The sequence below is a fragment of the Ziziphus jujuba genome, chromosome 5 (assembly GCF_031755915.1).
Source record: "Ziziphus jujuba cultivar Dongzao chromosome 5, ASM3175591v1".
Lineage (NCBI taxonomy): Eukaryota > Viridiplantae > Streptophyta > Magnoliopsida > Rosales > Rhamnaceae > Ziziphus > Ziziphus jujuba.
Genome location: NC_083383.1, coordinates 30,415,864 through 30,532,281, shown reverse-complemented (window position 1 = coordinate 30,532,281; position 116,418 = coordinate 30,415,864). Strand labels below are relative to the sequence as shown.

Here is a 116,418-nt window from a genome sequence, read left to right as displayed (position 1 = left end):
GCATCGCAAAATGGAACCTCTAAATGTAGATGTTTGGAAGATGAGAATGCAGTTGCTTCTCAAAGAACATGATTTTTTTTTCATTCTTGAGAAAAAAAGGAAAAGCCTGTAGATCTGGCGCTAATGGCTTCTTCAATCAAGTTGATGTTGTTGTAGCCAAACAACAAAAGAAAGCATATGAACAGCATCCATAGTTGTAGAAAGTAAAAAAAAAAAAGTTCTTCGAAGCTGTGCTAATCTTGAGTCTGCATGAGAAATCTGGGAGACTCCACAGAGAATGTATGAGTCAATGACAATGGTAAACATGAAGTTTCTTCGGCAACAGTTTTTTCCAAGCAAGATGCAAGAGGGGACGAGCGTGTCTCAGCACTTAGACAAGATGGAGAAGATTTTCTCCAAATTTGTAGCAGTGAGAGTAAAAATAACGGATCGTGATCAGTGACTGAAAAGTCTGCTGAAGTCGTTTGAGTCTTTGATAACCCGTGAAACTCCTCCTTTAACTATGGTTGATCTGACCATTTTCTTTAGGCGGAAGCTGAAAAGAGATTTGAACAGTAGTCTTAAAAAAAAGACTAATGCTACGCAAAATAATATGTTTCAAAAGAAGAAAAAGCACAAAGTGAGTGCAGAAGGACCTGCATAGAGTGTTGGTCCTGCAAGAAGAAAGGTCACTTGAGTTTGAGTGCCCATAAAAGAAGGGCAAAGGGAAAAAGCCATGATGATCAGGAAAAGGTAGTGTTGGTCATTACTATGGCCCTGTTTGCCAACATTTCAGATAGTTGGTGGATCGGGTCCTTGCATCATATTTTCTTCCGAAAGGAAGAATTTGAAGGTGTAGATATGATTAAAGAACTAGGTTCTTCATATATATGGGCAATGGCACTTCGACTGTAATCAGAGGCCGAGGGAATGTTTAATTGCTGTTCGAAAACGGAAAGTCAGAAGAGGTATCAAATGTTGATTTTCTCTTTGTACCTGAAAAGAACCTACTCTCAATGAGAAGAGCCTTTACTTGATATTATATTAGTAAAGTGCTAGTGCGCTACTTCTAGTAGCTTGCTTCAAAGCTTTACTAATAGGGCTTTTTTTTTATAGATTAAGAGGTGAGTAAGGGGCTGCTTCTTAGCGCTCCAGGAAATGAGATTTCGACCAAGAACAAAAGCTCGAGGTAGAGCGTCAGTCTTCAGGGTAGCCTGCCTTTTTTTTAATAGGAGTAGGGGCAAATAGCTTGGCACCTGGAGATATAGGCATAGTGCAGGGCAGGATGGACGAGATAAGAATTCAAAAGTATACTTTGTTTGGGTTAGGTGAAATCTAGAGGTGGAGCAAGATACCTCCATGTCGAGAAAGTAATGCAGCGGATGAAAGAGACAAATTGGTTGCTAAGCTCCTTGATGAAATCAAATAAAAGAGAAGAATCATTCCCGTGAGAATGTTGTCGTCAACGTATAAAAGAAAGATGAGGCAACGACCATGACATTGACGAACAAACATGGAAGAATCCGTACGGCTACAGTGGAACCCTTTATCAAAAATGAAGCAGTGAGAAACGAGCTAAATTTCTGAAAGAGGGCCCCTTTCTTAGCTCTTGGTGCCTGCTTTAGCTTGTCAGAGGCCTAACGTAAATCGCTTTCTTGAGCTTGCATACCAAGTTAGGATTCCTAAGAGAAGAGAAGCCTGGAGTTAGAGGAGGCTGAATAGAAACTTATTCTTGCAAATCCCCCCTTCCCTTATGTTGTTGAAAGGCATTCTTCGCGTCAAGTTTAAATAAGGGCTACCTTTTTTTTTATAGCAGCCAAGGCAAGAATGCCATGAATGGTGGTCATTTTAGCAAACTGGGGCAAATGTTTCTCCTATCTTTCTTTAAAGGGGCTGGACCCAATATTCTTGAAGGATCCTTTAGCTACTAATCTAGCTTTGTATCTCTCTACCGAGCCATCTGCTTCATGCTTGATCTTGTAAATCCATTTGCAGCTAATGGCTTGTTTCCCTGCAGGCAATGCAATGAGCAACAGTCTTTTTCTTTTTTTCCTGGGCATTGATTTCTTCCTGCATAGCATCTCTCTAGCAATAATGATTGAAGGCTTCACCAAATGATTCAGGTACATGAGAAGATTGAACTGACATGAGGTAAGCTCAATGTTTTGGGGAAAATGATTCATAAGATAAGACAAAAATCCTTCAACAGGATAAGAAACTTGAGAGGATCGACGAACCTGAGAGAGGGATCCAAAATCTGAGGAAGCGACTGGAAGGGAAGCAATTGGGCTAGACTACTGATCTTCTAGAGTAGTTTTAGCCTGGGAAACATAATGTAATCGCCACCGAGAATAAATATGCTGTGCTGGGTGACTGGAATCTTCTGAGGTCACCTGAACAGGCTGACAATCGGCAGAAGATGCTGGCCTGAAGAGTGGGGCTGATCCATAACATCAACTGCAGAAGAATGACGTTCGAGTTGATGAACAAGAGTAGGCCGCAATACATCTCCATCACCATTCTGGCCCAGGGCTGATTAATTAGGTTAAGGAAAATATGAGGCGACCTCATTAAAGAGAACATTCAAGGATACATCGAGTCTCTTCTCTTGGATTTCACGTCATAGCATCTATACCCGGACAAAGCATATCCAAGAAAGACACAAATGGTTGCCTTGGGGACAATTTCTCTCTTAATTGTGCAAGAATATGAACAAAACATGTGGATCCAAACACTCGCAAATGCCTATACAGGATGGTGCTGCCCCAGTAAGAAGTTCATGAGGTGCCGCTATAGCTTATTCCCTCTCTCTTCCCCCCCAAAAAAAAGGAGAGAGATGTCCCGTCCCTTCTTTATGCACATCCATATACATAGCCAGACACAAAGGTGTACAATCTGGTCAAAATTTGTGGTTCTTTAAGTTCATTCAGTGTAGGTTCTCTTACTTGCTCTAGTGGCTGGCAAACGCCAACCGAGAGGGGAGAGGCTCAAGAATCGACTGGTTCTGAGCGGGCTCGTGGAGCTGTTGCTTGGATTATCATAGAATAAGAGTAGCCATCTTAGGAAATGACTTAACTTAAAAGACAGATGCCGCCGCAGCGACGGAGTAACTTGTCTTATCTTGCGGTGCACTCACTCCCGTTATGAGAATGAAATGATGCCGCACCTCAACTCGAGACCAAGACTCCTTACAACTCACACCAATAGCGGTCAGAGATTGATTGAAAGGGCAGCCCAGCCAGCCCGGCCCTTTAGTGATTGTGATCAAGAGCACACACTGGACCTGATCCACTAATCATTATCTCATCTGGCGTGAAGCAAAAAGAGGGTCCCCCACTTCCTTCCTAGAACCTGCCACCCGTCCCCCCTTGATGCCTACCTACTCGTGCTCGTAGCTCAATCGGAGGTTAAGAATGTGGTCCGGCGGAAAAACAGAAGTCGTCTGTATCAAGCGATACGTGAATTGCTCAGTAGTGCTTCGCCACTACCATAGCTAGCGGAAATAGCTTAATGGTAGAGCATAGCCTTGCCAAGGCTGAGGTTGAGGGTTCAAGTCCCTCCTTTCGCTCCTGGCTTCATCGTTTAGCGATAACGAGTGGAGTGCATAAGCCCTTTTAGAGATAGGGGAGGATCGAAGGTTTGTCCATTGGGATTGGGCATGGACGAGCCTCGACTGGGCCAGCATTGATGAAAAAATGAACTTCTCCCATTACATCATTAACCGGTGTAGGATTAAAGATCAAGTCCAGGATTCGAGCCAAATCGACCTTCCCTCTCATCCTAGGGTGAGGCAAGGAATTCAATCAAATGTTCGTTGTTCAATATCTTGGCAGCTCAAGGAGTTGGACTAACAGCTCCTCTGACCCGGAGTGGATTCTAGGGGAAGAGCAGGGCCTCACTTTGTAGTAGGAAGGTGTTCGTTGCTGGGACGAGTTCAAACTGGACTAAAGGGAGGATGAAGAATTCAATACTCTGATCTTACTGGGATTCATCACTGGCTAGGGCTTTCGAATCAAAGCATGGGCATCTGCAGCTAAGAGGGAGCAGTAGATCATCGATTGAAGAGCCAGGTCAGTAAACTTCTATTGATTATTGATTCAACTAGAGAGAGGGACTCCTAGCAACAAACTTGTATGAAGGGGCCCCATAGAGGCACAGGAGATGCAGGAGTCGCTAGCCGGATCGACCAATAAATGATAGGCCAGAGGGATGGGCTCATTCGACGAATTAGTGATCCCTGGCCTTACCTAACAAAGAGATGTCCCTGAAATAGGGGATTGGCTGATTGGAAAGCTCGAGCAAGAGAATCCATTTCTTTTCTTGTATTTATTATTATTCTGATTGATCTGTAGTTCAAGGGCACTCTTCCTAATCTGAGTTTGAGATGGAATAAGACCCAGACGTAGAGTCCCGTCGGCCGGGAAGGGGTTTTGTCTATTGATTTTTGACTCCCTTCTGGCCTTACCTTTAAATAAGGGGTTCTTCTCTTTCCCCACGAGGGAAAGCCCTTTCCAGATGGAGTAGTGCATCTCTGTATTGAAAGCCCACCCTACAGATAAAAGTTCCTATCTCTACTACCTATCCAACCTCGAAGACTCTTATTCGTGGTGGAGTGCTTTGAGTAGGATCCGATCCCATCCCAGCATTCAAACTCCTTCCTGCCCCAGCTCACCTGCCTCTGAAGCTGGAATGCCTTTACAAAGGAGGCTACCTCTACCCGAGGAATCGAAAAGTTTGAAGTGGGATGTGATTGGTGATGGATGGTGGTTATGAAATAAGTTCTGCATCAGATGATGAGCCCATGCAAAAACTTTCTCTTTTATTGGCGCCCGGCCATTAGATTGAGTCAAAAGCCTACGAACGCATAAAGGTTCCGATTCGAGCGAGAGCCCGACGAGAACATCTTGATCGAAAGATCCACTATTCTGAATAATGATAAAGACTTTTCCAAATTTAATCAAATTGATCGAGAATCTCATCATCTGTTAGGTGGGCCAACCGACCGAGTTAGTTGGGCTAGGCGTCTATGTCACAGAACCTTTCTTCTAGCCAAGAATCCCATTATTGATCGAATCGAATCGGGGCATTCATTGGCAAATGAGAAATCTACCATTTTAACACTCAGAAAAAAGAAACCTAGAAAAGAGGAAGAGTCACTAAGACAAGAGCGAGGTAAGCAAGAAAGAAGGAGAGGCTAGAAAAGGCGAGGCAAGAGGCTCTCCATCTCTAGTAAGATTGTGTCCAGGATCTGGTAATCTAAGCCTTGCTTCTTCTAGTCGGCTCGTATTAGCCTGTGCTTTATTACAGGTAGTCATTCCCTCCGTTCCTTTAGTCTTTTCAACAGTACTTGAATCTTAAGTCGCGGTCATGTCTCGCCCCCCCCCCCCCCCAGTATAGTGATCGGTTCCATGTTTTTCTCGAATTTCATCAGTTCCAGGCTCAAGTGCCTGCTCATCCATCTTCATTCTAAAGGCGAACATTTCCATTGAGTGACTGTAACTGCTATGGTTTACAGTCAATAGTTCTTAACCTCTTAAAGCTTTATAAAGCTTTAAGAGAGAATAAGGAGTAAGGGGGGCCTTCGCTTCATTATAAATTTGACCCGGACCTTCTTTCTTCTCCTGCAGAGCCCTGAGAAAGTAACCGACAGCAGGTTAGTACAGTTCTCCTGCTGCTGATTTGGCCCTGCACTGATTCAGAAGCGTCTTCTTTAGTTTAGGATTAGAAATAATAATCAAATCAAAAGAAGTGGTTGGGCGTGAACAAGAAACGGTCGTCGTCCGGCTGTCGGTAGCTCTACTAAGCGAAGAACCGCTCGCTGCCTTTTCTTCGGGAATAACATGTGCAGTAGCCTAGGAGAAGAGAAACAAGCTACCTTCGCCTACCTCCCACCTATATATATAGGCAGCAATGGTAAGAGTTAGTAAGCATGGAAACTGTATCGCCGGCCGGGGCCTGTGCTTCGTGTTCTATCTAGGTTCTGTTCTTAGGTACGCCCCACCTCACATAGAAGAAGGGGAACCCCTTCAATAGAAGAACCCATGTGGATGGGAGGGGATTGAATCATTCATTCATCCAATACGTCTTCTTCCGTGTGATCCATTTCATGTCAACTCTAATTAGTTATCAAAAGGCCCACTTTACAAAGGGAATGTCGTTTCCCAGGAATTGCAAGGTTCCCGGTAACCGGCCGCATTTGCCCGGTAACCTTCGTCACCATCGGTTCCCACAACCAAGCCTTTGTTTTATTTTGTCTTTCTTTCTGAAGGGCTTGTGGTTCATTACACCAAAGGCTTTCAGTGAACTATTGAAGCTATTGAGAGAGTACCAAATGCTGACGGTGACGAAGGTTACCGACTTTCGGTGGATGCAGAGCCAAGGAGTTCAGTCGAACAGCGTAATGAGTCTAAGGTTACAGAAGCGTTCGCCAACTTGGATAGGTATAGCATGCAAACAAATAGAGCAGAAAGCTTACCGTTTGTTTCTATTAGAGTCGCGAGCTTGTTGTAGTCAGTCCTAAAGGGAGAACCTTGCTGCTTACTTGCTATATCCCTGCATTCTTGCACGGCTCGGCTCGTTCTTTGAGCCCTACTTCTCCCTTCCCCCTCTTCCAGTTCTACCATCCAAGACAAGGCTGTATGGAGTATAGCCAAGTGCTAAGGCATCGGTTTTTGGTACTGGCATGCAAAGGTTCGAATCCTTTTACTCCAGATTATGAACACCCGATCAGATTTGTCAAGAACGAGCTGACAACTACAGGGGAAGCGGCTGACTGAAGTCCCTGAGCCCAGCTTGTAGCAAGCCAAAAAAAAGTGTGACCTTAACTGACTTTGCTAAGAGAAGAGATAGAAGGGAAAGACAGACGGAAGAAAGCACCCATTTCCTTTTCTTTTCACACTAACTGCCCTTTTCTTGCTGCTACAATTGCTTTAGCGCGAGCAGCAAGGAGAACAGGTGGATGCGCATCTTGGCCTCTTTTACATCTAACTAGAAATTTCATAAGATGATGAGAAAGTTTTTTTTTTTCTAGGGTAGATGAAAGGAATGCTGAAAGGCTATCCAAGTTCACAGGCATAGTTGTGTGTACTTAATTTCATTTATATTAAGTGAGTGTTCCACCTTTGTTGATGGAATGGGTGTTGTTGTTGTTGTCAAGTTCTTTTGCGCAGCTCTTAGGAAACCATCCCGTTGCGGTGGATCTTCCCTGCCACGATTCCCTCCTTTGTTGGCTACTATTACGGTGGAAGGAACCTAAGTTGCTTCCTTTGAAGCAGATCGAATCCTCGGTAGGCTCCCGCTAGACCTGATTGGGGTGCTTCGGATCGGGAGTAATCGCTAATGATAGGGCAAAAATCAATCGAAGGGAAGGACAAAAGAAAGAGTGATGCCTACATTAAATCAATTTATTCGTCATGGTAGAGAAGAAAAACGGTGCACGGAAACCTTTCATTTGAAAATCTTTCTTAGAATTCTCATTCTAGTCACTATGGTTTTCTTTTTTTATCTTCTTTGTCGCCAATTGAAATGTCTTACCTACTTTTATTTAGTTGTAGGGCAGGTGGTAGGCGCTATGGCAACAAGAGCGGTTTCTTCTTTTTTTACTGCGATCCCGGGGGTCTAATTGGCGGTGAGATTTCTCCTTCCAGTGCTCATCAATACCGGGGGCATAGGGAATATGATGATGCCCCCCGGGGAGGGTACTTCGGGCACAAAACCTCCTCTTCCGGACCCTTCCGGCTTGGAAGGCTCGACCTCGTGGATGGGGAAAACCTCCTTCGAGGAGCAGGTTCTTTTGGGACCATTCCCCGAACCGAAAATGGAAGCCATGTAGGCGAATCCAGCGACACCGTTTCATCGAAATGTGAGCCTGGAAATGTCGCTCCGAAATAGGATTTCCCTCCTCGAAGAGGAGCATACTCTCTTTTTATTGGATAGGTAGTGGGGGGAATATTGGGCTAACATTAAAACGAGCCTACACAAAGCTCCCTTTCAGAGTGAATATAACCGAATCCTTGATTTCGAGAGTCATGATCTCCAGATCCGGGAGAAGAAACACTCCATTTTCGCGCTTTATCAGCACATGCGAATGGAGCACCCTGACTTGGTCGAAAGGGCTGCCTACAATTATAAAGAAGCCTTAATGGATTTCTTTGAGGAAAAGCGGAACGAGTTGGACACCCATCTAGTAGAGTGGAGCTCAGTGGAAAGGGACAGGAGAGAAATCCAATTTTTGAATGAGGTGGAGAACGATCTGAGATCAAGGGGGCCCCACTCCATATATATGAATAGAATTCTTGGAATAGAATGGGGTCACTCTCTTTGAAATCGTTCGTTCATCTTTGATGAAGAAGAGGCTAATCTTGTCTTCTTACAGGACTTATTGCAACAAATTTTAGAGAGAGATAATCTTATGTATTATGAGTTTCCTGGGTAAAAGAGAAGGCGAAGCTATTCCCCAAAAATGCTCGTTCCTTTGTCATTGGGGCTTACAATTCACCTTGTGACTCGGTCATGCATTCTTCGGACGGCGATCAATCTATCACAAGCCGCTCTATCATTGTTTGATTTCTGGTTGTCTGATCACAGTCGAAATTATGTATCTACTTATAGTTTTTTTGCCCCTTCTCGGTAGTTCCGTAGCAGGTTTTTTTGGACGTTTTCTAGGATCAGAAGGAACCGCTATAATGACCACTACATGCATTTCATTCTCTTCGATCTTATCTCTGATTGCTTTTTATGAAGTCGCACCGGGAGCTAGTGCTTGCTATCTAAGAATTGCTCCATGGATTTCATCAAAAATGTTTGATGCTTATTGGGGTTTCTTTGGCGATCGTGAAGTCACCAAATGAATTGCCAAGTAGATAGATCAGATCCGAACGCGGCTGTTGCTCCGCGGCGATATGGACTCGACCCGCTCCTACCCACCCTGGGGCACTATAGCATGTCGGGAATAAGGGCGGACATACTGGACGTAACCACTCCCTTGGTTGGGGGCTATGCCACCCTGCCTTTCAATCAATACACAGTTGAGTAAGCCGATCACGAACGCTAGGGGTGTGGGAGCGATCCTGGTCAGGGAAGGCTAAGACGGTGCCTCGCATATGGGTGGCAAGAGGGTGCTTATGCCCCGACGGTAGGGCCTTATGGTGAAAGGCCCAGCCCAATAGGGACAGCACACCCCCCCACTGCAAGTGCATCTCTGTATCAACTGAATCACTCTAAGAGTCTAGTCGATGGAACCAGTGAACCACACGAGCTGGTTAGATGTGTGGGGCAGAGGGCTCATAGTACCCCCTTTTCTTGATCCAACCTTTTCTTCGCTTCGGTAGTGAATCACCTACTAAAAAAAGAGGCAGGCCTGCACGCCCTATTTGAGACTACTAAGGCAGGCGGTGGACTCTTTCATTAAGGGAAGGGAAGAAGGGGCCTAAGCACGACAGATGCCGTACACTTGAGTGGCAAATGAAAGCGAGATCGTACATATTTTTCCAGGCCTGTTCGAACATACGGTTCCCGCGGAAGATCAAGTTGGTGAGCCGTGTGATGGGAAACGTTCTCGCACGGTTCGGAGAGCACTAAATTAGAATGAGAGGTTCACCACTACATCATTGCATGCAAGCGGAGCTCGCTCGATTCGCAAATTGGTCCGACTCGTAATTCACTTCTGACCCCAGGTTCGATAGCCCGACCGTAGTGATGTTAATTGTGGTTACATCCATAAGTAGCTTGGTCCAACTTTATTCCATTTCATATATGTCCGAGGATCTGCATAGATCTCGATTTATGTGTTATTTATCCATTTTTACATTTTTTATGCCAAAGTTGGTGACTGGAGATAACTCTCTTCAATTATTCCTGGGATAGGAGGGAGTAGGTCTTGCTTCATATTTGTTAATTCAGTTCTGGTTTACACGACTCCAAGCAGATAAAGTAGCTACAAAAGCTATGCCTATCAATCGAGTAGGTGATTTTGGATTAGCTCCTGGGATTTCGGGCCGTTTTACTCTCTTTCAAACAATAGACTTTTCCACCATTTTTTCTCTTGCTAGTGCCCCCAGAAATTCTTGGATTTCTTGCATATGAGATTTAATGCCATTACTCTTATTTGTGTTTTACTTTTTATTGGTGCTGTTAGAAAATCTGCACATATAGGATCGCATATTTGGTCACCTGATGCTATGGAGGGTTCCACTTTAGTATCCGCTTCTATTCATGCAGCTACTAGGTAACAGCTAGCGTTTTCATGATAGCAAAGTGCTCCCCTTTATTTGAATACCCACCTACGGCTTTGATTGTTATTACTTCTGCAAGAGCTACGACATCATTTCTTGCGACAACCACTGGACTATTACAAAACGATATAAAGAGGGTCATAGCTTATTCAACTTGCAGTCAATTAGGCTATATGATCTTTGCTTGTGGCATCTCTAACTATTCGGTTAGCGTCTTTCACTTAATGAATCACGCATTTTTCAAAGCATTACTATTCCTGAGTGCAGGTTCAGTGATTCATGCCATGTCGGATGAGCAAGATATGCGGAAGATGGGGGGCTTGCCTCCTCGTTCCCTTTTACCTATGCCATGATGCTCATGGGCAGCTTATCTCTAATTGGATTTCCTTTTCTAACTGGATTTTATTCCAAATATGTGATCTTAGAGCTCGCTTACACTAAGTATACCATCAGTGGGAACTTTTCTTTCTGGTTGGGAAATGTCTCTGTCCTTTTCACTTCTTATTACTCTTTTCGGTCACTTTTTCTAACATTTCTAGTACCAACTAATTCATTCAGGCGAGACATCTTACGATGTCATGATGCACCCATCCCTATGGCCATTCCTTCAATACTTCTGGCTCTCGGGAGTCTCTTTGTAGAATACTTGGCCAAAGTGTGACCCGTTAGCCCATAAGTAAGTATTGTGACGAAGCGGCTGTTGCTCACCCAACACGATCGTACGAGGTCACAATTGACCCAACACGATCATCCGGGGTGAACAAGAATTGGGGATCAGATGCGGCCGAAATTCCCACCAATGGCTGAGATGTTCAGTCGACTCCCTCCCCCTTTGTGGGGGTCCGGACCCCTACGAGTGAGCAGAAAATGGAGAAGGAAAGAGGCTCTGGCGAACCATCATAATTAGTGAACAAGTGTAAGCTTTGCTGCCCGACAATATGGAGTACTGACCACACCGATGGACAGGCCCTGAAGCGAAGGACGGGAACGAGCGGAATCAATGTGTTCAAATTTCTGGCCTTGCACCGACCATCTAATGGACCATGGACTAACTGGCCACTGCATGAAAGGACGATGTCCAGGGGACCGCCACCCCCCGCCCCCTCCCCCCCACCACAAGGTACATCTCGCGCCTATGGGCCGCTATAACTATCCAAGAAGACACTCGAAACTAGAAGGATAAACAAACCCACTCGGTGGACTACTGAGCTACAAGTCCCACGACAGAGGTGCGGGATTCTCCAAAAAGCCAAGGTCACGGGTGGCCAAGAGGGCCCACTTGGAGACTTTGGATCTCAGCAGGAAATGTGAAGGTTGCTTAAAGCCGGCTGGCTGATAGGCGAAAGAGAATCAACTAGTTTAGTTCTTATCTGAGTAGGCTTATAATAGGGAATACTCTAACCCTGGGAACCAGGGCCTGGCCATCCTTCGTTTGCGGTCAACGTTTCGACAAAGTTTGTCCATCGACAGCTAAATGTTTCGATCTGGTTCGATTCATGGTCGCATCTGCAAACGTTTTCCCGTGGGCCGACAACCCCCCCCCCCCCCCCCTAGAGTCCAAGCATTGATCTATATCACTTCAAAAGAGACTATATAAAAGTACTTACCTTTTCCCTGGTGAGTCGAAGTGGGGTTCCATCCTCCCTTGCCTTGCGACCTAGGTTTTCAGCTTTTTAATCCTGCTCGAGCTACTCGGCTGACTCTGGTTCTTTCGAAGAAGACCTTGATTTGAAAAGAGAAATCAACACCCATTGAATGATCAAACAATGGATTTTTCTTCGAATACTCAAGGGGATTTAGAGGGCCAGCAAGGTGAGGGGAAAGAGTGATCGCAAATCTCACGAATCAATTCAAGGGTAAACGTATGCGGTGGCTCCTAAACGAACTTCTCTCCTACATTTGATCGCAACCAGGTATGTCTGGTCATTTTATTTATAGTAAGGGGAAGAGGGGTACCATTTCTTTTCTTTGTCCCGCTATACAGGGCTTGATGTACAGTTTCCTCTTTTTTTGGCATTTATGTTGATTTGTGTATTGTCACTTTCTGGTGCCGTGACTTCTGTAAGCCCTCCTTCTGGTGAAGCGGCTAAAGCGTGAGTCTCTACTACTCCAAAAACTAAGGATTCAGAAAGGTAGACAGGAAATGGGGTCTCACAGGGTCCTCTAGTTCCGGCCCAACTTCCTACTTAGTTCCTACGGACGTTGGAAGGGTTGATGATCTTTTTTCCTTTCCTTGTGGACATGACTACTATTTAGCTGTGCTTGACAAGTCCTCGCATGAATCTTCTTCACACTGATTTCAATCCAGTTTGTCGACTCTATTGGCATGATATCAATACCTTCTACTGATCATGGAAGCTAGTGTGGCCAATGCATCAGCAAACTAATTCTTCGTCCTCGACAGATAGTTTAAGGTAATCCGTCTGGACGGAATGAGCTTCTTCTAATCTTTGGTTTTCCAATCACCAGTTGTCTGAAAGATGATAAGTGACGAATCTCCATATACATCAATCTCCTTGATTCCCAAGTCGAGGGCACTTCAAAGAAGCGACTGTGATACACGCAGAATATTCTGTGATATTGTTTGTGCAAAAGAACCTCAACTTGACTTTAGAGAGCCTTTTGGCGAGTATAACTAATCAATCTGTATTCCAATGACTTAAAAGGACCAAAAGGTCATTGAAACAGGCCATAGGTCCATGATTTGATTTTGATGTATAAACCTACTTTGATACCGTTATGTTCTTGTCTAGTGTCTTTTTTTTTTTTTTTTTGGGAGAAACAATGTTTTTCCTTATGTGAAGATTTTGGAAGCACGTGACAATATTGAAAAAAAGAAAAAGAAAGATTAATCATAAAGCTTAAACACGCCATGTTAAACATCAATAGTCATATTTAATTTCTTTTGAATATTCCGATAATTATCTTTTCAAAAATTAAGAAATTTACAAACCAAATAATAATTTAAATAATTATTATTATAAAATTAATTTTAGAATTTTAAAACAAAAAATAATTGAATGAAATATTTTAATAAAAATTACCATACAAATTAGTGATTATTGTTAGTCTGTGTAGAAAAACTAAAACTTTCAGTAAATTTTTTTTCTTCTTCTTTTATAGATACAAAATTTATTATTATCCATGGAAAACATAAGTTTGAATTTTCTCACCTAATTTACCTAGAAATAGATATTTTAATCAGAAAGATTTCAATGTTATTTAATAACTCTCTAATTTTAACCATAAAGTTATGCCTTAGAAATTATAATTGCATGATTATAAAACTACTGAACCATTCAAAAGCCAAATTAATATGCATTTCTTAAAGTAACCAAAGTAAAGAACTTGATTGTTCAAAAAGAAAAGTTTGTGCATTAACCAACACCTCAAACCTCGAAGGGCTCGTTTGGCACACCGTATTAGGTTGTATAAAAGCTTTATATTCTATTTGCTAATCCCAATCATATGTTCTCAATCATATATTCTCGTACAATACGATATTGTATATCAAACGAGCCATGGATCTCACATATTAAGGGAAATATTTAATTTGTGTTTCATTATTTCTGTACCTACTATTTATTATTATTTTTTTTTGGGGGGGGGGGGGGAAGAAACCTACTAAAGTTGAAAACCTATTATTTAATATAAAAAAAAAAAAAAAAAAAGTCCATCATGAGAAGACCGAGAAACTGCTCCACGATACCAGCAATAACCATCTTTCGCCCTTTCTGCATAACACTAGTTTTCTTTTATTATTAATGTTATTTATTTTTCCTGAATCACCATCTCAGTCTCCTCGAAAAGAAAGTCAAAACATTTTGTGTACCAAGCTGTGGTTATGCAATTCAAGATTTGAAGGCTGAGAAATGAGAAATTGTTTTTTTTTTTTTCAATTTTAAGCACACTGGAACTCATCTGTATCTATAGCAATGACATTAACACCTAACATCAAGAAGCATTTACAACAAGATCATGAACATATAAAAACATATGGTCATCAATCAGAGATCACTTTTAACTCAAATATGCAATCCAGGCTTCTATATACAACTTGAATACACAAGTTCTCTACCAGATCATCAATCTTTAAACTGGTCAATCTATGAGTCATTTAGGATGATTACAAAGCTACTGTTTAGAAATTGTAAGAAAATATCCACAAGACTAGACTATTTGTTGACAGTTCTGCTTTGTCATTCATGATGCTGAGTTCTGCCTGCAGGAATAGTTAGGCAAATTCAATGATTAGAGGCTCCGCAAGTAGAAGTTATGAATATAAAAAACAAAACAGTTATGAAAAGATGTGAAAGCTTTATTTTATGATTCTGAAATATAAAGGTAATTTTCTTTTCTTCAATTTGATACGTCATAAGTTTCTTTTCTCCAATTTGATACGTACTTATGATAATAATCTTCGAATAAAAGACACTTCTGAAGCCTTCTCAATGCTGTATCCATCTCTTCTCTCATATCCTTTACTTTTTGTTCCGCTTCTGATAACAATTTATTCAAATTTTTAAAACCATCCACGGTAGTACATCGTTTAACCAAATTTGCAAGCCGATCTTTCTTCTTATTCAAATATTCCTCAAGTATGATTAGCTCCTCTAAGGCAAGGTATATATCATCCAATTCAGCCATCCTATTTGCTTGGTCATGGAGCTTCACAACGTAGAGGGCAAAAGAAACAGAGAAGCCATAAGCAAATGAAAAAGGAATTACAATAGAAATTTAAAAAACAAAAAAAAAGAAAAAGAAAAAGAAACCATGAAATTTTCTCTTTTGTACATGAATATATTGAAGACAAAAATAAAATAAAAACCAAAGGAGAAAACATACACCACTCTGAGAAAAAAAAAATGTTAACTTTAACAAAATTTATGTAATCAATTATTTGACAACAGAAAATGAAAGAATCAAACCTTATCATCTCTCAGTGCATCTGAATCCACAACCGGAGGGGGATCTGAGATGACAAGAGAAAGATCCTACAAAAAGATAAAACCAAAATTTAAAAATAAAATAAAAATAAAAAAATTTATTTATAACATTGAAATATAAGTTACCACAATATAAAAAGGTGGAATGATACCTGCAGCATTGCTCTAAGGAGATTGATATCTAAACGAGTAGTTGATGTCTCCTTCAAAACTGTCAAAACCTCAACTCATAAGATAAATGAACAAAAAACGACATACAATTTGTAAGATTCATTTTGCACAAAAGTAGCAATTAATAGTTCATAATGACATTCAAAAACATGCGTGATGTCAAGGTCTATTTGTGTTTAGTTAATAAATTAAGACATAGGCTTGACAATAAAGTTTTGATCTCAAGAACCCAGAATCTGGTGAGGTAGTTCATAGAATCAATTGATTAAAAATTTTAACTCTTTCATCAAATTAAAGCAGATCAATGTTCTATCTTTAATTATCTTTAACTCTTAATGCTTGTTTTGTACCCATTTAGGACTTCACAAAGCATATTTTACCATTAGTCTGTTGACTTCCTTTCTTAAGCTTAGCTATGAATATGATACAGGTTATCACTTTCTAGATAAATCTACTAAAGGAATCCGTTACATTTTGCAAAATGATTATATTGGTGTAGTCGACTCTTGTCAGATTGCTAAATAGTTTTTTTTTTTTTTTTTTTTTTTTTTGGGGGGGTATCAGCCCCTTCCTTTGATCATTAAAAAAGGTAAAATTTAAGGCATGGAAAACAAAATTCATTTATCCAAACAATATAAGCTTACCTGAAGCTGGAGATGTAAAAACACCCTCTAGCCTGGCATAAAAGTACCTAGCCAGGCTGAAAGGGATTCTGAATAGTGTGCATAGAAATTCAAAAAGCATTCCTGTATGGTAAAAGAAAAAAGTATGATAAATAAAAAAAAGTACATGAATATTTGGAGAAATATACCGAGCAATTGTGGCAGACTCCGTGTACCATTTGTCATTTCCTATTTACACATCAAAATGAATATTAGATAAATGAACAAAATCAAACCCGCTACACCAAACTGATAAGTGGCACTTAAATAAATAAAGCTAAAGGGCAAACGCCTTTACACATTATTAGACCGATCATTTGCTGACATTATTCAGATCAGGTAGTTTGAAAATCATAAACTGCAATGCAGAACTTCCACTTTCAATACAAGAAAAAAACTATCCAGTAAGATACAATCTTACCCAGATTTTAAGAACTTGCCTATGTTCAATAAACAATGCCAACTCTTCATCAGCGAAAGAGCAGTGATAACCTAAAAGTCAACTGGGCATGGTCCTAGGAATGAAAACATACTAACCAAATAAATAAAATGACTACCAGTCCAGTCCATTCCACATAACATCAAATAACCCTAATATAACCCAGCAACTAGGCAAGAAGGTTAGCATTGCAGTTCACGAAAGCTAAATTTGCTACCTTTTCCCTACAATAAACAAATGAGGAAAACCCTTAGGCTTTACAGATAATTCTGTTGTTTGCATTTGCTTATTCATAAACAACAACGAAAGCCATTAAAAAAAAAAAAAAAAAGCGTTGCTTCACTAATACTCTTGTTTTATTTTATATCACTTCAAGAAAGAAGACTAGAAATATTTTATATCACTTTAAGAAGACAGACTAGAACTATCTCAAAAACTTGAAAACAACCATCTGAAGAAAACCTGCTGCTTTTGTGAAAATCTGTCTTCTTTGTAGATAATAAGCATTCAAAAAAAAAAAAAAATGACTCAAAACAAGCAGGAATTTTGATTCAGATAGCATCCATGATGAAACAACTGTATACCTTATCCTCGTTCGTGTCATCTCCAACACCTTTGTCTCCTCCAGGCTCATCATCATCCCTGGGTATAGAATATGATGAACAAAATAATGTTAACATGTTAATAAAAGCAAAGGAAAAAGTAAAGCACATTTTAGGCATCGCTAAGTTATGGATTGTAAGAATGCACTTACTTATCAACATCTTCAAGCTCGGGCATCTCATCTTCTTTCTCTTCAAATTTATCATCACCAAAATTCACTCTGGGTATTGAAATATGGGGAGAAAAATAAGGTTAACATGTTAACAAATGCGAAGGAAACGTCAAAGCACATTTTAGGCATCACTAAGTTATGGATTATACGGATGTACTTACTTAACAACTTCATAAGATTCTTTCCGTTCAGGTTTATCAGCACTATCAGCCTTATCATTGACCAAATTCTTCTCAGCCAAATTGACGTCAATAGTCACCCTGGATATGAAAATAGGATGAACAAAATAAGATTAAGATGTTCTTAAAAGCAAAGGAAAAGGAAAAGGAAAAGCAGTATTTTAGGCATCACTAAATTATGGATTGTAAAAATGTACTTACTGAGCCATTTCATCAAGCTGGCAAACCTCAATTTTTTTCCCACTAGGCTTATCAACACCATTAGGCTCATCATCACCCAAATTCTTCTCAGCCAAGTTGACATTAGTAGTCACCCTAGATATGGAAATATGATGAACAAAATAAGGTTAGCATGTTCTTAAAAGCAAAGGAAAAGCAAAGCACAGTTTAGGCATTACTAAGTTATGGATTGTTAATGCACTTACTGAGCAACTTTTGAGGTCTTCCTAGGCTTCCGACGGCCACAACTGTGTCCAACTCCACGTCCTCCTCGCTGACCAGTTTCCTTCTTTGCCTCCCTGACTGCTCAAAAACACACAAATTAACAAGAAGAATATATCAAGAGCAGAAAAAATGCATTGGTTTGGAAAATAGGATTTCCCAGGTATACAAATGAATCATTACAGGAGTGGGTGTAAAGTAGTCATAGAAAATGCAAAAGTCAAAATTGAGTTATTGCATATGTTATGGGGTAAAGTTATATGGGAAAAATATGGGTAGTTATCCAACAGTAAAGAATAAAATCAATAATTAATAAAGCATCAAATAAATAAAAGGGAGCAAAACTCAAGCTTCAACACAGTCATAGACCAGCAACAAAGAAGACTGCCCACAAGGGCCACAACCAACACAACCATCACCACAGCCATAAAAGTTACCTAAGTAGAAGCTTCGACAACAGCCAACATAATAAAGATAGAAACCAAAATTATTTGACACATGCATGATGAACGCAAAACAAGCACGAATGTCGAATAGTATAAAGGAAGGACGAAAAGGGGGTGGATCCAATTTTGAGCATCAATGCTTCTGTTGGAAAAAGATGAAAAGCATCAATAGAGATCAACACAACTTCCGCTTCTTGAGGAGACATGTGATGTATTATTAAAGTTGTCCAATTTCTCCTAGCTTATGATTCCACCATGGACCCGAGAAGCTCCAAAAACATATGTGGAAGACTCTCTTGAAGTCCCGTATGAGAGGAAGAAGAATCTCGGAGCAGATTCTTCGAGAATACTCTCTGCTACACCTCAAGGGCTGGGAAGTTCAAAACCGTTAAAGGTATTCTAGTTCCCCTTTTCTTAAAGGCAGAAATGCCTGTTTATATAATTATGAAAAGAAGTCGGTATGTTTCAACTACAATTCATGCTGATATTTTTTTAAAAAGACACAAAACTTATCTAATATATCGTCAGAACTATGAAAGGTTGGTGTCTATCTACTTTGTTTCAATCAGCATCTACTGGAGTCTGTTGCTGGCGCAATATGCTGACATCTTTTACAAACTGAAGCCGGTGCATTATGTGTTATTAAAAGTTATGCTTTGAAGGATAAATTATAGAAATCTTTGATAGATTCAACTCCACACAAGTTTAGTTCAAATTAGCATGCACATGTGTTCTGAATTTGAAAAAACAAGAAGTTGTTACTGCACCATTTGGTTGTTAGCTGGGAAGCACTTACAGAAAATTATGATCTAATAGATTCTAGCAAAATTGCAACTAAAGAGAATTCTCAGAAGATATTCAATAAAATATCTGGAGTCATATATATTCCAATGACAACATTAACAACAGCAATCTGCTAATCTAGAAAATACCAACACACAAGAAAGTGTATTTGTTGTAGTGGGATGTAATTAGACATTAAAGTTGAACACCATTCTCATTTACTCATAATCGCATGAGCTTGCCATGAGCCACATCTCGCCTCCAGTTATTATGATGGGCCCACTCCACCTTTTTGGATATCCTCACCAAAAACACAGGTATGACAGACTGATACAAGCCTGCTATAGAGGAAAAGCGGTTGAAAAGTTATCCAAGGCATTTGCTAGCCAAACAAGACTTCCACCTACCTCACGTATTGGAATACAAGGGCCTACACTTATGATCTTCCACAACACAGGAAGCTGTGTCAGTAGGTATCGCATGGTGAAGTAGGCTCGAGAAAGACAACTGGTCTAGGATTATATTATTGTTGCAGCCATATACATGTGTTAGGCCAGTTATCAGAAGGTATAAATTCTCCAGCAATCACACTTTATTCTTAACATCACGAATTTAATTCCAGAAGGAAGTTAGAGAACCATCTAGTTCCAATTTTTCACGCAAGTGGGGGTTAAACACCCTACATGGAATGGTGTAATTCATCAGAAATACTTATCACGATGGTGAAAGCCAATTCATATTTCATAATACATGTGGCATCCACATTGCATTCAGAAGAAATACCAATATAATGAGCTGATTGGAAAATGCACGATATTGCATATATATCTTATATTCAGTTTCCATAGGGTCATGCAGTAGCTGCTAGAAGAGAGAACATTTTGTATCCCCTAAAAAGCATATTTAGAGCTATATTCAGTATAATGTGAACTCTTATCTAAATGCTCATATGGAGCTAAGTTATAAATGAACTCATATCTCAATGCTAAAATAGAGCAAAGTTATAAATGAACTGTCATCTTAATGCTCAAACAGAGCCAGGTTCTAAATGAACCCACATCTCAATGCTCAAACAGAGCCAGGTTCTAAATGAACTCTTATCTCAATGCTCAACTAGAGCTAGGTTCTAAATGAACCCACATCTCAATGCTCAAAGAGCAAAGTTCCACATGAATCCATATCTAAATGCTTGCATAGAGCCTAGTTCTAAAGAACCTGAATATAACATCCATGATAACCAAGTCATAATTTAACAGCAAAACCTAGAGTCAATGGTTCTAACAACTGAACCAAAAACACAGTTCTAACAGTTGAGCATGCTAATCTTATCCTCGTCTTACTAGATCGACTAAAGATCAAACCCAAAGAAGCTTCGCCATGCCTTAAAGTGATGAGCATAAATCTAGATGCTTTATTGAAAAAGCTCAAAACTATGCACATCAGTACTACTAGAACATTCAGAGGCTAAAATCATGTTAGGACCATCAATTATTCCATCCTGCTTAGACAGCTATCAATATGAGCATTTATATATGTCCATAGAGATGCTTATATTAATTCTCTAGCAGTGGCTACTCTCACTTAAGCTGTTGTGGAAGTGCAATCAACTAAAGTGTCGCTACTGAAATAATCGTGAGTTAATTTCTCAAAACACAAAGTGAAATGTATGGATGGTGCACCAATAGTTTTGAGCTTAATTTGAAATGCACCAGTGAAAAAGAAAAAAAAAAAAAAAGAAAAGAAAAAAGGCTAGAAGTCACAAGTTGTTAGTCATGACAGTGTGCACCATCACCGTAGTATGATTGGTGTAATCCTCTTGAATGATTTAAGCGAAGCTTATGATCCTGGGATAGTATATACTTTGGGAACTGGGATGGAATTCCCTACCTTGAAATTTGTAAAAATTCATAGACAAAGCTACCAAGCAGGGGTCAAAGCATGTTAGCATGATGGGATAGATGGGATACATCAATTAAGCAAGGTTCAAAGGTTAAGTTGTAACAACATCTGCAAACCAGGCAACTTGTAAATAGCCACCTATTGGTTTGTTGAGCAGGTATTTCTCTCTATGCTCGACACAAATTATAGAACTGTGTAGCAATCTAATAAATGACAACGCATTAACTTAATAATTGTTCTGTGTTACAACACATTAAAAATAACCGAAGGGAAAACAAACATTTCATTTTCATCCGTTTTATATAAAAGAATAGAATTTAAAACACAACGCATAAAAATTAAAACTCAAATCTAAAAAGCACAATAGAGAACCATGCAGGGATGGTACAAAACAATAACATATTACAACTTCCAAAAAAAGAAGAAACAAGAAAGAGACAAAACCATTTTCTAAGAAAAAAACATTGCCAGAGAGAAATACAACAACCAGCCAGATCAAAAATAAAAAACAAAACTCACCATCACGTGCCTGAGAAGGAGTCTGAACCGCCCGAACCTTCGCGGTTGCTGCCACCGCCAGCTGCCTGGGGTCCTCATCATCACCCTCCAACAAATGAAATAGGTTGGTGGTGGTTGCCATCATGAACCGTCTACTTTTTAAATTATTTAAAAAGAGTAATAAAACAAATAAGGAATTTCGTCACACCGTCTATCTAAAAAGAATAATTAAACAGATAAGGAGTTTCGTTACATCCATCAAAATGTGCCGCAAACATGTAACATAACTATTTGTATAAATAAATAAAACTCAATAAATAAAAATTAAGACCTACGGTTCAATAAATAAAATAAAAATTAAAGCTCCAGAAGAAAAATATGCTTTTTTGAAGTAAAAGAATATTTCATTTATATTCTGAAATTTGGGATAAATGCAAACATTATAGATGTGGATATGAGATATTTATTAACTAAACTAACCTTATTTTGATTGAATATTTCAAAGTTTATACATATATATATATATATATATATAATTAATTTTTATTTAAACTATGTGATACTTTTTCTTTCTTTTTATTAAAAAAACTTTATGATAGTTTTAATTACACAAGTGTTTTCAATGAAGTTGTATATAACTATATGATAGTTTCAATTACATAAGTATTTTTAAATGAGTTATATATTTGATAAAGGTATTTAGTTGATTATATATTTGTAAAGTTGTAATACAGTTGAATATATTTGACAAATTATAATACATTTTAATATATTTAGTAAGATATATTTGATAGATTATCAATTAGTTAAACCACATAAGATTTTCTTTTCAAATTGAAAATTATCACTTAGTTTAAAATTAAAATATAGATTAACAAAATTTTTGAAATATTCAAATTAATTATTACAAAAAATAAAAATAATTTTGAAAATAATTTGACTTAAAGTAAACGTATAATGGTAATTTAAATTCCGTCAAAGTTGTGGATAATATTATAAAGAACCTCAGAAATGTTTTAGTACTTACCATAAAGAGAAGAAAAATGAAATATTACATTAAAACAAATAATTAATTGCGATGCTCTTAATCTCTTACAGTGTGTATATATATATATATATATGTATATACACTTTCAAAATTTCTAAAAATGCTCATATTCCCTAGGCATGAACCTTTTTAAAAAAAACGGTATTTTAAGGTCTTAGGTTCAGATAGCTTGCACTAAAATGTAGAAAGAAAGCTCATCCTTTTATATCTCTTAATCAGTTCATAAAAATTACTCACCCTAATTGCATGTATCCAGTACTCTACTCATATAAAGTGCAGAAAAAAATTGGTGTAGATTAAAAAGGAACTCCCAAAATCAGAAAGTCATAGATACCTGAAATTGCTTTAATCTCCAGGTGACAAATTGATGTACCTGAAGACAACAAATCAAAATTAATCTGATGCACGTTACAAGTTGAGTCAAAATGAGGAACTATAGTAAACAACAATAACAGCACGGCAAAGCACATATAACCATAACCACTGCATTCTAGCCATTATCTGTGATGCATAATAGGTGTATGCTTCCAGTTACAAAGTGTTGGAGAAAAGCATCATAGTCTCCATCTCCATACTGTCTATTTCCAGTCTACAGCGCCTCCACTTTCTCTCTTCTTCTTCTCTCTCTCTCTCTCTCTCTCTCTCTGATCTGCAAAAGCATGGAAAAATTTTAACACTCTTTGCAAAAACAAATTCTACTGATCTATTTAAACAAAAATAATTTGTTTATTTGGTTGGTAGGGTTTGGTGGGTTCTGTCTGAGATATAATTAATGTTGGAGACAGGATAGAGAGCATCGATTTGATTCAAAGAACAGCGTGGAAAAACGGAAGCGAGTTAGCAGAGCAGGGAAGAGAAAAAAGCTCGGGGAAGGAGGTGACTGACAAACTAGAAAGAAGGATGATGGTTGTTATACTTTGAAGGGAATCGGTCCCCCTTTTTTAAGGTTTGCTGATGTGGACGGTACACTTGTTACAAAATCGTAGACAGAAGTGCCACAAAGTTTTTTTTTACCACGATCGGCAACATTTCCACGAAATCTTTAAAGCTTGTCTTTTTTTGTTTTTTTAATGTTGGGTTAATTTCATTTATCTTCCTAGGTTTAATTTAATTATAATTTAACTTGATTTATATAGTTTTAAAAATATCATTTATTTTTTGGATTTCAAACAGTTTTCATTTTTTTTTTCTGTTATTTCATTTATATTTTTTAAAATAATTTTATTTACATTTTCTATTAAAATGTCAGTTGTAATTTTTAAAACCTAAAAAACTAAGTTAAAACTAATATAAACTTTAGGGTTTTTGATAGAATATTTCTTTTAAGATATGCTTGTATCTTTTTCATTCTAAAACATAAATAGACATGATAATGTATCGTATTAAAATGTATTTATATTATATATTATTGTATTCATATAAAATTTATAAAATCTAAATACGATCCGATAAACTTTAGTATAAAAATATATAAATTAAAATTATTTATTAAATTATTATGTAATCATCATTCAATCCATTATCCCATTAATAATCTATACAATTTTCAAACTTGACTTTGATTTTAAATAATAAAATATATATATATTGTCTAACTTTTATTTCTCTATTTTTGAATGGTTTATTTTTTGGTCAAATGGATAAAAAAAAATTTCAAAAATGGAAAAATTAAACCATTTGGGTCTTCTTCTTTTTTTTCTTTCTTTCTTTTGGTCTATAAAATGGAAAAATAACAAATGCATTTTTTTCAATTTTTTTAAATCATTTTTTTCTGAAAAATCAATTATGACATCATCATAAATTAACTCTATTAGAAATTGGATCAATTTGGATCAATTTTAAAACTTTAAAGCTGAAATTGTTTAAATTGAAATTTTAGGGTTCAAATCGTGTATGCCTTAAAATTTAGAATACTAAAGTGGAATTTTTCCTTAAAATATATATAATTTTTCATCAATAATTAAGTAAAGAGCACAGATCAAGTATATGTGGCATTACTTAGTGCAGAAACCTTTAATTTGCAATTATAAGAGGTCATATTTTGGAGTACATATATATATGTATATATATATATTGTCAATATTTTTAGATGACTGTTTCTTTACTTTATGTGAGTAGTACTAGATATATGCAATTAGCGTGAGTGATTCTGATGAAGAATTGATTAAGAGGCTAATTAAAAGGATGAGCTTTCTTTCTACGTTTTAGTGCAAGTGTACTTGAACCTAAAACCTTTATACAATTTTTTCAAAATCTCATGCTTTTGGAATATGAGTATTTTTTTAACCTACAGCAAATTAAAAAATTAAAGATCAATATTGGTACTTTTAAAAATAAAGAGTTTAAATTGTAAAACGATAAAAATCGAAGTATAAAAATGCAATTAACCCAAAAGATTAACTTTAGGATTATCCCCATTTATCATACTGGAAAAAAAGGGGGGTAATTGTCTTATTGACATATAAAGACTTCCGATATATTACCCAAAAAAAATATATAGACTTTTGAAACCTCATTTTGACAATAACCCGATTTTCAAAATTGATAAAATCACAAGGTCATTTTGTCAAAGAAAAATAGAAGAGAAAGATAAGAAGAAAAAGGGTCTTTTTTTTTTTTTTTTTTAATTGACATCTATTTTGAAACCTAATTTTTATATCGGCTTCTCTGCACTTTAATTGGGAATCTTGATCTGTAGTCCAAAGTTCATCTCTCATCTAACCCCATATGGGCCATTATCTCAAAGAGAAGTTGGCCTTTAGTTGGGCTTGGAAATAGACCAAGAATATCAAGAATCCATGGGGCCTCAGGGAATTTGTTGGCTGTTTTATTTTATTTTATTTCTCTCTCTTTTTTTTTTTTTTTTTCCTCTATTCTTTTTGGTTTTTTCATGAGGAACCAAAAAAAAAAAAAAAAAAAGGAGGAAATAGCAATGTTCATTTTTAACTTGAAAAGCTCACAATCCCACAAAAAAAAAAAAAAAAAAAAAACTCTTTTCTTCGTCGGTCTTCTCTGCGGTCCAATCTCCCAAATATTTAACAAAAATGGAGGTGACAACAAATATGATAGTGGAGTTTCAATTTCAACGACAACAATATAATGAGCGCTTGGACAACCCGGAGCCGGATTTTAAGGGCTATTCCCCTTATGTCGATGATATAAAAGTTATGTGCGAAAAGTTGACAAGGCTGAAAAGGGACATGCATATTTTTGATGTGGAACCTGCTAAGGAAGTGATGGACATAAGGGGCCTGTTTGTTTCACCGGATTGGACAGGATTGTGTCTCAATCCGGTGTTTGAAAGGAACAAACGAAGAAGCGGATAAGTTAACCGCTACAGTAAAATAATCCCCCGAGAGGAGGATTAAGCTGACCCGTCCTTCCCCCTGGGTCAAATTTCTGTCCGAAGCTGATCGAAGGCGTTGCTGGTGTCTCTCGAGTGCCTCTGCCCAGATCAAGCGTGCCTCTGCCCAGATCAAGCTCTGAATATGTAAGTTTGCCTTCTTCTTTCTCTTCTCATTGTTTGTCTGCTTCTTCTTCTTCATGTTTCAGTTTATTTTTTTTTTTTTATTAGATCTGCCCATATTTCTCTTTTTTGATCTGCCAGAAAAGACTTTTTCTTTTTCTTCTTCTCTGTTCTCGTTCTTCTTCTTCTTCATCTACATTGTTCTTCTTCTTCTTGGTTATTCATACTTCCATACACATTCGGGCCATATTTTTCTTCGTTTGTCTTGTTCTTCGATCTGGCAATTTGTTTTTTTTTGCAATTTTATTTTCGATCTGGTGTACAAATGTGGAGGAAAAAATGTCTTCTTCTTCGTTCTTCTCTTCGATCTGGCATTGTTTTTTTTTTTTTTTTTTTGCCATTTTTTTTCTTCTTCTTCTTCAACCTGAGAGTACAAATGTGTAGAAAAAAATTCTTATGCTTCTTCTTCTTCTTCTTCGTTCTCTGATTCTGGGTGCTCCATCTTTCAATCTTCTTCGTTCTCTGATTGTGGGTGTACAAATGTTTTTTTTTTTTTTCTTAACCATTAAATGCTTTCAAAATAGTCATTTATCATTCATGTATGCTTGTCTAAACAAAAAAGAGAAACAGAACCAAAAACATAAATTACCATGTGAAGCAAGTTGTTCTCTGACCTCAACCGCCCAGCCTACCGAAAGAAAATTCAATAATTAGAATTTCATGTTTCATTAGAGAACAAATATAACCAGCACACAAAACCATTCAGAGACATCGCATAATTTTACAAGAAAATGATACTAAAATACTTAAAATACAAAATTATGTAATCTCAGGGCAGAGTGCAAACATGAATAAAATACTCTAAATTCTAGAAAATTGATTGTTCTTGGAATCAAAATCAAACAAAGCACTTAATAATTGGTGGTTGAAACTAATTAAAAAATGCCTCCTTGTTCCTTTGTAAGGCTGCAGCAACTTGAATACATTTAAAAGACAATTGATCTTTCGTATCAGATGCTTCTTAAACATTTTAAAAAGAATTAATCCCTTTGCAATGTTTATCTAGAGACTATTGGCAAATGAAGAATACAAACTAATAAACATGCCATAAAATTGCGCAATGCAATTCTAGACTGAAGAAGGTTCTGGAGTGATGGACAACAAAGCATGATTACAAAAGATAATGTTGAGGGAAAACCTTTTAAAGAAAGTGGAAAACTGAGATAAAGAACAAAACAGATAGACAAATAAACATGTTCCATCTTTGACATACCACTTCATTTGTCTCGTTTTCCTCTCCTTTCAAAACAGGATTCTGCAGAAAACTGTTGATAATCTTTTCTGTACGACTACCAAAAGGTGAGTCAGCTGAAGTGTTTTTTGACATAAAATTTTCATGGACTGAACCTGTAGTGTTATTTCCATGTCCAAGCATGCCCTGTGATGTGTCGTCTGTTTGTTTTGTTGCCAACTGCATGATACTTCCCATTGGGTTTTGGGTTGAGGAAGCATTTATTATATTCATACCACCTTGCAAAGAACTTGAAATGGCACCTTGGTCGATGGGTAAATTGGGTTTTCTTTTTTGTTTTTCCTTTATTTATTTTTTTTTCTCCTTTCCCTTTTTGGGTCAAACAAACTATGCCATCATCATTTCCTCTCCAGCTAATTTTATCCATCGTCAATTACAAAATATTTTGCTAGCTTTCCTTCAATAAAAACAACAAATTGGCTTTTATGGTTCAAAGAGGGTGAGTTAGAAAGTATTATTCCTTCCCTCGATAAAAAAGCAAGTTACTTTATGGAGAACAATAATGGCTTATGTAAACTTTAAAAAAGTATATATAAAATATTATTCAATTATAAATATTTCTTTAAATTTTCCACATTCTTTTTGTCCCAAACCACTGTACATATGCCAAAACTCCTATCAACGATTATAGAATATTACTAATTATCTAAATATAATATTTAAAATATTAGTTATAAATTTTAAATCATTATTCGATGGCCCAGTTATTTGTTTCTAGTAATTTTATAGTGTTTGTTACATCTTTTGTATGAAGACTGAATTATATTAAATATAACATATGAGAATTTTATTATTTGTTATTAAATTCATATTTTTTATGGTATTTTTGGAATCATGGAATTTTTACATAAATAGCAATGGAAGCTGGAGGTAGCGATAACGATAATAGGGGTGGTGACTCTAGGCGTACATGGACTCAACGAGAGGAAGAAACTTTACTGATTATCTTAGATGAAGCTGTAGCTAGTGGGCAACGTTGTGATACAGGGTCATTTAAGCCTGGCACACTTACTATGATTGAGAGGCGACTATCTGAGCTGTGTCCTAATTCGAGACTGCGAGCCAATCCACATATTGAGTCGAAGATGAGAAAGTGGAAGAAGCAATATGGTATAATATATGACATGCTGAACAAAAGTGGATTTGGATGGAATGATTCTCTTAAATGTGTGGAGGTTGATAGTGAAGAAGTTTGGCAAGCATATGTGCAGGTTTTGAATATTATTTGAAAATATATGTTAATTTCAATTTTAGTTTGTTATCTAGCATTTATTTTTTCTTAGCTAAACGTTGGCTTTTTGTATTTTAGAGTGCCCCAAGTGCAAAAGGTTGGAGAGGAAAATCTTTTCCTATTTATGAGAAGCTTGCTAATATTTTTGGGAAGGATCGAGCAACCGGACGTGGAGCACAAACTCCAATTGATATGATAAATGAAATAAATCTGGACACTGCAAATGAACCAATTGATAATGTCGATTCTCCAATGTCTGTGAATCGAGGAGGTAGTGAACCATCTACACAAGTCCAAGCAAGAGGTAAACGAAAATCTAGATCGAAGGACGATGACATTGTAGCCGGGTTAGGCAATGCAGCAGAGAAATTATTTGATAAATTGGCTGCAAAGTTGGAAAAATCCGAGGCTTATTATCCACAATATTTAGCTATGGAGCTTGACAGGTTAGGATTTGAGGCCAGTGATAACCTCAGAATCTCTAAGGCAATGAGATCGGATCCATCGAATATAGAGGTTTTTAAGGTTATTAAAACGGATGCGAGGAAGATTGCATTTGCTCGTGACTTTTTGGATAACTAATTTAGTTAAGTAGTGGACTACATATTTTCTGTTTATGTATGGGAGGATGATAATTATGAACAATTAGGTTTGAAACTTATGAACTTGTTGTATGGTGGTGGATGTTTGTTTCTAAATTTGCATGTAAGGATAATTTTATGATTATGTGTTATGTTTTAGAATATTCATATGCGCGTGATTGAGTTGATTTATTGATTTTTTAATTGTATTACTATATTATATTATAATGTATTCTTATATGCAGGAATATTAAATGGCAAAGCGAAGAGTTTATGTTGTGTTTAAAGGTAGAGAACCAGGGATATATAATTCTTGGCCTGAATGTCATCAACAAGTGCAAGGATTTAGAGATAATTTATATCAAGCATATAATACAACCCAAGAAGCTGAAATTGCATATGTTGAGTATGTAGAACAACGGATGCGGAATCGTAATGACGCAAATCTAATACGAAATACCACCACACATACACATGCTCAAATGAACAATGAATGGCGTAATGGTTTTATAGTAGGTTTTTTATTTGGATTGTTAGCAACAAGTGTATTTACTTATTTGTTTTATAAGTAAATTATCCTTGTAAAATCCAATATATTTATATTTATGTAGTACTTGTTATTTGAATTGCTACATGTGAAATCTATATACATATACGTATAACTTGGATATGGATATTCTTATATTATCAACAAGTTCTTAATTACATATACTGTTAATTATTTCTTTATTTGTGAATAATTGTTATTTATGATTTACCATACTAAAATTTTATTTTTATTGGTTTTGGAAACAATATATTTATGTAATTTATGGGTTGAAAAAATATTCAATTGTCTTATGCATACCATTAAAATATATTCATTTTTAATTAATTGTTATTTATGGCATACTATGTTTTAAGTTAATTTTAAGCTATTTCTAAAGTTATATATTAATATTATTCGTGGGTGTATACAACAAATTTTGTATATTTTGCATGTATGTATAAATATATAAATATATAAATGTACAACTTTAATTAGATGTAATAATTTTTTTTTCATATAAATTTAACTTTTTATATTTTTATTTTTTTAAATTAAAAATATAATTACAAAATAGTCCTATCCAGTCTGATTCAGCACCAAACATGGTACAATTAGTCCATCATTTAGTCCGGAACTATACCAAACATAGTACTGCACTAATTATCCTGTCCAATCCTATCCGATTCTGTCCGATCCTGTCCGATCCGGACCTATCCGGCGTACCAAACGCCCCCAAGAAGGTAAATCCAACATACATTACTCTCATTTATTATGCCGGTTCATCATTTCATACATTAATACTTATATAATGTAATCATACAATATATTTTTCATACATTAATAATTCTTATTTTTCATTCTTGATTTCCACTTTACTTATTAGTTTTTAAGTCCTTTTGGACAATTCAATCGTCAACTCTCACATTCTTATTTTAAGATTTGGTGTTGAAATCTAATTCTTCAATTTATTATAATAAAAAAAACTATAAATTTCTAAAACAGATCCCAATATTAATTGACATATAATTCAGGAATTACATCATTTGAACACATATATAACTAAAATATTTTTTGGTGAAATATATGACTAAAATATTATATATTAGAGAAAATTATTGACTAAAATATTATATATTAGAGAAAATTATATTTTAATCATAATATAACCTTAAAAAAAAGACCAAAAAAAAAACATCATCTACCAAAAAGAAAAAAGAAAACTCGAAATGTCACTCCCAACTGTCTGTCTAAATAAGAGATTTAACAATATGGAATCTTGTCAATAAGATGATATGCTCGACAATTCGACCAAATCGATCACTGCTTGATAAACCATTTCTTTGGATCTTTATGTGTGGGTTTATATATATATATATATATATATATACATACATACATATTAGCTAGCATCTCTTATTATATCCTAAGAGTTAATTCATATTAACATATATATATATATATATATATACATATATTAGCTAGCATCTCTTATTATATCCTAAGAGTTAATTCATATTAACATATATATATATATATATACATATACATATTTATATATCTATATATATATATAGATATATTAATTCAATATGTCCGAAACTAGCAACAGAATCAAAGTCATTCTTTTCTGAAATCAGTATAACTGGGAACAAAATGGTAAATTCTATAATACCTCAAGCCTAGAGACTTTGAAATCTTAATATAAAAACAGGGTAAATATAGATTGCCTAAATCAAAGGACTAGAAATGTAAATATTTATAAAATATTTATTTGGTCATATTAATGTTAATATAAACAAAAAATAAATTAAAAAAAGAGAACATAAACAACAATATTCACGTTTCTACGTTAATATTGAAGCAGCAGCTAAGTGAGATACAAGATTTGGCTGCTAATATTCCTAATTATTAAGCATTTGCATGTATATAGATATATATATATATATATATATAACCAAGAAAGTGAGAACCTAACACTATATAATATTCCAAATTAAAGAAAAAAAAAAGACAAAAATTAAATAAAAATGGGGAATACTTTGGGATTGATCAAGAGGAGATTCCCACACCAAGAAAATCTATGAAGGGAACTTGTTTATTTTGATCAATATTGGATTCTTGATCTTCTTTCTCTTGCAATAATGACTTTGTTAACTCTCTCTTGCTCCTTCCATGGTGTTCATAGTGATGATGATGATGATGATGACGATCATGATTAAGATTAAAACACTCAAAAGGACTACTAGGAACAACCCTCTTGTAGCTTTGAAGCCCAAACGAACCGTACCACAAAGAACTACTGCTAGTACTAGTGGGATTAATTTTGTAAAGCAAATGTTGGTCTGAATTTATAATACCTTTGGAGATTTCTGATGAGATGTAATAATTAGCTGAAGTAGTAGTAGTAGTAGTACTAGACTTAAAACAATCCCTTCCTTCTCTTCTCATTGATAAACTTGAAGCACTTGACAGCCTGTTTGATGATGCTCCCAATGAGAAAAAGTTCCAAGAAGGAGAAGAACTCGGGCTTGAATTATTATTATTATCCATGGATGCTAATTTCCTATCTTTATTGGGGTTGTGATTAATCTGAAATAACTTAGCATTCTCAACCAACCCGTTTCCTAACTTAAATTCTCCTTGTGCTGCTGCTTTTCTTGTAAGAAAATTGATGCTGGATGGTTCGGAATTGTTGTTGCAAAGATCCTGGTAGCTTCTTTTGTTCCCACATAGCTTGGATTGCTCTCTTTGCTTCCTTGCCATTATAACATGCCAGTGATTCTTCACGGCATTATCGGTTCGACCGGGAAATAGTCTTGCTATTAGTGCCCATTTGTTTCCGTGAATGCGGTGAGCAGCGAGAAGTCTTTCTTCTTCTTCTTCCGTAAATGGCCTTCGGTTGATTCTTGGGTCAAGTTGATTAAACCACCTCAATCTGCAACTCTTCCCTATTACCCAAAAAAGGAAACAAAAAAAGTGCATATATTATTACTCATTGATTTTATTAAAATATCCATATGTATATATATATATATATAATTTTTTACCTGGCACAGACAATCTTTCTCTGAAAAGAAACACATGGATTATATGTAATTAAGGATTAGTTGGACAACATATATAAGTTGCGCGACGCCGCCTAATAGAAAATTACTGTATCTATATAGAGAGAGAGAGCAAGAATATTTATACCATTTTGCTGGGAAAAAGATAAAATCTGGATCATCCAAAAATTTTTATGTTCAGATTAATTAAGATGTTGATAGGATGCAGCTGATTATCCTTTGTCGAAAAAGAATATTCATCATGCAGTTGAAATCTTTAGATCCACAAAGATCCAAGTTTCCCATACAATAAAAAGAGGGAGAAAGCATGCAACTATACATACATACATATATATATAATTATAATATCATCATCATCATACCTGATCTTCCTTGGAGCTTCTCTGCAATTGAATTCCAATTCTGTGCACCATATTGTTCGACAAGTTGCCGGAGCTTTTCGTCTTCCGCGGGCCTCCAGTGTCCTCTTGGACAAGTTTTTGAATCATCAGAGCAACCAGGACCAGAATCCTCCATGGAAAAAGCCAAAAAGAGAGAAAGAGAGAGATTTTCGTGGAGGCCGCCGCCACGGCGGCTAGCTGTAGCCGAAGTGGGATATATAAAAGAGGAAGCTATTGAACGTGGAATTAGAGTAGATAGAGAGAGAGGAGTGGAGAAGAAGATTATATAAGAGAAAGCCAAGAAAATGAATAAGAAAACATGTGTGTGTTTGTGTATGATGTGAGGAGAGGGGTTGGTTTAGGCCTGTGGATGGGCAGTCACTTTTGTTGGTTTTACACGACAAACATTTTCTAGCCCCTTAATTTGTATGATATCAAACCTCAATAGCCAAATAACTCTTTTTTCTTGTTATCTCATTGGCCATTCAATTTCAATTTCTATCTTTTCTCTTATATATTCTCAAAACTGTTCTCTTTTCTCTCTATCCCTTTCTTTTTCTTAAGCTAGCCATGGTACAGGGTTAAATCAAACTTAGCAATAGGGGGGAAGCTAAATTAAATAGCTTATGTTTTTTTATGTTTTTTATTTTTTTATTTTTTTTATTTTTTTTGGAAGTGACATTTCTCCAAGTGACGCATCAAATGCCTCTTCTGATTATTTTTCTTTTTATTATAGAAAGTTTATTTGCTATTTTCATATAGCTTTGTCTTCATGCCCACCAGTGATTATTACTTAAATCCTCCATTAGCATAATAGGACAAAAAGAATCGTGTTGGTAAATTTAGAAATTATTTATATAACTATATATACATAAGGGTCTATGTCAATTGATTGAAATTAACATAATTTGCTGGAAAAATTTGTTCTTTCACTTTATTCAGTTTATTTTGAGCTTACCATGCTTCTCACTGGAACCAGATTCTATGAAAAATGGAGCAGGTGAACCTGTATTAATTAATGTGAAGAAAGTTGGTAATTTAAACTATCATGCATGCGCAAAGTACTTAATATATATATAGTAGTTCTGTAGTGCGGATCATCCCAAAGTTGATACTTTTTGAAAATTTTTGAAAAAAAACATCAGTTTTATTGTGTACATTGTGTACACATACACAGCAAAGCCAACGCTTTTTTTTAAAAAACATCGATTTTGATATGGTCCGTATGCGGTCCGTCCGCACCGTAAAATTTTCCTATATATATATATATATAATATGCATGCATTTATATGTATTGGGCTATAGGAAACATATATACATATATATAGGAGTATATATAAGATTAGAATAGGTAAGACTAATTTGTTAATTCAAACCATCCATATGTGTCAAAAGCATAATTTTTGTTAGTGATTTAGGCCCTAAATGTTCATTTTAAGATATATGTATTGCTAAAGCATGCAAAAACAAGCATGTGCGGATTAAATTTTTATATCAAGTTTAACAATAATATATATGGATAGAAAATGTATTTCAAAAAACTATCTTTCAAATGATAATAGACAATATAGATATTACGGTGAGACAAATTGTATGGATGACATATTAATTTATAATTTAAAGTTGAAAACTTAATTAGAAATATAACAACCTTTAACGTTTATTTCATCACAAACAATTTCTAAAAAATCAAATATATTATATATCACATTTTTTAACCGTAACTATATCCGTGCTCAATCGAGAAAATTATAAATAAGATTGGGAATGTCATGTGTCTTTGTAGGCATAACATGTTTTAATAATTAGGTGGCAATTGCTCATTAGAGTCCTTTGTGATTGTCACTAGAAAACTTGTAAGAAACTTGAGGAAAATGACAAAGTTTTCCCTCTCGGATTGCATATATATGGAAAGTAAATAAAAGCAACTAATTAACAAATAATTAAATTACACAGATGAAAATATAACATATATATATATATATGCAGTTTTGTAATTGACAATGACATAATTAACTAATGCCAACAAATTAATTAATATTATTGGTGGAATATTTGTGAATAATAGAGTCGGCATGAAAAAGAAGTAATGTCAAGTTCATAATGTGTTAATCTTAAATGCCGTGCAAGAACAGCATCAAGAAAAGTATGGGTAAACCGTCTGCCTTTTTCCATACTTCCATGCAGATGGCAAGTCAAATAGAATCATTGAAAACATTTTTGATATAGTTATTTGTTTCTTCAATTTTCAATTTTATATTATATTATAATTAAAATATTAAAAATATTTACATATATATAGAAGAATAAGGTTTCTTAAACGGTTAAAACTTGATACCTCACGAAATCAAACTCTTCTCGAAATCCCATCACTAAAGAAAAAGCTTATCTATTAACATCTACCTTAACCAATCAAACCAGTTTCCAATTCTCCTTTGTCCTAGTGGGTATCAAATCAGTATATATTTTTAATCGGTGAATGTGCCAATCCAATACCGCACTCTTGATGACCATTATATATTTCAAAAGCTATAATTAACATAAAGCACATCTAATAAATAGAATCTCATATATCTTAAATAATGCAAACAATCATTCAACACAAATACAAATTTAAATATATTAAATTTTTTTATTATAAGATTCCGTGTTAAATTATTGTTTATTCTAAAAATTATAGCTAATGAAAAGGAATAAAAAAATATATATCAAACTTATTTTCCAAAACACTTTATATAAATTTATAAATTAACAAATCTTATTTATGTACATTAATTGTGAACTCAGGTATAATATTGTAATCTTTTGACAGATTCACAAGTTAAAATTAACAAAACGTTTCTTGTTTTCTAGGAAGCTGCCCGAGGAATAAGAGATTTAAGAATGTATTTATAAATATGAGAAGTTAAAGTTAATAAAGAAGTGGTTATGTATGATGAGCTCGACAAGGTTGAAAAGATCATCAATCGCATCAGAGTTGGAGAATGCTATTTTTGAGACCTCTCTCTTTAATAAATTTATATTTTACCAAACATATATAATATTATATATGTTATTCTCGCTGTGACTTCTGGTCTATGCTAGCTATATCAAGAATAGTGCTAATTAAGGGGAGAAAAAACAGAACTTATATATTTAAATATATATATATATATATATATAGTGCATTCTGTTAATTGGAATCATTCCCCGTTTGCAATTAAAATTTAGCAAAAATTTTATTTTATCCCCCGAAAAGATTGCCATATGATTTCTTATGGTAGATATAGTACTTATAAAGTTGGACTTGGAAAACAACCAAAAAGCTAGCTATTATTTCCAAGATATAGTACTTATAAATATATGCATATATATTTTAAACAAAAATCTGGTATAATAATTTAGCATCTTTTAAGAACTATTAATGAAATAATTGTTTTGCTTTCTATTGTTTAGGGAATTGTAAACGGCAAGGAAGATTAACAATAATACATAGGACTTATATCATCAATTTAGGATTCAAAAAACTTCCTTTTCTTATAATGCATAAAAGACACAAATGAATTAAAATTAGCGCTCAAAGTAATTGCTTTTGGTTTATGCAAACTTAGGACAGTCATCAAAATGATTGAGAATATATATTAATGGAGATGTCGAAAATTAGCTAGCTAGCTACCCAAGTCATCAAACTAATTAATCAGCTTAATTCAAAACTAAGATAAAATGTCTAATTTAATTGATGTAAGGAGGACAACTTTTGACGTGAACTAATAACGACAGAGAGGGGCCAGAGTTGAGGTGATTCCTATAATTTGATCAGACCGACAAAAATAAAAGTATGGCCCCTTTTTTTTTTTGGATGGTTGAACATTATAAACTAAGGTACCTCCCTTAAAAAGGAAGGCAATCATGTTATTAGGACTTATTCTAAAGGCCAATTCGAGTCAAAAAGTGCCCAATTGAGAATAGTAACTAAATATATTAGATATATGTATGACCATATATATATATATATATATATATTATGGATATTTCAGATCATTAATTTCATGAATCATGATTTATTAGGTACCACTTCACTCCAAATCACTAGCTTTAGATGCTCTTCCCAACAGTTTCGGTTTCTGGAACAAGATCGAGCAACATAAATTTATGTCCTCGTGAGTTTGCATTAGAAGAATTAATAATTAATTCATAGTAATAATTGAAGCTTGTTACTTGAACTTTTCTGTCTCTCATCGATCTTCTTAGTTAATTACCTCATTTCTTTATATCACTTGTATAGATTACTGCAAGAAACTTTAAATCATTCTAAAATGTCTATACAGGGAGCCAGTATTCATTACCGATCAATGATAGCCATAATCTTAACAGATTAATATCATGGAATTCCCAAAAAGAATAAAATATATATATATATATATATATATCATCCTAATCACCTCAAAAAATTCTAATTTTATAAAATGAAGATACAATGCAAAATAATCCAGGTAAAATGTACATTTACACTTTATCCTAACTGATTTGTATTATATCTCATGTATCCTGATGTGATAATAATAATTATATATATATATATATAAACACATAAATTATGAATCAAAAGCAAGAAATTTTCTTAAAATTGAATTAATTAATTATACTAATTAAGTTAATTAGTGCTGGTGATTTGGTATTATGCTGGTTATTTATTTTTTACATCTAATTGTATAATTTGTTTACATGAAATTAATGTAAGTTAGTATTACTTAGAATTTACTATATATTTCTACAAATTTAAAGGAGAACAAAATGAAAAAATAAAAGCACTAAATTGAAAATTGTTTGAAGTAAATTTTCAATTTGGTATTTATATTTCTTTTTCACATCAAATTTTTGCTAACAAATATTTAAAATAAACAAATTGTAGAAATCTAAGGATAAAATATCAAAAACCAACGCAATTGACAACAACAGTATATTTAAAGGCAAATTTCAAGAAAAACGAACTATTTTGCAGCTATCCTAGGTAGGTAGGTAGAGAGTACTGGTGGTGAAAAAAAAAATATGAAATGAAATAATGAAAGAAGATGGAAAGTTTAAAATGTGGAGTGATGATTGAATAGATATTCAAAATGAAATAATTAAATGTAGTATAAATATTACTATTAATGTGCAAAAAGAAGGTATTTATGAATTATTGAAGCAGCCCAAGTGGAAAGTTGGCATAACTGTTAAGGGAAAAGTCATCATTTTCTGCTTTGAAATGTATGCACCAACTTTCAATATGTCTCCAAGAGGAGGCCGAGAATGACCGTTAAGGATTAAGAAATCTCGATTTCTCTTTTTTATTCTCTCTCTCTTTTTTTTTTTTTTTTTTTTTTTGGGTGAATATTCTCTCTCTCTCTCTCTATTTGTGTGTATGCAAGAAGCATATACGCTAAAAAGAAATGCATTTTCAGTTACTTTCACGGACAGATTACTTCCATTCCATTAAATTAAATGTCTTTGTATGAAAACCATAATGTACCTTTTCTCTCACCTTCCCAAGAAACTTATGTAAGCAACCCTAAAAATCTAATATTCTTCTTCCCAACCATACCCAGGTTGGAACATCATCAAACATCTCTCTCTCTCTCTCTCTCTCTCTCTCTCTCGAAGATATTATTCAACAACAACTTTGACTACTCTCATCCAAAAACTCTTCCTGCATAGAATATTGCACGCCCACATCACACAATGCCTTGTTCTTTTCTTTTCTTTTCTTTTTTTCTTTTTTTTTTTTTTTCCTTTTCCCAAAACTTACCGTTTACGTTGTTCTCAATAAATGCATTTTGTTACATTACAGTTGATAAAGTTCTGGCTTCATTAAATTATTTACACAACATTCATATATACGTTTTCAATTTTCAAATATACGAACACTTGAATAAAGATGAAATATTCAACCATATTTGGTTGAGATAATAATGGAGTTTATTAAATAAAAATTACGTGATTTGATTGTGTTAACCCTTGTTATAAAAATCGTCATGAAATCTTCAATATAACAAATTTTTCAACAACCCCAGTCCATGTATACAAAAGAAAAGTTTTGAAGTATATAAATCATTATTGATTCTTTTTGGTAAATATTAAATAATTAATTTTATTATTGATTCAATTCTTGTAAGTTTGAGTTTTTAAAGAAAAATAATATTTTATCATGGAGAGAAACTTATGTATAACCGTTACATATTATAAATTTTTCTCTTTAACATAAGCAACATATAGATCATGCATTGCATTGAAATCTTACTTTGGTAATTTCTGGAGCGAAGAGTGTCCACATGATAAATATATGTATGAATATTTGTATGTATGTATATATATATATATATATATGCATGTATAATGCTTGGACTTGGTAAACGTTTTCTTCATTTCGTTTTCTAGCTATGTCCATTTTTGTATATCTCTGTAAATTAATTAGTTTTTAATAATATAACATTTTTAGTTACTTCGTCCCGCAGGGTTTATATATAAATAAACATTAATTTTCATTCTCAACAAAGACACGGGACTCCACCACTTTATATAAATATATATATACATGTATGGGTTTATAATTTGGTCAAAGAAACAAATCAATGTTGTTAATTTCATTAATTGGCAAGCCTACTTGTTTGTTTGCTATTTGCACGAAGATACAAGTAAGTAATCGATTGGTCATTCAAAACTTAAAAAATATTTAAAACGTTAAAATTCTTAGGCAGCAAATTTTAAAACGCTATAGATTAATGTTAGAATACTGTGACGTGTTATCAAACATGTATAATGGTTGAAGTGAAGTAACCCAAAAGGATTTGTTCGTTGGACTTTTCTTATATAATTTTCCTTGTTTCATGCTTCACCACAATAACTAACGCCATTTAAACCCAACTTTAATATTTATGTTTTTATTATATCCAGACAAGTACAGTTAGTTGGCTTTTCAATCTGTAATTAAGTCTCATTTCAGCAAAAATTCTCATCTCTTTCTTTAAGAAATTATTGATGCTTTTGACAATGACACTTTAGCTACTTTCATTAGCTCTTATTTGGTTTATCTCATCATTTTTAGACTTTATTACTTATTATTAAATCAGTCTAATTCTTTATTATTAAATTTGTCTAATCCTGCCTTTTTAATCATACTTAGTCACACAATTAGAACAACTATAATCACTAGCCATATTAATTTGTCAAACACGCACACATGTACACCTATAGATAAATTAGTGTAAGAAATATATGTCAGCATCAAACGGCTCCTCCACATGCTATAAAACCCCTGCCAAATTAAACCAGATCCCCCTGGTAATTAATTTTTTTTTTTTTTATGATTTCATATAAATATGCTAAATCCCCAAAAAAAAAAAAAAAAAAAGAAAGGAGAGAGTTAATTACCATGATGTTCAATATAACGTCAAATGGACGTTAACAATCTAAATCAAATAAGATAAACGATAAATGTTCATTATTATTAATCGTTTTGCATGCTAATTGCCATGTTTAAATTAAACCAGGTTGGAGTTTTATACACTTTTAACCTTTAAGACATGAATGTTGGAATATTTGATATTACAATTTAATTTTGATACCGTGACATCCTACCCACTCCTCATTTAGGCCAATCTAGAGCAGCATGGGAAATTAAGTTTCATTTCTAATTTTTTCTCTTCATGTCTGGTAGAGGAAACAATTGCTTTTACCCTTTTGATTAAAAAAAATTAAAAAAAAAAGTCCGATTTAATTAGTCAATGTTAGCTAGTTCTACGGAAATTTTGATCTGCTAGTAAATTACATTTATTTATACAAAAATAAATAAATAAATAAATTAAGCTATATATGCTAATTTATTTTTTATCCCAAAAAAAAAAAGAAAAAAAGAAAAGCCAATGCTATCATGATTATTATTAAATATAATCAAACAACTTATTAATTTATTATCACCTATGGTCGTATCATTGTGTGCAAGACAAGTTGCTAGACGCGCACTAATCTGTGGATTTTTTATCTCCTTGATTTTCTAGTTTATGGACTGTCACAGTTCGTTCCAGTATTCAATTTTTTTTTTTAAATTCATTATTTATTATTATTTAAGAAGGAGACAGATATTCTTTTGAAGTTTTGCTTTTTCTTCATAATTCATAGATTTGGATTTTTATTTATTTGTTTATAAAATCATATATTTAGAATTGGAAGTTGTATATTCATTTAAATCATTTCCCAATTTATTTATGGGCCAGGGTCTACAAGTTTCCTCGTCCAGTTTAAATTCAACATTTAACAATTGAGCCCAAATTCTTTAGTTCTGTACTCTATTGGGCCCATTTAATATATTTTGCTCCGTGGTGCCATTTTTTTGTGCCATACAGAATATATGTACCAACTTTCAGGGAGATAAACAGCGGGGAAGAGAGTCAGATTGCAATTTTTGTCTAGTAATAAATTTTTCTTATTAATTTAATTTCTTCTTCTTTTCATAGGATATTAATTAGTCCTTTAATTAGAGTGTTTTTATAAGCTAATTTATTCATGTTGAAAGAGAAAATTAGGAACAGTTAACAGGATAAACCATGCATGAAAACTATTTGGATTATTAAACAATTCAAGTGGTAAGAGACTAGCACCGTACCACCATAAAGATTATATTTATTGGTCTTATAAATATCATGACGACGGAGACAATGAGAACAAGGAAGACACATCACAAACCCATTTCACGCTAAAACCAAGTAAACAAACACTTTTCAAGTTCGGTGACAGGTCGGAACCCTTTCACTTGGGTCCCATATGACACATATACACACCAGAAAGTAAAAAGCAGAGGAAAAAAGAATCTTATTGCATAGCAATAAAAGATCATTGATTTGGAGGTGTTGTCTATTATTGTTGTTACCATGTATGATGTAAATTATTCTACGATTATTGATGTTTTTTTATTTATTTATTATTGATGTTTATTACTACGATTATTATCATTATTAGAAAAAAAAAAATACTTACTTTCTTTTGCTGGATAATTAGGAAGAATAAAAAAGATTGTATGATGTGTTATATATTCTTCAGAATTTGTACGATGATTTGAGATGAGAATCAAACGAGTAATACTAGTTATATCCGAAACAACTGTATCTGCTTCCTTGTTCAGCTGTTATCAGTAATAATTAATTATTTCTCTTATTATTTATTTAATTTTTTGGCTAAATTTGTATACAATACATATTAGGCCTGGTAATGTATATCTTATTTGTGCCGTGTTATATCGTATTGTGTTAATTAAGTTAATCCAAACATGATCCGTTAAGTTTTTGTGTAAAAATAAATAAATTCGAATACATTCAATAAATTATCGTATAATTCACCGTTCAACTCATTAATTATTAACAATAAATATAAATTTAAATATTTAAATTTCATTTAGTTTTAAAATAATAAAATAATATTGTTTTAAAAAATTACAAAAATTTTTGTTTGTTTTTAAATTTTTTAAAAATTAACTAAAAAAATAAATTAATACATATTTAATAATAAATTAAATAATTTTAATATTATAAAAATTTATATAATTATTAAAATATTTTTTTAATAGATTTATTATTTTTTATTTGTTAAAATTTATTAATTTATTAAATTTTATTATATGTGATTGATACTGAACGATAATATTAACTAAATTATGGGATAAATTTGTGCCATGTTATCATAGAAGATTTTACCTAACCTAACACATATTGCAAATAAGATAGACCAAGTCAAAGTACATGTCAAATCCAAGGGAAGGTCATGGATCGGATCTCTTTGTTATCAAAAAACTGAGGCGACCACAGAAATATAAATAAATAAAATAAAATAATTATGGTAATTTTATTAGTCAATAAGGCCTTCCTTTTGCCTAACCAAACAAGAAAAAGATAAAAGAGGAAATGGACAGTTGGATGGTAAGTATTGTTTTGGTCATTATAATAAGAAAAATGGCAAATTAATACACGATTAATCCTCTTATAATTATTTGCTAAACATCGTGCCTGTCTCCCTACTCTGCATCCCAGTTCCACTTTTAATTATTATTCAACAAGCTTCCAATTCTTGGGCTATAATTAGTGCCCTAGTCAAAATTTACACTTCCTAAACTTTCTTGATTGTCGGGAAAACATTTTATATGATATAATTATTATTATTTTATATATATATATATATACACGTATATACTTTTCTCCTTTGTAAAAGAGGGTTTCTCTTCCATCTCTCCTCAACAAATTTTTTTCGAATTGTTTACATTATCTTGTGAAGGTAGAATTTGACATATTCAAACTCAATATCATGACAATTTTACCTGGTATATTATAATTTCTTGAATAAATGGACCCAAAATATCATGCCCTTGGAGTTATATTGTGTTGTTAAAGAATATTTTGGCATTCCTCAAATATGTATATATATACACATACATATATATATATATATATATATGTATGTATATGTGTGTGTGTAAGTGTGTAAAGGTATATGGTTTGCATGATTTCTGTGTCTGTATATTTTTGATGCAGTAAGAAATTTATAAAGAATAATTGTGAAAGACAATCATCCATAACTATGAAAACACAAAAATATGCAAATCTAATCCTAACAGTTTTCTATGTAATTCCCTTATAATAACATTTATATATATATATATATATATTGACACAAATTTTTTATAAATTTATAAAATCAATGACAAATTCTTCCTCAACTAATATTACCAATTTTCTTTAACTTTTAATTTTAAACGAGGACATGATATATGAGGAGTCAGGCATGTATATTTTTTCAAATTTCTTTTAAATAGCCTCTTTCTCATTCTCTTTACGTGTTGGACACTTTAATCTTCTAATTTCATGTACATATGTTTTATAATATAATTGAATAAAATTAAGGTGGGCGTCAATCCAATTCTCGGTTGATGTTTTATATTTTTTTTTATACCAATCAAATAGGAAAAATCAACCAATCATTATGGATTTGGTTTGGTTTGATTTGGTCAGTTTTTAAATGATAATATTTTATTATTATTTTTAATTTTTTTAATTTTATAATAATTTAAATTTAATATTATTAATATATTAAATTAAATCATAAAGATATAAAAAATATATTAAATATATAATTTATTATAATAAAAATATTAAAAAATTATATACAATATATACATATATATATATATATATAATTGGTTCGATTTGGTTTAGTTTTTTATTAAAATTGCTCAAACAAAATCAAATGGGCTATGAGTCAAAAATTGAATTGAACCCAACCTCTTTAGTTAGGCTAATTCAGTCGATTCGGATCAGTTTATATTCATTCCTACAAAAAGTAAAAGGCATAAATTAACAAAAAGTTCTAGCTATTAATTAGTGGGATATGAGAGATTTCCAATCTCAATATTACCCTTTTTTTAGGCTTTATTACTAAAATTATTATCTTTATTAACAAATATTAGATTGTCCACTGAAAGTCATGAGGTCAATTTCTTACATAGTAGTTATTTGATATTATGTTATAGTTTATTAATACATTATATCAAAAAAATTTAAAAAAATAAACTAAAATTGATAAGCAACCCAAAATTCAGTAATCCTGCAGCAAGAAGTTAGAAATAAAATTCATCAAATCTTTTGTTTTTTTCTTTTTTGGGATTACATGTTATTCTAATATAGAAAAAGAGGGATGTATAACTCAAAACTTACAACCACTTCGAGTGTAGGTGTGAAGCTGCAATTTGGTGACTTAATTAAAACATGAATGAGAAGTTTAGCCTTTTCTGCACCAAGTAGCTTCAAAATTTTATTATTCTTGGTGAAATAGTAGCTTCAAATGTTCCTGTATCCTACTAGTCAGGGATACAATAGATGGTAAAGAGATTGGGTTCAACTAAAAAAACAAAACCAATGAGAAAATGGAAAAAAAATAATTCAAAATTCTGGCAAAAAACAAATTGTTTTCGAAGTATGAGAGAATAAAGTTGGGAAAAAGCCCTGTGGGTGGGATTCTTTGTTAGAGTACAGTAGAGCTGAAAATTGTCCTTTAAATTTGGTAGAATTCACAAACTGACAAAGAAGTTGATGATCAGCATCGATTTCATTCTTCCAATAATAATATTATTCAACACTTCCTTAGTGCCAACATACCCAACTCTTCCAACTTTTTTTCTCTCCTCGAATCAACGAATTTGTACTTTCCATATGTAGATTTATCAGGCTGCAGTGTAACTGGGTTTGGATAAAGAATAGAGGAAAAAATGATGAACTGGACTGAATTTAACATTGTAATATTATAAGTTTGTGAAAACTAGTGGTTTTGATAGTATTATATTAATAATCTTTTAATCCTAAAATAGTTTTCAAACTCTGTAATAATTATCCAGTAGTTCCAGACCCATCATTAAGATACATGTATACGATTCGTTTTCCATTAGATCAGATAACTTCAATATAGAATTTAATGATATCTTTTTCTGATCTAGTCAGCCAAAGTCTCATTCTTTAATTTTGAAATTAATTTGGCATATACATACAAGACGTACAAACGCGTTTATATGTTGTTGCTTTTTTCTTTTTCTTGACAATAATAATACTTCCACGTTGTATTATGTGTATTGAATGATTTTTATTCTATCTTATTTTATTTTTTTAAGATAAATATGTGTATTGGATGATGAATCTAGTAGGATATCCAAATTCTTTATCATTTTTTTATTTTTATTGTTGAACTTTGTTTTACTTGAAAATTTCGATTTTTTGTAAAGGGTACTATTACTTTCAGACCCTTATATAATAATGGAATTACTATACTTCTTTTATATATATGTATTTTTTTTTATATATATATAAAGTTTCGACACGCCATTATTTAAGGAAAAAAAAAATGATTCACTCAAAAGAACAGAAAATGATTGGTGAAAATTGTAATAGTTTATTCTGAAATTCAAAATACCAATCAATATATTGTCGACCACTTACAAAAATAATAGGCAGGGAGTCTGAGAGTGGAAATTTTTCTTTTTTTGTTTTTAATTTTTGGTAAAATTATAAAATCCCGTTTTGGAAATATCAAAATTGATTAAAAAATTAATTTTTAAAATTTAGTTTTTTGAAAATTAATTTTTTTCTTAGTCTGTTTAATGAATAATAAAAAAATTGCAATCTATAAATAATTAAATTTAACATTGTATAATAAATTAAGAACAAATATATATTTTAAAAAAAATTTAAAACTGTTTTATCTAGAATTTTTAAAGTAATACCTATATAAATAGAAACAATTTTTCTATATATTTTTTTATATTGAATCTAATTCCCTGAATACATACTTTTTCACATTATAATAAACATCTAAACAAAATAAAATTATCAGTTTTTAAAAAAAAAAAAAATTTCACTAGCTTTACTTTTATTCAAACATACTGTAGTGAAAATTTTTTTGCTCCCATATATTTTACCTAAGATAATGATAAGGATTTATGTGTCATTTCGCTCACACAGATGCTTCAATTTTTTTTTTTTTTTTTCCTTGTATGGGACCCCTTCACACGCTTTTGAACATTAGAAGATTAGAAAGTAGAGAAGTATGATATAGGGAAGGTTGTCTTTAAAATATGGTTTGGTTTTAGGTTAAGAAAAAGAAAAAAGAAAAAAAAAAAAAAAAAACTTTGACTTTGTCTAGAGAAAATGTCCATGATTCTGCTATGCATTCATTCTTCGTTTTCAATGATGTTTGATTCAACGTCACTTTGCACCATTCAACTTTTTCCACCACTTTTCTCTTTTTCAACTCTTTACCGTACAAATTGCTCTCTCTGTTTTTCACCTTTGTCTGCAAATAGTTCCTTTTTTTTTTTTTTTCCCTATATTCATCAGCAATTTTTTTTAAAAATGGTACTTTTTCCCTTTTTCTTTTTTTTTTTTTTTTTTGGTGAATGTACTTTTTATCCCCATTTCTCATACATAAACTTGGGAAACACGGACCCAAAAAAAAAAAAAAAAAAAAAAAAAGACCACTGAATTTTGTAACGAGATGTGGGACCTACATGATATCATATAGTGATCCGTTATTATTATTAATTTTTTTAATAAATTGAGCATGAGAGATTTCCTTGATCTTGAATCCAAATACGTTGTTCTCACCAGTGATCCATTAGTTTACGAAACCACCTATCTCCTTGAAATTTAATCATTTCAGCTTATCAATGATTCTAATATTACTTATAAAGATTTACTAACCTATTAGATAGCTTTTAAAAGTGAAAATTATAACATCTTCAACGAAAATGAAAACTAAAAAAAATAAATGTACTATATAATTTTTTAAAAATTTATTTTTCAATAATAATGTTTAAAATAAATATTAAGCAATATGAATGTTTATTTTTAAATATTAAAACTTTTTGAAAAGGTAAATTCTTTTTGAAAAAATAAACTTTTTTAGAAAAGTAGTTAAGAAAATATTTAATTAATTACTGATCATAACTAATTTTTGTGCAAATATTATTGAAAACAATTTTAGATTTGAGAGTCCATTACTCCATTCTAATATTTTATACTGTTTAGATTTAAATAATATTTATTTTTTATATCATATAAAAAATAATTCACATTCACTGGTGCAAATACTCTCCAAGTTAACTTTTGCGGTCCTAAAATTACATTTACGGGGTGTTCAAAAAATATTAAAATTAAGAAAAAAATTAATTTTTAAGATTTAGTTTTTAAAAATTTAGTTTTTTGGAAATTATTTTTTTTCTTAATCTGTTTGGTAAGTAATGGAAAAGATGGGATTGATAAATAATTAAATTTAATATTGTATAATAAATTAAAAATAAATATATATTTTTTAAAAAAATTAAAACTATTTTTTTTGGAATTTTCAAAATAACACCTATATAGATAAGAACAATTTTTCCATATATTTTTTTATATCGGTGAAAATCATCTAATTTTCTGGATCTACAATTTTCTACTTCATTAGTAAATATCCAAATAAAAAAAAAATTATCACTTTTTAAAAATATTAAATTTCCAATAATTATATTTTTATCCAAATATATCTGGACCTGTACAAATTTAGTATCCACATCCCACATTACACATATAACTAATCGTATGTCTTGATTGGTCTGCAAATTGAACGGTCATGATTTTGCAGCACATTTCATATAATGAGCGTGACAAATGTAATTTGTCAACATCTTGAGTCAGACAAGTTGGTATAAACATGCAGACAAAGAAGAGAAGATAGAGAAATGGTGAAAGTTAAATTCCAGTGAAGGAAAAGAATTGTGATTTTACTGAGAAGTTTCTCTCAGGGGAAATCTTTGGGTGAGTTTCTAAATGCTTTTCTTTTTACTTTCCTTAGATTCCAGAAGAGTGGAATTTTCTCATATCCAATCAATGGTTGCTTTCATAACAAAAATATGAAGTCTTTGGAATGTTAATCTGTTCAAATTTTTGAAAAGTGGGTAGCTTAAATCCTTCCAACCAGAATAAGATTTCTTCTCTATTATTTAATTGTTCCTTTATCTGGGTATGTTTTTTTGTATTTTATTATATTTATTTGTTTATGGATTTTTTTTTCTTTTTTTTCCCCTTTCAAGTTTGTTCTTAGTTGTTTTTTTAACTTGTTTTCTTTTGGTCTTTGATGTGGGGCTTTGTTGCTTTTCAACGCACCTAACATCACAATCTAAAAAGAAATTTCTTTAATGCCAAGATAAGAAACAAGGAGGTGTTTCTGGCTTTTTGGATTATATTAAACCCTGTTATTCCAAGGTCAAATTCTTAGCTTTTCCTCTTCCTTTAAAGAGAACTCTTAGGTTGATCTCCTTTGGGATTTCCACTGATTTGCAGAATATGTCTGCCGATATGATTTCTGCTGCTGCTTCTTCTTAATGTTTCCTCTTGTTACAGAACCATATTAGGTTTCTTTTTCTTTTTCTCTCTCCCAACTGTTTTCTGTTTTCTGTTTTCTATTTTCTGTTTTTACTTGTTTGCATATTGATTTATTCACATATTATATGGATCTTATCAAACATAAAATTTATTTGCCAAAATCTGAGGCAATCTGATGTTTCTTCTTCCTGCTTTAACTTTTTTTTTTTTTTTTTTTCCTTTTCATATTTATTTCTTCCTTTTTAGGGGACTGGTTATGTTTTTCTGCATAGAAAAGCCTGCTTTGTTGAAATATCTGACTTTTACTATTCTAAATTTCATTTTGTCAAATTTCCAGGACTTGAAGCCTGGGGTTTTAGTTCCTTGCCAGAGAAGTGAATTTTGTGCAGATTTTTGTCCACTTGTTTTGTTTATTCATAATTTATGCTTGTTATAAGTGAATGAAATTTTTATTTGGCTGTCTTCTATTTGGTTGCTATGGTAAATCATTGAGCTTTCTTGTTGACACATGATCGAAAACAATGAAATCTTCTATTGTTGGTAATTTATATATCTTTTTTCCTGAAAAATTAAATTTAAGTTACATCTTTGTTGCATAATCTGATTTTTTATCCCAGCTACATGATGTTCAAGGTGAAAATTCTCATTCCATCTTACTGATGCTTACTTCTCTGCAATTTTCTTCATTCTTGTTGGTATAGACCTCACGATACAAAAGATCTAATGGTTCCCCAGCCTTCGGATCACATATCCTGATATGGGGATGACTCTTTTAAGACTACATTTAAAGAAAATGGAGAATTACATGTTATCCATCTCAATTTTATCCTAAAAGGCTTAATCTGGTGTCAGTGTATGGGGACTTTGAGGTCCTAATTTACTCGTGTTGACTTCTGAGTGATGGTGTTTTGTACAAATGCACAATGAAATACTATCCGATTTCATAGATGATGAACACCGCACTTAGTGAGAAACATCCTGATTTTATATTGCGATAGAAACTGTCAATAATGAATTCTGGATGTGTAGTTCCCTGTTCGAGAGATTCGTTGTTCTTGAAATATCTTCTTGACAATGAATTGTCTCTGTATGTCTATTTTTCTGTCTGTCTTTCTCTCGTACGGACATAAACACATACCATTCTCATGCATGCTGAATTGTTTCCATCTGTTATCTCTTCTCTGCTTCTATACATGCAGCCTAAAAATCAATATGATTTTAACTATATACTCAAAGATGGTTTTAACTACTATTTTCTCAACTGAAAAAAGCTTCATACAGTTTCTTTTCTAGTTTCTAAGTTTAACAGAAATTGATATAAAGTTCCCTTCTGACACATGTGGTGGTTTGTGATACAGAACTCAAAGTGTTTCGTTGAACTCATTGACCTTAGAAACTGACAAAGTTAAAGGTGAAACCATGTCTTTAGTTAGGCCAGCAGAGTTATCCGCTACTGCATACAGAAACCCCAAGCTCTACTCATTGAAGGGAAGTAATGATGGCTCTGGCTTGTCAACCCAAATTTTTGGTTCTGACAAGCGCAAGACCATGTACGTTACTGATTCTTACTGCACCGAGAGTTACGAGAAGTACTTCGTTGATTCTCCTTCGGATGAAGTACTGCAGCCATCTTGTTCTAGTATCTCTGGAATTTCTTCTAATAATCCTGAAGGTCCCTCTTGTTACGAGCTCCGAACTGGATCAGTTTCCCCCTTGACCCCTCAAAATCCTTATAGTGCTTCTATTGTGTCCATGAGGCATCGTGATGCTTATAAATCAAACTTTGAATCTGATCACTTGGAGAGTCAAAGCCCAAATCTAGGGGAGTTTGATGAAAACAAAATGAGATTGAAGCTTCAAGAATTGGAGAGAGCCCTGCTTGATGACAATGATGATGAAGATGAAGAGGATATGTTTGGCAGTGGCCAAAGCATGGAAGTGGATGGTGATTGGGTTGACCCTGTCCAGAATGAAATGCTACATGATTCACCCAAGGAGTCTTCATCCTCGGATTCTAATATCAGCAGCATCAGCAGCAGCAAAGAAATGTCACAAGTTTCTCCCCGGACTCCGAGACGTTTGCTTTTGGATTGTGCTGGTGCAATTTCAGAGGGTAACATTGAGGAAGCATTAATGATGATAAATGAGCTTCGACAGCTTGTCTCAATCCAAGGAGATCCACCTCAGAGGATTGCAGCTTACATGGTAGAAGGCCTTGCAGCACGGATGGCTGCTTCGGGCAAGTTTCTCTATAAAGCCTTAAAATGCAAAGAGCCCCCGTCCACTGATCGCCTTGCAGCTATGCAGATCCTATTCGAGGTTTGCCCTTGTTTTAAATTTGGATTTATGACTGCAAATGGTGCCATTATAGAAGCTTTCAAAGATGAAAAAAGAGTACATATAATAGATTTCGACATAAACCAAGGGAGTCAGTACATAACGCTATTACAAACACTTGCCAATGAGCCTGGTAAGCCATCTCGTTTGAGGTTGACAGGGGTAGATGACCCTGAGTCAGTTCAGCGTTCCGTTGGAGGCCTTAAAATGATTGGACAAAGGCTTGAGAAACTGGCAGAAGTACTTGAGGTGCCATTTGAGTTCGAGGCAGTGCCCTCAAGGACTTCACTTGTCACTCCTTCAATGCTGAACTTAAAGCCAGGGGAAGCACTTATTGTGAACTTTGCTTTTCAGCTCCATCACATGCCCGACGAAAGTGTTTCAACAGTAAACCAGAGAGACCAGCTCCTTCGAATGGTTAAGAGCTTGAACCCGAAACTTGTAACAATTGTAGAACAAGATGTGAACACCAACACTGCCCCATTTTTCCCGAGATTTGTTGAGGCCTACAATTACTACTCTGCAGTGTTTGATTCACTAGATGCAACTCTCCCTAGGGAGAGTCAGGATAGGATGAATGTCGAAAGGCAGTGCCTCGCAAGGGACATAGTTAACATTGTTGCTTGTGAAGGTGAAGAAAGGATAGAAAGGTACGAGGTCGCTGGTAAATGGAGGGCAAGAATGGCAATGGCCGGTTTTACTTCATGTCCAATGAGCACGAACGTGATCGATTTGATTCGGAAACAGATCAGGCAATATTGTGACAGATACAAGGTCAAGCAAGAAGTTGGTGCACTTCATTTTGGATGGGAGGACAAGACTTTGATTGTTGCTTCAGCATGGAGGTGATAGGATATCATTTTGGCTTCCATCAGTTGCTACGCTTTACTAAATTTTGTATCTATCTTTTTTGGTGTGGGATTATTATTATGTATGCTGATAATGCTATATCCGAACAAAAAACCATAAGGACTTTCGTAGGGAACTGCTAATCGCCTAACAGTGATAGAAGATCTAGTTCTATGCTTGTTCTAGAATAGCTTTGTTATAATCTTTTCCATCTTATAATGTTATATATATATATATATATATATATTTGAATTAAACGACGTATAGATATGGTTCGACTTCTCTCTATTTCATGTCAAAAATGTATTTAAAATCAAATATTTAAACCACAATTGGTAACCATTTTATTGCCCTTCTGGGAGGGCATTTTCATGGTGAATCCAGTTTGTTCATTCATATAAACAAATTTGAAAACGTCCTTCACAACTGGGAATAGGCCAAGCGTCATACCGACCAGCCAAGAAATTTTCTCATTTTTAACTTATTAAGGTTTCTAGGCAAATACAGTATAAAATCAGAATTATCCGTCCATGTTATATAAACCCATAGTCCGAAAATTTTCATAAACCTAGCACAGCATACAACTTTAATCATCAAATTTAGTTGCAACTTCTTCCAAGGTCACCAGAAAAGGAGTATAGACGTATAATGCGAAGTTCATGTATGAATCTTTCTTTTCTACACTAATTTTCATGGCACTGCTAGTACATGAATTTTTCCCATTTCAGTAATTAAGGGCTTCATATCAAAATTTGAAGTTTACGCATGCACACTGACCAGGAAATCCAAATCTTGATTAACATCATGCATATGTTCTCTTCTACAAGCAAGTAATTTAATGTGGAAACTGGAACAAGCAAAGCTTCTTCTTCAAACACCGTAGCTTTGAAGTGAATATCATTAAATTGATGGGGAAAAGGCAAAGAAGAGAGGAGAAAATCATATTTAAACGTACAAACATTTCAAACCTTAAACTAAACATTTTGAAACATGATCGGTGCTAATTTTAGACGATCAAAATTAAATTTATAACAGATTTATTTGCATTGTCCTCAATGCTTTACACCGAGAAAACACAAGGCTACCTCAGCTTGGGCCTGGAGCTCTTCCAGGACCTTTACAATGTTGTCACGGCACATTGAGGTTGCGCTATGATCAGTGAGCATTTTCCTTAATCTTCATCCATGCATGAGAAAGGTTAACAAATATCAGAAACGTATGAAAACCAAAAACAAATTGCAACAACAAACAAGAAGATTTCTATTCACAAATTGCATGTAATGGAAAACAATGCTGTCTCTTGGGTCATGCAAGAAACAAGAAGCCAATTCTGAACCTTTCTTTTCTCTCTCTTTTTTTTTTTTTTTCCCCCTTTTTTTGGGGAAATATTGATGACATGTGATACCAATATTTAAAACCCCACTTTGCCTGCTACATCTCATTTATACAATATCTCTCGAATTGGAGGTGCAATACTAACCGATGTAGTTAGAAAAAAATTCCTCCTAGAAAAAATTGAAGAAATGGAAGCAATTTTCCTTTTCATCTTAACATACAGAGACACCCATTCTCATGCTCAGAGATCTCACATCTTGAAATAATGAACAATATGGAATCTACCCACTTAGAAACGTTCCAAGAAGATGAAATGTGGCCTTGACTAATAATCTGATCTTCAGAACCGTTTAGTTTTTACTGATTGGCATTTTTATTATGATTTGAAACATAAAGTTATGAACATTACAAAGTATAGATGGATAGCTTAAAACTCAGAAAATGTAGTAAATACCGACCTGTAGACAACTGAAGTGTTTCCATGACCTGTGCAGATTATAAGCATGGTATTAGTGGGTAATGCAGAGTACAGACTACGGATTCTAGCATCCATGCGTTTAAGAATTTCCTTTACTTCAGATGATGCATTGAATTCGATGCCCTTCTTATTGCCAGACTTATTATGACATGTAAGCAAGGATATCATCTCTGCAAGTTTCCCATTAAATTTCTCTGCATCCTGCACTTCTTTCTTGAAATAGGAATTCAATTCTGAGAATTGAGTCCAAACGAAATGCACCTTTTCGTTCTTCACCTAACATAAAAAATAGTTGCCAACAAGGTAAGGATATAGCCAAATATCCAGGACAAGGAAAGGATTTACATACAGCAAATTAAGGATTTTACCTCTTTTCTGGCTTTAGAAAGAGCTTCATCATCAGAAGCCACAGGAAATACATGGGATGACTCAGAGGCATATCTCTTCACTATGGAAACATCATCAATGATAGAAGAGGTTTTCCCACTCTCGCTCAAAACCGTAAGAAGCTTTTTCCGAACCAATGATGGCGGTGAACCAAAATCAGGTCCTAATCCACATCAAAGGGCAGAGGCATACATTAGAAATGCTAGTGAAACCAGAGAGTAGGTAAGTTGAGATATATAATTATATATTTATGTACAACTACAAGATACACGGAAGTTCCCAACATCATCAAATGGTTAAATAGAATCTTGATGGAGTAGAGCCCATTAGAATAATCATATCATTTACCATGATTAATCTTTAAAAGTGCCAATTCCATTGCAGCTCTGGCATCTTCAATGCTGTCATGACCATTCTCTGACTGCTGTATCTCCTTAGAAAGAAATTTCTTGGCCAGAATTCGTAGAGCAGTTTTATGTGATCCACCACGAGGGTGCTTGTAAAGTACAGCAGTGTCAATCACCAAATTGTGGGAGATCTTTAATGCTAACAAATCATTCTCCACTGAATGCCCAACCAGGATAGTCTCTTTATAAACTAACTTTATAAAATCTCCCTGAGCATGGGAAGCAACTGTAAATAAATCAGAAGCAATCTCAAGATAAATTAATAAGTTAAGTGACAGTTCACAACACCATGACAGAATTAAGCAAGCATAAAAATAATGGGTTCAACCATAAAAGATCCAGAAGCAACGAACCTGAATATCTTTAAGACTTGTAGTCACCCCATTTAACATCTCACTTGTGATTCCACTAAACCTGCATAAAAGAATTATATGAGTAACAGACACAAAGGGAAGAAACAGATATACCAGCATTAACAAAGACACCTGACATGGATGGAGAAAGATAAGGAGGGGATTTTAAGCAATCCACAGTAATAAAAATTTTCATCAATCCATACTTAATTGCAATGAAAAACAATAAACTAAACATATAATTCTATAGAATTATTTTAAAACTCATCAAAAAACTCAAACAGAAGTATCGGCATATAATGGTAGAGCAAAAGATGAAATAACAATATACCTGGTGTTATAATCAGTAATACTGTTTGATGGTTTAACTAACTTATCTAGCACAACCTGAGAGAAGCCCAAAGAAAGGCCAGTTAAACATTTATGCAAAATCTTCATAAGGGACCAACTGCAGTTTACTAATGACAACTCTATAAAGTTCAACACCACAACAATAATGCAGAAAATACTAACAAAACATGCATTTTCAGGAAATGGGTTCTGATAATAAATAAGAACGAAAATGTTTGTATTAATCGAAATGTTGATGTTCTGACTTTTAAAAAATGTCAATATTGAGGAAAAAGTCAGAAAATTACAATAACCTTTCATGTACCAGGTATTGTCCATTATTCAACATTTTCAAGATCAAATATTTAGAGAAAAAAACTATCTTGTTCTGGTTGTATAATATCTTCTCACAAAAATTGTTATGGAAGTTGATTCCACGTCTTTTGGAAGACTGAAAAACCTATTTAGTAGGGGATAAAAAATGTACAGATCAGTTGGCAAAAGTGAAATTACAAAATGGATAGCAAAGACCAGTTGGATATAACAAGGGTACGTTAAGTGAAACTAAAATTGCACATCCATGTATAGTATAATTTCAACAAATATATTATCAGACTCTCTTAATGCAACTCTTTTAATAAGAAATCAAAATTGAAACAAAAAAATAAGTGTAAAACCGCAAAAGCACATAAAAATCAAATTTCAAAAAAGTGAAGAATCAAATAAAATTAATCAGGAATACCTGTCCTTGGACATCGACCAGTGTAATTCTTGTGAGCTCAAAACCCTCATTTGTTATGCACTACAAAACCATGAACATAAATCAAGAAGACATCAAGTACTGCCCAAAAAAAATTCAGCACCCCAATAAGGCTATAAAGGAAAGAGAAAATAAAAACTGAAACAAAACAAGGCACTGATCTCTAATTTTTCCATTTGGAACCAAAACTATAAATTAATACTTCGAAAGACCAAACACCTTGCAAGAAAATAACAATGCCAATATGGTCTTGCTTCCTGCCAATAGATTGTTACATGCTCTAATGAAAATTTAATTATAATTCAAAACAAAACAATCAAAAGGACCCAAGGCACTCTAGGCTTCTAAAGTTCAAATTTTCCATACTATTTCAGTTAGCAAATAACTTTTGGAGCAGAATATGAAAGGATTATTAAATACATATATATTTTTTTAGGACTGTTTATTTCATAAAATCTACCAAATACCCAAACTGCAACCTTAAGTAAAGAATTTTGATATTTGAATATTTCAAATATTATTTCTCCCTCTGGTTTTTTTCTTTCGTTTTCTCACTCATCCCTCTGTTCACTTCCTAGTCTAAAAAATCTCTTTTCCGGATGGGTTCTACATTAACTTCGAAGGAATAGAATAAAACTTATTTTTTATTATCACCTCTAACAGTGTTTAAGGACTTACCATCTCACAATCAAGTGCCAACATTTCATAGGGAGATGATCCTGAAGGAGCAGGAAGAGTAGATACAAAACCTGTATTCAAGATATTGAGAGCTTGATATCTAGATAAAAATTGAAGGACAAAGATATATATCACATTGAAGAACAATAAATCATACTGGGTCTATATTACCTGGCTGATTTAGACAATATCCATTGTCTTCCAGTTCTTTCTCTGTTAGAGTGTAATATGTAATGGGGAAAGGTAGATCTTTCATAGATAATTTATTTGTCCCAAAACCACATTTTTCTGCATAACACAGATGCTATTACATTAAATATAACTTATGCACTTTCTTTGTAAAAGCGCAATATGTAAGAGGGAAAGGTAGATATTTCATAGATGATTTGTCTGTCCCACAACCACATTTTTTTGCATAACACAGATGCTATTGCATTAGAATAACTTATTCACATGCCACCCTTGCGAGAGACTAGAAGAATAAGAAGCTACATGCATACTACATACATATATATATATATATATACATGTGAAAAAAATAAAAATAAAAATAAAATGTTTAAGTTACCACTTACTCGAAAACTAAAGCTGTTAGGAAGCATGTATATACGTACAAGAACTTAAGATGAAAGCATATGTTATATAGACTTTCTTTTGGCAAACCTAAACTCCAGTTTGAGTTCCTCTCTGTACAATTACTTTTTTTCTTTTTCTAAATTTTGTATTACCTCTCAATAAAAAAAATAATAATAATAATTTTAGGTATAGAGCTTCATGGTGATAGTGGCATGTTATTCTACTAACAAAAGTAAGTTTCCTCTAGTAAAATATTATTTAAGTCCATGCTCTATCTGATTTCATCGTGTAAATTAAAAACAAAAGGACAAAGGATACAATTAGTCGACCGAATGAAAATACTTCGAAAAGTATTAGTTACCTTGTTTGGTTGTTAGGTTACAATTCCTTGAAACAGAATTACTTTGTTCCCTCTTTCTTTTTAGCTTGCATGTTAGGAGTGCATCAACTGTTTGCATGCCATCTGATACACAACTAACACAGAGAAAGCAAAAATAATAACAACCACAAAGTTAAGAAAACAGAAGTTCACAACAATACTTAAAAATAGCAAATGCAAACCACATTGTTACCAACCTAAGAGCCAAAACTGCCCGTGGATTCCCACAGAACTCTCTGAGACTCGGAATTAGTTTAGACTGTGATAAGTACAAAGCAGCATCCAGGCCAGGCAAATAAAGCATTACCACTTTTGGAATAAGCGGCTTGTTCTGATATTAATTTAAACAGCTACATAAGTAACTTTAGGAATTTTACCTAAATATTGAAAGAAAGAAGATAGGAACAACAAAAAAAAAAAAGAAATGTACCTTGATAAAAACCCATGACGGCATGAACCCTTCAGCAAGCACCCATGATGCTAAACCTTGTACATCCTGTAACACAACACAAGCTCCCATCAATACATTTCTATTATTAGCAAATAAACAGAAATAAAGAAATAACTAGGCGGCAACAATATACCTACTTGCAAATTTAGAGTAGAGCCAGACTCTGGTGTTTTTAAAACAATATCTGCTTTACCCTGCAAAGAAAAACCATTTATTCACACTGCAACAACAACTTTAATTTAATTTACATCATAAAAAAATAAAAAATAAATAAAAAAACCGACATAGCACATAAATCATAGGACATAGCATACATTTCTTCCAAGGCATATGAATATGAAAAAAATTTCAATTCTAGCATTTAATATCATAGATTACCGGAAGATTAATCCAATATTTCAAAATGATTTTCATTACCAGAAGGGTTGGTAACTCCGTCACGTCAAATGCTACATATATCACCCCTAAAATGCCAAGAATCAATTTTTTACAGCTATAATAATGGCTTTCCTATAATGGGCTTAAACTTTTACCTCGAGAAAAATATCAAATCCCTAACCAAAAATAAATCAAGGACTACAAAAAAAGTAGTGAAAGCAAAGTTTTTTTTGCATAAGAGAACAATATATCTAATATAAATATGCACCATCTCAAAACCCCTTTACTCTAAGTAATATATGTACGTATTTAAATGTATAGAAAAGAAAGAAATTGAAAATTTTAATCTTTTGAAGTTGGAAAGAAAAGCAAATTTGAGGAAAAGAAAGAAAGATTATTTGTTATACCTGAGGTCCATAAATATCAAAGAAACTGGAGCTTCTTTTAACAGTGGAAGCAGAGCTGGCTGTGGGGCCGTCGGAGATATCTTCGTCGAAAGCCGAAGCTTTGCGTTTGCGTTTCGGAGAGGGCATTCTCTCTCTCTCTCTGCCTCCGTCTCTGCCGAGAAATTGAAGCACAGCTTATAAAAGCTTGAGACGAAACAAGAAAACTGAATGTAGAAAAACAAAAACACAAAAGCAAAAAAAAAGCACTTTTTCTGTTTTACAAAAAACGGAAACAGTGTTTAGCTTAGTACGAACCCTTAAAATTAACAGTGGGCCCTTGGGCCGTTGTAGAGTTTTATTCTGTTTTCTCTACATGGCCCGTTTGCCCAAATACTTGGCCCATCACACATAAAAGCATTTGGAAATATTACAGTAATAATAATATCCTTCTGTTTTTCTGGTAAGTAAGTAATAATGATATCCTTCAGTCTTTAACAGTTTTGTGAAAATATTTTTTGAAAATTACAAATATCATTTCTCACATTTGTATTTTGATTTGAAATGTTTTCAAAACTTTTATTTATAATTTTTCTTAATTATCACAAAATAAATTAGTTTGCTATTCCATTTTTTAGGGCTACATTTATATATATATATATATATAGTCTTTCTACGATGTAGATAGTATATATAGTCTTTCTACAATGCAGATGGTTTATATGCGGATGCATTCAAAATCGATGTTTTTTTGGATGAAAACACAGTAAAACAAAATATCGATTTTACTGTGATTTCACCCAAAAAGTATTAATTTTAAATGCAGTCCGTACTTAGATAATCCATCCTATAAAATTTTCCTTTATATATATATATATATATATATACATAACATTGTCATTAACTTGTCCAAAAAAAAAAAAAGATAGTTAATCAATGAAAATTTTTAAAAATATATATATATATATATATACACGAAAAGAGGTGGCAAAAGGCAATGTAATAAAAAATATATATATATATATATATATATATATTAAAAAATATTATAATGGAGCGCAGTTTATTTGGTAGACACGGCATCCGAGCCGAACTAAAAAAGGTTAGGACCCGGTTCATACAAAAAGAACCGGTTTCGTTTTTACCTCTAGCATGTTCTTCGCCTCTCCGACCTTTCTTCTTTGCAATTCTCGCTGAAATAAATTCCAACTCGCTGTTTCCGATCTTCATTTTCGACCAACTATTCTCTGTTATTACCTCTTTCGTCATCTGGGTTTCAGGTAACTCTCTGCGCAATTGGGTTCTCTTGGGTTTTTTGGGGGTTTATGATGCTGGGATTTTCTTCGTAACGTTTAATGATTAAGCTTTAGTCGGGTAATTTTGCTGATTAGTTCTGTATTTCTTAATAATTATTGCAGTTATATTCCTAATTTTCTTGTTTGTACGCTCTATAAATGTGAAATTTACCATCTATTTGTCATACTCAGCTTTTTTGTAACTTCAAAAAGCCGTGCTTTATGTTAAAAAGGTTTTTGATTTTTTTTTTTTTTTTTTTTGGTTACTATATAGAGAGGCTTGGACATGTCTCGGACGCTGGTTCAGCCAATAGGGCAGAAGAGGTTGACTAATGTGGCCGTGGTACGTCTCAAAAAGCATGGCAATCGCTTTGAGATTGCTTGCTACAAGAACAAGGTCCTCTCATGGCGCTCTGGCGTGTAAGATCTCCAAACCTTAAACTCCCAGACCTCAATTTGCAATTTGTTGATTTGGGTACTTAAGCAATTTTTTTTTTTAATACAAATTTAATGAATGGAATTTTGGTAACAGAGAGAAAGATATAGACGAAGTGCTTCAGTCCCATACAGTTTATTCAAATGTTTCGAAAGGAGTTCTTGCAAAGTCCAAAGATTTGATTGATGCATTTGGGACTGATGATCAGACCAAAATATGTTTGGAGGTCAGTCCAATCTACTGACTGTGTGTTTAGTTTTTGGAATTATGTAATGGGTCGTTTTCTAAACTCGGTTGCCCCATTCAGATTTTGGAGAAAGGAGAGCTTCAAATTGCTGGGAAGGAGAGGGAATCTCAGTTATCCAGTCAGTTCAGGGACATCGCTACCATTGTTATGCAAAAAACCTATAATCCTGAAACTCAACGCCCTTACACTATTAGCATGATTGAGCGTCTTATGCGTGAAATCCATTTTGCTGTTGAACCAAATAGAAGCTCCAAGAAGCAGGTGATTCTCTGTTTTAGTACTTATTATTAACCAACATTTAAGATAAATTTTCTTTTTTAAATAAATGTATCATTTGTTTCTAATTTGAGATTATAGTCTGCAGAGATATTTGGTTGGTCATACTCCATTAAACACTTCTAGCGTATCTTATATTTTTGGCTAATGGTATAATCTTGTTCAGGCGCTAGAAGTTGTTCATGAGCTTCAGAAGCACTTTCCTATAAAAAGATCTCCAATGAGGTTGCGACTCACTGTTCCCAAAGAGGAACTTTCATCTCTCAAGGAAAAGCTGAATTCCTGGAACGCTAACATTGTTTCAGAAGATCAATCTGGCAGTCAGCCATTTGTTGTAAGTCTAAGTTCTATCTCATTATGTACCAAAGTTTTCGTACACATGGCTTAATGTGCCTTTAGATTTTATTAGCTTTCTTCATTCACAAATTAGCATTTTTCTTCTTCATTTTCCAAGGTGGGCTTTGGTTATTTTGCATTCAAGTTACCTACATATGCAATAAATATACAGAAAGTGGTTCAAGGACAACAAATTTATCATAACGTATGCATAACCTGCTAGGAGATTGAACTTGTGCTTTTAATAAATCGGGGCCAAACTTAAAGGGATGGCTGATGTTTCTTTTGCTAATTGGTCTCTTTTAATACCCATGAATTAGACTAGAAAGATTGTAAAGATAAACTCCTTAAACAAGTAAAAAGCTATGGTAGAGAATGAATGATTGTTATAGTTCAATAATGTCCCCTTGTGTATTAGCCACTGACTAATGCATTTGTTTTTCATTTCCCATTATTTTGCATACTGTAATATAATTATAGTTTTTCTTCAAACTTGGTTAGTTTTCCTGTTGAGTCATGCACATGATTGCGAATACATTCCCTCCTCAGGATTAATGACACTGTCTTATTTCTGGTGTTCAATCGTTATTTGATTTTTGTGCAGATTTGTGAACTGGACCCTGGTTTCTATCGCAATTGTGAGGCCTTGATGAGTAATCTGCAAGGAAGATTTGAAGTTCTTGCACTTTCTGTTCATGCAGAGGGAGATGCCCAGGTTGATCGATATGATGATCATGAGGATGAACCTCCACCCCTACCCAAGGAAACTACTGATACTGTGGCAAAACTGAGTGAGAAAATGCAACAACAGTCCATTTCTACCACAAGTGCAAACTCAGCAGGGGATGGAAAGCAAAGCAAATGCAGTACCTGTAACGCATTCATTGGCGACTCCAAGCAGTTCAGGGATCATTTCAAGAGTGAATGGCACAAGCATAATTTACGGCGCAAGACTAGACAACTCCCTCCACTTACAGAAGAGGAGTGCATGGCGGACATGGAACTAGGTGATTCGAAGGCAGATCTAAAGGAATATTCATTCTAAACTAAGGTTATCTAATTTGGGGGTTGATGGTTTAGTCACTTTCTGCGTACTTAAATATATTAGGCATTTCGGCCGGGAATCAATTTTTGTGTAAAGTACTTCAAGCAGAATCATCTTTAAGATTGAAGATCGTTGATTATAGTTTTGTTCAAATGCTAAAGAAGGCTAAAGAAGGATGTCCTTTACTCATTTATAGCATGTTTAATATGTATTTTGCTTCTATATAGTAGGATTTGGAACGCGCTAAAATATATGTTACTGAAGAAACTAAGCTTTTGTTTTTATGCAAATCTGCTCATTGATATTTCGGCTAGACTTTTATCTTAACATTAGTGCTCTAATAAGGTGTGGATGGTTGTTGTTGATTGATAAGGAAACATCGAAACTGAAGCAATAATCTGAAATTTGCAAGTTTCTTTGGTTTGATGCTGAAATTGTAAGATGATATATCATCATTCTCTTGGAGAACTGAAAATATTTCTTTGCCTTTGGTAGGTCTAAAGCTGTTGCTATAAAGCTACCACGACTACATAATATTCCTTTCAATTTTAATTTTCATTTTCCTACCAAAAAAACAATAAAATAAATAAATAACAGAGGATGAATGAGAAATTCTACAAGTACTAACTGGTATATATGGGATTTGCAAGAATTTGGTCAATACAATTTGCTTTACTACCAAAAAAACATTCAGAGAAGGGTAATGAGAATGAAAACTAAAAGTGCGGCAATGAAGGAGTATTTGAGAGCAGCAACAAGAATGGCGAAGGAGATGACAAAGAGTTGCCACAACACCTGAACACTTGCCCAGGTCAACAAGCCAGTCAATCCAACGGCCACGATGTTATCAGGATCTGGGTCCAGCAACAGATCACCCCACCTGATACCACTGAATATGGACCGTCTATCCTTCCCCAATTCTTCATCATCATCATCATCACCATCACCACCGTTGGACCCATTTCCTTTGACTTCACCAGTTTCTTCCTTGTTTTCCTTCTCCTTCGAATCTTCGCTCAACCCATTATTGCTTTCTGCAAATACCACGAACCGTGTGGGTTTTCTTGGGATTTGGATTTGGGTTTTGAGGATTGAAGAAGGTAAAGTGAGATGGTTGCTCTGTGAAGGAATATAGGCAAGTCTTGAACTTGAAGATATTGGGAGGTGGATTACTGGGCGTAAGGGACCAGTGAGGCCAAACATGCTTTCTTTCTCATTGGAATTTTCTCGGAAAATGGAGATGGAAAAGGGTGTACAGGGGCTAAGTTTTACATTTATTTTAGTGTTGGAATTTTATTTTAATTGTGTTTCATTTGGTCGGGTTTTCTTTTCGGTTCGGACACAGTATATCAAAGATTAAAAAAATATATATATACACATTTATAGTACATTTTAATTTTTTTTTTCCTACTACATTTGTTTTTTTTTTTTTATTTGTTACATAAAAAAACAAGAATATTTTTTAAAACAAAAAACTTTAAAAAGCATGGCTGATATGAATTTTATTGGTCTCAAGTTTTTTTTTTTAATTATATTCTTTCTATATGCTCTTTTAAAAATACAAAATAAAATAATAAGTGAATTTTAGCTTTCCAGGAAAAAAAAAAATCACCTCAATTAATATATAAATTCACTATTCCTATGATCAATTTATAAATTTAATCATCTAAATAAATTTGTAGTAGAATAGCAATATTGTTTTGATAAGTTTAATAATAGCATATTTTCGATGAGACTTATGAAGTGACCAACAATAAGCATGTTTTATTTAAAAAAAAAAAAAAAAAGAACAAAATAAAAAAACAATAAGCATGTTTTAAATAAAATTAAATTGCATTAACTAGTACTAATGGAAGGGTACAAATTTCAATGGATGAATCTGATAATAAATTGAATACCAATGTTATATTATATCTTAAAAAACAAACGGCTACTTTTATTTGTAACGTAAGAGGATCATCCACTTCTCATTTACGGTTTCAAAATTTCAAATTTTGCTAAAAAAAAAAAAAAAAAAAAAAAAAAAAAAAAACTTCAAAAAGCCCACTTCATCCCATTTCTCTGTCAGTTTTGTTGTTTCTTGATTTTCCTGTTTCTCTCTGTTTTTTATCTTGTTCTGTGTCTAATATTTCTGGTTTTCACATTCTCTGGGCTGTTGAGAAACCATGAAGTCCAGGTCCAAGTGTGGATAAAAGAGTTTGGCAAAGAGAGCTTAGCATGAAAAAGAAAGCCAGTGAGCTCTCCACCCTGTTCAATGTCCAGGTTTGCATGGTTTTTTCTGGGGTTGATGATGATGGAGATTTTGAAGTGTGGCCAGTGCGAAAAAACAAAGCCAAAGATATTCTCATGACCCACATAGAAGCCTCAAAAATTAAGGAAAATGTTGAAGAAGAAAATGAAGCATTCATAGAGATTGATTCCGAGCAGATCAAAAATCAAAAATCAATAATAAAGTGGGATGATGAGGAATTGAACAAGTTGTCCAAGGATTCTTTGCTGGCTTTATCAACATACTTGGATGCCAAGATTCAAGCTTTGGATGAGAAAATTGAGTTTATGAAACAACAAAAAGCTATTCAGGTTCATAAACAACACTTTTGTTTTCTTTTTGCATGGTGTATCCATCATCATCTATGTCGTGCATATTCTAATGACTCAAAAACTAGTTGGATTTTCTTAACTTTGTTGGACTTTGATATTGAGTTTTTCGTGGAAAATTTCAGGGAAATTCTACCTCAACAAAATGAATGGAAAAGCAGCACAAGAAAATGGGTGCTTGAAGACTGCCACAAACAGAGATAACATAAGAGAAATTAAGAAGCATATATAGGATTTTGAAGAAACTTGGATAAACTTTGGAGAAATTGCATGGGATGCTAATAATAGTGGTGCATATTTTCTTTGTGTGTTGCTCTTTTTCATGATCTTCTAGAGAAGTGCATTTTTTTTTCTTTTTTCTTTTTTCTTTTTTCTTTTTTTTTTTTTTTTTTTTGGTACACCAACTGTATATTCTGGACCAATTTGTGTAAGAAAGCTAAAATCCATATCTAGTTTGACATTTATACTCATAGTAGTGCAAATCTTTCTGATATGCTCTGCAAAACCAATTCTCACAAACTATTATAATATTGCTTCAGAGCTCCACTTGTTTTAGGAAGTACTTTTCAATCATCGAAACTTTCATTACCTAATCAAAGATGAGTTCCAGAACCAATTGATAAAAATCCCCATCATCTTTTATTTAGAAAGGATACAAAATATATAAGATTCAGGATTTTCACAACACTGAGCTAAAGTTAACTAGGGTAAGCTTGAATTTCTGGTCCTGTAGTCTTCTTGGACTTTAATTGTCAAATTTTATATTACTGAGCAAGGCACTCCGTTTTAATTTACAACTATATGAACGAAGTTTGTGTCCTGTGGTCTATTGCTTTCCCTTTTTTTTTTCCCCTCGAAATTAACATGTGCCTAAAGTGAAAGATGAAAGTATAATACGTTGGATTAGGGAAAAAATAATTAAAAATAAATAAAATAGTTTTTTGAAAATTTGAAAAAATCTGAACTAGACTCAATTATCAGGGCACAGATATTTTTGTGGATCATCAAACTCTATGAAAATTTATTTTATATATAAAAAAAAAAAGAAAAAAAAAAGAAAAAAGGAAACATGTATCTTAAATTACCAATTAAACTCAATTAATACATCTTTTAGGGCTTTTTTTTTTTTTTTGTTCCCAGAATTTTCTGAATTTTAATTAAAAAAAATCCTGAGTTATTGTAACAAATCATATTTCAGTTGAGTCCCTATGTTAAATATTATCATACTCACCAATCACAATTATCCACATCCAATAGCCAAATACCCAAATTAGACAGCATAGTTGGATGAGAAGTCTATGATCAATTTATGCTGGAGATTTATCCTTATGCCATTTGGATCTTTCTTTATTTTCAAAAGAGCTTTTTAGAAATTCTGAGGACTTTTTGTGTGGGACATTGTTTTGAGTTAACTTCTTCTAGATGGTTTCTTGACATAACTAAAGCCACTCCATAAATTTCATCCACACATATTTGAGCACTGGTAGAACCATACAATCCAACCGTAATATCCACTTCCAAATATTTTGAAAAAGAAAAATAAAACACCTAAAAAATTTGCCACTCCAAAAAGAATTTTTGGACAAAAACAGGAAACTTTGGCCTGCACAAAAACAAAATCATTCTCTTTTCTTTACTCCTCAGAACTCCATCAACCCAAAAAAAAATAAAAAAAAAATAAAAAAGAAAAAATCAGATTTATGGCCATGGAAACCTGCCTACAAGTGAGCAGAGCATGCAATACAAGAGTTGGTGCCATTCAAAGTCATCATACATTTTCTTCCAAGGAACAAAAGCTTATTAAATTACCAACGTTCAAGGGCTTGAAGAAATCCACCATAACACTCTCTTCTTCTCCTCCTCCTACTTCTTTTCCTCTTTCAAACAGCACCGGAGGCCGGAAATCCCTCTTCGTTTGCAAAGCTCGTGAAGCTGTAAACGAAGGTAAGCCGCATAATCCCATACATATATATACACAAACAAACATACATGCATACATATATAGATATATATAGATATATATATATATATATATGTAACATAAATTGATTTTCCATATGAAGAAATAAATAGTGTTGATGTTGGAAAAATATGCAGTTCAAGTAGTGACAGATTCAGGCTGGAAGAACCTTGTGCTAGGAAGTGAGAACCCAGTTCTGGTGGAGTTTTGGGCTCCATGGTGTGGACCATGTAGAATGATAGCACCAATTGTGGATGAATTGGCAAAAGAATATGGTGGGAAAATATCCTGTTACAAGCTCAATACTGACGATTGCCCAAACATTGCCTCTCAGTATGGAATTAGAAGCATCCCAACTGTGCTCTTCTTCAAGAATGGGGAGAAGAAAGAGAGTGTTATTGGAGCAGTTCCCAAATCCACCTTGTCTGCTGCCATTGACAAGTATTTAGATTCCTGAACAGGGATTGCTTTATATTAATATAATTTTCCGTGTAATAAACAAATATCATAAGAAACATGGAAATGTTCTTTGTTAACATTTTCCATATATTTCCTTTCTCATTTTGTATATTTTTTGTATTGGAACCAAAAAAAACAAAAATACCATGAAGGAAATCCTATATAATTTTATGTTCTAATGTATATTTCCTCCAAGATATTGAAAGTGTTCAATTTTGGACTCGACTCATGAAAGATTTTAAGCCTAATCAATGTTACCCTACCATGTTGAGCTCTGGAGATTCTTACTGTAGCTCGAACGCATAAACAAGACCACTGTAGAATGGAAGCAACAAGAATCAAAGGGACAAAACTGTGACATTTTCCATTGAGACATTCATGAAGAAGATTATGGTGGACATGTCAGCTGCATTTGTTCATGCGCTGAGCAGTCTCCCCCTATCTTTGTTTCATTATAATTTAGAGACCAAAAAACCCTCCTCCTGTTCGTTGCATTATAACTTTGAAAGTAAAGGTACAGTTACATTTATCAAATAGTAAAAAGTACAGGTCAAATAATGTTTACAAACCCTATGAACATTCTAATGGCAATGTCATTATGTCATCCCAGCTGTGCTGTTCTTCTAATGGCAATGTCATTATGAACAAGAATGATGTTGGAATAGAATAGGTTCCAAGAGGATTAAATAAAAATAATAGCTTCTAAGCCACTAAATTTTTTGGGACCGTGAAGCTTCACAGATATATGCATAGTAATATAGAGGATATCTTTTACGACATTGTATAGTTTTAATAAGAAGCGAACGAAGGTACGAGAAGAGACAATAAACAGAGAAAAGGGCAAAAAAAAAAAAAAAAACTATTTAAGAAATTTAGAAGATCAAAAAAATAAAGAGAGAAAATAAATAAAAATTCACAAATATATGCAGGATAACATAGAGGATATCTTTGACTAGGTTGTATAATTTTAGTAACATGAGAACGAAGGTAGGAGGACAGACAATAGGACGGAAAAAAACTATTTAAGAATTGTAGAAGACGAAAATAAAGAAAAAATAAATAAAAAGAAAAATAAAAAAATAAAAAGTACATTTAGAACCACAAGAAAAATTAGCCCCATCAGCAACATAACCAGCCACCAGATTTTCCTTTTCTTATATATAAAAATATAACAAGATTAGTACAAAGTGGGAGCGTAGCCCTGTTTTTACCATTTTTTAACTCACTCCTTGTCTCGCCAATCTATCTCCACAGGGCAACAGGCAATTCAGCCAATTTCTCATTGCTGCACAAGCAGCTATACTTGGAAGAAACCCGAATGTCATGCATGTATGTGGTCAATAGAAGCCAAGCCTTTTCAAGGGGAAGGTTTCCAATCAAATTGAAGATTACTAAAGCCATTAGCTGCTCCTAGCCCACTAAACATCTGGCTCCCCAAATCTTGCTGCTGATGATGCATATTCTGGTCTCGAGCCATCGATGGTACTCCCACCCTTCCATTCATTATAGAATTATTTCCCATTGCTGCTCTAATCCCGTTAACCAAGGCAGACTGACCAAGGCCACCACCCATACCGCCAAATCCAGCACCACCCCCCATACCTGAATTAGTGTTGGCCATCCCATTCCCTACCAGGCAGTTGCCACCATTCATGCCCGCGTTATTGCTATTTGGCAAAATCCCATTCCCACTCTTTGCATCATTCCCCATTGAACCAACACCAACCACACCTGACCCACTAAGCTGGTTTGACATCATCATTTCATGTAAGAGTTTCTGAACCGAGCTCTGGGAATCACTTGGATCAGCTTCACCAGAAAGAGCTGGCTGTTGCATGGAAATATTTGCCGGTGAATTAGCAGCGCTCATGTGATTGGGAGCTGTTAAGGCACCATGAGATGTCTGTGGGGGATTGTTAGAAGAGGAGGGTGTTGGTGACTGGAAAGGGGAGGGGGAAGGGTTGGGTTGTGTCTGTGGTATTGTGCTTGAAGAACCTGGGGATGGAATCTGAACTGAACTTCCTCCGTAAGGACTGCTAGCATTGTTCATAGAACTTGGCTGTCTGGAATTCATGGAATTTTGATGGAGAAGCCCAACAATGGTACTAGCAGAGGTAGATGTTGATGCTGTGTTGAGAGCATTATTTACACTAGCCACGCCATTGCTACCGGCAAGTTGCATAGATGTGGCCTGCACAGAACTTTGGTCACTGCTTGAATTCTGAGGCATTGTTTGTTGTTGTTGTTGTTGTTGTTGTTGTTGCTGCTGCTGCTGCTGTTGTTGCTGTTGTTGTGGCTGCTGCTGCAGCTGTTCCTCAGACTGTTGTGCTTGACTGTGAAACCCAGATGTTGCACTTGTTCTCCGAGGAAACTTTGCCAAGCTCTCTGATAGGTAGCATTCAATAATCAATACCATTGGATGTGAGAACATTATTTAATAAGTAGGGTAAAGAATATGGTTTAAATCAGAAACGAGACATTCAAGCTAAGATCAACGATCAAAAAACACACAAAGATCAGATAAGTTATAGTTCACCCTCTGAACTGTATCCTAGAGATTTTTGTCCTCCTAATAAAACTCTTTCAAGATTTCACCTTTCTGTTTATGCACTCATAATACTTTCATAACTTCTATTGCTCTATTAGCATTTACACTGGCTACATTAAATCTAAATGCATTTAATGAGTTCTAAAGGCTGTCCATAACCCGTTATTAGGTACTCAAAACAACTCCTAAAATCTCCAACAACCAAGATAAAAACAATGAAGCAAAATAAATAGTTGAGTCTTATCAGACATTGAAAATCATCTTCCAGTTATTTAGATAATAATGAAAGTCAAACTTCCAGTTATTTAGATAATAATGCTCTTCTTCAATTACAGTAACACTCTCATACAAGTTTCTCAGCATGAGTTACATAACAAGAATAAAATTGAAGCCCCAAACATGCAAAGCCCTCAAAACATTATGGAAAACTTTCTAAAACAAAATACAACATAGAGAGGGGGAAAAGTAAACAAATAGAAACAATGCAAGTTAGAATCTGAACTTAAAAAGTTTTGGAACTTGAGAAATGAACAAATAAAAACACCACGATGATCTTACCCATAGGTCCAGTCCCTGTTTCTCGGCTGTAATCAATCAAATCCTTCATACTGTTAACTACTTCTGATATCTGCAATGCATAAAGAAATAAGAATTTAAAAGGAAAGGAGAATGGAAACACAGAAAACAAAAAGGTCGATCAGGCTGCAAGGAGAATCCATTCTATTATAATTCTTTTATATGAGAAAGAAAACTTTATTTATTAGGAATGACCATTCAGTACGTAAAAACCATAGTCCATTTAGAATTGACATAAAGTTCTATGCCACAGTGTCAGACAACCCTATTTGAAGGAAATTTGAGCAGGAGGGGTAAATGGAGATGCTAGTAAAATAATACGTGAAAAGACATGTTATTGCCTATACCGAATTGGATGAGGTTTAATTAGGTGTACGAAGAGTTTTGAAAAGATTAGAATAATAAATTACAAAGTTCAATTAAAAGGAGAGAACAAGAATTTACCTGAAGGCACCGCACATATCTCTTTGTATAACCTAAATCATTCACCAATGGTACTTCTAAGGTTTTTGCCAATTGTCGAGCTGATGCAACAAACCTAAAGCAAAATCACACATTTAGGATCAAGAAAAAACTAAAAGCCTTATTATAGAGTCCATAACAAATCAATCACCAATTTCAGAGACATACCACATAAACCCATATGGACATGAAACAAAAGCACTTGAACCGTAACCATGTATATAGATGAATGGTAACAAAACAACAGCAAATCAAACTAAAGAAGTGGGGAGGTGATTACCCCATGCATGTGAAAGGACCTATACCATGGAAATTGTAACAACAAATATTCATCAATCTCAGCATGCATCTCCCCAATAAAAGGAAAAGGAAAATTTGAAATCGTATATACAACCAAATAGAAATTTGATCAAGTATGTTGAACTTCGTTATAATCGCATTTTGGTGCACTTACAAAATGCCTCCACTGAAAACAGAGAAATGTCTTCCCTAGGACAAGGAAGAAGCAGCAAATACATGCATAAACTTGTTTATATTAAATAATCTGAGAGCTATGACATTAAGAAATTTAGAAGATTTCCTGAATGGTCAAGACAGTCCGCAAAGAAGAATAATTAACATTTTTATCTGGCAGCAATACTGATCATATATTTTTACAAAACCAAGGAGAAAAAAGGAGGAGGACCTACACATTACAATTATTTTGTATCTCTGGCAGAGATAGATTTGATGCAGCATTTTGAGTAGCAGCCTGGTATTTTTGTGCTGCAGCACCAAGCTGACTAACCTGCATGGTATAAGCAACAGTAAAAATCAATTTCAAACAGCAAAAATACTCTTGTTACCCTTGCATAAAAAATATGCAAACAATATGTTAAAATCAAATCAGAAAAGTCAAAATCCATTCTTCCAACCATATGCAATATTACCAACATTCAAATTTGAATCCACCAAATCTATAAAAAATTGTTCTTAAATGGATAAAAATGAATCAACAAGCACATATTTGACTAAATTCCAAATATTTATCACATATACATGATTATTCTAGTATTTGTTTGTTAAAAGAATAATGACTCATCTACCACACACAACTCTGCTACATCTCATTTCTTTTACCAGGGCTTCAGCGTAATCAAACAAAACTTGGCCATTCCTGAATTACATCCAACTACAATCAAATCAGATTTAATTTTACCAGGGCTTCAGCGTAATCAAACAAAACTTGGTATTCCTGAATTACATCCAACTACAATCAAATCAGATTTAACCTATTGAATCTAAAAAGCATAAATTTAAATCTTAATCCCCGACTTGGAGTTGAGTCTAACCTAATGAGGACCCAGCAAAAAACCATGCAGTAAAATTACATCCTCAAGTACTTTAATGCTAACAATAAAAAAGAAGAGACAGACAAGGACATGTTAAAAAATGAATGACATGGCTATAAAGGCAGAAAATAGTCTTTGATTATTGTCCCACTACATAAACTCACAAAGATCCAGAACACATGGACAATCCAGAAATTGAAAATATCGAAAATTTGAACAAAAGCAATTAACTTTGCTCAAACCCAGTTTTGCTTCTATAAGTAATACATACTGCATAAAGTAGAGCATAATTGAGAAGGTGGTGGAACTGTAATGAACAGAAGGCACAGGAAAAGGAGAGCCCTTCGGAGCATGAGGTTAGAATATTCACTTATGACTAAATCATAGCACCTCAAACTATGGACATATCAAGAATTGGATAGAGAGGTCCAAATATATTAATTGACGATGCTATATATTTCCAACAGAATAACTAAACTCCTTGGGCAAGTTTTGCACATAAAAATTAACATGTGTAATAAAAACAACTTGACATAACTGCTCATTTAATTGGACCTCTCAAAATGGAATTTTGGCTCATGGAAAGATCAAGTAAAATTCTTTAAGTAACCTGAGGAATCAGTAATCTTCTAGGAATAAGCTCTTCATGGCGTCTTGCACAAAATTCCCAAGAGCATATCTGGCAAAACATGAAGCAAAGAGAGAATGTGAATAAAGAATATAATTATAAGTAAAGAGTAGCATGAAAGAATTTTTCATGTGACACCTTAAGGTCTTGAGAGAAAACAATTCTAAGTTGGCCATCACGAACAACACGAAGTTGCTCAAAAACACTTTCTTGTATTGCTTTAGCATAGTCAAGGACAATCTGACCAGATGAATTCTGATACTCGCGGGGCATATCAACATAAAGAAGTTCCTCTAAAGTGCCACTTTCATACTTGATCTTAAAAAGCCGGGGAAGAACCTCAACAGTCGCTTCTGTTAGTGCAGTAAGCATAATCAGATGCGAAAAAACATTCTTTTAAGCTTCACCAAAAATGACTTAATAGCAGTAATTAACAAATTGCACTTTGAATTATGTTTATTTAAAACAAAAAAAACAAAAAGGCATCAGACAACAAAATTTTAGATGTCAACAATGCAGCATACCAAATCCACGGCCAGGCTTGCGATTGCATATTTCACAATGCCACACATCCTGCAAATTATGGAAGTAAAACCCATTAGTTATAGACCACCAATAGCATCAATAAGCAATAACTGATGTGTCCTTGACATATAATAATCCTATATACATACTAAGATGCACCAGAAGCACTTAACATCGAGAGAGCACTGTCTTCAAAATATATAATCAAAAGTGTCCACCATATCAACATGTGTGCGACAAGATACAATGCTACTAAGCTAAATAGATTCAAGGTGTCAAACAACCTAAAATAGTACAAAATTAGAAGCCTTAGCAGCAGACCTGAGGAAAAACACCAGTTGTTTGCCTGCCACTTCCATACATCGAAACACACCATTTCTTCTTGGCATGGGGCGCAAAGTATTCTGCAACAAATTTCCTCCAGAATTCAATGTTGTTGTCCTGTTTCAAAACTTGTTGTGATTAGTTATAACAAGAAGAAAACTAAATACACAGAGAAGATTTCAATTATAAGGGTATCATACTTCAGGTCTGTGTTGTTGCTGATACATATAATTTGTCAAACGCCGTGCACACATTCCAGGTTCATATCCTGATTTTACAGGTGATCTCAAAGGCAAGTTTTGCTGTTGAAACTGTTGTGGTAACTGAGATCGCTGCTGAGGCATTGCTTTCAAGAGTTGCTGCTGCTGGTGTTGTTGTTGTAGCTGCATCAACCTTTGCTGCTGCAAAATATTCATCTGAGCAGCAGCAGCAGCATGAGGACTCTGCCTAGACATATGGAGGAACTGCTGTTGCTGCTGTTGCTGCTGCTGTTGTTGATGCATGAATAATGACTGATCAGAATGTTGAGATTCCAATTTTACAGGACCCAAGCCCCTAATCGTCGGAAGTTGTTGCGGTTCCAACTTTACTGCACTAAGAGTTCTCAACGATTGCAACTGTTGTTGCTGCTGTTGTTGTTGATGCGATTGGCCATGCTGATCATTAGTCACATGGGGCTCCAACTTGACTGGTCCAACTCCAGCCATGCCACCTCGAATAGCTTGAAATTGCTGTTGTTGCTGCTGTGTGTTAAGAGGCGCAGAGAACTGTTGCATTGGCTGCTGACTATGCTGGAAACTCGGAGGCTCTAGCTGTTGAGACTGTTGCTGATCTGGCAACATCTGGTTACCAGATGAGTTAGAGAATTGTTGACCCTGGCCTTGACCTGATGAACCAGGGTTAGCCATATTCGATGCTACAAATGTTGATGACGGAGTATTGAAATTCATTCCATTTCCAACACTAGAAAGAAGAGGCTCAGACTCAGCCCCAGTATCAATACCTCCACGCTGACTAGTACCGGGACCAGAAAGCCCTGAATTTGGAACCCCGTTACCAAAGGACTGATTAAGGAGAGAAGAGACATTAGGAACATTTCCAAGCATATTCATGTTATTAAATTGAGCGCGTGACGAAACAAGAGAAGAAAAAGGTGTTTGACCAGGTAGTGGACCACCTTGAGCTCCCAACATCCCAGAATTTGATCTCAAAAGAGAAGGTGAAACAGACTGGGAACCACCACCAATTGGAGTGGGCGGCCCCGAAGGCACCATCTTTCCAAAATCACAATTTACAAAAAAAAAAAAAAAAAAAAAAAAAAAAACTACTTACCCCCAAAAAAAAAAAAAAATTCTAAATCATCAACCCAACAAACTACTAAAGATCACATAATAAGATGCGAAGAAGCGGGCACACTGCTCAACCCAGAAAGCACTTCACTCCAACATTCGAGGCCAAAGGCTTCAGAGTCTTTATTGTGCACCAACAGAAATGGGTAAGCTTTGTGCCTGAGCAAATGGTGTTGAGTTCTACCAAACACATGCCAAAAAACAAAGGAAACCACAACCAAGCAGACTTCAATTCTGAACATTCTAGAATTGCACTATCTCCGGAATACAAGCTATCTTCAACCGGCTTCTGCATGAATCTTTGTTTAATATATGAAGTTTCAGATCCACTGTTACCTCAACCATTTAAAAGAAAACCCAAATAATCAATAAAATCAGACCCTCTTCCCAAACCCAGATTCCAAGTCTAATAAATGGTCCTCACCCTATCAACCAAAAACCTGAACAAAATCACCACTATCAGAATACGGAAATGAACACAAATATTCAGAAACACAAAAATTCAATAGGAAGCGCAATAAAACTAACGAAATTGAACAAAACCCAATAAAAATTAACCTCTAACCCATAAGGTCACGCCCAAATTAAACACTCAAAATCTCCATTAAAAATATTTAAAAATCAAATAAAAAACACAAAAATCCAAACTTTACCACACTAACGGAAAAAAAACACCGCTCGGACTTGGCAAAAGCAAATGCTCAAACGGACTCGATCGGACCCTTACTCGCCCGAATCAACGATCCAGAGCTCGAAACAGAACCCAAAAAAGAAAAAAGGAACAAAACAAAAAACCAAAAAGAAAAATAGACTAAGCTAAGACTCACCTGCAGTAGAAAAACTTCAACACTGTGAAAAAGAACTTCCAAGAAACCCGAACAAAAGACTTTCCAATCACAACCTGATCAAAACCCAGTATTTTGATTTCGTTTATGCTTCCGAAATTTTCAATCTTTGAAACACCCACTTGAGCTTTTTTCCTTCCCTAGTCTGTCACTTTTTATTATTATTATTTTCTTTTTCTTTTTCTCTCTGTTTTGGCTTCTAGGGTTTCTTTCTTTCTCAGTCTGAGTTTTCTCTCTGAGTACACCCCTGTTCCTCGCTGTATCTTAGAGAGAGAAAGTTGTAGAGAGAGAAAGACAGAGAGTGTGTGTTGTGTCCTTGCGGACGTCAAAATTGTATTCGATCCGATTGAATTTTCTCATTCCCTTTCTTTTACCTTTCTCTTTCTTCTTCTCTCTCTCTCTCTCTCTCTCTCTCTCTCTCTTCTCTCTCTAAAAACGAAGTCAAATGCTATTCTTCTATATCCTACTACTGTACCATCATCCTTATCATGCTTTTGCCCACATGCATCATTCATCATCATCATCATTTTTTATTCGTAAAATACCATGACTATGCATGATGTTTTATGATGGTCATCATGTATCATCGTTATGCATATGAATCGCATCTGCATATCGCTTTTTGACCAAATTACCCCTCCCGGTTTGATAGGAGACGTCTTTGTGTGTAGCCACTCGGACCTTATCACTGTACTTTGCGTTGAGCAGATTAACTCGTGTGGTGTAGGATTATCTTTTTTTATTATTATTATTTTTTTTTTTTGGATTTATTTTTTATAAAGCCGTTTTATGACCATGTTGTTTTTTTGGATTTTACTTTTTAAATAGCTAATATTATATACTTACTTGAAAAAAAAAATTATGTATGGTTTCTTTGTCTTTTTATTTTATTTTTTATAAGAAAAATAAAGCAATTAAAATTACAAAAAATAATAATAATAATAATAACTATCAGCCACACTTTGGAGGAGCTTATGAAATCAAGGAGTCTGATGAAGGAGAATTTACTGTAAATGGTTTTAAAAAAAAAATTACCAAAAAATAATTGTCTCATTGATTTTAATAAAAAAAATGTGTAACATTTCATCTCATAAGTGTATTTTTTTTTTTTTTTTTTTTGATCTTTTAAGGATTGCAACTTTAAATTATTATCTGAGAAAAAAGTCTTTTGCCACTAAACTTTCTTGCACAGACACAATATACAAGTTGATTACTAGTTTTTAAGTATAATATTCCTCTTAAGCATTTCAATATTCTAATAAATTCTAGCGTAAAGTCCTATTCATATACTATAGATTTTCCTAGTAGCTGCCGTGGATCTACAAAATTAATACCGACTCAAACAGATCTTGAAAAATCCACCAGAATTTCTCTCTTTAGGATATGGGAGAAGAATAATAGAAGCTTTTAGGGACAAGACTTTTTTAAGGACAAGACTTGGCACCTACAAATTAAAAGGATCAAACCAATAAAACTATAAATATATAACGCTTGTAATTATAACTGCATGATGACAGATTATTATGATTTTTATTTTACATAGGAAAATCAAAATTAAGGGAAAAATTAATAATTAATATTCACATCTATTTGATAGAATTAGGCCAGCTTGGGCTGTGACTACCAATTTTTTTTTTTTTTTTTTTTTTGGGGCTGTTGCTACAACGATCCTTATGAACAAGACATTGATATATATACATCATTTTTGTACATGCACTTTATATTAACATGATGCATTCTTGTATATATGATTGTTGCTTTACAACCATAACCCATAAAACAGTAAAATTTCCTTCCTCTTTAACTTATTTTTAGCAAATTAATTGTTTCAAGAATAAAGAAGAGAAATTACTCTTTTACTTCTAGGTTGAATGCAAAATAGTTTAGAACTTGTGAAACAAATTAAATGCAACATTTTGATTGAATAATAATAAAAAATAAAAAAATAAAATAAAATAAAATAAAAAACATGTTATTGTGTTTTCATTGTGTTTCTTTCATCGATAGACAAAAGTCACTCATGGCCAACTTTGATAACAATTTTCTTTTATTGCATTTGAAAGATGTCAAAATGAGTCACTCTCATATTTTACCACGAGAAGTGAATTTCTTTAGTCCATTAAATTATTAGGACTCTTCACATTAATGTTATGGCGAAGCTGAAGCACGTAGAACCTTATAAAATGGGAGTCACAAAGTTGTAAATTGTAACTTATAAGTATAATAAGGAAAAGAAATTATGGTTTTTTTTCTTTTGTGAACAATAAATTTTTTATATTATATATACACACATAAATATATATATATATATATATATGCATGCATGACTAATTTGCCTACAAATGAATTAAAAATAATAATAATAACAAAAGGGAACAGACATATTAGTCCTCAACTGTCAAGTCATTTTATAGATTTTTATTATTATTATTTTTATTTTGTTTTAAAAGTCATTTGCTAGATATGTATATTTTTGTGTTCCAAAGCACTTTGGAAAGAAATTGTACTAATTTCCCAAAAAGCACCCTTTATTTGTTTTGGGGTCTCAATCATGGCCGTTGAAAGGTCTTAGGTCCCTATTCTAGATATAGATTCTACTTTACCTCCTTTACCCTCTTCTACAATGAAAAGTTTCTTCTTCGTTTTTTAATTTATTTTGGTTGAGAGAATTGTTGATTTTTGTTATTAATCAAAATTGTTGTTTTAGTAGGTAATTGATGGAAAATTGTTATCATCTATCAAAATAAAAGAAAATGACATTCATTATTATTCATAATACGAGATGCACTTTGCATCACTTTTATACCTCATCAGTGGAGCTTTTGCTATATGTACTATTTTGTTTTTTTTTTTTGTTTTCATATGTTTCAAAGTTTATTATATATTTACCTATAAAAGCAATATATATATATATATATATTGTAATGATATAAAAAGCAATATAAACTATTTATTGTACTATAATATCAACTTTAGATACAAGTTATCATATAATTATAATGTAAAAAAAAATCAAATCTTATTATTTGAATACCGTTTTATTCAAAATATATTGTTATGATTTGAATTTGAATTTCTACAAAATATTGAGAAATCTTATCAACAAATCAAAATATAAATTTTATTCAAGGATAAATTAATATTTAAAGTTAAAATTTAAAGTTGTTCAAATATTCAAAAAATCATTGTAAATTTATTTATTTAAAAAAATCCAATTCTCTCACTCACCAAGTCCATATTCAAAAGAAAATCTCGTTTTAGAAAAATATAAATTAAAAGTTTTTGAAAGTCTTGTATCATAAAGATTGAGAAAGCATAAAGCGATCCAATCACAATTATCTAAACTAATTTGGCGATGACAAAACAAATAAATAAAAAATTAAAATGATAGAATAATTGTTTGAGTTTGTAGTTTTATAAGGATAAATAATATGTATATATATTTGCATTAAGCATTTTACATTGTAGATTCAAACGGTTAAAATTGTACCAAAACATAAATTGGGGACAACCTCACTTATCCACATGGGAAATTAATAAATATAACAATATATGGATCAAATAAAAACAAAAAAGAAAAAAAGTTGAATTATATCAAATTAATAAATTTATAAATATAAATCCTTGAAAAACAAATTAAAAATTGAAGATAATAACAAAAACTAGACCTTCAGAACCTTGGAACCTAGGCATAGGGTTTACTAGCTTGTGGCTTGAGCTATTTAATAATAAAAATAATAAAAAGAAAAAAGAAAAAAAGAGAGCTTTTATCTTGAACCGGCGTTGCAACCAATAAGAGAATGCCACAGAATAAGTGTAGTGCTAAGCAAATCCAAGTATATAACACACAAATAAACCCGACGATAAATGTGACACAAAAGCAAAAATAGCAAAGGTCAAGGAGGAATGCTAACATCACCGCTCTAAGGCATCTCCGTGACTGAATGAATCCTAACCAAAAAAATACACATAATTTAAATGACGAAAATGCCCTTATTCTGACAAAAAAGTGACAGAGACCCTCAGCCATGGAGAGGGTGATACTGCCGTGGTGCGTGAATCATTTCCAATGATGAATATAGCCCACACATTAACCATATCTTATGACCTTCCAAGTCTTAAATGACGGAAATACCCTTATACAAAGGAAGAGAAAAACAAAATGAACAAGAGGTTTATAATATGAGGTCTAAGGAATGATAGGAGTAGACTTAAAGGTCCTACAGATCATGCACAGGGCATTCCCAACTCATCTATAAGGTCGGCCACTGTTAAAAAATAGACCAACTATTAATTAAAATAATACACACGCTTAAATCGAGTCAACTACACTTCACCATTTGTCAATGTTTATTCGTTTTTATTGACACGAAAATAGGTTTTATTTTTTTTTATATAAAATTTTTAACTAATTCTTTTTCAAAAACTATCATTTCAACATTTCTTTTAATTTTTATTTTTAAAAAGTTCTTTAAAAGAATTTGTTTCGTCATGGTCTCGTCTTCTTTGATGGGGTGAAAGTACATAAATTTTTTTTTTTGTTTATTTGTCTTTCCAAAATTTATTTTAATTTATTTTTATCCTTTCCATGTTACTCAAAAGAAAAAAAAAAAAAAAAAGAGTATATATTGAATGCAAAAATATTTAAAGTGGATTAAGATCGCCTAGTCAATCAAACACACCTAGTTGCCAAGTGGTTGTAACTTGATAATTTAGCAGGATCCTTAAAGAACCAAGTTGTCTTAAAAAAAAACAAAAAAAACAAAAAAAAAGCAAATTTTCTTATTTAAGTTGTACAAATTTATCAAATAATTAAGTATCAAAGCAAATTGCTGTAAAGAATAAATATAAAAATTAATTCCTATTCAAATTCCCAACTCTCAAATTCAGGCACAACATCAAAAAATAGTCATTCTTGCTCCAAACGATTTTCTATTTTTTGGTTATATATAATTAAGACTTTTCATTTTTTTTTTTGTGGCAAAAGATTTTTCACATCTTTAATTAATTAATCGATCAATAGTAATTGACAAATATTTTGGTAGGTAGATATGAAAAACATCGTGTACTTTGTCTTGGAATGGCAACATAGGTTGGCAAGTACAAAATTAGGTAAGAGACTAAGCCAATTGTTATGCATGTACGTAGTACATAAACTCTTTTATTATTTTATTATTGTTATTTTTTGCTAAGAATAAAAAAATAGACTTGGCATAAAAACAAAATTGACCCAACATTTTTATTGCACTAGAAAATCAATGCCAATATATATTTAAACAACTCCATAACACTCACAAGTTTTTCTTCCTCAAACGGGGTAAAACCTAAACCAGATCCTATTGAAATTGAATTATTCAATATGATTTGGTTTAATTTTTACGGCGATTCAGTTCATATTAATTTAAAAAAAAAATTAAAAATATCAATTTCGATTGCGGATTTAGTGAATTTTTTATTCAATTCAACCACAATCGAAACAATACATTATATGTACATATTATTTCAGATATTTCATAAATAAAAATACTATATATAGAAAAACATATTTCATTAAAAAATAGTACTATTGTTTGATTTTTCTAACCTAATTTCCCGACCACTTAATTTTCCATTTTAAGAAACACATCCTAAATCCTAATTCACATATCACAAAAACACACATGAAGCCTTGATAGCCATGAGCCAACATGACAGGCAACCCACTAAATCAAACACGACAACCACCACCTTGAACGACAACACCACCAGTGCACCACCACGAATGACCAAATTGCCACAAGCCATGACCAATTCGTGCCGCTAGTACTACGATTGAAGTTTCAGAAACGTAGAGCCACCACAATATAAGATTCATCTCACCACGATCATGATGTTTTGTGCTTCATCTCATCACAACCACCACAATCTAAGCTTCACCTTTTCACTGCAAATTTTGACACCATCTCGCCAAATCGCAAGCTTCATTTTTAGCCCTTTGAATTTCATTCAACCACCTCTTGATCCTGTTTTGGTAAGTTCATTCAACCTTTACTTCACCACAACAACACTCTTATTCAACCTTTCCTTCACCACAACAACACTCTCTACGCTTTTTCTCTCACTAGTTCTAAATCGATAATCCAGCCTGAGTTGACTAATTATCATTGGTTTGGTCAATTTTTAGGTTATGTCTTCAAATCGGTTTTGTTGTTATTTTCAAGCCAAATCGAACAATTTCGTTTGATTTTAAACAACCTAAAAACCCAAAATGGCCCACATGGTCATTGAACCCACCCTTAATCTTCCCCTCTCTTTATGCATAAAATTCAAAATAATTTTAAATTGAGAATAAGTAATAGATTATAAATAGTTTGGAAAATATATATATATAAAAAACAAGTTTTGAATGTTTAAAATTTTTAAACATTTAGTTTTGATTTATTTAAGATATTTTTATTTTATAAAGTCAAAATACAGTTTAAATAAATTAGGACATATTATTTATTTTAATTCCAATCTGATTTTTTTATATTATATTCTGATCTTATAAAATCAAGATATCTTGATTGGACAATTATTATTTAAACATCAATTTCAAAAGTCTAATCATCTTCATTTGTTAAAGAAAGCGTTTAGAATATTTTTATTTTTTATTTTTAATTTTTTACTTTAAAGCTATAAATCACAAAAAGATTAGATAAAAATGAGAATTTTGGAAAATTATAAAAATTTTGAGAAATAAGATAAGAAAAAAATTTTGATCATGTGAAATATTAATTTCACATTATTTGTTTAAAAAAAAAACTCTATAATGAATTTTTTTAAAAAAAATTTAAATCTAGTTCTCAAATTGATTAGATTAAAATGGTCTAATATAACAAATATTTAGAGAAATTATAAACATTTTGGAAAATGTGGAACTGATAAAGAAGTTTTGATAATGTTAAACATTTTTCAACACTGATTTCAAAGGTCTATTAATAATTTTCAGTAAAAATGTCGGAACTTCAAATCTCCAATTCTCAAAATGACTAGATCAAAATGTTCTAAAACGAAGATTTTGGAAAATTATAATCATTTTGACAGTGTTAAACCCTTTTAAACATCAATTTCAAGAGTCTAAAAATAATTTTAAATAAAACCTAAAGAAATACAATTTTTTGAAATTTAAAACTCTGATTCTCAAAATGATTAGATAAAATGGTTAACATTTCAGGAAATATGGATCTTCTAAAGAAGTTTTGATTATGTTAAATCCTTTTAAATATTAATTTTAGGAATTTGATAATCTTTATTTGTTCATGAAAAATTAAAAGCTCTAATTCTCAAAATGGTCATATAAAAATGGTCTAGAACAAAGATTTTGGAAAATTATAGCGTTTTGGGCATATGGATCTTGTAAACAAGTTTTGGTGTGTTAAACATTTCTGAACGTTAATTTCAATACTCTAATAATCTTTATTCGTTCTAAAAACCCTCCAGAATACATTTGTTAATGTCAAATACAACTAAATGAATTATTTTTTTTCTAAAAAACCTCAAGAAAGTCGCAAATTGATAAACTAATGATTAACATTATTTAACTTTATTTTCAACTTGAAGTTTTGTGTGAACATTGTTTGCATTATTTTTCTAACTCCTGTACAAATTTCGCAAAAGAAAAAAGGAAGGACACTTTGTTAACAGTCAAACATTCACAAAAGCAAAAAAAACTGAAAAAAAAAAATAAGTGAGAAAAAAAAAAAGAAGAAGAAGAAGAAAAGAAGAGAAAGAAAGACATCTCTATGCTATACAAGTGTAAAGAGCCTCTGCCATTATTATCATTATTTTCCTTTTCCATTCGTTTTCTTTACCATACCATATGGTAGGGAAGGGGTTACTGTTTGAATTGAAATCCCTATTCTTATGATGTCATTAAGATGTGTAACCAAAATTAGAATTTAAATTTCAAATTGTATTTTTAAAAACATTTTAGATTTTTTTTTTTGGTCACTGTAAACAATGTTTTAAAAAAGAAAAAGACAATTTAGTTGAGCCAAACAAGATCTTTCACCGATTTTACCAGTCATTGTGATCCTACAGAAGTCTATTAACTGCATAAAAGTTGACACAAGTTTGTCATCCAGAAAAAACAAAAACATAAAAAAAGAAAATAATTAAGTATGAAAAAAAAATTAAAAAAAGAGAATAATTATAATGAATGTTCAGGTTATAATTGTCAAAATACGAAAAAGGAATACTGTATAGCATAGAAACATTCTTGTATGCTTTTTGGTGTTTGTGAATAGAAGCACAAAGAGACTGCCCACATTGACCGAATAGTTGTTTGACGACCTAAAATCATCAGCAGCCGCAAGATCCTATGGATTCTGTTAAATCCCATCCACATGTTCCACTGCTTTTAGAAAGATACTGTCTTTCTAGAATCAATCTCCATTTTAAATAAAACATTCCCACATACATTTATGCATACATACATACATACATGTATTATTCGAAATATTATAATGTCTGTATGTATATGGCCCACTTAACCACTCTCATGCTAATTAATTGACTGTGCCCGGTTAAAGATTTTATGCAAGACCACAAGTGTCTTTCAACATTGTGTGAGAAAAGTTTCTCTTTTACCTTTTTTCTTTTATATATATCTATATCTATATATATATATATATTAAAGACAAAATCTTTTGCCTAAGGATATAAAAGATATTTGTGGATTTTGGGAAGGACAGTGCTGCTAAGGAAGACTTTTTTCTTCATTAGTAATAGTTTATATGGTCATGTACTAAAAAGTTTATTTATTTTAGTAAAAAAAAAAAATCAATAATTGAACAAATTTTTGTTCGTAAAACCAAAAGAGATTCAAACAAACTATATTATTTTTTAAGTATTAATTTAAAGTATATAAACGGATTCATCATGTTAGCAAAATGATATAAAGTATATAAAATATTGATACAATAAAATGTGAGAACTTTATATTAAGAACATCCTATTAAGAACATCATACATAGTAAATTATATCATTTATGTTAATTGCCATGTAGAAAAAATAAATTATTAATTTAATTTAAAAAAAATCAACTAGACTTTATAGCAATTTTTAATGGATCTCATAAGATTGTTATCTCCCTTTTTAAATTTTATTAAAAAACCAAAACATATTTAAATAATATGGTGTTGTTTAAATAATATAGTATTATCTAAGTGATATGATTTATCATACAGACTATTTTTAAAATAAGATTTTTACCACATCTTTACCATACAAGAATTGAAGTGTCTAATGTGCTAAACACAAATTATATAAAATTTGAGCGGTTTAAAGGTACAATAAATCGGAAGAAATGTGTCAAAATTAAAATGGTATAATATTAACATCCCGAAATTGCCCTTCACTCATAATTACGAAAGCAAAAAGCGTCATATTTGATTTCCTTGGAATTCATCGGTGGTCCAACCAAAGCAAGGTGTATAAAATCTGGAGCCACAGAGAGGCAGAAAGGACAATAAATTGAATGATTTGAGGATTAGAGGTCGTGGGTATGAACATAATTTCACAGCATGCCTGTGCAAAACAAGTGCTTTAAGGGGGGTAATTTTAGTGTAGCAAGTTACATAACATTATTTTCTCAGGTTTTTTTATTTTTCATTTTTATATAAAACTATTTTCTGAATTAAAGGTTTAAAACTTAAATCTTTTCACTCTAATGTGAGCCAAAAAAAAAAAAAAACAATAATATTAGAGCCGACAAAAGATGTTATGGATTTTATTAAAAAATAATAATTTAATAAATAATATAGTAATATTTAAATTTTTTTTTACTTATCTATTTAAAGAGTTCATTTATTCATAAATATTATATAAATATGTAAATCAATGATATTTTAATATAGTTACCTCAAATCAAATCCTTTAATATTATAATTAACTCAATACTTTTTTCCCTCTTGAATTGCATAAAAGGCTTATATCAAAATTATCTTTATCAATTACCAATTTCAAAATAATTTATTTTTTCTAAATAAGATTTTAATATATCATTACATCCATATTTAATCACTTTTTAAATTTTAAACGTAACCTTTAATATGATTAAAGAGCTAATGAATGAAAATATGCCTTGATATAAACCTGATTCTATCATAATATATGTCAAAATAAAGATTATTTGATTGTATGACTTAGCCTTTGTTTAATCATTTTTTGAACTTTAAACGTAATCCTTAATATGATTAACAAGCTAATAAATGAAAATGTGTCTTGATATAAACATGACTTTATCATAATATATGTCAAAATAAAGTTTATTTGACTGTGTGACTTAGCCTCTATTTAGTATAAGTTATTTTTGTAAAAAATACTTATTGATTGTCATAAGCTTTTTTGTTTAAAAAACATAGATGTTTGGCTATAAATCAATAAATGTTTGTTAATTAAAAAAAAAAACCTTTTTTAAACTAAACTAGAGAAGTCAAATTTTTAAACTTTTTTTAAAAAATCTATTTTAAGCTTATTGGGAAGCTTAAAAATGTATTAAATGAAATAGTAAAAATACATTTTTAAATTAACAACTAAACATTTATTATTATTATTATTATTTTTTTCGTAAACTCTACTTAAAGAAATTCTACATATGAAAACTCCTTACAAAAACTATACCAAAGAGACTCTCAGTAAAAAGTTTTAAAAAAATTGGATTAAGAATATAATTTATTTTTTTAAAAAAAGATAAGCAACATGAATATTAAACAAAACCATTGAAAATTGAATTTTAAATTAACTTTAAATAAAATTATATGCCATATAAGACAACAAATTTAAAAATTATATGCCATATAAGACAACAATTCTTTCCAAAATCTGTACCACGTTCCATATGCATAACAGTCAACAAAATCAGTAGACGTGCTCTCAAATGACTACTACAAATGCTTTCAACTGACCGTATATAGTTCTTCATAATTTTTTAATTTTTTTGGTCGAAATACTTCATAATTTAAAAGGTGTTTTGTTTATGTGAAGTTAATGGAGTGGCAAAATACCTTTTTTTTTTTTTCCAAAACAATCATGGGTTCCTTTCTATATAACAAAATAAATATCTTTTGTTTAAATCTTAATTTGATATTGGCTTATAATGTTAATTTTCATATATTTATCTATTATCATTTAATTTTTTTTTGGTACTTCCTATCAAGGGTATATGCGTAATTCTGTAAAATTTCCTAAATCGGATTTAGTATTAGAATAAAGAGGGGTTTTTTTATTATTTTTTATTATTTTATTTTATAAATTTTTGGTGATTGTGCTGCAGAGGAAACCCTAAACCTGTATAAAAACATGAGCAGATATATAGATGGTGATGCCGTCATTCATGAACTAGAAATACATCCAATATACATACATACATACATACATACTATATAATAAAATACGATGTATGTATAGGTATTTTAATTATTAAAATATAAAATGACTAAAATGTCTTTCTCAAACCCCATAACACATGGCGTGGTATGGGATTAGGCTCACGTTTTATGTGGTAGGACGTAGAAAGGCACCGTTATATGGACAATGAGTGGGAAGATAGGTAAGATTGCAAAATTTAGAAATAACGACTCTTCAAAAAAGAAACAAAGTAAGAAGGTTAGGGGCATCCTAACGTCTTGTTTGGGAAATATGAAACCTCCTATGATATTAATTCCTAAAATTTAGATTGTAGGTAATTAATTTTTTGAAAATTATTTTTTCTTCATATAATATTTGATTAGTAAGAAAAATGGTAGAACTTGCAAGCAACTAATTTGAATTTTGTATTATAAATTAAAGATAAATTTATATTTTAAAAAATTTTCATAATCAGTTTTCCAAAATTTTCAAAAATGATATAGTTTTTCTGCTTTTTTTTTCTTTTTCTAAATTTAAAATTTTGATCATTTAAGTCTATAGAATTTCATCTCTAAATAACTATACAATCATGAACACAAAAGTTATTAGTTTTCAAAAATAATATATTCCTATTAACTTTACCATGTACCAAACAAAACAATGCTTGATGAAAAACATTAATTACTATACGTACGACACACTAGTCAAACGGCTTTCTTATCACGTATACCATGAATATTTACCTAGTAGAAACTCAACCCAAAAATTTATTACTCAACCCAAAAATTCATCTCTAATAACTCTATATAAATTCAAAATAATTAATGAGATGAATTTTTTTTTTAAACAAAAATTCATCTCTTATAACTCTATCTAAATCCCAAATAATTAATTAGGTGAAAATCTTTTTTTAACTACAAAATATTTTTAAATGTTTAACTAGTCACACTCTCTAACAATATATATTTTTTTATTGTAGACTATCACCCTAATAACTTTTTTCTCTTTTTCCCTTTGCCATGTCAATCTAATATAATTTTTGGACAACCCTATTAGAATATACACACACACATATATATATATATATATGTGTGTGTGTGTGTGTATTAATCAAGCCCAAATAAAGTTTTTAAGATGAGAATTAATATAAGATTTTTCTTTTTTAATTTTTAAATTACATTGAAAGTTGAAATCTAAAATTATATTTATTACTATTAAATCTGTATAAGGTTTATTTTTCTTAAATAAAATTTTATGCTATATAAATTCATAGTTAATTACTTTTTAAATTTTAAATTCTATTCTTGATATGATCCAATGGTTATTAAAATTGAAATTTAGTTTAATAAAATAAAATGAACCTTATTTTGATTGTATATATATATTTAAAAAATTTATTATTTGTCACGATTAATTATAATAAACTAAACACATAATAATTTGGCAAAAATTATTTTATTGTATTTAGTATTTTTTCTTAAAAATTAATATTCTGTTTTAAACATGTAAATCTTTAATTATAATATATTAAATTATCATTTCAATATATTAAGTCTACTGATAATGGAACATTAACATTAATATTGGCAAATAATATTTTGCTCTTTTAAATGGTGTGTCTCTTTCTATGATATAGTAAAAGAAATCTTCTATATTTCTATATAGCTTAGAAAATTTAACAGTCAATTTAAGCACTGTTTGACATAATTTCTTAAAAACTATAGATAACTTTCAAAATTTAAAAATTGTTTTTTAAAAATATTTAAATAATTTTCAATAACTGTTTCAAATCTCCAAAGATATTTTTAACCAAAATAATAAAAAATGACTTTCCTAATAAGCAATTTTTTTCTTTAAATATATATATATAAATTTTATAGTAGGAACTGTATTAGAAACTAATATTTTTTAAAAAAAAATATCAATTTTACTGTATATATATATATATTTTATAATTTTTTTCAAAAAATATCTATTTAAATATAATCCACGCTGTAACTACCTTATTTATATATAGAAATCAACACAAATAAAACATCAACAATCAGAAATGCTCCTAAGTAAGCTGACAGTTGTACCCTGATCACAAAAGAAGATTCTTTTACAAAACACGGCCCCAAAACCACCATTATAATACTAGTAAATTAATTAAAATTATTAATTTTTTGGGATCCGATTCTCTACATTTTAAGCTACTGTATTAACTTACATCTTACAGGTGTTTCTAATAACTCTCGTTAGTTTTGCATAAACCTCTTGGATGCCAAATAGCTTTTAGTTTGAAACTTTGAAACTTGTCCAGCGCTTTGAAGGTTTTACTGAATATTACAGCCCGCAATCCACACGAGAATAAATAAAGTTCTCCTTTCGCTCATTCTATTAGCTTTTAAAAATATTATTTTGATTTTTCGCTTTTTAGGTGCCTGTTCATGCTAACTATCTCTTTGCTAAGGAAACAAAAATTTATAGGTCTCGTTTGCTAACATGTTTGTTTTTAATTTTTAATTTTTATTTAATTATGCATAATTTATTTATGTTAAATATTAATTGATAATAATTAAAATTTGTTATATATTTAAATAAAATTAAAAAAATATAAATACAAAATTGATTTAAAATTCAATTTTAAATTGTATTGGTTAATCATTTTTATTATTATTTTTTCTTCAAAGTTTTAATTATTTAAAATGTTTAATAAAATATAACTATCATTAACTAATATTTAATATAATCAAATTATATACAAGTAAATAAAAGAAATAAAAAAACAAAGTTAAAAACTAATGGTATTATCAAATGATACTAACTATTATAAATAATCCTTTCAAAAATATTAAATGGATGAATTTAAGATCTATATGATTTATTACAAGTAAAAAGAAAAAAAAAAAGGCATAATAGAATTCTCTTTCATATGATCAATAAAATTTTCTTTTTAAGTATAGTCGAAATATAATATCAAAGAAAACATTTTAGTAAAATGATTTTTGTTACAATTTGGCAAGTCCTTTGGAAAATAACCTATGTACCAATGTTATTCACATGTGCTTAGTAATCCAGACCTAGACATGAAGCCTATGTTTGCAAAATCTCTTGTCCATTTAATAAATGTTTTAAAGGACAAACATGAAAAAATCTTACGTGAACATTATACATATATATATATATATATGAATTTAATGTTTCATTAAAAATTGAAAAGAAACATATTTATTTTTTCAAGTAGCATTGAAAAGAAACATATGAATACTAATTTTTTAATTACTTATATATATATATATATATTTATCAATTTTATGTCAACAGTGCATTTAACTTAAAATAATATTCCATATAAAAATTAAACAACTAAAATGAATATTGTTTATGTAGGATAATAATTGGTCAAATCCATTAAACTCCAACAAATAAAATATAACAGAATAAACATTTCTCATTAAATTAAACATTACATCAAACAAACGATGCTAGTTAGCATATAAACATTTTAATCATAAAACTATTATTTATTCTGATAAAAGCCTAAACTTTGAATCCCACATTAGAGGTCAACATGACTAATTTTCCAAGATGTTGTTTGGTTATGGCATCAGTTTGGATTATGATTTTTTTTATTATTATTTGTTTAACAAACTTTAATTACTATTAAGATATTAACAAAATATTTGAAGTAAACATATTATAGGTAGAAAAAATTAAAAACCGTTAGCAACCAAACAATATCTTTTTTCCTTTTTTTAAAATATTTTCATAGGACACCACTCGTTTAGTATGATTAAAAAAAAAAAAAAATTAACTCGTTTAATATAATTATTATTTTTTTAGTCAAAATGAAAAATGAAAGAATATAGAGAAAGGGGACGTCCTCTCCAGCTTTCAGATGCTCTCCAACTTAAAGTTTAGCAGAGCTGCTGAGATCAGAATCTGAGGCCCGTTTAATCTGAGAGTTGGCCCACCGAATTCATAAGAACTTACAGGCCCATCAGAAATTGTTACGCAATAAATTTTCACACGCTGCATGTGAAGAGAGTTTAATTTATTTGATTTTGAAAGCTTAAATTTAATCGTAAGATCAATTTCTTCTTTCATTCTTTTTTTTTTCTTTGTTAATGAGTGAACGTCTTATTTTATTTATATATATATATATATATATATGTAATTCTTTTTTTGGGTAATAAATAACTTAGTTTCTAAGTTTCTATACGTTTAGTTTTCGTAATGACCTGTACAATTTTCTTGCTCCATTAAGTTGTATATTTACACAAACATATTTATATATCTTTAAGCAACAATGGATATTCTAAAACATGAGTTGTATTGTCAGCAAAAGAACAAAAAATAAATGCAAGTTTTTTGAGTGGAATACAAGTTGTATTTAATTGTTTTTTAATTTATATATATTTGTTGTTATGTAATTAATTAAGAGCCCATTAGTCATGAATGTTGTTGCAGGGATTTGTCACCATCAACCAGCACTAGTTATTCACACAACGAAGTCAATTTTCGTTCCTTTGGAGACAATTCAGTGGAAAAAAAATAAAAAAAATCCATTGTTCCAATATCAAAAACAAACAAATAAAAACACTGAAGTCATTTCCTTAAATTTGCTTTTTATGCTCTTCGCAGACCACAGCATATATTCCTGCACAGTCAACATAGTCCCATCCACTTGATATCAGCTTCAAAGTTTCTCCATATATCGCCAACAAACTCATAGCCCACACAAACAAAAATTTTCAACCACAGGAAACAAGACATTAGTGATTGATTAATTAGTATAAACAGAAAACAAAAAGAAAAAAAAAAAAAAGATGGTAGTTTTTGAAAAAATCATCTTTTTTTATGATTTTTTTTTTTTTTTTATATATATGATGATTCTAACATTTGGACTGTCCGCATACAGACCAAAATAAAAGAAGATGATGTTTGAAAAAATTGTTGTTCTTTCTCTATCTGTATGAGAAAAAAGATGATAATTTTTTCTTTTTATGAAGACGATTCAAATAATAAACAGATCATGTATATATATATATATATATATATATGTAGGGAAAATTTCTTCTAGACTAATAAAGTTCAGAATATCTTAAATAGCACATGCATATCCTTCTTGTTAAATTGATTTATACTTGTATTCTAAATTGTATACCATATTTTGTTCAAAATATTCTAGATTCTATTTTCCAGAAGAATAGAAATAAATATATATATATATATATATATATATATTATACGTTTAATAACAGACCGTTTGGTATTAGATATAACTGAATGTTATACTGCAATATAGCAAACATTAATTAATTGCCGATCACTTTGGTATGGTAATTTTTAAAAAAATATTTTTCTACTGTTCAAGTAATTAAAGCATCATATGAAACCTGCAGGCTTGAAACCCAAATTTATTTTGGCCCCAAATGGAGAGGACCATTTCAGGACACCATACCCTGCTATCCCATCAGATTCAGAAGGCAGACATAAAAAAAATTGAAAAATAGCGCCCAAAACATTAGAATAATAATTTTAGCAAAAAAAATTGAAGGAGCTCGACATGCAATATTTTGCACATAACTCTTTTGATTAAGTATTCTCTCTCCATTCTCAACCTTACTTTCTCCTTGTTATATATACAGTTATATATATATATATATATATATGTGTGTGCGCGCCCATGTGCATTTATTCGATTAAGATTATATTTCACTAAAATAATGTATGAATAATACTTGCAAAAGTATTTCAGCAAAAAAATATTTGCAAAAGTATAACATATTAGTTAATGATTTAAATTTAAAATCCAGTTAGACAAGTCACAATCCATAATACTTGCCATATTATATAAGTTGACCCCAACATTAAACGGAAATGATGTTCCAATCAAAATTGTATATTTGTATACATATATGATGTATAATATAAACATGATATATTAGGACACCTTATAATATATGTACTTCTATCAGCTCTGTTTTAAATATAATTAAGTAAACTGTTAATATATTTTTAAATTTTAATTTTAGAGTAATTCAATAACCGATAACATAAGACTATCAAAAGGGCAATGACAGAAAAATTGATATGCATATATGATATATTTATTATAATTGGCTTGGATGCCCATGGTGGACATGCAAGGATATAGCCAGGATTCACTATTAAAGGTTGTTTTTATTAAACAAATTACAAGCAAATTAGCAAGTAACATCATTCAAATCATGCCTCAATTTTTAATATCACTAATCAAATTTGTATATCTCAACTCAAAATCGCTATTTTAATATGAAATTAATTTTAATTTAAAAAAATTGACAAAAGATCATGGTTTTCACTCCCCACTTTTTTTATAAAAAAATCTATTAAGAAACCAAATTAAAATTTTTGTTTTTTCTCAGCCAAAAAAAAAAAAAAAGAATAAAAAATCACCAAGAATAAAAATAAAATTTTTATTTTTTTTATTTCTTTTATATAATACAAATACATTTTTTTTTTTTTTGGTTTTCTCAATTAAATTGAGTAGGCTTGAGCCTGTTTCTCAATGTGGACGTGGATCCCTGATCACAAGAAATTCTTATCATATATTATTTCAAATTACATGTAATTTGGATGTGCAAGACTATATATATTATAAAAAAATTTACATATATGTATGTTTGAGCTGATCTAATGATGAGAGAGTGTTAGTTAATATCGTTAGCATCAATCCGAGGAAAAATCAAATTGCAAAATGTAAACTATAATTAAATGAGTTAAGCTTTGACAAAACGAGAAGTCCTAGGAATAATATATTCCGACAAGGACCTGCACAACCCACATCAGTGAATAGAAAAATTAGAAGTTGGATCAATCTTAATTAATGAACAAAACAACAAATTAATCCTCACAAAAACCGACCAAAATGTTTCAAAATATGCTTCTCAAATACCCTGCTTCCTTTTCTATTACATCACAGTGTTGAATTTTGTGTTTCAACCCCCAAAAAAAAAAAAAAAAAAAATTCAAATAAAATATTTTTAACTTCAATCCAAACCCTAATTCATTTATATTTTTCATGCGCGTCACCATTCCTTTCTTTCCATCACATCAATGCCTACCTAACAATCGATTAACTCAAATCAGATGCTATCTTGTAGCTTTTTTTGGATATATAAAAAATTTATTCTAATAAGCTATATTGAACAGTTTTAATTTGTTGCCCGATTGATATCTGGTTATATATGATTCATGGTGAAATGCAAATATAAAAGGAAGCATATTGCCTTTAACCCAAAAAAAAAAAAAAAAAAATAGAAAGCATATTTTCAAATATTTAAAATTGTGTGTTTTCACAAAGCATTTAAAATAAATAAATAAATAAAAAATCATAAGTCATACATAATCAGATAAATTTTTCAATACACATAATGTACTGATATGGAATCTAACATGGTACACATGACCAATAAAGAAATAACATTTGTTTTAGTAATCCTTTAACGTCGTTCGATCCTGTTTTTGGAACTTTTCTGTTTTGTTTTTCCTTGGCCATCCGCTTTCTTCTCCATCACATCTTCATTTCAAAGCAATTCACTAAAATGTTTATATGGATTTCTCGCCTGAAATATAGAGCATCCAAGTCTTGCCCACTTTGATTTATAGTCTTTTCGTGGATTTTCCCATAGCCATATATAAAGAACCAAAATCAAATTGTTCGCCCTTCAATCATTCACCAATCACCAGGGAAGATGGGCTATCTCCTTTGACTACCATTTGTTTGGTTAGTCAAAAATCCAAGAGAAACACCCATCTCAACCAAGAAATCTTTTTGAAAAAATATATATTTTTCTTTTAAATTTCACATAAAGTATCTAAAATTTTAATAATCAAGAAGCCCAACTATAATTGTGGAATAAAAATGGTTTTGTGAGTTTCATGCCCATCTTCATATTATCGTTTTCAATCTGCTTTTAAATGTTTAATTCCTAACCATATCCATAATTGACCTTTGATTTACTAACTAGACTAGACACCAAATATAAATTTCAGAAACTAAATAACAGATGGAATAGTCAATATGCAGACAAAAATTAGGTTCACATTTGTATTGACTTGGGTCCTTGTTATTCTTAAAAATGAAACATGGGATTTGAGCTTGCTAGAGAGAATAAGGTTGCTTTGAATGATAATACTTGCCAGAGAGACTAAAGTTGCTTTGGATGATAATACTTTTAAGTTTTAGACGGATGGGATCCTAACGGAGAAGAAAAATATCATAGGAGTAATGGTGTTAAGGTGTATAGTTGCTAATATGGCAAAACAAGACAAATGTTATTTTTTTATTTGTAGTATGTACCACATCAGGTTCCATATCAATACACTTTGTGTGCTGAAAAATTTCTCACATAATCAATCATATGAGTTGTGGGTGTGGCAAAGACATAAGCCCCCATAGGACCCACAAAACAAATAAAATAATAGTGATGTGGTGGTCAATTCAAGAATTTGGTGGGAAAAAGCAACTCCCAACATGAATTCCCTTGGGCTCAATTATATTGATAATAACCCTTAGTATTAATTTTCATTTATTTTGGATTCCATTAGGAATTTAAAAAGAGAAAAGGAATATTGAATCTTAATTAAAGCAATGAAAGTCAAGCTCCTCAAATTTCAAGAACCGTCTAAACTTTTATATTTAAATAATTGCTTCATTTTTTTGTCCAAATTTACTTTTTAGGCACACATCTCTAATAGAGCAGCCAAGGACATGGAAAAGATACTAGTTGTTACCATGAGTGACCTTGTAGAGGAACACAACCCATTTCCCCCAAGCCCTCCATCCTATACCTTCTTCTCCAAGAAATTCCTTCACCACCATAGTCAAGATCTTTTCTCTTGCATGTGCTGCGCTTCATGGTTTCTAGTCGATATAGTCTTTTATAGCACCAATCTTTTCCAATTCCAAATTTACCATCACTATCTCCGGCCCAAACAAAAACACCATAAATGCAGATCAAGATGCTTTCAATGTTGCCAAATTCCAAGTTATCCTCGCAATTTGGTCACAATACCAGGCTATTGGATTAGTATCTATTTCATTGATCGAATTGGGAGAGTCAAAATCCTATCTATGGGTTTTTTCTTCACGGGTATTGATTTATTTCTCATTTGGGATGCCACATATATTACTTATTGTAGCAAAAACATAAATATAGTCTTTTGTGTTCCTCTATGAACTACCTTTTTTCTTCTAAAATTTTTGATCAAATGCTATCACTTCTATTGTCCCGGGGTAGCTTTTCCCTACTAGGAATAGCACCAATCTTTTCCAATTCCAAATTTACCATCACTATCTCCGGCCCAAACAAAAACACCATAAATGCAGATCAAGATGCTTTCAATGTTGCCAAATTCCAAGTTATCCTCGCAATTTGCTCACAATACCAGGCTATTGGATTAGTATCTATTTCATTGATCGAATTGGGAGAGTCAAAATCCTATCTATGGGTTTTTTCTTCACGGGTATTGATTTATTTCTCATTTGGGATGCCACATATATTACTTATTGTAGCAAAAACATAAATATAGTCTTTTGTGTTCCTCTATGAACTACCTTTTTTCTTCTAAAATTTTTGATCAAATGCTATCACTTCTATTGTCCCGGGGTAGCTTTTCCCTACTAGGAATTTTGATCCACCTGCCATGGAATGTCTGGGGCTGCTGGGAAAGTTGGACCTATAATTGGGTCTATAGGGCTTTTGTGGGCTTCTCATAATCAAAAAGAGAATGGTTTTACAAAAGCAATTGGGGTGGTGTTTGTTTTATGAGAATGTTGGTTACGATTTTCTTTACACGAGAAACCAAAAGAAGATCTTTGGAAGAGCATGAGAATTAATATTGTAATAAGGAAAGTAAATTTTGTGGTTTGCTCCGACTTGCAAGTTCAACCAAATCATGTCATAATTTTACTAACGAGTACTTAAAATTTATAAAACTAAAATACTAGTATTTACATTTGAATAAAAAAAAAAAAATGTAAAGGTGAAGGAGAAAAAAAAAAAAAAAAAACCCATAATCTTCAAAATTTATCTCAAAATGATATCGGATAAGCATTCAACTTTTGAAACGCGTCTCCACCAGTAAACAAAAGAGAAAGGTGGCATCAACGTGGGCAATTTTGTCTTGATCGGTGCTTCTCAGAATATTTTCAAAAACAAACGTTACCTTTGAATTTGACAGGCTCTGTTATTTTTATTTATTTTTAACTGCATTTCTGTATTCAATTATATTTTCTTTTTTCATATAAGATATAGTAGTGATATTCATTATAACTTAATTGTTTTTGCAATTACTATATATGTATATTTATGAATTTTCAATTAAACAATCCAAAGGTAATAAAACTTTGATAATTCTTACAAATTAAACCAATAATATATATTATATATTAAAGATACAACAATACTGAAAAGTAAAATCTGCAAAATACTAAAGATATTACAAATTAAGGAGTAGATAAAACTGATTTAGAGGAATCAAAATCCAGCTAATTTCAACCACGAAGATAAGAGCCCACCAAAGAAACAACGGTTACATTTTGTGACAACGGTTACATTTTGTGACAAAGTTTCGCTGCCAAATTTTAAACGTGTTAACACAGCCATGCTTTACCATGTCCATGCATGGCTTCCACTATAAATTGCATCCTCTTCATCACCAATTTCTTCCATACACAGAGACTGCTTTGCTCGTTTCCACAACTCCGAAGTCTCACGGACAAGGGACAACAAAAGGAGTTTCAGGAAACAATACCTAGCCAAGATGGAAAAGCAAGAGCAGTGTTCGAAGCTCCATAGAACCACATCCATGGAGTTTGAGCACATGACTACATCGAAGGACCAACAATATGTCCTAGCATTGGTATGAATACCTAGCTGAAGACATTTGCTCTCTTTATTTTACTTTTTATTTTATTATTATTATTATTTTTTGGTTTTCCTTCTTGTTAATATATTAGGGTTCACTGCAGCCAGCTCAAACCGTTACTTACATCCCAAGAAACAAGGAAGATACTTTGGTGAGTATATAACACTTGTTTTTCTCTAGCACTTTTCCTCCATGCACGTATCATATATATATATATATATAAACAGGAATTCTCATATTAAAATCGTCAGTATATAAATGGTTATATATATATAAATATGTTCAATAAATACCTATGCATGGTATGAAATTGAAACAAATTACTTTTGATAGCAACTTGTTGAGGTCCTCAAGAAGCAGGCATCTAAGGCAATCGAACCAAACACAGAAACCAATGAAGCATCCGCGAGTAAAACATCCAAGTCTCCACCGATGGCTTAGATGTTGGCCGGACAGGGATCAAAGTTGTAGTCTCTCAGTTTGCTTGTGTGGTGGTGATGGTCACTTCCGCGATGGTTTTTTTTCTTTTTTTTTTTTTTTTTTGATATATATATATATATGTATATGGATGGTAGTAAATGTGCGATAGCACATTAAAAGAAATTAAATGCAAAATGAGGAGTGATGAGTATGGTATGTTTTGGTTCAATATATACAAGTAGATTTATGGCCGTCTTAATTACTAAAATGTCCTTAATTTTGAAACTGTAACGAATAGAGAACATGGTATGGCATAGGGGGTTCACATTTTACATGGTGGTTTGTGACAGAGTCACAGAGAAAAGCACCGTTAAAGCTGATGCTTCTGTTTTATTTTTTTGGTTTAATTCTTAATCTTCCGTAAAAGTAAGAATTTGAGTGGGAATCTTATAAATTTCTTAAGAAAAACGACAAAAATTGGAAATAATAACGGCTGTTTAAAGCAATAAAGATTAGCTGACAGTGGACCCCACGACCTGACCTTAGTAAGTACTCCACAAAAAGATTCTCTTACAAAAACGTAACCCCCAAATTAACCCACACTATAAATACTTTCTAATTAATTATATTTCCTAATTAATTATATAATAATGTGTTTGGGTTTCAATTTCCTACATTCCGCACTACCATTTTTAAAACTGAATCGTCCACTTGTTCGTGGGTTTGGCATTAGCCTGTTCTAATTGAGGCCCAAAGAATCGTACAGTGTGAACCTGGTCCAAAGCCCATACCTATACTAAATATTATGGGCCTATTTGATAGTATATTGGATTGACGCGTAGGGAGTTTCTTATTGTAACATACAAATGTTCTAAAATATCCGCCAAACAATCAAAACTTGTTTAGTAAGTAAATATGGAACATACACATTTTTTTTTTTTCGTTTTTTAATTACACTGTAAAGCATACTTAGGTAGTTAGTTTTGAACCCTTTTTTTTATTTTTTATATCCAAACTATCCTAAATTTGTTCGATTAACCACAGCTAAAGACAGATTCTATAGGCATAAAAAAAAAAGTTATTTAGGATTGTTGGAACATAGGGCTTTAAACAATTCAAATGCAATAGAGTTTACCCATAACTATGTAATTAATGATTTTAATAATTGTAAGTATACTATTGAGAAGATTTAATCGATAAAAACCCCTCAAATCCCAAACAATTTTTTTCTTTTGGGTAAAAAAATTTGCATGATAAAAAGTTTAATAAAAGCCCACACATCTCAAACTTGGGCTGAAGTCGGAATCTGTGTTCGGAATGATCTAAATTGGTCCATTATGAGTTATTTGGGATTTGCTGGCACCGTATTTTAGTTCTTCTTCTTCTTCTTCTTCTTCTTATTATTATTTTTTAAATATTGAGGGTGAGGATTTTTTTTTCTTTTCTTTTTTGGTTTGAAGCAAAGGTAAGAAGATTCAAACTTAGATTATTTTCCAAAAAAATAATTTTTATACCATTAGGTTGTCCCGGCATAGATGATTTGGTATTAACTAATTAAAGGTATGTTACATACAAAATTTCTTACAAATAAACAGAAATTATATTTATGTTTATCCTGTAAATCTAATATTGAAATATTCTACAGTTACAAATTTTAGAATATAAAATCACTATTTTATTTGAAGGAAACAACATATATATTTAATTAGAAGGCGTGGTTCGTACTATCAAAAAAGCTCTGACTACAACTTTTACAACCGCATGCAGGTGAAGAAAATCCATGATCGGTTCCCATTTAGACCAAAAAATAAAATAAAAAATAAAAAATCCACAATTGAAAATAGAGTTATTTATTAAATGTTCCTAACATGGCTGGCCAATCATATAAATGTTTATACAGAGCTTGGTTTTGAATAAATCAAAAAGAGAAGTTCCAATGATTTCAATTAGGAAAACTTTTCATTTCCCTTTCCTAATTATTACTTATTATTGACAAGAAGTACTATTATATTACTATTAACTAAAGAAATAAGAACAGAATTTTCCAAAACTTAAGATTTTTGCCGCTAAGGTAGTTTTGTTTTGATTCACTGTAACAAAAATATATAGATTGGCATATTAATTATCGTTGTAATTAAAAGACAATACGAATTTTTGTTCTAATATAACAATTTATTCTATACTAATCATAACCTAAAGCTTTAAAAAAAAAAACTAATCATAAACCAATAGATATTGTTATACATTGGAATATTGACATTTGTTTTGGTTGGGGGTATGTATCTCTAAGCAACCGAAACTAAATAAGAATTGTAAGTTCTAGCAGCTAGAGGCTGGTCAAGAAAAATGAACACTTTAAGGAAGACCGGTCAAGAAAAATGAACACTTAAAGGAAGACCCTAAATCATATTAGCAAAGAAGTTTGCTAGCTACTTATCTATTGCTCTCTCACTAGATATAGATAGTCACTACTTCCTCAAACATCTTTACTAAATAACTAAAAGGAAAAATGATATCACTTGGTCATGTATATACCTGTTACATAAAAGAAATTTTTTCTATAACAAGAATTCATGATACCCATATGATCGTTTAATTGGTCAAAAGTGAATCATAATAATAACCAATATCATTAGCACATTCTTGTCGTATAATTTTTCTACTTCATTGGCTTGCTCCATTAATGACTTCTTTAACTTGTCAAGTAATGGTTCATATCCCCACAATAGTTACCTTTATAAGTTGAAAATTGATGCTATTTTTGTTGTATTGCCTTTTGTTGTTACGATGAATGTTCTTTAATTATTGAACATTTTGTCCTATTTACAATTCTGTTGACCTAATTTCGAAAATCGTTATTATCGTAACAAGTTAAACGACATATAATTTGTCGTTACTATGTCGGATAAACATTTTATACATGCAAAAATTAACTAACCAATAACAATTTCATCCTTACGAATGCAAAATGTTGTGGCTACTTGTTGACAGTAGGTGTGACAATATTTACACAATAATGTACAATATGCTAGCTATATCACCAGCAAATTCAAATAAATATATTTTTTGTAATTAATTTGACTATTGGGTACTTTATATAAAAGTTTTTAGCATAGAGTACTCAAATATAACTTCAATATAACTTCATACAAAATGAGATATTTAAGTTAAAAAGAATAAAAAAATTTGAGGGATATTTCAAAATTTATCTTACATAAAATAATCAAACCGTTGAATTCTGCTGCTTGTGAAACACATATATGTACAGATGACTTTAACAAATTTTGGCTGCATTATAGAGTCTAGAACTTATCTGAATCATTTCAAAATAGCATTTTACCTCTACAAAATTTAACCTAATTTTATTTAATCCCTTTTAATTCTCTTCTATATTCAATTCTTTTCCCTCATTTATATCTCCAAACTGCATTTACTTCTTTTCATCATATATAATTAAAAAAAAAAAAAAATTACAAAGGTGTTTGATCTGATCTGAATGAGGAGAGAATTAGAGAAGAAGTGGAAATGGAATCAAAAGCCAGCTAGGCTTTTCCACGAAAAGAAGAGCTTACAACACACCACACCACACCGACGAAACCACAACAACGGTTACATTTCGTGACAAAAACTCTTTTCTCTTTGGCTCTCGCTTGCAGCTGCCAAATGTTTCAGATTCACAGCCATGCGCTGCCACGTTCCTTGCATGGCTTCCTGGCCGTTTTCTCTCATTTTCACTATAAATACCACCCCCATCTCCACCCTTCTTCCTCACTCACCCACTCACTCTCTAACTCACTCCCATATCCATTTCCAAAAGCTCTAACACACAGAGAAGAAGCTCAGGGATATGGAGAGACAGCTCTCGATGAAGCTTGAAAGAGCAAGTTCCATGGACGCTGAGCCTCGAACTCTCTCCAAGGAACAATACGACATGGCCTGGGTATATATCCCAAAAATATTTTATTATTATTATTATTATTATTATTATTATTATTATTTTTGCATGTTTGTAAATTAACACTATAGGGTTTTATTACAGGCGGCTGCAAAGATAGCTCACGTAAGGAAGCTTGCGGAGACCACTGTGAGTATATATTTGTTGGAAATATAGTTTTGTACCTTATAGTCTGAAATTGAGAGATTAATGGTCTTTGATGTATATATAAAACAGAAGCTCCAGGTGGTGGACAAGGCCGATCAGGGTGTGGTTATCAAGCCCACCACCGAAACCGGCGAGTCATCCACCACCCACAGGTACATTTTTCCGCCGATGGCCTAGGAGGTTTGGCGCACGACCAACCGGGGGGAAAGATTGATTCTGATGAAGGGATATGTTGTGGCTCTATCCGTGTAATTTTAACCCTGTTAAATGTGCCTATATAGTATACAGCACATGAAATATAATATAATATATATATACACATATATATATGTAATAAATAAATGCAACATTAGGAGCAGTTTGTTGCAGCTTCTGCGAGTTTGTTTTGAAAGTGAGAAGAGAGAGACCTGAGCTGGCTACATATATAAATATAGCTGTGGAAATATGGTGGAAATATGTACTTTCCCTTGGCAATAAATATATATATATATATATATATAGACTAGACTATTAGTCTGTTTATATAAAATATACATATGGCGATCAATCCTTAATTCGCTTTTTATTATTTTTCCTTTCAAATTTCTACCTATATATGCATGGTTGATGTTCCAGATCTGTTGAAATTTTATGGAGAATTTAGGGAAAAAAAAAAAGAAGAAGAAAAGAAATATACATATATATATATATATATATAGATATATTTTGAAGAAGTTTGATGGAGCTTTACGCAAGTAATGAAGATCTAGGAGAAAAATCTTTGAAAAATGGAAATTTAAGTGAAAACTTCCCGACCCACCGAAAAAGAAAATAAGCAGAAGAGAGAACACACAGCAGAGAAAACAAAGAAGAGAAATCGTAATGTGTATTGATTAGAAAATGGGAAATATTCAATAAATTCACTTTAATTTCAAAATTAATGAAAACTTATATGTATGTATGTATGTGTATATATATAAATATATACACAGTATTTTTATAGTTAGAACCATCCGGATAAAATTGTATGCGGACTCACAAAAAACAGACAATACACAAGAAAAAAAGTCGGGCGTCGACTTTGCTCCTGATCAGCATGAAACTCCATCCGATTAATCCTGACCATAGAATCTCTCTCTCTCTCTTTCTCTATATATATATATATATCTGTATGTGTGTATATATATTTATATATATATATATATATATCCTATATTTGGAGTCTGGAATGATCAATTAAGGGCGGCCCAAAAAAAAAAAAAAAAAAAAAACGATCTAGGAGAATAATTTATGCTTGTTTTGATGAGAACCATTTGAAGCCATTTTTCGGTGAATTTAAAAATTGATTTCTGGCTTTTGTAAACTGTTTATATTTATCTAAGAATAATATTATTTGTTATCAGTGGTGACCGTTACCATCCTACGTAGCAGTGAGTTTATGTATATATATGGATAAAAAAAGTTTACATGGTAGTGGATATTATGTATATATAAAAGCTATTTTAACATTTGATTCACCGCTATGTAGGATGATAACAGTCACCACTGATGACAATAGCAATATTCTTTATTTAATTTGTTCATAACCATATACAAGGGATGACGGAAGATAGATTAGTGATCACTATAAATTTAAAATTATGCAAAATATGTCTCATTAATTTATATGTTATTAATTATTATTATTTAAGTTTTGTTATTTTTTATTAACATTAGTATACATATTAAAATCTTAAATATAAATTAAATGCATCTAATTATGTATTGAATTTTTATACTAAAAATGAAAAATGAACTATTTAGTAAAGTTAGTTAAATTATGACATATGATGCTATTATGTTCCATTATCAATAATAACAAATAATATTTTTATATATATATTTTTTGTTTATTTCTTTAGTGTTGGTGCTACTGTTATTCAAGTTTTATGAATATATAATTGTTTTTTTGCTTGAAAATATTTGTCTGGATATTTACAAAGATAATCCCTATGCTTTCAACGTGTCTCAACCTTTTTTTTAAAATTTTTTTTTATTCATCAACGTGTCTCAACTTTAACCATAATTCTTTATTTAAAAAAAAAAAAACTTTAACTAAAATTCTTTGCTGAAAAAACAAAAACTTCTTTTTTGAAATAGTAATAAAAAATTTAACCATGATATTATTTTACCTAGCTTAAAAAAAGAAAAATTTAAGTTTTATGTATACTATATGCTCCTTTCGCCTTGATTTGAGTTCATAGCTTAAAATCAATCAAATCATATATTGTATATACAATCGAAAATGGTGGCTAAACAGAAAAAAGCCGTTCAGCCTTCTAGCAAAAAAAATCATATATTGTATATAAGTTGGTTGTAATATTAATAAGAAATTAATAAAATTAAATTATTATATTTAATCTTTATTCTTGCCCATATCACTTTAATTCCATCACCACATCATTTATTATTATATATTATCCGCATTCTGTCCCCAATCACTTTAATTCCAACACCACATTATTTTGTAATTAAATTTAATAGACTTACTTGCTGCTCACAATATTACTTTTTATCTAATTTTTTTGTAAGTTACAAATATTTTAGCATCCATAACTTTGTAAATGGGCTGGATCCATGTTTTCCAAACACGTAGGCTTGATGCGTAGCCAACTTTCCACAATTCGACACAATCCAGCCGAAGAGTAGAGAAGTTTGGGGGTATTTTGGGGTTAGAAAAATTCAAAATTGTCTGTAGAGAGAAATTAGGTCCTTCGCCCTCTCCTTGTCACTCGTTATCTATAGCTTATTTGGCATAGTTTTTGACAAATCAAAAACAATTTTAAGGCTTCAAAATTGCTTTTGAAACTGTTTAGATAATTTTTTAAAAGTATTTTAGATTTTCAAAAAAGTTTTCAGCCAAAATTAATAAAGTTTTTTCAGAAAACAATAAAAAGAGAAGAAGAAGTAATAGGTATATCAAAAGGGCCTTTATCTTTATAAGGTGCAAATTAAACTAAATTGGTCATTTATTATTCATCATGATTTATTATACTATATTATATATAATTGTTGTGTATATATATACATACCAACTAGGCTCCCATTAGGTAAAATTGATGGTAAAGACTTCTTTTATTAACTTTAAGAGTAAAATTTAAAAATTTATTTATGATTCATTGGATCCTTATAAAGTTTATTTATCCTATATACGATTTTAATGCATCACTTTATCTATACTAAACCATTTATTAACTTTTAAATCTTAATTTTTAAACTGATTTAAAAGATTATAAAAAAAAACTTAATGTGAAAAATCATCAAATCGATTTAATTTGAAACTAAATCTCTCTTCCTCTCTTTGACACTCTCAATTTATATAAATATATATGCATCTTTATAATTTTCACTTTTACATATGAAAATCATTATTTATGAGGGAAATTAGAGTGAAAGAATTGTTTACGTGGATTTTTTTTTTCAAAATTATTATTTTTTAAAACAATGATTTTGAATTTAAATTCACTATCTTAAAACTAACAAAGAAAAAAAGAATAAAAGATAAGGTTGATCATTTTTTGTATAGGTGAGTATAGAATTAGACTGTTTATTTAAATTTAGCTCAACAAAAGGAAAAAAGGAAACAAAGAAATAAAAGTGCTTGTTTCATTGTGTGTACCGTTACAACCTAACATATACTCCAAGAGATGTGTCAAAGGGAAAACCGCTTGGTGTTCCCACTCTCTGCAACCATCTTTATGGTCACAAGGATTACTAGTACATCTGCTCATCAATAGCTCCTTTGAGCAGTATTTATCGGGTAGTACATATTTGAATTTATATATGGTTCCCTACACTTGCAAATTGCAACACGTCACCCACGAAAAATGTCCATCTCCCATTCTTAGAGGGCATTTGAGATAACAAATTCGAGTTGTAAAATTCACAGTTATATTAGACCCTTTTCCCATTATCCTTTGTCACTGTACATGTCCCTAATAAATATCTGTTCCACAAAGGACTCTAAAGTTTTAATGGCTCAAAATGAACCGATAATTTTTCTAAAACTAATGGCCAATATATTTGTTATTGTCCAATAATTGGCTCTACCCTCCCCCTCCACCAAATACCTTTTTTTTTTTTTTTTTTTTTTTTTTGAGGTTCATACCCCTCCACCAACTACTTTGATGTTGAAGCTTTGATTGCAACTTTTATAAGACATTTTGTCACCACATTGAGTTTCCCTGCAGACCATGACACTTGGTGCATTGAAGGCCAACCTAGCTCCCTGATAATGTACAGTGATCCAAAGTCCCTTTCCACATATTTCATTTTGGAAAAGACACAATTTCCAAAGTATGTATTTTGTAATTCAACAATGCTTTTTACAGCATTCTAGAGATTGAAGCAAAATTTATATACCAAGAACAAAATCTGCAACTAACTATCTGAGCCACTCAAATTAAAAAAAAAAGTTCTTACATGATTCACTTAAACAAATCCTAGTTTTTTTTTTTGGTCTCTATTCCTCTGCATTTTTTATCTAATTGGCAAGCTCTTAGCAGCCATTGAAAACTACTACTACAACAAACAACAACAACAACAACAACAACATAAATGAAAGCCAATTTTTGAAAACTGGAGATTTTTTTTTTAACAGAATACGCAGGATCCAAGTGTGCGAATCATGAAGCATGCACACGACGTTGTCTCTAGATGGACCCATTTTGGGTTTTGTTCGGGTTCGGGTTCGGGTTCGGATTCTGTTGTTTAACATGGTTGGGCTTTGAAAGGCCCATTTCCATAGTCTCTTCTGAGCTGGGCTTCTTGGACTCACCCTTTCTATCACGGTAGATGAAGTACAAGATCAGCTGCATTGTTCCAAGAGCAGAACCAAAGCCATTTGGCACCTGTTTTTTTATCATGATTTTTCAGCCATGAAATATTGAAGTAATAAGTAAATTAAAATAAAATAAATTCTCAAAAGGGTATATAAGAAAAAGACGAAAAAAACCACTTACAGCCACAAAGGGGTCACGGCCAAGTAGGCCAAAGATGAACCATGAAGTGCCACATAAGAACACAAACAGTGACAAGAAAAATGGCATAAATTCCACACTCTTGGTTTTTATGACCAGCCTCTGCATAAAATCACATACAAAAAAACATAAAATCAGTGATTATAGGGTCAAAAATCAAGTGGGATCCACAACAATTCCCCATCACAGCCGTTGATCTTTTTGGAGAAGCTCACCATGATTGATAGAGGTGAGCCATACATGATAATGGAGAATACAGTAGCAGCAACGCCGCAGAACAACTTCCTAGCGTTATGGTGCAGAGCAAAAAGTGACACAAAAGCCACACATCCAAATACAGTGAGTACAAACGTTAGGAGGCCAAGAATTTTGGCCTTTTCCCTTTTTGGTGCAAATATGATGAAGATCATCACGTATATGAACTCGATGGCTGCACCTGTGCCGTTGATCGTTGAGACCAAAATGTTGTTTGGGGATACAAAAGGCAATCCATACCTGTTTGCCCAAAACGAAGAAAAAGACAAAAAAATACAATCAACAATTAGGTAATATATTCAAAAACTAATGACTATACATATAATGATAGGCAGATAATCTGGAAAACTCTGGAATTTCAAAGTGGCTAGCAAATCCTAACACAATATTTGTTTTTACTATCAGATTATATATCAACTTAAATTAAATATACAAATAATTTTGATATTAAAAAAAAAAAAAAAGAAGAAGCAAAAAGTAGGGGCAGCTTTTGTCATTTAGTTTAGTTCACAAAGAAGGCATGGCAGGCATGAGGTAAAAGATAAATATTGCTACTTAGACAACCGTCTGGCATGCATTAACCAAAAAATAGGCCTAATTCCATGAATATAGAATCAAAAATTAAAAAAATTAAAAAGAAAAAAGAAAAGAAGAGGTTGAATATTGAGGAAGAAAATTAAGAAGTACCAAGCTGAAAGAAGGCAATTCAGCAGAGTCATCACGTACGGAATGCCTGAAAATTGCTCTGTGGACCTGTTCTTTACGATCCTCTTGAATGTTATCCTATCATATACAATAACACCAAAATTTTCTTTTTAACGTAACAAAAAGTTTTGGATTTCTATATGCAGATAATAATCATGGATAATATAGTAAGTCAAAGTTTTAAAAGCAAGGGAAACTCTGCACAAAATTGACGCAGAATTTAAACAAACAAAAACAAGAAGTACAAAACTTATTATGGATCAATTGGAAACCTATCAAGGAAATCCACAAAAAAGAAAGGACTAGGACCAAAAAATAATCCCAAGAAAATGAGAGAATGAGAAAATTTTTTTTCCTCAGTTATGCATACGTTGGAGACAAGAAGAGGAACAAAGCAGCAGCATTTCCTGTATTTTGAAAAAAACAGAGCAAAACATTAATCCAACAGTTAAAGAACAGAGCAAAATAAACAACGAAAATGAAAGAAAATCAAGAAGGAAACTGAAAACCCACCACAGACTCCGAAAAAGAAATGCAGAATATCCATTGTGTAGTTGATGATATTTCTATTCAAAACAGTGTTAAAGAGAAAGACTAGTGAGAAGAAGAAGGAAGAGAAACCCAGATGAAGAAAATCCACAACAGAACGAATAAAAAAGAAATTGGTCAAAGAAACAAGAAAAGAAGGAAAATTTGTGCCAAAAGAGATAATTTGCTCCTTCTTCGCAAATGGGGCTTTGATAAGAAACAAAAACCATGTCGAGGGGTTTATATAGGAGGAAAAATAATAAATAATAATAATAAAAATTTTAAATTAAAATCACTTGAAGGGTATTAAACTAGCTGTGCTTTTTTTTTTTTCCGGCAGTAAAAATACTGAAGTTGTTCTTATCGTTTCTGTGTTTTGCTTCGGTAATGATAAACTGTCCGCTTCATATACTCTCTCTCTCTCTCTCTCTGAGCTCCTGACCAACTTGATTTGATACACGTCCTGGTGGGCCATGGATGGTTAAAAATATATATATAAAATAAAAATTCAAAATTTGATATTCTTTATAATAATAAACAAATAATATATTTTTCACACTTAAAGCTTTCGAAAGTTCACTTTATTACCATTATTATTGTTTGTTTTGTTGTCTTGCGGTTATATTCTTGTTGGTTCGAAAATTTGACCGGCCTATAGAGGAATTGAACATTTAATAACCTTTCTGTTAAAAAATAACTTTAGGATTTAGACCGTACGTACACTGTTTGTTGCTATGATTAATAAATGTGCATAAGCTAGTCATTTTTGTGCTAAAGTTTAAATTAAATTACACACAAAGTAATCTAAATAATAATTATCATGTGAAATTTCAAGTATTTGACTAACTTTATATACCAAGTATTTGAAAACTTGTTCAATTATATACAAATAAGATTCCAATGGGGGTAATCCAACAATAAAAACCACTGTTTTTTCCAATAATGTAAATGTATATTTATGCTGATATGCAAGTGCATCTATATCCTATACACATTACCGACAAATATTAACCAACTAATTTTTGTTTTCTGTACGCAACTAATTAATTTGAAAGAAAACCTGGCACCTATACGCATGAATAAATATGTAGCAATGAAAGCTAGAAGGATCAACAACCGATAGGCTTGAGTAATACAGATAACACAATTTAAGGTAATATATGCATTAAATGTATTTCCTTAGTTGAAATTAAGGTATTTGTTCATCTTAAATTCACAAAATATAATTTTAATACAACGTAGATTAAAAAGAACTTAACAGGTAATTAAATTAGTTGATGTATTTATCTTCAAAGAATAGCTTTTCATAAAAATGTTAGCATATATATATATATATATGATAGATGTACATATATTGAATTGATAGAACATAATTAAATAGCTAAAAAATTGTCAAAATCAAGATGTAAAGATGGTAACAAATTAATTAACTAATTTAATTGCATGCTTAAGAATCACATTAATGGGAGCATTGGTGTGAATATGACTACTAGAACTATTTTAGTCATTAGACGTTAACTCCACCATAAAATAATTAATCAATAATGATGCATATGTTAATATTTACATAATAGTGCTCTTAAACGAGATTGCATACTGGAATGAGTTCCAACAATGATAAACATTGTTTGATAGTCAAAATATGAGTTTAAGTCTCATAATTAATGAATTGTCCATGAATCGATCGATAATCCCTAGTGGATATATATTATATTATATTATATAAACTCAGTCTTTTATTGAAGATTTTAAATCCAACTAAGTCAGAGATGTTTAGTAAATATATTCATTGGTGCATTAACAATCGTTATATGAATTTAAATCTAAAATTATAGATGAAATGTGGTAATCTTGAGCACTTATGACATAAATGTACTCATCATTTAAGGAATTCTCCTAGCTATGTGATGATTCTTGTATTAATGTATGTCTAATATTATCTATTTTTGGTGCTATATCGATCCCTATAGTGGTAAATTCAGTACCTGTTCTTGTATGGTTTTAGCAAAAAGGTAAGCATACTTTCATAAAATGCAGCAGCCAGAAAGATCATATACGTCATCATAAATTCATACATAATAATGTTGTATATATTATACAATATATATATATATATATAATATAAGCTTTGGAATTTTATTTTATTTTTCTTTTTGAATAAAGAACTTGATTAATTTATTTGCAAAAGTGCCAACTCATGGACTTTTTGTATTCCTAAATTGGGAGTAAAGTATATTGCCTGAATTCTTGCGGCTATCAGTGAACTTTTGTCGTTTCATAGAAGTGACAATTTTGTAAGTACGTGAATTTGATTAGAAAGTGGCGTATGTCAAAGAAATTTATCCTCTTTGCTGAGCTGCTTTTCTATGTGTTAATTATAATTTTCAACTAGAAATCTTAATTTATAAAAGCTCTAGTTTATTTAACTAAGCTTACTTATAATTGGCCTCCAATAATCCAAGTTGATTTTTTTTAAAAAGAAAGAAAATAAAAGAAAGGAAAACTCTTGACTTATTGTCTCAACTAGTGTGCTGTTGGAAAACTCAAAGAGAGAGGAACAAGTTGTCATATGATAATTAGAAGATATTAAACAAAATAAAAATAAAAATGTTGTCATATAATTAAATATCGATCTCTGATGAGGACCTTACTCAGAATATATACGAAAATCAATGGCATTGTAAACACATTGTAATAAACTCAATATAAGCTGTAAGTTTTAAGATCAGGGTCTTTGAACCTTATGATTTAGTGGACCAATGTTGTTATATGTATCAAATTATATGGTAAATTATGCATCAATATGAATAAATAAATTCCATTACATACAAGCTATTAACGTATCATTACATCATAATTTACTATATTCATTATATCATTTGATAAATAATTTGGTTAATTTCTTTAGCACTATTGTTTATGGAAATAATAATATGTCACTCATTCATGTAAATTAAAGCTTCTTAAAGTAATTTGAAAATCATACAACCAAATTACGTAGGGAGTAAAAAGGATTATTAATTAAGGTAAACAAGTTATAATTATTTCACTGCATTGACTATATATATATATACACGTTAGGATAACTTTGTTAATTAAAACAATAAAAAATAAATAGAAAAATGTAAGATATGTGTGTGTGCGCGTTTTTCCCTTGAAAAACTGATATGATAAAAAAAAAAAAAAAAAGGGAGAGAGATGTAAAGACAAAAAAAAACAAAAAACCTACATCACCATGACATAATAAGGTCGTAGAAACCAATATTCTTCTGTTAGGCATGACAGACGAGGTTCTGTTTGTTTTAACCCTTTCTACATTTTCCTTTGCTCAAACTTGTTTGTTTCAATTAATTATGTAATTTTAGACCATGAAGAATATTAATGCATTGTTTCTCTTGCTTTTATTATTATTATTATTATTATTATTATATATATATAATGCCTTAAAACACGAGGGTTAATATTCATTTGATATAAATTGAAATACATATAAATAGATGATATATATATATATATATTTATCAATTTAACTAGGTAAGATAGCTGTAGCTTGCTAGCTGCTTTTAGTTTTTTTGGACAATAAAGGGTATTTCATTAAGCAAGTACATAAATGTATGCTAATAATATTGTATTAGATTTTAAATATATATATATATAGAAAGTTTGGAGTTTAATTAAATTGTTTTTTCTGCTTCTTAATTTTGTTAATGTCCGTGATTTTGAGTACGAAACAATTTCCAGGAAGGATATGGACTTATTCCCTTTTGTTTAACCTGGCGATTCTATAATCAATGGTCATGAGTCATGAGTTTCTAATTTTCAGCCAGAAAGTATGCAGCCTACGTTTTACTACACGTCACCCTGTACTAAGCTAAAGTAATTTACAAGCTATCTATTTATACATATCGCCAATTCCAATTATTATATATTTAAAATTTTCTACTCAATTTAGTTTCTGGTCAAGTATGGAGAAAATTTCATATTTATGTCTCCTAAAATAATTAAGTTTTTTTTTATTTAATTTATAGATGGAAATTAAATTATGTTATTAATTACATTATTAAATGAAAGCAAACTAATGGGTTAAAATTAACTTCTTTTTTTTTTTTAGTTACAACAATTTCTAATCTAAATGGAAAGGAGTGTCTCAAATTCACCACTTAATGAGTATTGGTTTAAGGAGAATATGAACTAAGCCAACCTTATTTGATATTAAAATTAATATTATATTTTTTTCCCTTAAAATGTTTAGAATCATTACCAACAAATACTTTTTCTTACTATAATTAACTAAATTTTATAATCATGAAAAGATAAACGATTTTAGGCTTTAAGGGACCACACAACCTGCACACACGTAAAATATGCATATAGATGATAATTAACCATTATATAACTGATCAGCATATATTATTGTTTATTTTTTTATTTATTCATTTTTGTATATGTATATATTCATGTTCAAATGTTAACTTGGATTAATTTGTTTTTCTATTTCGTTTAGATACAAGAAAAATTAGCCATATACCTAATCGAACGAGAACCTCTAAACACCTGAAAATTTAATCACCTAGCCATTCTGACTAGATTGTCTTAAAAAATAAAACACATTAAATATTGGTTGTTGTATGTGAATTAGCGGAGTATCCACGAACTTCGCATGGTTGAAGGGCATGAATTAGACATGTCATACCTACTCACATGATCAATTTTTTTAAAAAAAAAAAGAAAAAAGAAAAAAAAAATTGTAAAAGCAACTCCAATAAAACAAGGGTTTTGTTGGTTTATATATATAAGTTAATTAGAGAGAGCAATTAAGATCATACTTTTTTCTCCTATTAACGTAGAGAGGTATCCCATAAATTTTGGGTTAATTTTGCAAAATATCGAATAAGAGACATATAATTAGAATTCAATCAATTTAACACATAAAATAAAAAAGAATATTTTAAAGCTAGACTAATTTCATGATAAAATAAATAAATAAATAAATAAATTCTATTACGTGTTTGTGTACACTCTAAACAGAAATTACATTTCCCAAACCAATAAAAAAAACTAATCCATATACATATATATAGTTTTAATATAGTTAAAGATTTATGAAAAAAGATAGAAATTGTGAGATACAATACATATTTTTAGAGGTTATTTTTCACAAATCCTTCAATATATTAAATCCATAGACATATATATACACACACACACATGCATATATTTTGTACTCTCTTCAAAAGTTACAATCAATCCGTTTAATTATCAATATTGCGAAAAGAACAAAGGAGAGTAATAGCGTTTTTTTTTTGGTTGGAATAAAAACAGATTAATAGTTGTTGAAGAATTTTGCAGTTCACTGTTATTTCCAGAACTTTTCTATATGTGTAATCCCAGCCTTTTCATGTTCTCAAAGGATAAGAAGTCAAACCTTGATTTCGTCAAGAATTTGTCCCCACTATCGAGTTACACATTTCTATGTTGTTGCTTTTATATGGCAGAAATTATTGTATACTCCTTTTTACCCAAAAAAAAAAGAAAAAAAAAAAAGAATAATAATAGTGATGTACACTCCAATTCCAACTTGAATTTTTGAGAATCTCGTTGTATCAGAGTTTGTGGTGCATATGGATTAATTGGATTGGCCTTCCTTTCAAGGACCTAATTAAAAGCGAAATTAATTTCCTATAAATATATAAGCCTTCGAACAAATTAATATATCACATTCTCCCTTCAGTCTTGATATATTACCCATTTATGTCTGTTTTTTTTTTTCTTTATTTTTTTTTTTGTTGATAAAATTTATATCTCTGCTTTAAAGACACATATTTTGTAATTCATTTATATATAGCAAAGCCATTTTCATCAATATACATACATATATATAAAGCTTGTATCAGTCAGCAAAGCCATTGGATTAACAAAGTATTTGGAGAAAGACAAAGTTAGTAGGACTTTGAAATTTTCTAGAAAAATAAAATCTTATTTTGTTTGGATGATTTTTAAAAAGAAAAATTTATGGGACTTAGCAGAAAATAAATCTCATAAGGTAGAAGAAAATTGGTTCTCTTAATAGGTGTCATTTTGAAATGTTTTTGGAAAATTAGTTTTACTTTTTTGCTAAAATACAATTTTACCATTTAATTATAATGCACAAACTTATTTAATTACTTGTACGATCTATATTATTTTATTATTAACCAAACATTATAAAAAAATTCTAAAAATCTCATTCCTAAAAAATTAAATTTCAGAAAACTAATTTTATTAGTTTCTTTCAATATTTTCCCTTTCACGAAATAGGATGTAATTCTAAACCCCTGTTCCCCCCTAAAAAATATATATATAATAAAAAAAAAGATTAATTGAGAGGATATATATTTCCATCTCACAGGCTAATGGGTCATTATTGCTCTAAATCTTCATTCTGTCTGGGACTTAAAAAATAAAAAAATAAAAAAAAGAAAAATAAAAAAACCTTCTTTCTGTTTGGAATCAATCAGTCTTTTTTTTTTAATATATATATATATATATATATATATAATTCATATATAATTCGTTTTTGGTTTAATATAAAAAAACATATTTTATTATATTTTTAAAAACAACTTCTAAGAGTTTACACTTTTATTTTTGTTCTTATATAGGATAGAAAAATAATTTATTCCCCCCCCTCCATCCCATCCCCCCCCCCCCAAAAAAAAAAAAACAAAAATTGAAACTTAAATGATTTCTAAACTTTGCTATTGGATTGTCCAGTGGAACTTTAAACATGAGAGTGTTTTGAAAAGTTCCAGAAAGAAGCAACATATTAGTCACAACAAATTTTTTTTTACCATCTTGTAGCCAATGGAGC

At 31.8% G+C, this 116,418-nt stretch overlaps 11 protein-coding genes, 1 long non-coding RNA gene and 1 other non-coding gene across 27 annotated transcripts; 6 read left to right on the top strand and 7 right to left on the bottom strand.

Annotated features, from left to right (window-relative positions):
- The first annotated feature begins 3,475 nt into the window (after positions 1-3,475).
- TRNAG-GCC (transfer RNA glycine (anticodon GCC)) lies at positions 3,476-3,547 on the top strand. The gene has a single exon. It is a non-coding gene; the product is annotated as a tRNA-Gly (tRNA).
- A 10,659-nt stretch (positions 3,548-14,206) lies between these two features.
- LOC132803712 (uncharacterized) lies at positions 14,207-23,392 on the bottom strand. Of its 6 annotated transcripts, none has more exons than XM_060817076.1 (14): positions 22,974-23,392; positions 22,833-22,871; positions 21,472-21,605; positions 17,809-17,905; positions 17,585-17,698; positions 17,366-17,464; positions 17,184-17,252; positions 17,014-17,071; positions 16,167-16,179; positions 15,973-16,074; positions 15,310-15,368; positions 15,140-15,205; positions 14,617-14,879; positions 14,207-14,433 (listed from the first exon to the last, which is right to left on the bottom strand). In XM_060817076.1, the coding sequence occupies exons 3-14, from the start codon at positions 21,593-21,595 to the stop codon at positions 14,415-14,417; spliced, it is 1,083 nt and encodes a 360-aa protein (XP_060673059.1). In that variant the 5' UTR covers positions 21,596-21,605; positions 22,833-22,871; positions 22,974-23,392; the 3' UTR covers positions 14,207-14,414. The 6 variants fall into 6 exon arrangements, with proteins under 6 accessions (XP_060673059.1, XP_060673060.1, XP_060673058.1 ...); XM_060817077.1 differs by having other exon boundaries at positions 21,472-21,602; XM_060817075.1 differs by having other exon boundaries at positions 22,980-23,392.
- Positions 23,393-26,213: 2,821 nt separating this feature from the next.
- On the bottom strand, positions 26,214-27,227 carry LOC132803708 (uncharacterized). The gene is made up of 2 exons (XR_009638922.1): positions 26,614-27,227; positions 26,214-26,486 (listed from the first exon to the last, which is right to left on the bottom strand). It is a non-coding gene; the product is annotated as an uncharacterized LOC132803708 (long non-coding RNA).
- A 6-nt stretch (positions 27,228-27,233) lies between these two features.
- On the top strand, positions 27,234-29,303 carry LOC107423759 (uncharacterized). The gene is made up of 3 exons (XM_060817071.1): positions 27,234-27,323; positions 28,132-28,487; positions 28,586-29,303. The coding sequence occupies exons 2-3, from the start codon at positions 28,134-28,136 to the stop codon at positions 29,087-29,089; spliced, it is 858 nt and encodes a 285-aa protein (XP_060673054.1). The 5' UTR covers positions 27,234-27,323; positions 28,132-28,133; the 3' UTR covers positions 29,090-29,303.
- A 2,149-nt stretch (positions 29,304-31,452) lies between these two features.
- Positions 31,453-33,612, bottom strand: LOC107406106 (transcription factor MYB119). The gene is made up of 2 exons (XM_016013201.4): positions 33,045-33,612; positions 31,453-32,565 (listed from the first exon to the last, which is right to left on the bottom strand). Exons 1-2 carry the CDS (start codon positions 33,196-33,198, stop codon positions 31,667-31,669), a joined length of 1,053 nt encoding a protein of 350 aa, XP_015868687.2. The 5' UTR covers positions 33,199-33,612; the 3' UTR covers positions 31,453-31,666.
- Positions 33,613-48,249: 14,637 nt separating this feature from the next.
- Positions 48,250-52,413, top strand: LOC107406107 (scarecrow-like protein 1). Of its 5 annotated transcripts, none has more exons than XM_016013203.4 (2): positions 48,250-48,403; positions 50,329-52,413. In XM_016013203.4, exon 2 carries the CDS (start codon positions 50,390-50,392, stop codon positions 52,154-52,156), a length of 1,767 nt encoding a protein of 588 aa, XP_015868689.3. In that variant the 5' UTR covers positions 48,250-48,403; positions 50,329-50,389; the 3' UTR covers positions 52,157-52,413. The 5 variants fall into 5 exon arrangements, with proteins under 5 accessions (XP_015868689.3, XP_015868691.3, XP_015868690.3 ...); XM_016013205.4 differs by lacking the exon at positions 48,250-48,403 and adding an exon at positions 48,415-48,539; XM_016013204.4 differs by lacking the exon at positions 48,250-48,403 and adding an exon at positions 48,455-48,608.
- A 627-nt stretch (positions 52,414-53,040) lies between these two features.
- Positions 53,041-59,328, bottom strand: LOC107406105 (small RNA degrading nuclease 5). 4 transcript variants are annotated; one of them, XM_048475269.2, is made up of 14 exons: positions 59,076-59,328; positions 58,428-58,484; positions 58,270-58,335; positions 58,037-58,170; positions 57,822-57,934; positions 57,056-57,172; positions 56,885-56,955; positions 56,189-56,248; positions 55,448-55,503; positions 55,117-55,177; positions 54,705-54,972; positions 54,338-54,519; positions 53,950-54,245; positions 53,041-53,332 (listed from the first exon to the last, which is right to left on the bottom strand). In XM_048475269.2, exons 1-14 carry the CDS (start codon positions 59,199-59,201, stop codon positions 53,209-53,211), a joined length of 1,731 nt encoding a protein of 576 aa, XP_048331226.1. In that variant the 5' UTR covers positions 59,202-59,328; the 3' UTR covers positions 53,041-53,208. The 4 variants fall into 4 exon arrangements, with proteins under 4 accessions (XP_048331226.1, XP_060673051.1, XP_060673050.1 ...); XM_060817068.1 differs by having other exon boundaries at positions 58,424-58,510; positions 59,076-59,216; XM_060817067.1 differs by having other exon boundaries at positions 58,428-58,510; positions 59,076-59,216.
- Positions 59,329-60,113: 785 nt separating this feature from the next.
- Positions 60,114-62,999, top strand: LOC107435977 (uncharacterized). Of its 2 annotated transcripts, none has more exons than XM_048476078.2 (6): positions 60,114-60,331; positions 60,621-60,766; positions 60,879-61,008; positions 61,090-61,290; positions 61,472-61,639; positions 62,246-62,999. In XM_048476078.2, exons 2-6 carry the CDS (start codon positions 60,633-60,635, stop codon positions 62,684-62,686), a joined length of 1,074 nt encoding a protein of 357 aa, XP_048332035.1. In that variant the 5' UTR covers positions 60,114-60,331; positions 60,621-60,632; the 3' UTR covers positions 62,687-62,999. The 2 variants fall into 2 exon arrangements, with proteins under 2 accessions (XP_048332035.1, XP_060673462.1); XM_060817479.1 differs by lacking the exon at positions 60,114-60,331 and adding an exon at positions 60,407-60,425.
- Positions 63,000-63,287: 288 nt separating this feature from the next.
- On the bottom strand, positions 63,288-64,015 carry LOC107435980 (uncharacterized). Its single transcript, XM_016047613.4, has one exon. The coding sequence runs from the start codon at positions 63,887-63,889 to the stop codon at positions 63,377-63,379; it is 513 nt and encodes a 170-aa protein (XP_015903099.1). The 5' UTR covers positions 63,890-64,015; the 3' UTR covers positions 63,288-63,376.
- Positions 64,016-64,720: 705 nt separating this feature from the next.
- LOC107435976 (agamous-like MADS-box protein AGL75) lies at positions 64,721-65,797 on the top strand. Its single transcript, XM_016047608.4, has 2 exons — positions 64,721-65,266; positions 65,410-65,797. The coding sequence occupies exons 1-2, from the start codon at positions 64,904-64,906 to the stop codon at positions 65,431-65,433; spliced, it is 387 nt and encodes a 128-aa protein (XP_015903094.2). The 5' UTR covers positions 64,721-64,903; the 3' UTR covers positions 65,434-65,797.
- A 1,028-nt stretch (positions 65,798-66,825) lies between these two features.
- Positions 66,826-67,886, top strand: LOC107435984 (uncharacterized). Its single transcript, XM_016047616.4, has 2 exons — positions 66,826-67,228; positions 67,382-67,886. The coding sequence occupies exons 1-2, from the start codon at positions 66,985-66,987 to the stop codon at positions 67,699-67,701; spliced, it is 564 nt and encodes a 187-aa protein (XP_015903102.3). The 5' UTR covers positions 66,826-66,984; the 3' UTR covers positions 67,702-67,886.
- Positions 67,887-68,824: 938 nt separating this feature from the next.
- On the bottom strand, positions 68,825-76,721 carry LOC107435983 (transcriptional corepressor SEUSS). Of its 2 annotated transcripts, XM_048476546.2 has the most exons (10): positions 76,274-76,721; positions 74,298-75,161; positions 74,095-74,214; positions 73,773-73,821; positions 73,387-73,601; positions 73,231-73,299; positions 71,979-72,076; positions 71,272-71,365; positions 70,810-70,879; positions 68,825-70,088 (listed from the first exon to the last, which is right to left on the bottom strand). In XM_048476546.2, the coding sequence occupies exons 2-10, from the start codon at positions 75,045-75,047 to the stop codon at positions 69,061-69,063; spliced, it is 2,493 nt and encodes an 830-aa protein (XP_048332503.1). In that variant the 5' UTR covers positions 75,048-75,161; positions 76,274-76,721; the 3' UTR covers positions 68,825-69,060. The 2 variants fall into 2 exon arrangements, with proteins under 2 accessions (XP_048332503.1, XP_048332501.1); XM_048476544.2 differs by lacking the exon at positions 76,274-76,721 and having other exon boundaries at positions 74,298-75,412.
- A 30,755-nt stretch (positions 76,722-107,476) lies between these two features.
- On the bottom strand, positions 107,477-109,799 carry LOC107435979 (bidirectional sugar transporter SWEET1). Its single transcript, XM_016047612.4, has 6 exons — positions 109,554-109,799; positions 109,411-109,447; positions 109,023-109,118; positions 108,296-108,575; positions 108,063-108,182; positions 107,477-107,951 (listed from the first exon to the last, which is right to left on the bottom strand). Exons 1-6 carry the CDS (start codon positions 109,585-109,587, stop codon positions 107,754-107,756), a joined length of 765 nt encoding a protein of 254 aa, XP_015903098.3. The 5' UTR covers positions 109,588-109,799; the 3' UTR covers positions 107,477-107,753.
- Positions 109,800-116,418: the final 6,619 nt, after the last annotated feature.

Bases quoted from the DNA above. Each gene is read 5' to 3' on its own strand.
- LOC132803712 (XM_060817076.1), bottom strand. From the start codon at position 21,595: ATGATGGCAACCACCACCAACCTATTTCATTTGTTGGAGGGTGATGAT. The intron at 15,206-15,309 runs GTATCATTCCAC...ATCTTTTTGTAG, and splicing joins TCCTTAGAGCAATGCTGCAG to GATCTTTCTCTTGTCATCTC. The intron at 14,880-15,139 runs GTTTGATTCTTT...TACGTTGTGAAG, and splicing joins ATGCACTGAGAGATGATAAG to CTCCATGACCAAGCAAATAG.
- LOC107423759 (XM_060817071.1), top strand. From the start codon at position 28,134: ATGGAAGCTGGAGGTAGCGATAACGATAATAGGGGTGGTGACTCTAGG. The intron at 28,488-28,585 runs GTTTTGAATATT...TTTGTATTTTAG, and splicing joins TTTGGCAAGCATATGTGCAG to AGTGCCCCAAGTGCAAAAGG.
- LOC107406106 (XM_016013201.4), bottom strand. From the start codon at position 33,198: ATGGAGGATTCTGGTCCTGGTTGCTCTGATGATTCAAAAACTTGTCCA. The intron at 32,566-33,044 runs GTATGATGATGA...TTTGGGTAATAG, and splicing joins GAAGCTCCAAGGAAGATCAG to GGAAGAGTTGCAGATTGAGG.
- LOC107406107 (XM_016013203.4), top strand. From the start codon at position 50,390: ATGTCTTTAGTTAGGCCAGCAGAGTTATCCGCTACTGCATACAGAAAC.
- LOC107406105 (XM_048475269.2), bottom strand. From the start codon at position 59,201: ATGCCCTCTCCGAAACGCAAACGCAAAGCTTCGGCTTTCGACGAAGAT. The intron at 58,485-59,075 runs GTATAACAAATA...TTTTCTTTGCAG, and splicing joins TTGATATTTATGGACCTCAG to GGTAAAGCAGATATTGTTTT. The intron at 56,249-56,884 runs GTAAGTCCTTAA...ATGGTTTTGTAG, and splicing joins TGGCACTTGATTGTGAGATG to TGCATAACAAATGAGGGTTT.
- LOC107435977 (XM_048476078.2), top strand. From the start codon at position 60,633: ATGTCTCGGACGCTGGTTCAGCCAATAGGGCAGAAGAGGTTGACTAAT. The intron at 61,009-61,089 runs GTCAGTCCAATC...TGCCCCATTCAG, and splicing joins AGACCAAAATATGTTTGGAG to ATTTTGGAGAAAGGAGAGCT. The intron at 61,291-61,471 runs GTGATTCTCTGT...AATCTTGTTCAG, and splicing joins ATAGAAGCTCCAAGAAGCAG to GCGCTAGAAGTTGTTCATGA.
- LOC107435980 (XM_016047613.4), bottom strand. From the start codon at position 63,889: ATGTTTGGCCTCACTGGTCCCTTACGCCCAGTAATCCACCTCCCAATA.
- LOC107435976 (XM_016047608.4), top strand. From the start codon at position 64,904: ATGAAAAAGAAAGCCAGTGAGCTCTCCACCCTGTTCAATGTCCAGGTT. The intron at 65,267-65,409 runs GTTCATAAACAA...GGAAAATTTCAG, and splicing joins AACAACAAAAAGCTATTCAG to GGAAATTCTACCTCAACAAA.
- LOC107435984 (XM_016047616.4), top strand. From the start codon at position 66,985: ATGGCCATGGAAACCTGCCTACAAGTGAGCAGAGCATGCAATACAAGA. The intron at 67,229-67,381 runs GTAAGCCGCATA...AAAAATATGCAG, and splicing joins TCGTGAAGCTGTAAACGAAG to TTCAAGTAGTGACAGATTCA.
- LOC107435983 (XM_048476544.2), bottom strand. From the start codon at position 75,371: ATGGTGCCTTCGGGGCCGCCCACTCCAATTGGTGGTGGTTCCCAGTCT. The intron at 73,300-73,386 runs GTGTCACATGAA...ATGTTTTGCCAG, and splicing joins TTTTCTCTCAAGACCTTAAG to ATATGCTCTTGGGAATTTTG. The intron at 70,880-71,271 runs GTAAATTCTTGT...TATGCATTGCAG, and splicing joins GATATGTGCGGTGCCTTCAG to ATATCAGAAGTAGTTAACAG.
- LOC107435979 (XM_016047612.4), bottom strand. From the start codon at position 109,587: ATGGATATTCTGCATTTCTTTTTCGGAGTCTGTG. The intron at 109,448-109,553 runs GTGGGTTTTCAG...TTCAAAATACAG, and splicing joins TTTCTTTTTCGGAGTCTGTG to GAAATGCTGCTGCTTTGTTC. The intron at 107,952-108,062 runs GTAAGTGGTTTT...ATAAAAAAACAG, and splicing joins GCCGTGACCCCTTTGTGGCT to GTGCCAAATGGCTTTGGTTC.